This window comes from Hetaerina americana, unplaced genomic scaffold (assembly GCF_022747635.1).
Source record: "Hetaerina americana unplaced genomic scaffold, ioHetAmer1.1.p SCAF_220, whole genome shotgun sequence".
Taxonomy (NCBI): domain Eukaryota; kingdom Metazoa; phylum Arthropoda; class Insecta; order Odonata; family Calopterygidae; genus Hetaerina; species Hetaerina americana.
In genome coordinates this window covers 148,483-292,661 of record NW_027286787.1, presented here as the reverse complement: position 1 = coordinate 292,661, position 144,179 = coordinate 148,483, and the positions used below count along the sequence as shown (strand labels likewise).

The 144,179-nt window shown below is 39.3% G+C and overlaps 2 protein-coding genes across 2 annotated transcripts; both read right to left on the bottom strand.

The window, feature by feature from the left end:
- Positions 1-24,621: 24,621 nt before the first annotated feature.
- Positions 24,622-102,140, bottom strand: LOC139689360 (uncharacterized). Its single transcript, XM_071586441.1, has 10 exons — positions 101,999-102,140; positions 101,277-101,350; positions 99,635-99,776; positions 94,819-95,014; positions 78,909-79,142; positions 74,466-74,664; positions 68,658-68,879; positions 54,126-54,204; positions 41,216-44,104; positions 24,622-24,808 (listed from the first exon to the last, which is right to left on the bottom strand). Exons 2-10 carry the CDS (start codon positions 101,343-101,345, stop codon positions 24,729-24,731), a joined length of 4,110 nt encoding a protein of 1,369 aa, XP_071442542.1. The 5' UTR covers positions 101,346-101,350; positions 101,999-102,140; the 3' UTR covers positions 24,622-24,728.
- A 10,332-nt stretch (positions 102,141-112,472) lies between these two features.
- LOC139689361 (uncharacterized) lies at positions 112,473-142,265 on the bottom strand. Its single transcript, XM_071586442.1, has 6 exons — positions 142,059-142,265; positions 141,546-141,879; positions 135,297-135,417; positions 133,304-133,467; positions 130,468-130,643; positions 112,473-116,374 (listed from the first exon to the last, which is right to left on the bottom strand). Exons 1-6 carry the CDS (start codon positions 142,263-142,265, stop codon positions 114,848-114,850), a joined length of 2,529 nt encoding a protein of 842 aa, XP_071442543.1. The 3' UTR covers positions 112,473-114,847.
- Between the last annotated feature and the right edge of the window lie 1,914 nt (positions 142,266-144,179).

Here is a 144,179-nt window from a genome sequence, read left to right as displayed (position 1 = left end):
ATAATGTCACTCAATTCCCTTGCAAATACTTAACTTGAATGCCTAAAACCTACCCTCATTATTAAATTAGTACTGATGCATTGAACACACAACATACTTCATGAAAAAAGCATCTAATAGCTAGAGTAACTGCATTTCATTCAGTTATTTGTCTGCTTCTCATCACAGCTTAGAAAACCTTAATAATATATGATTAATTTGGAATATCAAGGGATCAAAACAATAAATATGGCTTCAAAACAGTTTCTTTTATCGATAATCTACTTGTTAAGGGAGGCTTTGGATGGACACACACTACCAAATAAATATCTTGTCCCTCCTGAGATCACACAACCCAACTTCCTACTCTATAAGACCCTCTTGATCTCTGTGCAATTCCTTCCTTGGTCCCCTCCTGCATCCCTAGCCAACTCCTGCCTTTCCTTGTTTGCCTAACATTCTCCCCTCTATCACAGCCTTCAACATCTCAATGATGATAAATATGCTTTGCATCCATTTTTCCTGTTTCCTTAGAATTTCTCCCTCTCCTTCCCCACTTCCACATTTGTTTTCCTTTCTGTCCACTTGACCTTCTCCATCCTTTTCCACACTCATATTTCAAAAACCTGCAATCTACACCCATCCTCCTGCTTCAGTGATCATGTTTCCGCGCCGTACATAGCTACGCTCCATACCAAAGTTTTCACGGGTGTTTTCTTAACATCCTTGCTCAAAGTCCCTGTCATCAACTCCCTCCTCCTTGCGAAAGCCTCTTTGCCTAGTGCAATTCTTCTCCATACGTCCCTACTACTTTGACCGTGTTGGTCCAAAACACTTCCGAGATACATAAACTGTTCGACCTGCTCTAGTTTTTGCCCTCCTATTTTAATGTTTAGCCTAGCCTTTTTCTTTCTAGAAAATCACATTACCTTTGTTTTCTTAATATTGATTCTCATCCCATACCTGTCGCACTAAATTTCCAATTCACTCAGCAATCCTTGGAACCATTTGGCTGACTGACAAACTAAAGATTTGTCATCAGCAAACTTAACTGATTTCATAAATTCCCCACCGACTTTCATTCCTACCTCCAGTTCTTCCCATGCTTCTTTAATCATTTCTTCGACACATATGTTGGGCAGCACTGGTGACAATGGAATGGGCAACCATGCCTAGCACATCTTCCTAACATTGTCCACCCAAACTCTCCGTCCCCCACTCGGACCTGAGCAGTCTGAGACATATATATGTTGCGGATTAACTCTTACCCCTCCAACCTATTCCCATTTTCTGCAATATGTTCATGAGTTTTTCCCAATTCAAATACCTTTTTGAAATCTACGAAACAGGGAACACATTTTGACTGATTTGCCTTCAAAATATACTGGTTTCAAATCAGCGCACCAAAATTTTTTATATCCATAGAACTCACAAAATTGTGATGCCATGATACTTATTGCTAAATTGACTGTTTATTGGTTCAATTTTTGTGTTCATATATGATTTTTTAAGCTAAGGAAGGTATAATCAGTCATTTTGAGACATGACTTTATGGATTGATCCATTGTAAAATGAGAAATGATAACTTCATCATTTCACGGTATTATATTGAAATAAGACCTGGGTTTTGACTATTACATCATCATGGAGGAAGGAAGAAAGAATTTGTTGATATGATATCTTTGATAAAAAAATAAAAAGAATGAATGCCTAACCATAGGTGTGGCTTAAGAAAACCATGGACCACCACCCACCCACTCGCCTAACCCACAAAAATAGCATAACTTCATATGGTTTATGGAGCAGATCTTTGAGATAGCATGACATATTTCAATTATCTTTTCCTCACCTTCGTGAGCCATTTCTGCTGGCTACATGGCGGAAGCCAGAAGTACCCTGCCTGACCTAGACATACCGGTAGTTGTTGGAAAAATATCACTGTATTAGAAAGTACGCAATCTATTAAGCAAATTTTTCAAGTTTGAAGACACTACGTTGTTTAGTATTTGTTTGGCAGCCATCAATGGTGAAAGTTTTCAGTGAATTTGTGAAAATGGAGAAAATTGGTCATCATTATGCGACACAATACTTTTATTTGAAAGGCCTCAGCACAACCAATATGATAGCCAAACTGGATTCTACCTGAATGAGTCTGCTCCTTTGTTTACAATAGTAAAATACTGGGTAGCAGAGTTTAAACGAGCTGTCAAGACGAGCATCGCATTGGTCAACCAAATGAGGTGATGACTCCAGAAACAATGAAGAAAATCCACAAAGTGATCCTGGATGATCGTCGACTGTAAGTGCGCAAGCTAGTAGATATAGTGGGCATTTCAAAATGTGTCGTACATCGCATCTTAACTGAAAATTTGGACAGGAGAAAGCTGTGTGCAAGATGGGTGCTCACACTCGAGCAAAACCAGTATCATGAAGATGTTTCAATTGAGCGTTTAGCAAAGTTTCACAGCAACAAAGCACAATTTTTGCACTGTTTCATAACCATGGATGAACCGTGGGTCCATTACTTCACACCTGAGACAAAAGAACATTCAAAATATTAGATTCAAAAGGGAGAACCAGCTCCAAAGAAGGCAAATACCCTTTCATCTGCAGTCGTTGGTTTTGTGGGATGCACTTGGGATAACTTCCATTGACTATTTTAAATGAGGTAAAACTATCAATGGTGAGTATTATGCATACTTATTGTAATGCTTGAGCAAAAAAATCAAGCAAAATCAGTCGCATTTGGCTAAGAAGAAAGTTTTGTTTCATCAAGACAATGCACCAGCTCACAAATCCATTATTGCAATGGCCAAAATTCATGAATTAAAGTTTGAATTGCTACCTCATGCACCCTATTCGCCAGATTTAGCCCCCTTGGATTATTTTCTGTTTGTAAACTTGAAAAAATGGCACGGGGGTCAAAGATTTTCCAACCATGAAGGAGTGATATCAACAGTTAACCACTCTTCTGAGTATGTCATATATATACGTCACACCATGCGTATGTAATTTTATACTCATTTTCCATGTTAATGCCATGATATTCCATCATGCAACTGCTGCCACTCGTAGATTTATCCAATGAGTTTGCTTTCTGCCAGGTAGATGGAACTTCAGACATTTTTTTGTGTACCCATGCATCTTTTAACAAAGCTCTATCTCTGCCTAGTGGGTTGTAATCTCATTGCCCCTTGTCGTATTTTTCATTTTCATGCAAAAGTATTTTTTATTTTCCCTATGTTGCATGTATTTTATTGAAGGCTTTGCTATTTGATAGCATTTTTTTAACACTCAGGATTTTTCAGTTTTTACTTTTGTATCTTTACTGACTCTAAATCTGTGGCATAAACAACTTCAGGCTTTGCTCCATGTATTATTTTCTTCCGTTTGTGTTTTAGTGAAGACAATGTCCATTAAATGAAGGACACAATGTATATTTCCATTGTTCTTTATTTTAGTATTAATAGCTGAAACGCTTAGGCGTCATCATTAGGTACCGGTGAATGAAATGGCAGGACAAAAGAGATGTGGTAATGGTGGGCACAATTCATGGAACTGAAATGTGCGAAACAGAAAAAGGGGGAAAAAGTGATGAAACCAATTATCGTAGAAGACTACAATAAGAATATGGGTGGGGTAGACAGAAGCGATAGGCTCATGAACATGTACAAAATTGCAAGTCATCGGCACTTGATGGACATGACAATGTTGAATGCTTATACCATTTTTAAAAAGAATAAGGGGAAACTGAATCAATAAGGGTTTCTAATCTTGCCAGCTGAAATATTGGTAGCTAAGTATGAAAAAGATGTCCAAGTAGTCCAAGGAAGTCCATCTAAATCCCTTAAGCCATCTCGCCTTACCGAAAAACATTTTACTGTTACCGTCCCCCCAACAACCAAAAAGTGCCCAGAAAAAAGATGTATCGCATGCTATAAAGTGGGGAAAAGGAAAGAAACAAAACACTGGTGTCCTGATTGTTGTATTGGTTTGTGTCCTGCTCCATGCTTCAGAGTATACCATACTGATGATGATTTCTAAAAATAGATATTCATTGAATTTAAAAATAAATGGTTTTTTTTAGAGTAAAACTAAGAGATATCCAGCAAATTTAAAATAATGGTCATGATATACCATAAAATTTTTTTAGAATTTCACTTTCCTTCAAATGTGCTTCAAACAATTTCATTCTGTCCAGCAGTTTTTATATGATGGTTATAAATGAGTGAAGTGTTTTTTGGGTAGAAATGAAGCATTGTAATCATTTAAAAATTTTTTACTGAAAAAGAGTAAAAAAAATTAACTGTAATGGGTGGTTGCCTATTTTCCCCCATAATTTTACAAAATTTCTAACATTGTAATTTACATGTTGCCCATTTGCCAAAACATTCTGTAGCCACTGATTTAACTATAAATCTTAAATAACATTCATTCTACGCTGATTTTTTCATTAATTTTACGAATTAGTAAGTTGTTATTGTTTTTAACTTTGTTTAATAATGAAGGACTATCATTAATACAAAAATTTAAACCAAAAATTTTCATCATTTCAAACGACTACTCAAAATATTTGTTCTTATACAGCAAAAAAAATACTGAAATGTTTGGGTTTAATCATCCTACAACAAAAATAGAAATTTGGACTCAGTGTGAAATTAAATACCCACGTTGTACACGAAAAAATTAAATACCCAGATGAGTGGTTAATGGCTATTTTGAGGAGCAAGACAGTTCTTATTATATAAAGGGTATTGAACTCATTGAACATCACTGGGAAAAGTGTATATAGAGCTGAAAGGAGATTATGTTGAAAAATAAATAAATTTTTTCCAAATTTTTGTGCTTTCTTTGTTGGGTCAGGTACTTTTGGGATTACCCTTGTACTTTCCCTTCTCTTCAGTAGCTCAAGTAGACCATTCTTGCAAACAGCAGTGGCAGGAGTCCCATTTGTTTTCGCTTAAAAAGGGCACCTCTCCATCCCATTACACCATCACTTTTTTGAGCACTTGACCAGATACCACGTGTATCTTGTGATTGTTCAAAGCAATGTCATCCTTTCTCCCATAGATAAAAAAACATTACCTTCCATTTTCGGTCATTCCTCATGAACTGTGGCCACAGTGAAATGTCTAACGACATGAATGAATTGATAAAAGAATACAATTTCAAATATAATCAACATGCTGCTCACACACAATATCATTATTTAAAACAACAAATATTATTGATAAACATTTAAAATTTCATGAATACCTGTAACAAGTTCAAAAAAGCAAATACATTTCTACATCAAACAAAAATTAAATACGGCCATGCAGATAGGTAACATCCTGAAAAATAATTCAGTGCTTTGGAAAACATGAATGGATGAGCTTTCAAGGGATAATTCATTGCATTTATGAGAAGGACTTTGGCCAGAAGATTTCCTCAGATTAATTTTAGTTCAGATAACATAAAAGGCAAAGGCAGTCATATGCTATGACTATAGAACAATAAATATAATTTTGCAAACAGCTACGGTATGGTAAGTGGTTACTCAGGGTACGATCAGTTTGGATTCAGGATAAGGTGCGTGATGCCATAGCAGTAATAAGTTCACAAATAGAAAAGAACAGAGTACTATCAAGATGTACTTATCTCTTTTGAGGATTTTGAGGTTTTTGACGTAGTAAACCGGTATAAATAATGAATTAGCTACAGAGAATAGAAGTAGATTACAGGGATGGGCAGTGCAGAAACACAGGGCCTACCTGTTCTTTTCAATATACAGGGTCTGTACAGTAAGTATCGGCACTGGTTCGCTGAAGCCTCAACGGAGTGGTGAATGGTGAACTGACTGGTTGGCTTGGTAGAGGGGTCCCCCACCACACAGGCGCATTTTAGTTCAGTTGCCTCCGGGCATGCATTGAGACAGGATGTGGATTTTTGTGACGTGTGATAAGAGGAGACTGGCCTTTCAGTCGGAACCGTCCACACCATTATAACAGAGGATCTTGCGATGAGGAAAGTGTGCGCGAAGCTGGTACCGAAAGTCTTGAGCAAGGAACAAAAACTGTCGCGGGTGGAAATTTAGCTGCTGAAGAAATTTGGCGCGGCAATGTTGCCCCACCACCCTCCCCCCTACAGCCCCGACCTGGCTCCACCTGACTTTTTCTTGTTTCCGCGAATAAAAAGGGAGCTCAAAGGATATCAGTTCGACTCCATCAAGGAGGTTCAAGTGGTGACAACAAAGGCTTTCAACAGTATTCTTGGTACCGACTTCCAGCAGGCTTTTGACAAGTGGCACACTCGAACTAAGTGTATCCATGCAGGAGGAATGTATTTTGAAGATTATTAAGTTATTGTAATGATAACAGCAATAAATTTTGATATTTGGAACCTTGTCCAAAACTTATTGTATAGACCCTGTATATGCAAAGGCAACGCATAGTAAGGAAGGTATGGGGAGAACAGGCAGTAGAGGAAGGAGTGAAAGTCAGTGAGGAATTCAGAGAATTCCTCAGTTAAAGGTGGGTTGTTCAATAACTCCTTAGAAAATACAACCAATGGAGAAGTTGGCTGACAAGGAGATGGCCATGGTGTTTTGGAATGCACAGGGAATCATCTAAATTGATTATTTGCAAAAAGGAAAAATGAAAAATTGGGTCTGAAAAAATCTCAGCAAGATGGGTGGCACATTTGCTTTCAGTGGAGAATAAACACAAACTTGTGGTTGATTGGGAGCCTGGTTTGGTGCTTTTATGTCATGAAGAGTTTTTGCGTAGATACTCCCATGTTGACAAAATATGGATACAATACTACACTCTAGAGAAGGGAACAGTAGCAAAAGCAGGCTAATGAAGGCCATCTGGCTTCAAAGACAGTAAAATAGGGCGACAAGATGATGGCCAAAATTTCTTGAGATGCATGTGGAATCGTCTAAAATGTAAACTTGAAAAAAGGACAAACGACAAATGCAGAGTATTATGCATCATTACTGTACCAGTTGAAGAAATTAAGGAAAAAGGCTTCCTCCGACAAGGGGAAAAATTCCTTTCCATTAAAAAAATGCACAGCTGCCCACCTGTGCAATTTCAAAGGTGAACATTGTGGAATTTAAGTTTGAATTATTACAACATCCACCATATTACCAGGTTTGGCCCAGCTACTTTTTTTTAATTTCCAAACTTGAATGAATGTCTTGGCGTATAATGATTCACGTTGAACCAGGAGGTCATCACCAACACAGACATAGCTGAAATCCTATTTTTTGGACAGCTTAAAACACTTGGAGAAATGCTCTGATAAGTGTATCGAGATGAAGGAGCTTATGTTGGAAAATAATAAAATATACCCAAAATGATGTTTTCTTATTTTTCTCTATGGAATTGTTAAATGATCCATATTTGCAGATGATCAAGCTTCACTAAGCCACTCTTCCCAGGGATTACAACCTAAAGGTAAATACATTAGACAATCACTTTTGATAGAATGGGATAAATATTAATGTAAACAAAACAAAGGCTATGAGGTCACTGAGGAAGAAGGATAAGTTAAATTTTCACTGGAAGGAAAAGACTTGAGAATGTGGAATCATTAATCTACATCGGAATAGTTTGGATCCAAAATGGTCCGAGTAGTCGGAGAACAATCGCAATAGGCAAAGGAACTTTCTCATGGAGGGAGTGGATGACAAGTGTTATTCAGGAAGGATTTCAATCAAAGATTAGGAAAATCTTTGTTACGGAGCATGGTTATTTTCAGTGAGGAAAATTAGTTCTTAGAGCAAGGTGATATGCAAAGATTGGAGGCTTTTGGGTGTGGAGAAATTCTAACCATGGCAGGGAGGGAGAGGAAAGAAACTGCTGGGAGAAATCTAAAGGAGGCAGGAAAAATGGATTCAGAGCATATGAGGGCAGTTCAATAAGTACCCGTGTTTGACGACAAAGGGCGTTCCTAAGGGAAGTTTATGTTATCATTGTGTGCTGCCATCTATCAAACGATGGTGAAACAAATTTCAGACTGATTTAAAGGTTAGTTTAGATTTGGCAGCCATTCGAGTAAGACGTGTTTTGTGATTTCCGCAAAGATGCAAAAAGAGCAGTATTGTTCGGTAATTTGCTTTTTGTTTTTGGACGGGGAGAAATGTGAGGAGATAAAATAAAAGTTGGATGCTGTTATGGGGACACTTTGCCATCTATGACCACAATTAGTTGTTGGTTCAACGAATTTAAACGTGGGCAAACATCTGTTTTTGTGAAGAGTGACCAGGACACCCGGCAGATTTGGTTACCAAGGAAATCATTCAAAAAGTCAACGCCATGGTTCTCGCTGATCGACGAACAAAAGTGCGCGAAGGAGCAGAGGCCATGGGTGTGTCGACCGGAACGGCAATTAATATTTTACATGATAAGTTGGAGATGAAAAAATTGTTGGCCCGATGGGTGCCGCAATTGCTCACGGTGGATAACAAGCTGATCCAGCGGTCAACTTTGAAGCAGTGTTCGCAGCAATTTAAGTGAGATCCGAAGGTGTTTTTGCGTCGAGTTATCAGTGTTGATGAAACCTGGATTCATTATTACACACCAAAAAGCAAGCAACAACCAAAACAATGGATTTCTCCCGGTGAATCTGCTCCACAGAAGGCAAAGATGATCCGATTGGCTGGAAAGGTCTTGGCGATGGTTTTTCGGGATGCAAATGGTGTCATCCTCATGGATTTTTAGAAAAAGGAAGAACCATCACTGGGAAATACTACAGTGAGTTATTGGCCTGCTTTGACAAAAAATTGAAGGAGACACAGCCGCATTTGGCAAAAAAGAAGGTGCTGTTTCACCGCGATAATGCACCAGCACATCCATCCGGAGTTGTCGCCGCCAAACTGCATTAACTAGGTTATGAATTGCTGCCGCACCCCCCCGTATTCACCCGATCTGGCTCCCTGTGACCTTTTTCTTATTCCCTAACATGAAGAAATGGCTCACGAGAAAAAAATGTAGCTCAAATGAGGAAGTTATCGCCGAGACAGAGGTGTATTTTTGGAGAGTATGGAATGAATAGTACATGCCTATTGAGCAGCCCTAAAACTTTAAATGCTACTTTTATGATCTTGAAATCATTTTAAATATTTATAGTCCTTTCTAAAATATGGACGGCACTATCTCTCCTAGATTCCTCCGGCATGAAGACAGCAATTTTATCTTACATAGTCGGGCATGAGAGATGGTGTCAAGCTTCAGACTAAAGTAACTTCATTGAATTTCCTCCTCACCTTCAGAAGAGAGTGCACGGGACCCCTAATTAAAACAATCACTCACCCCAGGCTACACTTGGAGGAAGCCTTTTGGTAGCTGTGTCACGAAGGCTTCAACAGGAGCACAAGAACTTGAGACCACTACATTTTTCTTGTCAATTTCTTCCTAATTCAGGATGTGTTCACACTTGTACCTCATCCCATCCCTATAGCAGGAGCCTGTGGGAAGGTACAATTATTCCTATTTTCTCAATTGAATAAATGTAGCCCCTAGATGATAAATCGGAGCCCTTTCAATTTAAATGGCAGTGTATTTTTTAGAATTAACTACCAAAAAACAGCAATGAGAGCAACGAGGGTAAAAGAAGTAACTGAGATTGCTAGGAAGTATGACATTACAGGGACGGACTGCTTCAATAGACTGAAGTTTATCATTAAAACTTCCAACTTTCACTACAGTAAAAGAGTTTAAAATCTAGGAAACTTGAGCTCTATGGCCTCATAACTAAACAAATTAAAGGAAATCTCCTATAGCCGTAATAAGTTGGCACCAGTCTTCCCACAACGAAAACAAATTTTCAAAATTTCAGAGTTTAATTGGACACCTCGGTAGCTTAAGTGGCTAAAGCACTCGACGGGATATTGAGGGATCTGGGTTCGAATCCCAGTCAAGGCGAATGATTTTTACACTCTGAAATTGTTGCATTGAAATGCACATTAACGGATGACTCCGTTAAAAGTTACTGTTGCGGCATCTCCCGCAGTTTCTTTGGAATTTGTCAAAGTGAAAACACCATAAGTGTTTAAAGTTGGCTTTAACCTCGTGGACAGTGGCGCCTTGCGCACGACTACGAATGCCTGTGACATTGTATGTACGGTATTTCGTCACAACATCTTGTTCCTTTAAAAGCCCCAAAATTTCAGAGTTTAATAGGACGCCTCGGTAGCTTAAGTGGCTAAAGCACTCGACCTGATATTGAAGGATCTGGGTTCGAATCCCAGTCAAGGCGAATGATTTTTACACTCTGAAATTGTTGCATTGGAAAACAAATTTCTTTTTGATGGTGTGTTAGGTAAGAAATTCCAGGACAGTGATCAACCACGACCTCTCGACCAGAATACCCTTCTGTAGAGAGGTTTATGGGAATGTTACTTCCAGGCCAGTGGCCAACTATAGACACACACACACACACTCAACCCAAATGGAATCCTACACAGGGTTAAAGGGACTTATATATTCAGATGTGCGGCATCTATACACATTAAAGATAACTATGAAGCTCTGGGCACGTGGTATCTGTACAAATTCATGAGAACTACGAAGATATGGGTGCACGTTAGACATAAGGTGCACTTTATCAACGGGAAAATACGGTATATTACTCAAACTTAATTCACTAAAACGGTTCCTCATTCTTCAGTCTGTATTCAGTTACACATTCAGCTCTTTTTAGTTTTCTTACATTCAAGGTTTTAAGAATGATGGTAATGCTAATTCACTATGGTGTAAATTGATTCATGAGCATATTTTATATTTTATATCTATACATATAAAGGAGAGTGTTTGTTTGTATGTATGTAATTTGTTTACTTTTTTGCTGTCATAGAAACAGCATTTTTCCAACTATGCCAGCAGGATACTTTTGCAAGAACACTACTGTATTCAGAATTGCCGAGATATTATACGTGGAATACATCAAGGAAAGTCTTTTGTACAAGAAAAATGGGCAACTTTGATCCTGAGAATAATATTTATTCATGTGACGCATTGGGCCGAGTCTACACAGTCCATCCTAACAACGCCGAATGTTATTTTTTAAGAATGCTTCTACATACCATTAGAGGACCTCGCTCATTTGCAGAATTAAGAACGGTAAACGGAGAAATATGTGAGACATTCAGAGAAGATTGCCAGAATTTAGGGTTGCTAGAAGGAGATCAACCCTGGGATGACTATTTGCGAGAGGCCAGTTTGATTTCTCTTCCAGGACAAATCCGAATTTTGTTTGCCAACTAAATAACCTCCTGTAATCCATCTAACCCAAAAACATTATGGGAAAAATATAAAGAATCAAGAGTGAGGATATACTGGCTAAAGTTCGAAGTGAAAATCCTACATTGGATATTACGTTCAACTCCGACATTTTTAATAAAACTTTGATTATTTTGGAGGAAAAGTGTATCACCATGGTTAACAAGACTTTGATGGAACTTGGTCTTTTCGCACCTGTACAAGATCAACAGGGTGTATTTAATCCAGATTATATACGTGAAACTCGCTACAATGTCTTAGACTTAGAAGCATACATCGCGGATAAAAAGCCACTTCTTAATGAAGATAAGAAATTCGCATACGAAACAATAATGGATCAAGTAGATAAACAAGAAGGAGGTATCATTTTTCTTGATGCTGCTGGTGGCACCGGAAAAACATTTTTAATTAATTTAGTTCTCGCTGAAATCAGGGTTCATGGAGAAATTGCTCTAGCCATTGCATCTTCAGGTATTGCAGCGACATTAATGGAAGGAGGAAGAACAGCCCACTCTGCCCTTAAGTTGCAACTTAATATATCCCGACAAGAAAATCCCACATATCATATAAATAAAACAAGCGGCCAGGCACAAGTTCTTATAGAATGTAAATTGATAGTATGGGATGAGTGTACGATGGCTCATAAAAAATCTCTTGAGGCCCTCAACGCAAGATCTTAGAGAAAACTGCAGTTTAATGCATATATATATATATATATATATATATATATATATATATATATATATATATATATATATATATATATATATATATATATAAATAATAAGGAAACTGCAGTTTAATGCATATATATATATATATATATATATATATATATATATATATATATATATATATATATATATATATATATATATATATGTTTTTGGATGAACGCAACAACCAAACAAATATTTTATTACTCCTAACAAAACACAAAATCCATCATCCTACTCTATATCAGGTCCCTCTTCATCTCTGAGTACTTTCTTCCTCCCTTCATCCCGTCCAATATCCCTATCCTGTTCCTTCCCTTTCCTCTTTTGCCCAACATTCTACCCTCTATCACAGTCTTCAACATCCCACTGCCGGTCAACACCCCCTTCATCCACTTTTCCTGCCTCCATACGATTGCTGCCAACAAACCCCTCTCTTCGCCTACCATAACAAGTACTTCCTCATTTGTTTTCTTCTCTGTCCATTTCACGTTCTCCATTCTTCACCACACCCACATTTCAAAAGCCTCCAGTCTGCGTCTATCCTCCTGCTTCAATGACCATGTTTCCGCACCGTACATAGCTACGCTCCATATCAAAGTTTTTACGAGTCTTTTCTTAATATCCTTACTCAACTTCCCCGTCATCAACTCCCTCCTCCTTGTGAAAGACTTTTTGCCTTGCGCAATTCTTCTTCTTACGTCCCGACTACTTTGACCGTGTTGGTCCAAAACACTCCCGAGATACGAAAATCGTTCTACCTGCTCTAGTTTTTGCCCTCCTATTTTAATGTTAAGCTTGGCCTTTTTCTTTCTAGAAAATCGCATAGCCTTTGTTTTATTAATATTGATTCTCATCCCATACCTGTCGCACTGAATTTCCAATTCACTCAGCAATGCTTGCAGCCCCTTGGCTGACTGACACACTAAAGCTTGGTCATCAGCAAACCTAGCCGATTTTACGAATTCCCCGCCCACTTTCATTCCTACCTCCAGTTCTTCCCATGCCTCTTTGATCATTTCCTCTGCATACAGGTTGAACAGCAACGGTGATAATGGGCAACCCTGCCTTACACCTCTTCCTAACACTGCCCATCCGGACTCCCCGTTTCCCGACCGCACTTGAGCAGTCTGAACATGTACAGGTTGCGGATTAGCCTCCTTTCCCTCCAATCTATTCCTATTTTCTGCAATATACTCATTAGTTTTTCCCAATTTACTGTATCAAATGCTTTTTCGATATCTACGAAACAGGCAAATACCTCCTGGTTGTGTTCTATATTCCTCTCGATATAATATAGTAATAATCTCATTACTGCAATGGCATCACGCGTACCTCTCCCCTTCCTAAACCCAAACTGATCATCCCGTAAGTAATCATTTGCCCTAATCTCTATCCTTTTGTTATATATGTGTGTGTGTATATATATATATATATATATATATATATATATATATATATATATATATATATATATATATATCTTCTAAATGGAATGCTCTTCGGCGACGCACAAATATATAAAAACACAGATGTAGATTTTTAGAATATAGAGACACAAAGAAAGGACACTCACAATTTGTTATTTGAACTGCTAAATAGTAAAATCCTAAAACCGTCAACCCAATACACTCCCCTCCCCAAACCAAACCGCCCAAAATGCCCTAATCTTATCACCACTTTCTTCCCCGGAACACACAAAATTAAACATCTAATCCGTGACCTCTTCCCAATTATCAATAACACTCAGTCCACATCACTTTTATTCCCACACTGTCCCTATGTTTCGTTTAAACGCCCGTTGAACCTGTGAGACATCTTTAAGTCCACAAATCCAACTTCAAGCACCCCCGTCTCTCCCCCGCCCCTATCCGCACCATGCAACCGCCCACGCTGCAAATGCTGTCATCTTTTAAGACCCTCCCCCTCACTTAGTACCAACTCCCAACCACTCGCCACCTGTACCTCAAAAAATATTATATATCGCCTCTCCTGAAACTTCTGCCCTGCCTTCTACGTGGGCGAATGCACGACCACACTTTCCCTCCGCATGAATAACCACCGATATTCCACCAAATCTCCCACCTTTCTTAATTATCCCATTCCTACTCACACCACTTCCCACAACCAATCTTTTGACGACTGCTTCTCTGTTTCGGTGATTGAAATCCTTCCCAAATCTGCGAGTATAATAGAGGTGAGAACCCACGAGATGGCGCATATCTGGGTGGCCCAATCATTCAAACCGCCCGGGCTGAACCAAGCCCACTGAATGCATCAATTGGCTGCCCCCACATATCCCCCCCACCCCCTTGTTCATTTCCTATTGGTCCCTTTACCTCTCCTTCCCCCACCTCTCCCCCGCACATCCTCTCCGCTCTTCCCCGAGAACACCATTCTGAAGACGACAGCCGTGCTGTCGAAACGTAAAATAACAAATTGTGAGTGTCCTTTCTTTGTGTCTCTATATTCTAAAAATCTACATCTGTATTTTTATATATTTGTGTGTCGCCGAAGAGCGTTCCATTTCGAAGAAATTTTATATACATATATATATATATATATATATATATATATATATATATATATATATATATATATATATATATATATATATATTCGTCGTTCGGTGTTCGAGTCCCGGTTGAGGAAATATTTTTACTCTTGTGATCCGTTCGATTCCGCCTTCCCCACCTCTATTGTGTTCGTCCTTTATATGTGTTCCTATCCCTTTTCCTTATATCTGTTTCTGTATATATGAGTATTTATTCGCCGTTTGGCGGGATTTCGTGTTTGAATGTGTATTTGGCCAATGTGGCTCATCTCTTTCTTCTGGCTATGCGTGCCACGAAACGCACTGTTCCTTTCCTGTATGATGTTGTATGAATTCTAACCCACTGTCCTTTCCTTTCCTTGTGTATTGTCTATTTCTCCTTTGGTGGGTGAAACTGCCCCCTGACGCCATCTCTTGGCTGAAAGAATCGGGGCGCTTGGCGACATATTAGACCCACGGATCTCAGGGTAAATTGACTATCCTCGATAGCTCAAGTGGTTAAGAGCATCCGCCCGGCAAGTGGAAAGATCCGGTGTTCGAGTCCCGGTTGAGGAAATATTTTTACTCTTGTGATCCGTTCGATTCCGCCTTCCCCACCTCTATTGTGTTCGTCCTTTATATGTGTTCCTATCCCTTTTCCTTATATCTGTTTCTGTATATATGAGTATTTATTCGCCGTTCGGCGGGATTTCGTGTTTGAATGTGTATGTATATATATATATATATATATATATATATATATATATATATATATATATATATATATATATATATATATATATATATATATATATATATATATATATATATATATATATATATATATATATGTGTGTGTGTATATATATATATATATATATATATATATATATATATTAATATATATATATATATATATATATATATATATATATATATATATATATATATATATATGTGTGTGTATATATATATATATATATATATATATATATATATATATATATATAAATATATATATATATATATATATATATATATAAAATAACCTCAACTGTTATCATTTACAAGGGTTAGTTCACATTTAATTCTGATGGGGCATCATTTTATTCAATTTTTCAAAGGTAATTCATGAAGCACCATGCACATCTTTTCTTTATGAGTACAGCCACTTTATTTTCTACCTTTTATATTCATGACTCTATAGGGATTAAATTAAGCAAATTTCATTAGAATTATTTGTGTGATTTAATTGCATTATAACTGTGATTTTATTCATATTCAACTTTCATAAACATATGATTTTTTCCCTTACCATTTTTGCTGGTTTTCATTCCCTTGACACCCACCTCATGGAGATGATGGACCATCATGAGGAATCTTGGCCAATATTTTTTATGACAGATGATTTTCCATTTAAATTGTGCACTGCATTTCATATTAAGCATGTTGTGTACGACACTAATTGATGCTTTCTCGCTAGCTTACAGGGTGTCTCTTTACCACATTTTTATGGTTTTTCTAATGAAATACGAGAAATGCTACCAAGCTGCTTGTGTGGCAGTGAGCCTATTTATTCACAGTATACCAAATTATTTGTATTTTTTACATATTTTTGTAATGCAGTTATCACAAATTATTTCAATTGTGATTACAGTAGACATTGTCATTTATTTATCATAAACGCATGAAAGGAAAGTATAATGAAAGATATACCTATAGTGAAACTTTTGAAATGAAAATTTCCTTCCCATAAAATGAAGCTATAGCTTCAATTGCACCAGACATTACATTACCATACCTGACAACTGCAATAGACGACCTTGCAAAGTCACGAATCTAATATAATTGCATCCCTTTCTTGGCAGCTAATACCTAGCATATATGGCAGAAACTTTAAAAGATTTAAGTGCCAACTACCAAAAAATGACATCTCTTCCAAAAAAACTTCTCATAAAATGTGTACTGAAAGGTGAGGTTCAATTTTTCATTTATGCTATTACTGAATTGAACTTGTTTCTGTAATTGTTTAATTCATATGTCTTTGCTAACGTGATGCTTACTTACTATGGCATCACCTAAGTCATTTCCCAACGTCCATGCTTTGTTTAGGCAATATAAAAGAATAAACGATAAAAAAATATGAACCCCACACAAAATATGGCATTCAATCTATACAGCAACAATGAGATGCAAAGTGCTATCTTTCAATCAGGGTAATGACTACGACTTAGTTGCAGCATAGAACCATGCCATCTACAAATGAGTTTCAAAGTAAATCAAAGTCTACGGTCTTCACCAGAGAGTAGGCGATTCTTGAGATGCCAGCTTGGTCATGGCCAACTGCTGAAAAGTGCCATATTACCACCTTTTCAAAGTTTACTGCTGACTGCTTGCAAATGCAATGCAACAGTCAAATGAAAGCATTAACAAACAACAACAAACTGCAGAGTACCTTTGGACGGACTCTGAAAATATGCACCAATGCAAAAATAACTACCTCATTTTGTGTCAAGGTACTTCAAACATTGTATTTTTTTCCAAAAACGTTCAGAAGAGATTACTCTAAAACTGAATTACACAGATGTTACTCTGGGGTCAAACAAAATTATGACGAGAATTTGAAGCTTTTGTGCATGGCCATAAAATCACCACTCCTATGAAGCAAATGGACTAGTATGACTACAGAGGAAAGCCAAATATCTCCATTACAAAAATACCCTTTAAGTCTATAATAAACTGATAAATATATCAATATAATAATTAAAATAATGCTGCAATATGGTACAGCAGATTTAAAATTTAGATCTAAATGGCACTAGTAAACTAATCATTATTAACTATAATGTGAAATCCTAAGGAATGAATTACAAAAGAAGAAACAGGGAAGTTCATACATGATTACTGCACTTCTGAACATGAATATTGCAGATATGTGAACATGATGTTCATGGTTGATTCTATTCTAGTAATAACATTCACCTGATAATAACTATGAGTTCATTGAGCAAAAGATATTGGAAATGTCCAATAGTTCATTATAATATGTAAAAAAGTATCATGCAGAGCTCATATGAAACGAGGCATTGTCAATCAAATCAATGAAGGCAATCCCCCATACTATTTTGTGTCGATATATAGATAAACAACTTCCATTAGTCTTAGGCAATAGCTGCCAAAAATTCAATAACCGACACTTACAACACAAACTGCAACTAAATCACTTTTTAAAAAAATTAATAAATTCCAGTTAAGCCCAAATGATGAGCACAATCTCACAAAATAGAATTAAAACACACTTGAGAGCATAAGCAGACAAAAAGATTCATTCATCTTGACATGGACATTAATTCTATTCAAAGTTTTCAACTAGAAAAATTGCAGATGACGGGGCAAAAAACTCATCCTTTTGATCTCCAAGGGAATGAAGACAAAGAACTGGAGGGATTGCACAGTGGCTGGCTCAGCTGGTCACTCAAAGTGGGTTTTCTTGAGCGTTCGGACGACAAAACTCCCACAACACCAGGTGAGAGGCGTGGTAGCATGGGGCCGGCCTCTCATCCTGGGGCAGCGGGTGACAGCCCCCCCCGTGTGCTCTGCAGATGCCCACTGCGATTGCCACGTCTGGGGACAGGCCGGAAGGGGCGTGGGCAGCAGCAGCGGCAGGGAACAACCTGGTTCTACTCGCAGTCCTCCCGATGCCGTGTGGCTGGATGAGCCCACTGAAGTATTCCAGGGTGGTGAGGGGGGTTTCGATTGGAAACAACGATGAGGAGGGGGACAAATACACGGTGTAATTGACAGAGCCAGCGGTGTCACGTGGCTTGGAGAGGGGGAGGGAGGGAGGGTTTAGGGATGAGGAGAAGTAGAGGGGAAATATCTGACTCTGATCACTGCCAACGACCACCCCACAAAAAAAATCAAACAGCATATTGGGAGGGTAGAGAAGAATGGATAGCATGAGGGATTATTTCCTTCCCAATCATTGGAATAGGCGTTGGCTACGATTTGGTCTGAGGTGATGGTCACGTAGTGAACGGAGGTCAATGTTACCTGAGTTGACTGTGTTTCTCATCTTGGAACCAGTGCAGTATGCCTCGATGACCCTCAGGATCTGTGTTCCCTCTTCGCACTGCTCATCTGTCGAGGACGGGTGATTGCCATGATGATTAAATTGACAATGAAATGACAGTAACAAGGTAAAATGAATAGGTTGCTCACATCACATCCCCAAAGTCACTGGAAAATAATGAAGGATTTATGAAGAGATGAGGTTGACAATTATCCAATGACACACAATTTCATTGCTATTCCTCATCCTATACACTGTACATACAAACCAAAAATTATTTAAAAAGATGCCAGACTCCTAGTCTCTATGAGAGCAGGTTTGTCAGGTGGTTTGCTTAATCCTGGAGGGCTAAGGTAGCATCTGAATTGTGTGGAAAGGACAATCATCTGTCCTATACGTAAACGTATGTCAGTCTTGTTAGGAGGCATCCTGACAAGACTGCCAAGTTTATCATTACATGTGATGGTATGGTGCGAGTTGCATGCCAATGTGACAGTAGAATTCCCCCCTCTCATTTTTTCATCCTGCATTACCTGTCTTGATATGGTGGGGGCCCGTCATATCAATGGCTATGGTTGATTTTTATTCCCTTTTTTTCAAAGAACAAACAACTAATTCATTGGGTTATTAATCCTTGTTTTGAATTGGGACTCCCTCCATGCATGCATTGAATGCTGCACATAATTTCATAGATTTTTACTAAATATTTTCCCCTTTCCCCTTCCTCTCGAAAATTCTCCCTCATCACCCACCCTTCCCTCCTGGTCCTTGCACCCCCTGCAACCAGACTTGCAGCACCTGAACGTCAAGAAATTCTTTCCAGTAGACCACTGGGTACTATTAATGTCTATGAATTGGTTAAGTACTCTTATGGAAATAATGGTTATATGACCATAAGAACTAGAGAACGCCATTCATACTTTGTGAAGAACAGTCCTAATTCACACTTCACTAACCACCACCCAGATTACAATTTCATTATCAATTTCAGTCCCATTATCCCACACAAAGAGAAGAACGGTCTAAGACTTGCGGCACCTGAACATCAGGAAATTCTTCAAGGTCAAACCTCACCACATGAACACTTAGTCAACAAACAACTGCACTCTTTCCACTCGCTCCTCCACGCAGACGCACAAAACCTACCTTTGTTCACCTGGCAACCTGTCAGCTGACCCCTCATCGCCAATCATCTCTCCCACACTCTCCCTCTCAGCCCACCTCCAGAGCCATATCACCACTCTGTGAAATTGCCATGTGATGCCACTCTCTACCAGTTACCAATTTAATTTGGAATAGCTAAATACCTTCTATCCTACTCACTACATATACTATTTACCACATTAATTAATTACATAACATGTGCCATCAATCCAATTCTTTTCTACTCGAATTCCAAAAACCTGCTTGACCATAACTTTTAAAGGAGTCATCCGCTCAATGTGCATACCAATGCAACAATATCAGAGAGTAAAAATCATTTGCCTTGACCTGGCATTTGACAACGATAAAACACCCCAAATGTTTGAAAGTTGGCTTTAACCTCGTGGACTGTGGCGCATTATGCATAATTACGAATACCTGTGACGTTGTACGTATGGTATTACATCACAACATCTTATTCCTTCAACCGCTTCAATGGGGAGGAAATCTTAGGCATGCTCCGGCGGCGATGCTGAAATGGGGCGAGCGTCTCCAGACACACCATATAAAATGATTTTTCCCTCCTCGGGGAATGTGTCTACAGATGCAGTTCCATTGGACCTATGGAGTATATGCTTCTGCCATTTAGCCTAATTTTTTTTAACTCGATGGTTTTAGCAGTAATGCATAGGAATTCTTTACTCTCATGAAAGTTTAATAGTGTTTTCAAAACAAACAGACCCCATGAGGTACTTTTTCTTTCACTTACCTTTGATCACTTCTCTAAGGGAAGTTTGTTAAGTTTGGTGTGTATCCTAGGTGGATGGCCATATTTTTTTGGAGTTCCTTCGCAGTTCTTAAGAGCAAATAGTTACGGATATACTTTGAACATTTGAGTTTCTTCTTCTGAATTCTTTTTGGAGTGGAAATTAGATTCTAGCAGTGCTATTCACATTTTTTAGCTACACCATTCTGAGTTTTGTTTCTTCCGTGTAGAAGATAGACGTGTGTTAACCATAACTCGGTATTCCTCCTTCTGATACCCTGGCCTTGAATTATCTACCCCTGGACGTGCCCTTCATTCTCTGCAGCTGTCAGCAAACTTTCCACTATTGTCTAGGTACTGACTTTTGGAAACTTCCTGTTAGTGAACGTGCGACTTTTTCATATAACTCTCCATCAGTGCAAAGCTTATAACTTTTATAAAACTATTAATTTTTTTGCTTCTTTCATAGAATTTTGTTGGGTATATAGTTTATAATTTTTAGCCCATTGTCTAAGATATCTATAAAATGGCTAAGAAAGCACCTGCACTACCTGATGATTTTATAAATAAAATCTTGAAGCCTAGTGAAGATGAGGAAAGTGTTTGTGAAAGCAGCTCACTATCAGAGGAGGAACCCCCTAACTTGTCTGTGGGAACGACTGCCGGTACCAGTGGGAGAGCAGCAGCAGGGTTTCCTCGCAGATTACAAGAATTGCAGGAGATTTCCATGGGCAAAACAGAGAGTGAAGTGGAGGATGGGGATTGGACCACATATTTGAACATTTTATTGATGACAATATGTATAAGCTACGTAGTATATGACGATATGTATAAGCTACATAGCACAGCAAAGCTCAGCAATATGCTCAGCAAAAAATAAGCAAAAAATCTTTGCAACAGAAACAGAAAAGGATAAAGACTGGGTTGACACCGGCGGGGAGCAAATGTAGTCGTTTTTTACGATGATGCTGTTTCAGGGTATTATAAATAAGCCCACAACTAGCAGTCATTTTACTTCGCAACCGGCTTGGCAACCCCCACTTTTAATGAAATGATGAGTGAGAAAAGGTTTTTTCTCCTCTTGAGGCATTTTGCAGATAGGGAATTGTTCAGTAACATGGACCAGTATCCCCAAAGTTATTCAAAATAAAGCCTTTCTTCAATCATTGTAATAGGAAATTTTCTGAGAGCTATATTCCTGAGGGGGATATTTCTATTGGTGAAATGTTATTACTTTGGAAAGGTCTTCTAGGATGGAATGTCTACATTCCCAAAAAAAAGTCGCATTTAGGCATTGAATCGTATTAACTTTATAAAGCAAAGAGCAGATATGTTCAGAATACGAGGTCAGTTCAAAAAGTATCACGACTTAAGTGTTTTTTCAAATATTATTTATTTATTCATGAATATGTATTTTGTCACCTTCAAAGTAATTCCCATTAGATATTATACACTTGTGCCTACATTTTTTCCAATCTTCAAAGCACTTCAAAAAATCATGTTTTGTCATCTTGTTCAGCTCCTCCTTCGATATGCAGTCTTTATCTCTTCTTTCATAGCATAGCGTCGTCATTTCATGGGCCTCTTCAGTTTCAGGAACACCAAAAAGTCACAGAGGGCCAGATCTGGGGAACACAGAGACTGCGGTATCATCAGTGTGTTGTTTTTGGCCGAAACTGTGTGCACAAGTAACGATGTGTGAGCAGGGGCATTGTCATGGTGCAAAAGCCAATTTTTGTTCTTCCACAAATCCGAGCATATTTGGGGGATTGCTTTGCACAAATTGTGCATAACTTGCAGGTAATATTTCTTATATACTGTTCTATCCTTGGGCAAGAACTCATGATGCACCACGCCCCTGCAATTGAAGAAAACTGTCAACAAAACGTTCACATTCGACCAAACTTGGCGTGCCTTTTTCCGTCCAGGCTCATGCTGCAGCTTCCATTGGGATGATTGAGGTTTAGTTTCCATGTCATGACCATACACCCATTATTCTTCACCAGTTATGACCCTCTGGAGCAAATTTGGGTTGCCGCGGACAGAGTCCAACACCTCATTAGCAATGTCAATGCAGCACCCAGTGTCATGCCCAAATCATTGGTAATGGCACGAGCCAATCGATATGTTTAGGTCCTCAGCAACTTCTCGAATGGTGATTCGAAGATTGGCCAATACTATTTCCTTCACTTAACCAATGTTATCGTCTGTTGTAGATGTGCTCGGGCAACCGGCATGCTCTTTGTCGTTCACATCTTCTCGGGCCTCTGGGAACATTTTGTACCACCGATAAACATTGCTTTGGTCCAAGGTAGCTTCTCCATATACCACAATTGACATTCCGAATGCGTCCGCACACTTAATTATGTTTGTTTTGTGTTTGTCACACAAAATTTGATACAGATTCTTCGATCCATTTTTTGGAACAGGCAAAAATGTAAGGCAAGCAAAAACACTTCCCAGCAAAACAACCGTCAACAATTAACTGAACATTTAAAATGGCGGAAATTTTCGGCATAAGTGAGAAACATAAGTACCAACATAACGCCACAAAAATATCGATAATCAAATACACGTAACCCATGGAAATTCAAAATTCACGATACTTTTTGAACAGACCTCATATGATGATGTACACAGGGAAGGATAATCACAAATTGTATGGGAGGAGTTGATGTGGTGACATTTTACAAAACCCTAATGGCTCGTGCTAACACTTTCAGAAAAATTGCTGAATAAAGGTTATCGCATCAGTCTTGACAACTACTATAGCAGTCCTGAGCTGTGCAAATCTCTGAATACGATGGAAACAGATGCATTGGGAACTGTAAGATCAAACTGGTAGGAATTGCCTAGAGTTATTACCACAAATAAATGTAAAATGGGAGAAGTAGCAGCTGCCTTTAGGAACAAATTGATAGCTTTGATGTTGAAAGACAAGAGGGATGTTTGTGTACTGAGCAGCGTTAATGATGAGTGTGTTGTATGAAGGAAGAAAATACCAAAGTTAAGGTCAATGTAATACTCTTGTTTAAACCAGAGAAGAGAAAATAAAGGAACTATTTTTAGTTTTCAGGCCTTAGGTGATGGCCAATTTTTAATTATCACTTTTATATGGAGTTGACGATTCTCTCGCTTACTTTTCTTCCCATTTCACATGGGCAGGGCCAATTCTATATTAAAACAATGGCTTAAGTTTGAAGGCAAACACAAGACAGATGGTTCATATGACAAATGAAGATAGATACCTGGTGTTCCAAGAATTTCATAAAATAAATTTTGACAAGGAGAATTATGCTTTTTACGATATTATTTGGAGTCAACAGAAAAATGGCAGGTGATAACAGAAAATATTTCTCTTAGTTGATAATTTGATCTGCCATGTTTATAGAAGTTACCCAGGCACCAAATTCCACCAGCCACTGAACTTTTGGATAATACATGCATTGTGCTGAACACCATTAGCATTTACTTCATTTTTACAAAATTACACAATATTGGTTTAGCCACAACTTTACAGATACAGTATTTGGGGAATGCAACTAGGCACTCAAATCTGAGATTGTACATAAAAAGAATGTCATACCATGTGCAACAAATGTAGAAAACGGAGCAGCATAACAAAAGGCCTTGAAACCAGAAGTAACAACTATGAAGTTGAGAATGAAACACCTCTCGCATCATTCGAATGGAAATACATTTAACTTCAATTATTATTGTGAATTGTCCTCATCCAAGTTGAGTCGTATTTTGATGCCAAATTGAGGCTTTATTGCAGTTTCAGTTTTGACATGTGTTTTTTGCAACATAGAAGATATATTTCATGAAACCATTATGTCCAGATAAAAATATGATACACCTAATTTAAAAGGACTTGCTTTATGTTTTTCTAAATACGATTGCTTAAGTGAAGAAAAATTTTGTTTTGTGAAGAAAATTAAGCCAAGCCAAACTAGCTAGTTAATTATCTCCGAATTGGAACTAAGAACCAAAATAACAGAATTGGAACCAAAACAAAGTGCAGTCAAGCTAGAAGACATGTATTTCCTATTCCTGGTATTCAAGTCTTTCAAGGGCCAAAGTCATTTCAAGGCAGCCAAAACAATGCAGCAAGCAAAAAGAAGACTCTTGAAACTCACCTCTCCTCTTCACTTGATTGGCCAATGTTGCGGTGGCATCTGGCCAGCCCAGAGCAAGGCAGGGGCGCATCGGAGGGGAGGGTCGGAGACAGGAGAGCCTCCAGCATCCCTTGCTAGCTGGACGGGGTGGTGGGGGCTCCAGGGGGGGGTGGACCCCCAGGCCTCCCATTCCCACTGACGCTGGCGTTGATGCCTGTACAAGAAAGACCAAACGGCATTCAATGAACATGGTCTAAGAGATATGAATTCCATATAGATGAATTTCATATGAATTAATGGAAAACTTACTTGGTGAAGACATGGAGTGCAAAAACTAGGCAAGCCAGAGAGCAAATTTTCATGTGAGATTAAAGAAAAGATTTCTGGGAATCTCAAACTTATGAAAACAAAAAAATTCAGGCTACGTAAAATTCCTAATTACAATTACTCTGTGGTATATTTTTTACAAATATGAACCTTAATTTACAAAAAAACACTAACACTGCATGATCAATGATTTTTAACCCTTTGCCCTCGGGTGCTTTTTTCTTGATTGCCTTTGTCTACTCGGGATTCAATTTTTTAAATAACCCAAATTTACTAAGCGTGGCACTAGAATGAAAAACTGGAGTTTCTTTTCATACAAACTTATTTATTTGGATTTTTTGACATAATTATTGATAAATTTATTGATAAACCATAATTTAGACCCTATAATTTTTCATGGTATGATATTTTTGAAAGCATTCACCAACATGAAGACCTGGTTTACATTCACATGTCTGACAGGTATATATCGTCTCTCTTCTTCCTCCTTTGATTTTTTGGTCAGAGCAAACCGCACAATCCGTATGTTTTTCGTTAGGGTGAGGTGTGATTATATGGAGTTTTCCATCTAAACATTGCTTTATGCTTGTGGATGGTAATCTAACCCTGGAAGTTTGTGTACCATGTCGAAATTCTCCAACGAGAACGTGTACTGGCTTCCTAACAAATTTCACATGCGAGATTGGTTTTTCATTTTTTCTTTGTTGGCATTCTTTATGCAATATAAATGAATTTACCACACTGACCTAGAGCCCCCAGAAAACAATTTACGCCACCATTTTAGAGTTTCCCTCATGAAACAGTACGTGCTTGTGTAATGATCCACTATATCAACTCCCCCCATAAACTTGGTATAGCTTGTCACAACCTTGGGTTTGAAAACTATTTCATTACCACCACCACAAACTCTCCTTTCCATGGACTCGGTCTCTGCAGTGTCCCACGTACTGAGCATTGTGACTATCCTCTTGTCTTTCCATGCAAGGAGCATTGCATTTTCATCCCTCTAAGCCACTGTCTCTCCTTTCTTTAGCTTTGGATGTTTGATCACAGGTGGATTATCTTTCCTATTGGGCATTATTGTCCCTGTCAAGTGTGTTTTTTCCTTTAGTAATTCCCTTGCAAGAGTGACACTAGTGTAATAGCTGTCAGTGAAGAAATGATAGCCTTGAGAACCAGATACCGAGTTCTTCAATCTTTCATGCAGTTCTAAAACTATTCTGCCAGTAAAAGGGAGATCAGGTCTCACCAATGTTTCAGTTGTTATTCCACCATAACAAGGGACAAATGAATGTACGTAACCACTTTTGGAATCTGAGAGGACATATAGACGAATACCCCATTTTGTTGGCTTTTTAGGATTATACGTGATGAAGTGTATCTTTCCCTTGAAACCAACAACAGCCTCATCAACAGAAATCTCCCTTCCAGGGCAGAATCTCTCCCTAAATTTCATTTCAAGGTTTGGCAAGAAGCAGTTTAACTTCTCGGTCCTTGTTCTCAAATCTTTACTTGACTTTTGATCATTTTTCAAGTGTAACATCCAAAATATTTGCAAGAACCTTTCTCTTTTGAAAACAGCAAAAAAATGGCATATGATACTCAAAATCTGTGGACCAATAACTCTGTAAGCTAGGGTGATTCAATACACCCATATTTAGTATTACGCCAAGAAAAGCCTTCATTTCCGCAATCGTCACATCTTTCCAATTATTCCAAGTGGATCGCCGCGATAGTTCTTTCTGGCTAATTTCATGCCTAGAATACTTGTTAGTTTCTTCTGTTATATTTTGTATCAAAGTGTCTGTAAAAAACAACTGAAAAAACTCTATTGGTGTGGCACATCCAGAAGGAACCTGATTCACTATTATTTGCTGAGACGATGAATTGGAATAATGTCTTATGTATTTTCAGAACTTCTCACAGTAATGGCAAAATCGAAAATTTTTCAGAGAAGACAAATCCATTCAGAATACCGATATTCCAGGATATTTTTAACTAAGAATATGAGATATACTATCAGAGTACTGAAACATTCTGAATATACAAAAGTAAATGTTTTCTTCACCGCCCGCAAGTGTAACCAAATTTTAATGCACAAAATACAAGGTTTTGCTGTTAGATGGTATTGGATACAATGGACCTCATACAGAATTGAAGTATGCCTAGAATAAATTAGATACTTCACATGAAATGAAGTCAGCCAAAGCTCAATTATTCCTTTGATTATGGCAGATCATGGATTCGTGCAATACAAACTGCCACCTGGTTTAACACTAGCCCAACAATTCCAAGTGCTTTAGCATACACCAGTTTACAGAGACCATATAACCAGTTTCAGTTACTATTAGCATGAAGGTGCTTCTGTATATACAACAGTATTATTATGTTTGATGCATAATAAATTTAATAGTACATGACATTTTTTGAATGAAATCAAAAGTGACTGGTGGAACAAAATGACATGTAATGCATGTTAATTAGCCAGATGTTGACGATCATTTTTCCCATTACATTCAGAGAAAATTTAATTTAATTTTGAATTCCCAAGTTTTAAGCTGATGTAAGAATTATTCTCAGCTCAATGCTTCTCTCATTCTGGGGTGTAATTAGAAGCAAAGTGATTTCTGATTCTAGTTCACTATATTACCCAACACCTACTATTCATCCTTATCCCTTCACTTCAGCCTAGAAATCATGGCCATACGGTGGCCGAGCTCAAAAACTCTTGCTGAGGGACCCCTCCACGTGGCATCACACCTCAACTATCAGATCATCAAAACCTTCAACTTACGGGAGGAGTGACAATGCAGAATACCACTCAGGTTGTGATAAAGTTACTCCTAGGTTAGCAGTAATTCTCCATTCATTTAAAAACAGCAAATTACATTAAGAGGAGAGCTATTGATAAAAAGACAGAAGGCCAGCCCAAAGGGAATCTTTTTTCCATTCTCCCCTGCTTGGAGCAAATGACAGGCCACGTAGAACCCAAAATCCTACAGCAGTGACCCATTTCCACTGAAACTGGTATGGAGAAAGAGCTGAAAGACACATTTCCCTCTGGTAGTGACAGGAGTAGTGAATGAGTTGCCATGCCACTGTGGCAGGGATACCAAAGGAAGTCAGAATCGAAAGTGTTCCGGAGGGTTTAGAAAAACAAATATTAGCCATTGTTGAGCTATGCCCTGGTTATGTCAGACCAGGGCATGAAGTAAAATTTGAAAAAAAAACAGGTTTTGGTAAAGAAAGAATTCAATTTCCTACATCAAATTAGAGAAGCTGTTGAAACAATTAAACGGCTGCAGAAATAAAGTGTGACAATGGTTTTCACCACCCATGGCCCAGGAAATTCTCAATGCTTGGGTGAGATTAAATACCTGGGTGTTTCTCACTGAGGTCAATGACCAAAAAGAAAAAGGCAATAGAAGGTGAACAACAGCATCAGTTGTTTGAGGCAATGGCCACAGAGTGAAAAGATAAGTCAACCAATAGCAGCTCAAATTACTTTTCTTCTGATAAAGCTCACAGTAAAATTAGAGAAATGTTGAGCCAAAAAATACTCCGGGAACAGCAAACCTCAGGGGCCACCACAGCATCCACAAATCACCACGACCATCAAAGACCTATGAATTTACTTTTTTAGATATTCCATTACTGTAGAGATGCAAAGAAAGCATTTGTATACTTTTTATATAAAATTCTATCATAAATTAATAAAAAAACTAACTTGAGAGGCTTTTATATTAAGGACTATAATTGCTGTCTCTTCCCTGTAGACATCCTTCAGAATGGTTCACATATTATTACTGATTGCCATTAACTGCCACTCAGTAGACATTATTCCTTTGCCAAAAGTAATTAGATATTTTACAAAATATAGCGGATACAGGAAGAAGATACACACGTGCACACACACACACACAAATATATTACATATGTATGTATGCATTAATAATGCTATAAATTTGGTGTGTTATTGACAGCATAGACAAGTTCACACACAGAAAGCGCTGTTAATTTCAGATTGAAAGAGTTGCCATAACAAAGAAACAACTTATTCCACTATTACTATAATAATGCACAAAATAGGCTCAAAAACAACTTGAAATGGATGCATGGACAAAATTAAACTATCTGATTTTACAATAGATAGTGATTATACTTATTGACCAATCAGTATTTCAATGTGTCCATAATAAACCGCACAACAGCTTTATAAGATGACCATATCAAAACCTATAGATCATGCCTTGTCATAGAAACACTGAAAATATTTGTACCCTAGAGTTCCTCCAGAATTTTCCAAAGGACACAAATTTTAATTACTTTTGGAGACCCAGGAATAGGCCCTTGCTAATAATAAATTGAGTAGCCATAATTAAAATAGAAAGAAAGACTCGTACTTTTCCACAGATTTTATTATACGGTACAACGCGTTTCACCGACTTGCGGCATCATCAGGTACCTGACGATGCCCATGTACCTGATGATGCCGCAAGTCGGTGAAACGCGTTGTACCGTATAATAAAATCTGTGGAAAAGTACGAGTCTTTCTTTCTATTTTAATAATGGATATCAATTACTTCCACGAAGTGAAGCCTGAAACAATAGAATATATAAATTGAGTAGCTTCAGGCGTGATGTGGTGGAAGTCGAACATAATGAATTCTATCAAGTGGAAAAGTGCTACGATCAGTTATCCCTTGCTAATAGTTTCCCATGGGCCACGGTAGTCCAGGGGGTAGAGCATTGGACTAATGGCCAGAGGGCCCCTAGTTCGATTCCCAGGCAAGTCTCTGGGCACCCGCAGCTCCACCCAAGCTATGTAATTCTTTGGTTACCAGAAGTTCCCAGGAAACCATGACCGGTACAAGGTAAGGAACTGGTCCCCCTACCCTGCTTATGTGTGGATTTCACACGCCATATAGGGCTAAGTACTGGGTGAACTCTATCATCACCAACCAAATCAACCTTTGGGTTGATTACTGTGTTTATGGTTTTTTTTATTAGTTTCCCATGGGCCTTAAGCAAAAAAAGTTGAAAAAACACATCCAAGCCATTAAATACATGACCTGTTACCCTAGTGTATGTAGGCACATGCATTACCCATCAGACTTACCAAGTCAGATGGAATATATTGCAATAAAGCATGCTTGGTTATATTTGATGAATGGAAGGGCAATGGGAGTAGTTTCTCAAGCATTTAGTGACTGAATATTTATAGCAGCGTACAATGCATTGTCAGAAAGTCAGACTTGAAGAGAGTTAATTTAGGAACTTCTGTGTAAAGTTAGATTACTCGAAGCATGCTTACATCAGCACATATTCACTTTACTTTTATGAATCAACATAGTCAGCAAGGCCATTTTTAAGAGGCTGTTCATGTGACATAATACATATGCATATGACAGCCACACAGTCTTTATGATTACTTCACTGGACGATTATGCCTGGCAAAAATGGGACACATAAAAATGGGGAGAATTAAAATTTTTCCTTACAAGAATACCTATGTAATCCCTCCCATGGACTACAAACTTGACATTGTAGAAATGCTTGCATATTCCCTAGACCCCTCGAGCTATGCTCGCAGGGGCAATGATAATTGCTTCTGACAGGTTCACCCAGGCTAGATAGGTAGACAGAGGTGCCAGATGAAAGGTAGTCCATACAGTGTCAGTTCCTCAGTGAGGCTGCTGCAAAAGGCATCTGACCCCAATGGGGTGACCACATCAGTGATGGCATGAATATGAAAAACACTATTGAGGGCAATGCTAAACCACCATAATTATGATTTCCCGATAAATATGGACAGAAAAAAAGAGATAATGAATCCTGAAACCTAATACATTGGCTAAGTGTCACCGCTGGTGGAGGAGTAGGTAAACACTTCTGCAGTTGTCACCACATGAAATTCTTGCATAATGGCTATGAAGATACAAAATGTAAGAAGATGCCTCACTAAAACAGGCCAAAGCACTTGGCCAGGCATTAAGAGATCCGGGTTCGGATCCCACTCAAGGGGAATAACGTTTACACTTTTGAATTTGTGGCACTGTGGAAGTACAGGAGCAGAATACTCAGACAAGGACCACGATGGAGGAGAACGGATACATGGAATGAAAGGATGATGATGAGGGCAGGGAAGCTGGGAGACAACACGAGGGATGTGAAGAAAGGGGATAAGTGTCAGGTGAGCAGGAGAGAGGGTGGGGATCACTAGAGTGAGAGTAAAGTGAGGGGAGGAGAGTGAATGCAGAGAGACCCGAATACTGTATGTAAAACTGGGGGGAAGTGTAACGAATACAGAGCAGGCAAGTGATAGAATTTTGTTGGTAGAAATAAATGTGGAGCTGACCAATCTAGAGGTGATTCCGTTGCATATACTGAAAAGTAGTTACTGAGAGGAGTAAGTACACAGTATGTATGATCAAATGGAGGAAATAATTGGAAACATGCTAAGAAAGAAACACTTCATAGGCAAATGGGGAAATGGTAGGGAGGAGGGAGAGTATGATTTAGGGATGAGAAATGACAGGAGAGAGAAGGCTGTTCGCTACCTTTGAATAGATGTTTGATAATGACTAAAACCTGGTTTGAATATCACCTTGCGCATACGTACACATGGAAGATGTCACGCAGAAACCGATTAGATCACATCATGTCTGTGTATACACAGCATCATCAACTCACACATCCTTGGAGGTAGATGCTGATTAATCTGAAGTTTTTATAAAAATAAAATTTTATAAAATTATGAATGGTAGGGGAGTGACAAAGAAAAATTTGAAGCCAAAACAAGTAAAAAAAAAAGGTGGTGCCAATAAACCAGAATAAATAGCTAAATGATTGTAGGGGGATTAACATTGTGCGGAGGAGCCTAATGATGGGATAGAAAAAGCTGCAAGGGAAACAAAACGAATGGCAGAGGAATAAGAAGCTATTGGCCATGGGAGGCTTGCTTCAGCGGGTGAATTAAAGAGGCACAACAGAAGCACTTGAATGAAGAAAATATTGTACGTACCGGCAGAGAGGAAAACAATAAATGGGGAGAAACTAACAGGGAAGCCAAAGAAATACAGTAGAACCTCACTTAATGAGTACATTGCGACGTGAATAATTTGCAGTATGAGCAAATACATTTTGCCTAAAAATGACTTTCTTAGCAAAGTGACATTTTGCATAACAAGTGGCAAAGAGATGGGGATTCCCAGAATTTTTGGATGCCTCCTGCTTCAGTTTGTGTTTAGCACTTGTTCCACAAGCATCTTAGTGTCGCTAGCTACCACAAATTGATTGATCATATAAAAACTATCAGTCGGCATCAGCGATTTGCATTATCCTCAAGAACAGGGGCAAGATTAAGGAAAATGATGATTCAAAGGGAGAGGCAAGAATATCTATGTAATGGTTACATACTCTCAACAATGTTGAAAAGTTGCTTATGATATGGATAGACAAAATGCATTTGTAATGCAACACAGAGCCAGAGCATTGTGAGGCATGGTGAAGCAGCGAGCTTTGACTCAAAGGCAGCAGAGAACTTCATCGGTGACTTTTAGAAGCTTGGAGATTATGAGAGTTACCTGCTGCAACTGGTTATTAATCGTGACGAGATGGGCGTCTCCTGGAAGAAGAGGCTGAGGCAAAACTATACATGTACACTTGACAGCAAAGGAGAATGCATTGCCCAGCCACAAGCTAATGAAATACCACTTCACGTCGCTATTTTGCACCAATGCAAGTGGCAATTTGAAAGTGAAACCACTGCTTGTTTAGACATTCCGGGAGGCTTCCAGAAGATTTTAGTCTAGAAAATTAGGCTAACCGTGATGTGCAGGTCATGGGAAACTATTTCATCATACCATGTGTACAAAGCACCACCCTGACAAGGCAGGGGATATGATAGCTACAAATTCATTAATGATAATGCTGAGTCACATGTTAACAAAATGTTGAAGCGTGAGCAAAAACGTCTCCGGACGGCTTTCTAATAAAAACGAATTGGGAATGTATCATAAAAATCTAATTATTTGTAGGTAATTTTATTTCTTGCTCTGTTTTCCAAAAATCAAATTCACATTCCAGGTTGGTTGATTCCATGGTGAAAGAAGAGATGAAGACAATTCCCAATCCAAAAAGAGTATAATTTTCTTTGTACCAATTGAGAATATAATTTACTTTTTCCAGCATGGAACCCATTATTGTAGTTCACATTAGTTTACATTGGGAAAATTGCTACTCTTCTTTTTGCATTCCGGAATGCTTCATGCTTGTTCTGCAAGGTTCGCCTGCAATATATACATATATGCACATAAACAGCAAACACAAAGTTAATGGGAAAGGCTGAAGGGTAGGGATTCGAAGCAGAAAACGCTTCCTAGACCAGGACACAAACTGTAAGCCTTCAACTTGCTGGTCGATACACCACTAAGCTATCAATGAAGGAATAATCAAAGATTAAATGCACGGTGTTCTATGAAACCAAGTGCCTAAATTTATGACCAAGAGATGGCGATCGGGGAAACCAGAGACATGGAAGAACACACAAGAGTAGATAGATAGATAGATGAGGTCTTTATTTGGGCGAAATTGAGACCAAACGGTCCCTTCTTCCATTTAACCCATTGTCGTATACATATTATATTAAAGAGCAAATTATAGATAAGGGCAAGCATTCGCACAATGTCTTAAGGAGAGTGCATTTGAAGGCACGCAGAGCTAGAAGAGGGAAATGAGCCATTTTGGGTAAATACGCATAATCCAACACAAAAATCCCCTGAGTGGTGAAAACATTCACGTGGGTACAGAAAGAGAGGAAAAGGATGCAAACCACTTATAAAAGAAGAAAACAAGGTTATTGAGGAAGGTTTGTATTCAAAGCAAGAAAAAGATTCCTTGTCAGAGACTGATTTCAGTATAAAAAACTTTGGTGCATGATTCAATTCTAGACATGCTAATGGACATAACATCCTTGGTAATTGTATTTCAATCCTAAATGCTTTTACAGAAGGTCAAAAAAATAACTATGCCTTCATCAAATATAAAAGTTTACCATACATTACAATAATAACATGTAATTACAATTTATTTGTAGAAATACAAGCATTTCTAAAATGATAATTAGAAAGGAAGTCTCATGCTTCATAAAATTTATTAGGAATTTGTCACTTTAATCAGTAGAAGAGTACAGGTGACAGCAAAAGTTAGACTATAATGAGAGAATAAATGCAATCACAGGCTGACACCTTGAAATAAGTGAACAACAGATTAAAGAAAATGACAAAGAGGGGATATCATAATATGAGCATGATCCGTTCTGTGACCTTTCTCAGAGAACGAAACACTCATTTAGTGAATCATTTTTTTTTCCATACAAACAAAATTTAAATGTAATCGCATTCCATGCCAAAAAAAAATTTTGTGCAAGGTTTATTCAAAGAAAATTATATAGACATAATTTAGGATAGTGGTTCAGGTTCATCTTTTCTCCGAATGCCAATTTGATTCATAGAAGAAACCTGTAGAGCAACATTTGTTTTTTCCAATTCTTCAATATTTTTTGAAAATGCGACACAAGAATTATCTTTACTAAAATTTTTGGCACGCATAGCACTAGGCCTTATTTGGGTGGTGCTTCTCAACATATGGTGCAACAGAGAATTATAGTCGTCATCTCTTCCACTATCGTGGAATGAACCAGCCTGGCATATGAATTAAGGTGGTAGAAAAAAACGAATTTAAATAATAAGTTTATTATTTATGAAATATACCCTACTCTTTTTTACCAGAAAACTGCTGAGATATATTTCGAGGTTATTCTTGGGCAAAATATTTGTGCTTGTTGAGTAAATTACTCGCTATTCGAGATGCTTGTTAAGCAAGGTTCTACTGTACATGGGAAGGCCCAGAAGTACCCGCCTGACCTAGAGATGGTGGTAATTGTTGGAAAAATATCACTGCATTAGAAAGTACGCAATCTATTAAGCATATGTTTCAAGTTTGAAGACAGTTGTTTAGTATTTGTTGGGCAGCTATCAAAGGTGAACATTTTCAATGAATTTGTGAAAATGGAGAAAACTGGGTCATCGTTATGTGACACAAGACTTTTATTTGAAAGGCCTAAGCCCAACCAATATAATGGCCCAACTGGATTCTAATCTGGGTGAGTCTTCTGCTTCGTTTACAACAGCAAAATACTGGGTAGCAGAGTTTAAACAAGGCCATACGAGATGTCAAGACAAGCATCGCATTGGTCGATCAAATGAGGTGATGACTCCAGAAACAATGAAGAAAATCCACAAAGTGATACTGGATGAGCGTTGACTGAAAGTGTCCACGCTAGAAGACATACTAGGCATTTCAAAAATTGCGGTACATGGTATGTTAACTGAAAATTTGGACATGAGAAAGCTGCGTACAAGATGGGTGCCGCATTTGTTCACACTCGAGAAAAACCAGTGTTGAGGATGTTTCAATTCAGTTTTTAGCAAATTTTCACAGAAACATTGCAGACTTTTGCACCGTTTCATAACCATGGATGAAACGTGGGTCCATTACTTCACACCCGAGACAAAAGAACAATCAAAACAATGGATTCATAGGGGAGACCGGCTCCAAAGAAGGCAAAGACCCTTCCATCTGTAGGCATTGGGTTTTGGGACGCACGTGGGATAATTTTCATTGATTATCTTGAAAAAGAAAAACTATCAACAGCCAGTACTAAGCAAATTTACTGCAACGATCAATGAGCAAAGAAATCAAGCAAAAATGGCCAGAATTGGCTAAGAAGAAAATGTTGATTCATCAAGAAAATGCATCAGCTCACAAATCCGTTATTGCAATGGCCAAAATTCATGAATTAAAGTTTGAATTGCTACCTCATGTGCCCTATTCACCAGATTTAGCCCCCTTGGATTATTTTCTGTTCGCAAACTCGAAAAAGTGGCTCGGTGGTCAAATATTTTCCAACTGTGAAGATGTGATGTCGGCAGTTTATGGCTATTTTAAGGAGCAACGCCATTCTTATTATTAAAAGGGTATTGAACTAATTGGACATCACTGGGAAAAGTGTATAGAGCTGAAAGGAGATTAGGTTGAAAAACAAATACATTTTTTTCCGAAATATTTTTGTTCTCTTTTGTTGCTGGGTCAGGTACTTCTGGGATTACACTCGTAGTTATAAAAATCCTTGTGGAAATGAAAAAGCATGCAACTTAAATAATTTCTAAACTTCAAGATTTTATTTCATGCAGCGAAATAATATTTTTCTCTAAGGTACTTCATTCAATTATTTCATCCTGTGAATATGTAAAATATAACCTGTGCACACCTGAGCATGAGTGGATATAATTTCGAATATTGTGATCATTATTATAGTATCAATTTATTTCTCCACTAAACCAGTGCAGCCAAATTATAAAGTAGCTATATCCAAAGCCAAATAGGCTAGTCAAATGCTTCAAAAAATAAAAATATGAAATTATAGCAGTTAATTTATTTTTGTAAATATTTGAGCCTCAAAGGAAATAGTAGTGAATGAAGAGTTTTTTTCTTTGTTATTTACTAAATAGTAACCTCTAACAATACTAAATGCCAGGTTATTCAAACTTTTTTCCAAAGCCCAAGTGCAAGAAATGGAAGAGGGACTATGTTCAAAGTTCAGATTATATTTGGAGAAGTAAGGTATTCTAAAATCTGTTGAAAATATCTATGGTTTAAATCATGGCCTGTTCTAAGAATTTATGATGATGATTAGAGATTTAAAAGCATTTCAGATTCATGAAGGGAAATGCAGAATGATAGACATAGTAAATTTGAAAAATGGACAGATGTTGACTACTGTATTCTAATGGTGCAATTTTTTACAGATCAAGAGCTAGCTGATATGTAGCAAACGGACAAAGGTAAGAGTGCGGAAGAAGAAGCTCAACTTGTTTGAGAAAGATACCAATCAATGACTCTCTTTGTTACGTGGCCAGGCTCCTTGAGGGTTAAGGACAGCCCAGTTTCATTAATGAACAACAAATCATAGATATTTACATGACACCAAGTTAACTCATGAAAACATAAAACGTATGAAGTGAACATGAATACCAGATTTCTCTTAAGAAGCATTAAAGGGCAATGGTGGGGAAAACTAACAGCCTCAACTTCAGTACCCATGACATAAACCCTAATGAGAGAGTGGCAATCATAGCAATCATAATGAATCAGTCGTTCAAGAGCTGAAACAGATTAATTGTAAATGTTACATATTCAATAATCTGTTTCCATTAACGATTATATGTACAATGGTTAATTTTGCCTATAATAAAATTAAAAACGTTCTTGTATCCAGGGTGTCAATTGCCAAATAAATTTTCTTTCATTTCATGAGTAAATTTTGTGCTACTCAAGATAGAAATTGTTTCTTAATATAGAATCAAATAATTCACTATTATTTTTTAAGGGGATGTATAATGAAAGGGATAAATGCAGGGATGGGGTCGTCATCTCATGAAATCCATGTAAACAGAATTGAAAGAAGCGAAGAAGACAGGAGAGGACCAAACCAGTTGGGAAGGGGACTTGGAATGTCAGAGAATATTTAAGGCAAGAGATGGAGAGACAAAATATACATTTTCTAGGTCTGGGTGAAGTAAGCTGGATGGATATTAGGGATTACTGGAGTGATTGCTGAAGATTGACACATGAACAAAAAGGTAGGAAAAAGCACCTCAGGAAAGAGGAGTGATTGAATACCATTGGTAGAAGTAAGAATTAGGTAGGGTATACAAATATTTTGGAAGATATTATTGTGGGTGTTCCAGGGAAGGATACATTCCATAGTAAGAAACATTGGAACAAAGAATGAGTACGGGGAGAAAGCAATTGAGTTCCATTGGAAGCTGGGCTTGATCATAATAAGTAGTTGGCTCATTGACTGCAACAGACGGAGGTATGCATGGAAAATGGCCAGGGATTCAGAGATATATCAGTTATATTGTGGCATGAGAGCTCAGACATGTAGCGATGATGTCTGTGTCCATCCAAAACCTAACTTATATGGTAAATACCAAAACAAGAAAATAATACATTATGGTGAGGCAGAGATTTAGGAACAGCATAATTAATTCACAGTTTCCTGAGAGCAAATGCAGACCATAATAGAGAACTAATGAAGTGTGAAGTCAAATTCAAGAGAATAAAACAGGGAATATGAATAAAGGAAAGGAGTTAACGTAGAAATATTAAACCTGAGCATTCATTGCACCATTGCGCACAGAAAAAAAACAAAGGCAGCCTTTTGGTATTCCTTGTCATAGGTTCCACAAAACCTATTCGACATGACTTCTTGCTTAGTTCAATAGTTTCAGCCTCAACTTTGTGGAAGTTCATTTTAATAAATGAAAAAGAAACACTTTGTTCCAATCCACCACTTTATTACAGGTACGACTAGTTTCGACGCTACGGCGTCATCCTCAGGTACAAAGTTTAAAGTCACAATCATTGTATATAAACCCTCTTCTGGAAAGGGTGGGGGAGTTGTGGGAAGAGGGGGCGGGGAGGGGAGTACGGGGGTAGGTACGAAAGAATGTGGGAGAGGGTAGGAAACACCAGGAAAAGCGTTAGTGAGTGGGGGGGATTGGAAGGTGGGTTAAGAGAGGGGAAAAATTTTCATTGGTCGGTATAATTTGAGTCAATGGCTAATGGGGATAAAGGTACGGGTTAGGAGTCAATAGGAGTTAGGGGGAAGGGGTTAGAGGTTCTGTTTTTCTGTTATTGCTAGGGAGGCTTCCAGGAGAGGAGGGTTTCAAACTCCCAACATTTAACTTCCATTTAGGATGGGCAAGCACTTACTCTGGTACTGAAGTGGTGAGGTTTGTGGGTGGATGATGGGTAAGTTTTGCCGGGGTTAACGCACAGAAAGATATTCCATAAGAAGACAGGAAATATACAAGCAAGGGTATTAGACGATGATCCAATCAAATTGGGGGATCAGAGTGCTGCAGTGGCTAATGCACTGACTTCCCAACCAGAGAGCCCAAGTTTGAATCCTGGCAACAGCAAATATTTTTCAGTAGCATCTTAATCCCTACTTGAGGGGCTTTGAGGAGGGCACTTTGACTGGGTACACCTTCCATTGGATGAGACGTTAAGATGCCAACAACCCCTTGGCGCCTTTCCTCCAGATTAGGCAGGTTTCGCTCCACCCTTTGTCCTTTCTCGTCCATCCCCAATGGTGCAAATGACCTCAGCTGTCAGTCGCCTCCCCTTAAAACTACTACTCCAATTCATACTTTCTTCCTCCTCCTATTAGCCAATATTAGAATGATTCATGAGAGAAATTTGATTGGCTCATTGTGCGACTTCTAAAATGGTGTCCCTCTACCACCATTATCACCATACACTTCTAAGTAAACAAGCATCTCTTTCCTTTAGGCAGGAGAAAGATATACTACCTTGATCAAAAAGTTCCCGGAATAACCACCGTGTGGCGCTCCCATCGTTCCGATTTGAGTTCTGTTTTTTTTGTTAAATTGGTACATCTGTTGTTGATATTCCCTTTAAATCTTAGTGTCATAACTTGACATTTGCAAAAGTTACAGTCGGTTTTCGGTATGTCCATCAGTGCTTCCTGCGATTTTTCCATTACTTCCTCTCGGCTGCTAAAACGCGTTCCCCGTAATGGTTTTTTAACTCGATTGAACAGAAAGAAGTTACAGGGAGCCAAATCAGGTGAATTCGGTGGCTGTTGGATGGTATTTGTTGCATTTTTCGTCAAAAAATTACGAATAATGATAGCACTGTGCGACGGTGCGTTATCATGGTGCAAAATCCACGAGTTTTCTGCCCACATTTCTGGTCTCTTTCGGCGAATTGCTTCACGCAAACGTCTCATAACGCCCAAATAATACTCTTTGTTTACTGTCTGGCCTTCTGGCAAAAATTCATGATGCACTACACCGTTGTAATCCATGAAAACCGTCAGCATTGCCTTCTTTTTTGACTGAAAACGACGTGGTTTTTTTGGTCTCGGCTCATTTGGTGAACGCCATTCACTTGCCTGATGTCTGGATTGCGTGTCGTACTCATAAACCCACGTCTCGTCTCCAGTAATGATCCTTTTGATGAATGTGGGATCGGATTCAGCCTCGCAAATCATGTCTTTTGCGACGTCAACACGGTCTCTTTTTTGCATGAAATTGAGGTCTTTTGGCACCAACTTTGCTGCTACACGACGGAAACCCAAATCATTAACCACAATGTCTTGGGCGGATCCATAGGCAATGTTCAAGTCCTCCGCTATTTCTCTGATGGTTAATTTGCGGTTATTGACCAACATTTCTTTTACTTTATCAATTTTTTCACCGACTTTCGATGTCGATGGTCTGCCACTGCGTTCATCATCTTCGATTGACTCACGACCACTTCTGAACCGCTCGTGCCACTGGTAAACGACCGTTTTTTTTAGAGAATCGTTGCCGAAACACTTTTCCAACATTTCCAACGTCCGTGCGCCACTAAATCCGTTTTTTACGCAAAATTTAATACAAGTTCGTTGTTGGAAATTTAAATCCATTTCTGCAATTGTAAAAAATCGCCAACACACACAGAGATAGATGTACTCTTGGCTACGTAACTTTTGCAAATGTCAAGTTATGACACTAAGATTTAAAGGGAATATCAACAACAGATGTACCAATTTAACAAAAAAAAACAGAACTCAAATCGGAACGATGGGAGCGCCACACGGTGGTTATTCCGGGAACTTTTTGATCAAGGTAGTAGTCCATTTCACAAGCAGGGCAAGAACAAGAGCGAATGCAAAAATCTCAGAAACAAACCTGCAGGTCACCATCACCTATCCATTGGAAACTGATAATTGTGGGATACATTTGAGATTGGGAAGAACCTTGCAAAGTTAAGCTAGGATGAATAATTTTTAATATAATTTTGGAAAATAAATTCAGCATATAAATTATAGAATTTGGCCATTCAATTAGGTTTCATTTGTATTTGTTTGGTACATAGAAGCATGGTTATTTACATTTAAAATATAAACGAGTACAGAAGTAGAGTAAAACTAAAGACATTACCTGAATACCAAAATTTGCAAATATACTGGCTGAAACTGCATTTGTATTATTACCAAGGACATGGTACCTTCTTTAATATTAGCTAAAATACTCATGTACCACTGATGCATTAGGTAACTGATGCAGGGGTTAATACATCGAAGCAAACGCCAAGCAGACACGGACATCAATGGTGTTAACAAGACTGAATCAGGCACACAACCACCCCTTGCCTGCCAGTTGCCGACCAGCAGCCCCCTGGTCTCCAAGGAACCCCATTGCATCTGCTGACACCTTCAGCGCCTGCGCTGACAACTTCAGAGCCTCTGCTGACACACCCAAGGCTTGGGCCGTCAGCCTCACCTTCTCCCACCACGGGGCTGCCTCTTCGTCCCCCCCCACCCCATCCTCGGTGGGAAGAGGAGACACCAGCGGGGAGAGAGGTGAGGTGGAAGCAGAAATGGTCCTCGCCTCACAATCATGACACCCGTCATCACCCCTTTGTGACGGCGGCGTCTGCTGGTGCTCCTTCTTCCTGCGATCCCCTTGCATGCCTGCACAACAAACGTCTGCAAGCCCCGAGTCAGAAGACCGGCGACTTGGAAAATCTATCCAATGGCACGTGCAGTGGACCTCCCTCACACCTTCCATGGCAGACACTTTACAGCTTGGGTTATGCATCCCGACCCCACATGAGCCACTGCACTCCATCTCCTGTCTTTCGCCATCCACAAGCCTCCCAGTGCCACAGATGATGCCACCCTTTCTCCTGAGGGAATCAGGCCTCTGGCCCATTAAGTACCCTCCACACTCCTGAGAGGACAGGTCCTCTTCAAAATGCAACAACCCGTTGTCAACCTCTCTTGGACTTGGTTGGGTCTGAGAGGGTGGGAATCCCAGGCATTCTGGTTCGAGAAATGCACTAACGCACTCATCTCTCAACTCTTTTTGTTGCCTCTCCCTTCTTCTTGAGTGACCATCTTCCCCTCCTGCATTGTTCTCCGAGCTATTTCCACCTTTCTTACCTCGTTTAGTCTTCTTCTTGCCCTTGGTAGTGGACTTTTTTGTGGCACCTTTGGGTTCAAACCCAGTGCCTGGTCCATCATCCCCAGACAAGATTTTTGAATCGCCTTCCGTCAAACCTCTGCTCAACTGTGGGGGTCTCATCCTCTCCCCAACTGGTTCCGCATTCTCTACAACTTTAATCCCCAAGCCTCTATTATCACTCTCCCCTTCATCTATTGTCCCAAAGTGCACTTTTTCACCTCTAGTTTCTCTAGATAGACATGGAAGTAGTGAGGTAGGTATACTGTGCCTTTTTACATCCTCAGCAAACCTTCTCCTCCTTCCCGTTCCAAATCTTTTGCTGACTGAATGGCCGGCATCACGCAGAGCACTTACCCCGGCTTCCCTCAGATCAAGCAGGGGGGATGACAATCCTGCCATGCTACATGCTGGGATCACATTTAATTTGCCTACATCTCCTTGATAATCTTGATACGTCCAGCCATCAGAATTGGTACTGGACAAATTATGACAAGGTGCATCACCGCTGTTCTCATCTTTCACTTCTATTTCTTGACTGCCATAAACTTCACCCTGAACTATATTTTCATCACCCTCGATTGGTTCTTCATACTCCTGTTCCTCATACTCCTCTTCCTCCAAATCATCGAGAAAGCTTGCAAAGTATGAAGGATTGGTCTGGGTGCCAATGGTTCTCCAACCATCAGCATCTTCCTCAATCCACACTTCAACAAAACTTTCTTCTTCATCTGTCTCGGAATCTTCGCCCGATTCCAAATATTCTTCTTCCACATCATTTCCTTCAAAGTACCTGACAAATTCATCTCCACTGTATACAGATGCATTGGGGTCTTCACTGGCCCTGTCTACGGCATCCTGTCGAGGAAGGAACACTTTTTTCATGACTGCCTCGTCATCGGCATTCCCCTTCATCTCTCTCATTTCCTCGTCATCTTCGGCTGGTTGTATTTCTGATGGCCTCACCCTCAGGGCCACCATCTCCAAACCCCCGACTGATCCATATTCTTTGTAAAGGAGACCCTTGAGCATCTTTGAGGTGATGATGTGTCTTTGGAGGAGGTCAGCAAAGTGAGCTGCCAGCTGAGAGTATGGCCTTGGGGGCCGGTAGGGGGGGTCTAATGCCGTGGCACTTTCCTTAGGATGACTTGTGGCAGCAATCCCTGATTCACCAAGTGGCAGAGCATAGCTTGCATTTCCTAACGCTTCTGGAGGTGCACTTCTAGGGGTCATTTCTTCCGCACATGTTTCTAAGTTTTCGATCGGTATGAAAAGTGATGAATTGGATGAGGTGTCAGGGAAGTCCAGCAGGGATGGGAGCTCACTGGAGGACAGGGTGGAAACAGAACGAGAGAGTGCTGCTGATGAACGGATAAGACTCTCGCCAATCACGTTTAGGCCACCACGTTGACAGCTGTCTTTGAACTTGGCCAGATCATTTCCAGAAGAGAGTGTGGGAGATGATGCCACGGCTGAACCAGCCTTAGCATTTGCATTTGGCAATTTGCTGCCTTGGGGATGGCTCGTGTCATTTTTGGTAAACTCTAGCTCGGAGAGAGAGGCCGTGGACACATGAGAACTGCTCCCTGCATCTGAGAACTGACTCACGACTCTGCAGCCATGGAGATGGGGGTCGCTGTGATGGCTCGGCTTCACATGGAAACTCAGGGGAGATTTCAGTAGTGAAAGGTTGATGGATAGGGTGGGCTTTGGTGGGAGAGGGGGGCGGGGGGGCCTGGTGCCATCTGGGCACTTGGTTTGTTTAGGGGGAGGGAAGGGGCGTGGCGGAACAGGAGGTTTCATAGAACTCACATGCTTGGCAGCTTGAGTGGAATTTGACACTCCAACAGAAGAGGACGAGACCTTCTGAGATTTGGTGCTGCCAGTTGGTGACGTGGTTGTCGGTGGCAACGGTGGTGGTGAACCCAAAACTGGAGCTGTGGATGGACTAGAAACCCCAGACCCGGAAGTCATACTAATTTTGCAGAAGATATTGATGTGGTGATTGAGCAAAGAAACCCACTTGGCCTGGTCTTCCTTGCTTTGACACTGAGCTACTATATGCTCAATCATCGGGCCTGTTTTGGGAACCAAAAGAACTGCCATTAGGTAGGGAGAATAGAAAGGATTACTTCTGCACTCCGGAAGAATAGTTCACTCATAAAAATAAATTTTAAAAACATTGCATAAAATTTTGATTAATTCACATTCATTGCTGGCATTATAATGTATAAGAACGTTTTTTTAAGTGTACTATGTGTTGAACACTTTCCAGATTCTCACTCTAGAAATATCAACTAAAATGACCTAGTTCTTTGCATGTACGATTTTGTTGATTGCATGTAAGAAATTTTAATCTCATTTAAATTTTCTATTAAAATCTGTGATAAATCTAGTTCAATTTCAGATTTCTGTGTGAACTCTAAATTATTACATCATTTTCCTGAGTTCTGAGGTAAGGTGATGCAAAACTTGCTTTATCATGAAAAATAACTGCAAATGTACAAAGCTAGCCATTGAAGAGTACCAGATGAAGAAGTTTGCTGTATAATTGCAAATATTATTATTATTTTTATTATTAAAAATACACATGTGCTGATAGACATTGTCAGGTGGCACACAAGTCCCAAATAATTGCAAAAGAAAATACATAAAACTAGACTTCAAAACAAAAATCTCTTTAACAAAACAAGTGAATCTCAATATAATCTTACATTGCTTAAAAAATTATTTGCCTTCAAAAAACTGCACAACAACATTAGTAACGATGGAGATTTCCCAAAAATCATTGCTATTTGACATATTACAATGACAGACAAAACTTTTAAAGAATAATTTATATGGAATAACATGAGAAAAGTGTAAGTTTAATTAACAATCAAACCCATTAGAAGTTTCCCTTTGATAACAAGCCCTCCACTATTTCTCTTCTCATTCATTATTGCAGACTGTGGTGAATAAAGCAGTGAAAATATGATAAAAGGTTACATTTTTATCATACAGCATAGTTTGAGTTGCAGTGAAGGAAACAACGTCAATGGTGGGGAAATAATGTCCAAGTCTATCAAAACATGGCTTCACGCATTTGTGGACAAACAATTTGAATCACTTATCCAAGTTTTATTAAGGAAGAGGTGTAAGACAGGATTGCCCATTATTGCCTGTGCTATTCAACATATATGCAGAGGATATGATTAAAGAAGCATGGGAAGAAATGGAGATAGGAATGAAAGTGGGCAGGGATTTTGTAAAATAAGTTACGTTTGCTGATAACCAAGCTTTAATTTGTCAGTCAGCCAAGGAGTTGCAAGCATTACTGAGTGAATTGGAAATTCAGTGCAACAGATATGGGATGAAATTCAATGTTAATAAAACAAAGGTTATGCGATTTTCTAGAAAGAAAAAGGCTAAGCTAAGCATGCCCAACTGGGGGACGGAGAGTTTGGGTGGACAATGTTAGGAAGATGTGTTAGGCATGGTTGCCCATTCCATTGTCACCAGTGCTGCCCAACATATGTGTCGAAGAAATGATTAAAGAAGCATGGGAAGAACTGGAGGTAGGAATGAAAGTCGGTGGGGAATTTATGAAATCAGTTAAGTTTGCTGATGACAAATCTTTAGTTTGTCAGTCAGCCAAAGGGTTCCAAGGATTGCTGAGTGAATTGGAAATTCAGTGCGACAGGTATGGGATGAGAATCAATATTAAGAAAACAAAGGTAATGTGATTTTCTAGAAAGAAAAAGGCTAGGCTAAACATTAAAATAGGAGGGCAAAAACTAGAGCAGGTCGAACAGTTTATGTATCTCGGAAGTGTTTTGGACCAACACGGTCAAAGTAGTAGGGACGTATGGAGAAGAATTGCACTAGGCAAAGAGGCTTTCACAAGGAGGATGGAGTTGATGACAGGGACGTTGAGTAAGGATATTGAGATAAAAACTTTGACATGGAGTCTAGCTATGTACAGCATGGAAACATGGCCATTGAAGCAGGAGGATAAACGTAGATTGGAGGCTTTTGAAATGTTGGCGTAGAGAAAAATGGAGAAGGTGAAATGGACCGAAAGGAAAACAAATGAGTAAGTACTTGGTATGGTGCGCGAAGAGAGGGGATTGTTGGGAGAAATCATAATGAGATAGGAAAAATGGATGTACAAAGCATATTGATCAGCAGTAGGATGTTGAAGAATGCGATGGAGCAGATAATGTTGGGCAAAGAGGAAAGGGCAAGATAGGATATAGGAAGGGACATAGGGAGGAAGAAAGTATACCAAGATGAAAAGAGGTTAGGATTATAGGATGTATTTTCTCAGGAGAGACAAGATATTTATTCATTAGTTGTGTCCATTCAAAAGCTTCCTTAACCGGTAGATTACCTTCAATAATAATCCAAATCTTACGATGATTAATATAAATTCACTGCTGATTATTTCATACTTACCAAAATACTAAACTTAACTCCTTTACATCCATGCTGCTTCTCGGATTTATCATTGCGAAGGTGAGTTGATGGACAACTGTTTCGCCCCCAGTCCTGCAGACGTCTTCAGGTTGAAGTGATCTGCATTGTAATTTGGCCGCTATATACTACCTTGATCAAAAAGTTCCCGGAATAACCACCGTGTGGCGCTCCCATCGTTCCGATTTGAGTTCTGTTTTTTTTGTTAAATTGGTACATCTGTTGTTGATATTCCCTTTAAATCTTAGTGTCATAACTTGACATTTGCAAAAGTTACGGTCGGTTTTCGGTATGTCCATCAGTGCTTCCTGCGATTTTTCCATTACTTCCTCTCGGCTGCTAAAACGCGTTCCCCGTAATGGTTTTTTAACTCGATTGAACAGAAAGAAGTCACAGGGAGCCAAATCAGGTGAATTCGGTGGCTGTTGGATGGTATTTGTTGCATTTTTCGTCAAAAAATTACGAATAATGATAGCACTGTGCGACGGTGCGTTATCATGGTGCAAAATCCACGAGTTTTTTGCCCACATTTCTGGTCTCTTTCGGCGAATTGCTTCACGCAAACGTCTCATAACGCCCAAATAATACTCTTTGTTTACTGTCTGGCCTTCTGGCAAAAATTCATGATGCACTACACCATTGTAATCCATGAAAACCGTCAGCATTGCCTTCTTTTTTGACTGAAAACGACGTGGTTTTTTTGGTCTCGGCTCATTTGGTGAACGCCATTCACTTGCCTGATGTCTGGATTGCGTGTCGTACTCATAAACCCACGTCTCGTCTCCAGTAATGATCCTTTTGATGAATGTGGGATCGGATTCAGCCTCGCAAATCATGTCTTTTGCGACGTCAACACGGTCTCTTTTTTGCATGAAATTGAGGTCTTTTGGCACCAACTTTGCTGCTACACGACGGAAACCCAAATCATTAACCACAATGTCTTGGGCGGATCCATAGGCAATGTTCAAGTCCTCCGCTATTTCTCTGATGGTTAATTTGCGGTTATTGACCAACATTTCTTTTACTTTATCAATTTTTTCACCGACTTTCGATGTCGATGGTCTGCCACTGCGTTCATCATCTTCGATTGACTCACGACCACTTCTGAACCGCTCGTGCCACTGGTAAACGACCGTTTTTTTTAGAGAATCGTTGCCGAAACACTTTTCCAACATTTCCAACGTCCGTGCGCCACTAAATCCGTTTTTTACGCAAAATTTAATACAAGTTCGTTGTTGCAAATTTAAATCCATTTCTGAAATTGTAAAAAATCGCCAACACACACAGAGATAGATGTACTCTTGGCTACGTAACTTTTGCAAATGTCAAGTTATGACACTAAGATTTAAAGGGAATATCAACAACAGATGTACCAATTTAACAAAAAAAACAGAACTCAAATCGGAACGATGGGAGCGCCACACGGTGGTTATTCCGGGAAATTTTTGATCAAGGTAGTATAGGAGATGCTGACAGGCCAGGAGCTCTCTGATTGGCTCTTTCTTGGCAGCGTATGTTAATTACAACACAGATCACTTCGACCTGAAGACTTCGGCAGGACTGGGGCAAAAAAGTTGTTTATCAACTCACCTACTGGAGGCAAAATGGATTCATCAAATAGACGTCATGGAAGCCTAAGGATCAATTCCTTTATATTATTTTTAAGAAAATTAAAAGGCTATCCATGATAAAATTTTAAAATTAATTCCCCAAAATTTTGGGTGAAGAAATTAAATACTATAAAAAACTTAAGTTTATCAGCTGGTGTAAAGTCAAGACATTGCCAGCATAGGTATTTTTACAAGCATTAACTAACAAGCATAACAATTAAATTTCAGTAAAACTCCTCTAGTTTATGTGAATAGAAATTATGTTTTTCCACGACTGGGCCGTATTTTTCAAGCTCCATCTCAAAATCCCTTTGTTTTCAATGCAACTAAAAACCTGGATATTCATTATTTCTTATTCCCATGCATATTTTTAATATTTTTGCTTTGCACTTCATTATACAAGTATGAGTATCATCATCTTGTATGCTAGATCATTCAAAAATATTATTGCATTTCTAAACATTTAACATGTGCTTCCAAGTAATTTACAATGTTTTCCAAGTATGTTTCCTATAAATATTTTGAAGAATCAGAAGGGAAAACTTCAAATGAAAGCACAAATAGCAACCACAATAGTTTGTACAAATCTTTGCCAGCAATGTGAACTATTTGCATGAAAATTTTGAAAAAAGTGAAATGGCGCGTACAGCACCATCAGGGGCAGAAATATTAACTCAGACTAGTAATTGCTAATTTCTGCTCAATGGAAAACACAATTAATGTCATTGGTAACCTATTGTTTGAGGTAGGTTTTGGATGGACACAAAATGGTGATCCCAGCTCTACCCAAAAAGGCACCAACCTCACCTCCCTCACCATTACATTGAACTGCCACCCAATTCCTTCCTTCCCCCCCTCCCATCATTCAGCCCAACACGCCCTTCCTTCTCCTCTCCCTACATTGGCATTGTTCTTCTATAAGGTCTCCATATGGCTGGTTGATTTTCCCTTCATTGGGATCAGAACCAACACTCATCTAACAATATCTTCCAGCCAAATTCCTCCCTCACAAATTCTAGGAATTAGTCCATACAAACTCTTCCCATAGACAGAACTGATTTCAATTGCTTAATGCCCTTTCAATCAAGTACACCTGGACACAAAGCATTCCCATCTACACCACACTCACTTTCCATGTCTAAATTTTCTGCCCCAATAGCCCTAACACATAATTCCTCAATAAATTCTATCCATTTCTCTTGAATCTTTCTTTAGTACAATATATAATTTCCCTGCCATTTCTCTAACAATTTTCACCATTTTCTCTTCTTACTTCCAGAGTTCTTTCATTTTTCTGTACAGCCTTTCTTTGTAAACTCTTTACATGCTCAAACTGCATCTTCCACCATGCTTCTTCTTCCCTTTCAGTTTATTGCCTCAGTTTATTATTATCATCCTTTCTTGTACTTTCTCCTTCCAAATTCTCAGTTTGCATTCTTCAATTTCCCTCCCTTGTATATCGTCCTAATCATTTGGTCTGCAATCCATAGTCCACTTGTCATTTTCTCCTTTACTGATTATCCCTTTCGTTTCATTTGTGTGTTTGGACATCCTCTTTTTCAAATATTCCCACGTTTCATCTATTGTGTCCATCTCTCTCACTTTACTCTCTTGATTTTTTGTTGCCTGGTATTCCTTCCTTTTGCTGCACTTAAAAATTTCTACATTCCATTTCCTTAAATGTCTTTCCCGTTTCTTCCTCTTGTATCTGACATTACACTTCATCGGTGCTAAATTAAGATATAAATCCACATCTCCTCCTGGTAAGCTGTGCAAACTAAATACACTGTTCTTTTGTACTTGTGCTTATCCATAATACTGTACAACTCATAATTACATGTATACCTACATCTATTGTAGAGTTTAGGCCAAGTGTTCATGAAGATTAAACCCTGTCTACTGCAGAACTCTACTGCTCTCACCTCACAGTCATTCTTTGTTCCAGAACTCGAGTCCCTTACCTCCCCACCTCATCCACAGTTTTTCTTGTCTTGTATACATGAAGTGAAACCTCATATTTGAATTATCAGAATTTATGTTTCCCTGCAAACAATAACATTTCTGTCACATCCCATAACATTGTCCTATTTTTCCTTTCTATGTGGAACCTCATATATACACGATTTCCTATTCACACTATTTGCATTACTGTGTACTAGATTTAAAAAAATCACATTTCTAAAACAATGACGTAAATTAGGCTTTATGAAACACTTTCTTGACTTTGTTTTGCACAGGTGCACGTTAAAAAAAGATTAGAGAGAGAGAGCAGTAATGGGAACAGTTTTAGCGAAGAATTTGAATATGGGGGTAATACAGAAGGCCATAGTGACACAAATGTGAACTAGTTGAACTCGTAACGTCTGCCAGGAAAAGATTTGTGCGGTGAAATGGGTATTTTGTCCAACTAGGAGTTAGTTAAATTATTAATGCACTGTAACAGCACTTGAGGGAGACTATTCATATCACACATTATTTGAATTGATAAGGAATTACAATGACTTAAACCTGAAAATGTTGAGGTGTGGAAAACACAAGAACTGGTGACAGACAACTGGGATCATTTGCACAGCCTCAATGCAACGGACATAACATAGATGTGCTCCTGAATAGTAACAAATATTGTAATTTGTTTTATCGAATCAAAATTAGACTGAAGTAAAAATAATTTTATTCTCTTCAAAAAATTTTACCTTGAAACAAGGAACAAAGTTGGAAAACTGTTTGCACTGGTCCAACGGCAAGGTAGCTCAGATTCTCATGTGTTAAGTTTTCCTCGATTACTCGGGAACTCCAATATCATTCCATTTGAGAGTGACAGACACAAGGTGTACAAAAGAACATTTTCAAATGAGGGTAAAATATGAATTTTGAAACAATTTGATTCTCATGATGGAATCTGTATTGATCGGGTGGAACATCTAAGATTGCAGGCCTCTACATTGAATACATTAGTAAAAAACAAGACCTGATTCTGTACAGGCAACCCATGTGAACATTTGTCCAAAAAAAGATAATATGCCTAAAATTCCAAGAATGAAGAATTACTGAATGAGTGGTTTTCAAGTGTTTAGATCGTCAAATATCCCCGCGAATGGCATCATCAAAGAGAAAAAGTATTGCGAATTACCACAAGATTGAGAATTTAATATTCACAGCATCCTAAGGTTGGCTGGATAGCTTTAGAAATTGGTGAAACTGGCCTACAGGGCTGTGTGTGATAAAAGTAGAAGTGTCAATGTCGAGACTGTTGCTTGGTGGAGGATGTCAGCATTGAATAAACACTTTGAAGGCTATGACCCATAGGATGATCTCAATGCAGACCACACAGGGCTATTCTTTAATGAGCTGCCAGCAAAAACACTGCTTCAAAGGGGAACAACATCATGGATGGGTGCTGAGCAAACAGTCTCTTTAATCACAAATGCAGATGGAAGTGAGAAGTTTCAGCCACCAGTGGTTGGCAAATCAGAGAGTCCTAGGTGCATGCTAGGTCACATGTGTAAAATAATGCCCACTACAGCAAATTCTAAAGCATGAATTCGGCCATTTTTGTTGCCTCGACACCATTGTCTAACCTTTCCTTCACTCATTACCTTAGGCTGTTCATAATCCAGGCACAACTACTCGTGGATGAGCTGCTGATAATCACTCATTTAGCACACAAACATTGAATCACAGCACGCACTTTGCAACTGGCGGGAACAACAACTTTTGCAGGCATTGATATCTGCATTCACGGACAGCCAAGCAACTACTGAATCAAAGCAATAACTTCAGTGGCTATGGAAACAATCAATAGATCGTGCTGAGAGCATACAACTTTGTTCGGACCCAGCAATATTTTAATATAAAAAAGGCCCTTACCTTTCAAATATGCCTCATAATTCTAATCTGAACGTTTAATTTGTCTTTCAGTTTTACTACTGTCGATGAATATGAATTTTTCTTCATTAAATCTGCTACAAAATAGTCTTGACTTGACTGTTATAACTAAAAAATTATCAAGACCTACCAACGAAGCCTAACTGATCACTTGCTTGGCTCCGATTGAGGATCCAGAGAACTACATTAGCTGCATGCAAAATCAAACTTATTGCTTTTTAGTCTTCATGAATGACTTCCATTCCCTTTTTTTGGGATAGGATGTAACAATGATCTCATGAAATCATCTATCCAAATTTTTCCCTAATGCGAGGTCTGTTCAATATGTATTACAAATTTTGAATTTCCACGGGTTAGGTACCTTTGATTTTCAATTTCTTGTTGGTACTTATGTCTCTCACTTATGCCAAAAAGTTCTGCCATTTTGAAAGTTCAGTTAATTGTAGACAGCTGTTTTGCTGGGAAGTGTTTTTGCTTGCCTTACATTTTTGCCTGTTCCAAAAAATGGATCGAAGAATCTGTATCAAATTTTGTGTGACAAACACAAAACAAACATAATTAAGTGTGCGGACGCATTCGGAATGTCAATTGTGGTATATGGAGAAGCTACCTTGGACCAAAGCAATGTTTATCGGTGGTACAAAATGTTCCCAGAGGCCCGAGAAGATGTGAACGACAAAGAGCATGCCGGTTGCCCGAGCACATCTACAACAGACGATAACATTGATTAAGTGAAGGAAATAGTATTGGCCAATCTTCGAATCACCATTCGAGAAGTTGCTGAGGACCTAAACATATCGATTGGCTCGTGCCATTACCAATGATTTGGGCATGACACTGGGTGCTGCATTGACATTGCTAATGAGGTGTTGGACTCTGTCCGCGGCAACCCAAATTTGCTCCAGAGGGTCATAACTGGTGAAGAATAATGGGTGTATGGTCATGACATGGAAACTAAACCTCAATCATCCCAATGGAAGCTGCAGCATGAGCCTGGACGGAAAAAGGCACGCCAAGTTTGGTCGAATGTGAACGTTTTGTTGACAGTTTTCTTCAATTGCAGGGGCGTGGTGCATCATGAGTTCTTGCCCAAGGATAGAACAGTATATAAGAAATATTACCTGCAAGTTATGCACAATTTGTGCAAAGCAATCCCCCAAATATGCTCGGATTTGTGGAAGAACAAAAATTGGCTTTTGCACCATGACAATGCCCCTGCTCACACATCGTTACTTGTGCACACAGTTTCGGCCAAAAACAACACACTGATGATACCGCAGTCTCTGTGTTCCCCAGATCTGGCCCTCTGTGACTTTTTGGTGTTCCTGAAACTGAAGAGGCCCATGAAATGACGACGCTATGCTATGAAAGAAGAGATAAAGACTGCATATCGAAGGAGGAGCTGAACAAGATGACAAAACATGATTTTTTGAAGTGCTTTGAAGATTGGAAAAAATGTAGGCACAAGTGTATAATATCTAATGGGAATTACTTTGAAGGTGACAAAATACATATTCATGAATAAATAAATAATTTTTGAAAAAACACCAAAGTTGCGATACTTTTTGAACAGACCTCGTACATGCTCTGAATTAGGCCATAAAAACTTTTACCTCCTTGATTTCCTAAAACCTTGAATATGTTATTTATGCATTAATAATAAGGGCTTCTGGAATGCTATCATTTAAATGGCGAATACAAAAGTGTAATAGTAAAATGGCTCCTTTTTTCCTTGGGGCACTCAATAAACAATTCACATCATCAAAAGTGAGTATTTAAGTAGTAACTGTAAGTATCAAAAAACATTAAATGTTTAATTATTGGTATTACCAATTTATCTAAATTTAATGTCTCTTTCTCTGATAAGAGACGTTGTGCTTCAAATTTATTAGTGTTAGAACACATTAACATTCATTAACCCTAGCTTGTTTAATCAAATAAGCTTTTACACCCTTCCTAATATTACAATCTATTAATACAGTTCATATATATCTCTAAGTATCCAAGAAAGTTTGCATATATGCAAACCTGACTTCGATGCACAGATCTTTTCCCGAAAGATTTTATTTGCTGCAAAGTTCACGGATGTGTGCTCTCGTGGAATGTCGTCCGTTCCCTTATCCTAACTATGATAAGGAAAACAACTTACCAGCGATTTCAAAAGCATTCTTGCAAATATCAGTGTCCTCTAGTTTTGTAACACTTATTCCTGAGAGAGGTAATTTCCCCTGTGGAATAAAAAAGAATTGTTTTCAGCTGAATAGATATTTAAACTCTTTTCTATTTTAATCAATTTAAGCTATGATAACCATTACACCATTTGATTTACCATTACAGGAAACTTAATTATTAGGATCATTCATAATTTGGAATGGATAAAAATTAATCATTGAACCACACAAACATTAAGCCCTAAAAAAGTGAATTTCCTTCTCAAATTCACATGAGTTATAATTTAAAAAATATGGAACTATCACAAGTAATGAAAAACATAAGAAGAAATATAGTACGCAATCCAAAATGTAGCTCATTAATAAGTTACATGCCAGTGCCATTAAGCTGTAGAAAATATGGACCATGCTCCATTGGCAATTTGGCAAATTTCTTCGGTAAATTAAGACTCAATGTGGCAAATATTATTAGCAACATACTACCAGCTAAAGGTAGGATTTTGTTGATCCCTGCCACTACGCAAAACTAAAACTCCAGTAAAACACTTTCTCATTAATTAACAATTCAGTTTGTACATGATCTTAAAGAAGAACATCCAATCCATGGGTGTCCTTAAATATACAAATATAAGCAGGCATAAAAGACTTTGATGAGATTAATTAATTTCCAAACTCTCTCAGATGGTAACAATTATTAAGTTGCCTTCAGTTGACTGTCTGTACACCAATGGTAGACATAGCTGCAATAAATTAATGTTTGTCACAGAAGCTAATATTAAAAAATCTTCCTCAACAGGGATGGGTCAAAAACGACCATCAAATAGCAGTAAAAAGTTAAGGATTAATCTGTGAAAAAAGCTAGGAAGCATTGTTATTGACCACTAATTGACCAACGCTGCATCAATTAGTGCCCATTGACAGCACCTCTATTTTATCATATTCCCAATTGGCTAAATAACAAGGTCTGATTCAGAATCATAAGAGCGTGAAGATTTGCAAAATGGATTTTTGAAGTCAGTATTAATTTTTTTACTCATTTCATTAGATGCTTGGAATTCCCAGGAGATATGAATCAGATAATTACATTGCAACTCAAATATATTTGTGCACCTTTCCTTGAAAATAAATATTTTTAGGCTATTAACCACAATATTTGATTTTTTTTCCTTTGATTTTGTTTCACTGTTAGTTTGATTTTCATTAATTTTTCTCTTTGATGATCAATATCAACAACCACAAATTCTGACACCAAACTACTTGTGTATGAAATAAAATATATTATAATCTCTACTTCTCCATGCTATCTCAGCATCAACAATACATAATATGTTTTATATTTATTTGTACTAAGCTAAAGATCTCCCTGATAACATTAAAATTAAAAAAAAACAGAATATAAAAAATGCAATGCAATGGGAAACAAACTTCAGAACCAAATTACTGTCTTCGTCAGCTCATGCATGGAATTAGCATAAATTACAACGTGAGTACTATCTTCATACAGAATTGATTCAGTTCCCTTTATTTCATATGAGGGTAGTTTGAAAGGTTCTTGGAGTCACCACCAGATGTCAGCACTAGCCCAACCAGTTTCTCACATACTAATAGGTACTACTTTATGAGTAAGCATATAACGCATCAGTGTTTTGAGAAGAAAAAGGCATGAAAGCAAAGAAAATTAATGCCGACTCTCAGAACACTCTGGGGGACTCTGCTCCTTCATATTTAACTTTTGCCAATGAACAAATGAGTTTAAGTTTGGTCGGGATAGCTTGGTTCATGATTCGCACGGTGGTGGGCCAAAATGTACCACTACCCCAGATATTATTACTAAAGTGCATGAAATCGTTATGCAGGATTGCCGAATGAAAGTGCAGGAAATCACTAAAGCCTTGGGGATGTCATCTGAATGGGCATATCACATTTTAACAGAGGAATTGGATATGAGGAAATTATCTGCCAGATGGGTGCCACAACTCTTGATGCAGGATCACAAACGCATGAGAATGTAAACTTCCAAACAATGGTTGACCCATTTTCTGAGCTACCAACAAGATTTTCTGCACCAGTTTGTGACCACAGAGGAAACTTGGGTCAACGACACTACCCGAGAGACAAAAAAGCAGTCAAAGCAGTGGAAACATGTTGATTAGTAGACCACCAAAGAAAGCAAAGGTAATACAGTTGGCCAGAAAGGTGATGGCTTCAGTTTTCGGGGATGCAAAAGGGATTGTGCTGACAGATTATCTTCCAAGAGGTCAAATAATTACTGGACATACTATGGACCAACTACAGCAAAAGATACATGAAAAAAAGGTCGGTTTGTAAGGAAGAAAGCATCTTTCATCAAGACAAAAACTGCCCTCACATATGCATTGCTGCCATAGGAAAAATTCGTGAACCAAGACACAAATTTTTGCCATAGCACCTAATTAGCCTTGTTTGGCTCAATTAGTTTTCCATCTCTTCCGCAAACTACGAATTTTTCTTGGTGGATGGAGATTCTCTTCAAACAAAGAACTAACAGCCAAAGTAGATTGGTATTTTAGGGGACTGAAGGAATCTTATTTAAGTGATGAGATCAAGACATTGGAACATCACTGACAGTGCATTAGTGTACAGAGAGACTTAATTGAAAAATAAAAAAGTTTCACAGAGGTAAGTCTATTTCTACACCATTCCAAGAACTTTTCAATTCATCCTCATGATTTGCTGATTCCCTCCCATGGACATTCGTTGACCTTCATGTGGTGGAAGGGCTTGTGCGTTCCGATGACCCCTAGAGCTGAGCTGGCAGGAATAATGATAATTGCTCCTGGTAGAGCCACCCATGCCAGATGGGTCAAAGGTTCGGAGCAAGGTGAAAGGTAGTCTGTGCAGCGTCTGCTCCTCAGTGAGGCGGCTGCAATGGCGTCCGACCCCAGTGGGGCGGCCAGTAAGTGATGGTGTCACGATAAAAACACTATTGAGGAAGGCAACCGGAAACCACCTCAATTATCATTCTCAAAATTTACATGATGGACAATACAGAGATTTTGAGTCCTGGCAACCACGGGGCTCGGCCCAATCAGCCGTGCATCATGCCTGGCAACAGGAGAGGCAAGTCTTCCATGGTCTTCATCCCTCGAACCCTTGCCAATGAAAACCAACCGCAGCAGGACGGAAGATCCAGGATAAGAAGACTAAATTAGTTAGCATAGGAACGTGGAATGTCAGGACAATGTAGAGGACAGCAAAATTAGAGAATATTAAACGAGAGATAGAAAGAGGAAATAAAGATATTTTAGGTTTATGCGAGATGAGATGAAAGGATAGCAGGGATTACTGGAGTGAAAGTTATAGAATAATATAGTGGCGGGGACGAGAGGGAACAAGGGGTTGTCATCATATTGAATAAAGAGGTAGGAAGAAGCGTAGTCAACATAGAGCAGGTAACGGATAGATTATTACTAGTAGAGATAAAAGCAGAACCTACGAACTTGGTCATTGTTCAGTTACACATGCCACCAAGCAACCATTTGGAGGATGAGGTTTATAGGATATATGATCAGTTAAGAGGACATAATCGCATAAGTTCCTCCGAGGAAACATTTGATAGTGATGGGGGATTGGGATGCGACGGTGAGCGAAGGAAGAGATGGTGATGAGGTCGGGGACTACGGCTTAGGCATGAGGAATGACCACGTCGAGAAAGCAATTGAGTTCTGCAGGAGACAGGGGTTACACATCACCAACACTTGGTTTAGACACCACAAAAGGCGCAGGTATACATGGAAAATGCCAGGTGACTCAGAAAGGTATCAGTTAGATTATATTCTGGTTAGACACAGGTTTAGGAAGTGTGATAAATTTTCACATATTCCCAGGAGCAGGTGCGGACTTAGACCACAATTTAGTTGTTATGAAGTGAGGTGTTGGTTTCAAAAAGATAAGGCAGGGGCAGAGGGTTAGGAAATGAAATGCAGAAGCATTATATGGATTGACAAGGAAGGAGTACCAGCAGGCTGTAGAGAAAATTATGGATGATGGTAAAGCGCTGAGTTCTATCGAAGAAAAATGGGGATGCATCAAGAAAGGGATATCGAAAGCTGCAAAAGAAACTATAGGAACCGTAAATGTGAAAAAGGACAAGGAAACCATGGATCATGGATGAGATGATTACAAAGATGGATGAGAGGAGAAAATTGAAGAATGCAAACACAGAGTTAGGCAAAATGAATTTAAAAGAGTTAAATACTAAATTGAGATGGGCAACAAAGAAAGCAAAATAATCAAGGTGGAAGATGCAGTTTCAGAATATGGAATGTCTGCAGAGGAAGGCCGAAATTGGCGCGCTATACAACAAAGTTAAATAACTATCGGTAAGTAAGAACAGAAGATCTATGTTAACAGTTAGAGATAAGTTGGGCAAGATAATAATGGGCACAAAAAAGATCCAAGAGAGATGGAGGGAATAAACAGAAGCACTGTATGGTAGAAAACTTAGGCCAACAAGGTTAGACATAGAAAAGGAGCACGACGTAGAGGAAGATAGCTTAGATGTAAGCATATTCGATGATGAGATAGAAAGGGTATTAAGGGAGATGGAATCAAATAAGGCTGTGTGCGTAGAAAATGTTCCTTTGGAACTACTGATATGTTCACGAAAATGTGGGAGGTAGACTCTACATGGACTGATTTGTAGTATCTATGAGGAAGGAATCTGGCCAAAAAACTTTGTGACATTAGTGTTAGTTCCTGTTCCGAAAAAAGTAAAGGCTACATCATATGAGGATTACAGAACAATAAGTTTGATTTCCCACATAGCTTAATTTGTTCTCAAAATAATCAACAAAAGGATAGAGAGTAGGGTAAATGATTACTTAGGGAAAGATCATTTTGGGTTTAGGAAAGGGAGAGGTACGTGTGATGCCATTGCAGTAATGAGATTATTAGTTGAGAGGAATATAGAATACAACCAGGAGGTATTTGACTGTTTGGTAGATTTTGAAAAGGTGTTTGGCAGAGTGAATAGGGAAAAACTAATGAGTACAGATTACCGCGCCTTAATCCACGGTACCTCAGGAGATTTTAACATACAGGGTTCAGCGCTTGAATCCAGACAAATGAAACTTTAGTTCAAAAGCAAAATTATTAAAAAAATACAAATGAAAATGAAAAACCTTTTACATACAAGTAGTGGAAACTGTCAAGGATAATATTACTTGATGTAACCCCCTTTAGCTGCAATGACCACCTCCAATCTTGTCCTGAATCAATCGCACGCACTCTTTAGGACAGCTGCTATGCTGCAGTGTGAATGCTGCTATGATAGCGGTGTGTAGAGATGCAACATAAAGGTGGCTCGTCTTATTGGCAACTCTTTCGACTACGCTCCTAACAGAATAGTCGGGGAGGTTCAAGTCTGGGCTATTTGAGGGCCAGAACTCCTTTGACGAGAACATGTCAATAATGTTGTTTGAGAGCCAGTTTTGGACTAAATGACTCACTCGTATTAGCTGGTGAATCTGTCCTGTTGAAAGACATATTGTCTCCCTGAGGCCACAGTTAAGATCCAAGGTTTCATGACCTTCTTCAAAATTTGCATATAGAGTTCTTTTGTGATAGTTTGTTCCTTTTCAAGGAAATCTGGTGGCATGATACCACTGTCACTGGACACAACACCTAGGACGTGAACACTAGCCTGAAATTTTGTTTAAGCAACAATCGGGACGCCCTTGGGATTGTGGGTTAGCCAGTGATCATTTCTCTGGTTGATCTTCGTGTCAACAGTAAAATTTTTTCATCAGAAAAGAATTTGATTCGCCCCACAGCATCATTTTTTGGAGAACACAATAGCAGGTAGCAGCGAGCAATCCACTTTGTTTAGGCAGCTTCAGACAGCATTTGTCACACCTTTATTGCGTACGACTTGTATGTTTATTGTATACGACTCGTATCGTAGGTCCTCCTCTGCCTTCCGATGCATCGTTCCCTTGTTTACATTAATTCTGACACCAATATCCTCAGCGATCGCCCCAGGTCCTCTGAAATCAGCGCCTTCTGGATGACAGCCGCAGTTTGTGACACGCGTTTCCTTGAATGAGGTTTCCTTGCCAGGTCAGCAAAACCTTCCCTTAGACTTCTCCAAAGCATTACACTTAGCCACAATAACGTAAACAGTTGATCTGGGGCAACCAAAGAATCGAACTATTTCATTGGACGAACGCCCAGCACGAACACTCCCATTAATAGAGGCTCTTCGATTGTAGTCTGTACTTGTACATAGAATCTTGGCCATTGTTAGGTCATGACTGTTTACTAGATACCTATGGCTTTCAAGAACGATAATCACGACCTCCAGTGGAACTACAATACAGTGGGAAATTCAAATAGAAATTGTCCGGAGATAACCGCTGCATCCTGTACATTGCAGAAAATAGGAATAGACTGGAGGGACAGGAGGCTAATCCACAACCTGCAGACATCTCACACTGCTCAGGTGCAAGTGGGGAACAGGGAGTCCGGATGGGCAGAGTTAGGAAGAGGTGTAAGCCCGGGTTGCCCATTATCACCGTTGCTGTTCAACGCATACATATGTGGCAGAAATGGTTAAAGAGACATGGGGAGAACTGGAGGCAGGAATGAAAGTGGGCGGGGAATTCGTAAAATCAGTTAGGTTTGCTGATGACCAAGCTTTAGTTTGTCAGTCAGCCAAGGGTTTGCAAGCCTTGCGGAGTGAATTCAAAATTCAGTACGACAGGTATGGGATGAGAATCAACATTAATAAAACAAAGGTTATGCGATTTTCCACAAAGAAAAAGGATAAGCTAAACATTACAATAGGAGGGTAACAATAGATCAGGTAGAACAGTTTACGTGTCCTAAATGTGTTTTAGACCAACACAGTCAAGGCAATAGGGACACAAGGAGAAAATATCGCTAGGCAGAGGCTTTCACAAGGAGGAAGGAGTTGATGACAGGGACGTTGAGAAAGGATATTTAGAAAAGACTCGTAAAAACTTTGATAAGGAGCGTAGCTATGTACAGCGCGGAAACGTGGCCATTGAAGTGGGATAATAGGATGTGTAGATTGGAGGCTCTTGAAATGTGGGTGTGGAGAAGAATGGAGAAGGTGAAATGGACAGAGAAGAAAACAAATGAGGAAGTACTTGGGATGGTGGGCGAAGAGAGCGGCTCGTTGGGAGAAATCCTATGGAGGCAGGAAAAATAGATGAAGGGCATATTGATTGGCAGTGGGATGTTGAAGACTGTAATTGAGGGGAGAATGTTAGGCAAACGAGGAATGGTCAGGAACAGGAGAGGGACGTTGGGCGGGAGAGGGAGGAAGAAAGTACACAGAGATGAAGAAGGATTTGATGTAGAGTAGGATGATGGATTGTGTTTTGAAAGGTGTCACAAAATATTTCATTTGTAGTTGCGCCCATCCAAAACCAACCTTAACCGGTAGATTACCTTACAATAAATAAAATATGGCTGAATGCAGGCCAGCAATATAGATCTAAAATAGGAGGGCCCCAAAATTGACCCCTCTGGCCTCTATATATACAATATTGACCTCTGGGTATGCAGATACTTTTGTACATACCATCCCATTTGCTAATAAAATTTATTTAATTTTAAATTTGAAAATAAAACTTGCATATTGTGACATCGTCTACACAATTTTCTAGGCATGATTCTATCCAGAGATAGGGCAGTTCTCTTATTCCATGCCTCCCTCCCTTAAATTTGCTAAGGAGTAATTGATGATCATGAGAGTCAAAAGCTTTACCAAGACCTATGAATAAGCTAATGGTTTCCTTTTTTGCAGCACATGTCAGGATGGAAGTAATAGCCTCAAGAGAGAGAGGCTGAAATGGTTTAACTATTTACTATGAATCCATGCCATTAAAGAAACTGCACATTTTTTCCTTATGGGAATTTGGAAAACAGATTGTATTGCTAATGGCTTATAGTTTTTAGAATCATGCTGGCTTTCCTTACTTTGAAAGAAGGGATGCTTTTAAAGCACTCAAGGAGGGGCTGGGTGGATACCACAGCAAAGGATTGGTTGATCAGAGGAAGCAGAGGGACGCAACCAAAGAGCCTGAGCTGCCATCTCACGCAGGGCTACGGTCAGTACATTGCTCACAGCACTATTATACGTAGGCAGTTCCTCCTCTGAAGAGGGGTATAAGAAGAAAGATTTGTAGTCGTTTCTATAATCATTGTTGTCGAGGTGGGTCAAGAAATTTTAAAAATTGGGAATAGTTGCTATATCCTTGAAACAATAAAGACGTGTAAGTAATATCAGAGAATACAATACCATGATGGTCAAGTGATGATAAGAGAGATTGAGGGGAGAATTATGCTTAAGAGCTGTTAATGATTCTCCAAGATTATTTGGAAATGTTTTCTAATTTGATTAGATGATTCTATTGTTGCTGTAAGTATGTTTTGGGTTTGCCAACATCTTATGGTACCCTTTTTTACTAGCTTAGTACTCTTCAATCAAGTTCTGATCATGGTTGATCATAATTTTTGCAGCCATTTCTCTCAGAAAAGCTGTTATCCAGAATTTGGGTTTGTGACCCAATTGTTCTTGATTTTTTGTTCGCCCCCACATCCTACGTTCTCAAGGAAGACTACATTAACTTGATCCAGAAATGTGTTGTAAAATTCCTAGAAGCATTCCACATTGCTATACTGTTTGCATGAAAAGTATCCGGAAAAGCATACAAAAAATAGATTTATTTCAGATAATGCCACAATGCCTCAAAATTCTTCCAAGTATATCCCTTGAGCATAGATGTACTTTTGGCAGACCAGCTTTTCCGCGACTCAAAGGCTCCCTGATAGGCGATAGGGTCTAAAGGTTATGCATTCAGGCTTCTTAGATGGCACTCAAAGAGTCCCATGGTGGTGTCCTTTGAGGGAGGATTTCACTTTTGGGAATAGGAATAATAGTCTAGTGATGGCAAGTCAGGACTGTAAAGGGGTTGAGGAATCACCACGATGCTGTTGCGGGTCTTTGCAAGCAGACACTCGACTGCCCTTGGCTGTCCGTCAAAACCTTTGGGATGGGTTTAGCACAAATTTTGTGCATTGCCATATTTTCAGTGATAATTAATAATGCACTGTCATCTTATCAATGCCAATGGGACAGTCTGAATTCAGCACTTGACGCACACGTTCCATGTTTTCATCAGTTCTTGAGGTCTACAACTGCCCAGCACGGGTCTCGTACTCCACTCTCTCCGAAGCATATTAGAAGAGCTTGCGCCACTATTAAAACTGCAGTCTGTGATGACCTTTCATCCTTGAACACTTGGAGAATCATTCCCAACGTCTTCATACCTGATTTCTCCAGTCCAGTATAAAATTTGATGGCGTACCACTGTTCAACCGTTCATTGCATTTTGCACTTGCGCTGAGTCACTCAACAGGGGCCCATTAAAAACATGATCTAGCCTGCACAAACACTCGCTGGCGATCGGCGCTTGGTGCGAGTTGAAGGTCAGACCCCCCACCAGCGAGCTTGCACACTGCGACACAGCGACCCATGCCAGGAAAAAATTGTTTCACTTACTTTTAATACAAACCTTGTATATCAACTATAAACATTTTCTCAATTTTCTAGTATCAAGACTTACTGCAAATTATAAATAATTTTAAATAGAGGCTCTGTTCAAGTTTGTACGGTGAATTACAAAATAGTTTCAGTTGGAAAGTGGCAAGCAAGACAGTGGTCAGATAGATGGGGAATTCATTTTTTTGTAGTAGCTGGGGGCTTGTTCAAATTAGCGATGATATGGTCACTTGACGATTTGAATTTGCTTTGATAGGAGTTGGCTCATATTTGGTAATGTGGGCATGGACACTGTTTGACATTGTTGTAAAATCAGCTTTTACAATTGATGCAATTTAGACATCAAGGTGAAGTCAACAGTTATAATGAAGGAAGTTATACAACACGAAGTGAACATTCTGTTGAGAAGGCAATTAGTCAGCTAAAGGAAATATCCAATTTTTCGCGAGGGGACTGATAAACTGATATTATGATGATTGGATACATGGTATTTCACACAGCATTTGAGGACTCTTTCATCAGTTAGGTCAACATAAACCATAAACACAGTAATCAACCCAAAGGTCGGTTTGGTAGTTGACGGTAGAAGGTACTAAGCCCTATACAGCGTGTGAAATTTACACATTAGGGTAGGGGGGCCATTGCCTTTCCCTGGGTCGGTTATGGCTTCCCAGGAAGATCTGGTATCTTAAATATCACATAACTTATGTGGATATGAGAGTAGCCAAAAGCTTGCCTGGGAATCGAACCTGGGCCCTCTGGTCAGTAGTCAAATGCTCTAACCCTGGACCACCGCTTAGGTCAACATATATGAATTAAAATCTTATTTGAAACCAAAGTTCGCTTTGCGAGGATCATGGCACTGCCATTTCTGGACAACAAATGGTAAAAGATTTTAATATATATGCAATATATACTACCTTGATCAAAAAGTTCCCGGAATAACCACCGTGTGGCGCTCCCATCGTTCCGATTTGAGTTCTGTTTTTTTTTGTTAAATTGGTACATCTGTTGTTGATATTCCCTTTAAATCTTAGTGTCATAACTTGACATTTGCAAAAGTTACATAGCCAAGAGTACATCTATCTCTGTGTGTGTTGGCGATTTTTTACAATTGCAGAAATGGATTTAAATTTGCAACAACGAACTTGTATTAAATTTTGCGTAAAAAACGGATTTAGTGGCGCACGGACGTTGGAAATGTTGGAAAAGTGTTTCGGCAACGATTCTCTAAAAAAACGGTCGTTTACCAGTGGCACGAGCGGTTCAGAAGTGGTCGTGAGTCAATCGAAGATGATGAACGCAGTGGCAGACCATCGACATCGAAAGTCGGTGAAAAAATTGATAAAGTAAAAGAAATGTTGGTCAATAACCGCAAATTAACCATCAGAGAAATAGCGGAGGACTTGAACATTGCCTATGGATCCGCCCAAGACATTGTGGTTAATGATTTGGGTTTCCGTCGTGTAGCATGCCAAAAGACCTCAATTTCATGCAAAAAAGAGACCGTGTTGACGTCGCAAAAGACATGATTTGCGAGGCTGAATCCGATCCCACATTCATCAAAAGGATCATTACTGGAGACGAGACGTGGGTTTATGAGTACGACACGCAATCCAGACATCAGGCAAGTGAATGGCGTTCACCAAATGAGCCGAGACCAAAAAAACCACGTCGTTTTCAGTCAAAAAAGAAGGCAATGCTGACGGTTTTCATGGATTACAACGGTGTAGTGCATCATGAATTTTTGCCAGAAGGCCAGACAGTAAACAAAGAGTATTATTTGGGCGTTATGAGACGTTTGCGTGAAGCAATTCGCCGAAAGAGACCAGAAATGTGGGCAGAAAACTCGTGGATTTTGCACCATGATAACGCACCGTCGCACAGTGCTATCATTATTCGTAATTTTTTGACGAAAAATGCAACAAATACCATCCAACAGCCACCGAATTCACCTGATTTGGCTCCCTGTGACTTCTTTCTGTTCAATCGAGTTAAAAAACCATTACGGGGAACGTGTTTTAGCAGCCGAGAGGAAGTAATGGAAAAATCGCAGGAAGCACTGATGGACATACCGAAAACCGAATATAAAAAATGTTTCGAGGATTGGATCAAGCGCTGGCATAAGTGTGTTGCAGTCGATGGGGATTACTTTGAAGGGGACAATATAGATTTAGATGAATAAACTTGTATTTTTAATTTTCTGAATAAATTCCGGGAAATTTTTGATCAAGGTAGTATGTAATATATATGTAATAATATATGTAACATACATGTAACAAGATATATAATAATCAGGAATATTGACAGCATTTGTTTCATTTTTTTGCAGCCTGTGTTCACAAATACACACAATGCTTGGATTATTTTCATTAATGAGCACTTCTATTACCTTATTCTTAATAGATTAAAGTTCATAGGTATTCATTTTAATTAATTTTATGGGCAAAGTTTTGCAAGCATTGATGTTTGGTAGAATTTTCCATGCTTGACCAGGTATTACACTTCCATCAACTCAACTTAGAATTGCATGGGAGTTATGGCTTTTAGAAATTACTGTCTGGGAAAACTGATCTGGAGAGCTCTTCAGGACATGGAATCCTGTCTTTTCCCAGACAAATCTCGCACTTGTGGCAAACCAAACAAACTCCATGAACACCTTTCTCACATTCCAAGCAAACTGCTAGAGACCCGAGTCTCATTTTGCTTTGCTTTCCACCTCAGACAACACAACCTCTTTCTGGTCCAAAAATCGCTGCCATCTAGCTTTCGAACCCTCTGCTGGCTGAAATATCTAATCTCTGTATTCCTAAGCCACTCTAAGACTGCTATGCCTCAATGATACTGGATGTGAACTGAAGCCTTGCATCAATTTCATGGGATTATTCTCTTTCTGCAAGATAGTTATGCAAAGAGCAACCTTCTTCCAAAATGTGATACTATGCCTTTCATCCAGATAGCAATACACCATCATGCCAGAGGTGTCGACACTAATACTTCACAACAAATTGTTTCCACACCATTGATTCTCCATTGCATTCATGGCCTTCAAGTGCTCTTGGAGAATCTTTGGTCGTACATGTAGAAATTTCAAATGAGCAGCAAGAAATATCACACAAATGATTTTATAATTTTGTCATTGAAATTTTTCTCTTGGCTGTCATCAGTTAAGGAGGCCAGTGTAAGGACGCAAAGACCAATGAAAAGTATCTTTTACAGCACAGCTGGAAGATGGTTTTAATGTTTATTGGAAATCATTTCCAAAGGAAGATTGACCCAAAGTTAGAGTCACAGCACTTAAATGGAAATAAACACTGCTGTGGCCACCGTGAGAGAAGAGCCATGAATAACATTAAGAACACCATCAGAAATATTGAAAATTCAATTGTTTGTCATTCAAGAGTTGGCAGCAGGATAATAACCACATAGGGTATAGAACCTCTTGTGGACGGGTTTCCACCGTGAAATTATGACTCGAATGGAAATCAACCAGAAGGGTGTTCTCAAGTCTTCCTTCAAGCCCACACCAAGCAGTTTTCTTCTCTTCCCCTCTGCCAAGGAACACCTGCTTGGGAAGCATTTATCATCGTCAGAGGCGGGCATAGTCGCACAGAACATGTTTCAAGGCTCAAGGGCTGCCACCAACACCAGCTGACCAGAGTTGAATCAAAAAAGCTTGTACCACACACATATAGTACAGATTGCGCTAACCATATATATGTACCAAGTTAAATAAATAATGAGAGTAAAAAAAGTTTCTGATCATTTTTTATTGAACAGCCATCATAAACAGGCATGATTAGTTTTTAAGGCTAGTTTTTTGGAATTTGCCCTCTTAATACCAAATTATGGGCCAGGTAATCACTATAGCCTTAATCCACGAGCCATACATAATGTAATATGTAATTTATCTCTCACACTAATAGATAAAATTCTTTCTGAAAATGATATTTTTTGTATTGTTTTCAGTGGCAGTTTCTCTGATTTCAAATGAATTACCCACAGTTACCCAAGATCTCTTAGACTTAACAAGATACTCATATTGTTGTGAGCAAGTTGGCAATGCTGGGAGGCTGGCAACCATAGTGCATTAAATGTTGGCATTTCACCCAATCAACAGTGTCCACTCTTTTGAGTGTAGCTCAGTTTTTGTGCACAAGTGCTTTTTCCTAATTGTGACTATAGAAATGAATCATGCTTCCACAGATGAATAAGATGCACTTGAAATCCTTCTGAAAACAGGGAGAAGAGACTCTCAAAATGATGAACCCTCTTCAAGGAGACCACCTAGTGAAAAGAATATTGCTCCACAAGAGGATGGTGAAGTTTGGAGAGGGGAGGATGTCCATGGAGGACAATGAGCCTTTGGGCCTCATCACCTTCCCCTGCTTGAAATGACATTTCTGAGGAGAAGATAGAACCAGCCATCAAACTCAAACTATCAGCTCACAGTCAGAGAAGTTTCTAAGGTCACCAGGACCTGTGTGAAAGAGGTCACAGAAACAGACCCCATTTCTGGCAAGAGCAATCGTGGGTGCTTCATTAGGACATTCTCTCTCCCACAAAGACATCAGTGTCGAGCAGCAATTAGCCAAAATGGCCACCACCGCAATCACCATCCCTACTCAATGCATTTTACATTTCAATAAATCAAAGGAAAATAGAAATGGCGCCATATCCAGGCTCTGGGGGCCAATTAAGCACCAACGTCAGCGGTGCTACAAGAGGTAACAGAGAAACACAAGTGCTGAAGGTCGTAAAAGGTGAATGGAGATGTGTATTACGGGGGACTGCTTTGAAGGGAGCAATGTGAAATTACATTGCTTTTTCAATAAATGATTTTTACAGATGTGGCCCACAAAATTAATTGCTACACTTCGTACAATGATCAATTTCCACACAGTCGATTCACCTTCCTTTAGTTCCAATTCATTTTTACCTCGTATATGAAGGCACTCATGCGCTGGCTCGCACTGAGAATGAGAAGGGTTGAGGGGAAGAGCAGCAGGTGACGGTCGCGGTGATCGGGGCCCACGGCAACAGAGCCCATGTGAAGGATTTCACCCAGCGTGTGCAAGTCCTCTCCCTCCCAGCCGCGGATCCCGCCTCTCAGAACCTCCAGCTCCAGTTCCTTCTGACGGCGGAGGGCACAGCAACCCGACTGCACATCCAAAAATGCATTAATTTATTAATCAAAATGGCCAAATGGCTAATCTTCCAAGGGCATTTCTCTGCATCTTTAACATAGAAGTAACATCTGATTTTCATTTAAAGTGACAAAAACATCCCTGGAGCACCATTTCATTTTTATTTCACTGAGACCACAATTTTAAGACAAAAATTGACTCTTATAAGCTTATTTTTGTGGGGCCACAAACTCTGAACCAGGGTTGATCTACTACGGTCACTTGCATTCATTATCTGCTGTAGCATGACACAAAGGTACAAATATTAATAGCATATCTCATTACTGCTAATTACAATCAATTAAATAATTTATAATCTTTTATTTCTTTGGTATCATTTAATATATATGTAATAGGTCTGTAATTACATACTCATTATCTATGCCAGTCATACTTTAGAACTAAAACTTAATAACTTTGCATTAAATACAACAAACTATATGCATATTACAGTGTAATCAACCCAAAGGTCGGTTTGGTGGGTGATGGTAGAATTCACCCAGTACTAAGCCCTATACGGCGCATGAAATTCACACAACAGGGAAGGTGGGCCAGTGCCTTTCACTGTGCTGGTTATGGTTTCCCAGGAAGTGGTACCTTAAAAATCACATAGCTTATGTGGAGCTACAGGTGCCCAGAGAGGCTTAGCCAGGAATCAAACCAGGGCCCTCCAGACAGTAGTCCAACACTCTACCCCTGGACTACCGTGGCCCAGTAACAAATTACATAATATCCATTTTCTATTAATGGCCACACAGTAAAAAACTGAGTCAAAGCAATTTATTTTATACTCACCTGCTCTTTTCAATATAAACATGAAGGTAATGGAAAAGAAGAATGAGAAGGGACAGTAGCAGTAGTTAGAGCACATGGGGAATCCAAAAATTTGACTTGATTTTCAGATGAGTAAGTTGTTGGCCAGTCTGACAAGGTGTGACAACAACTGCTGAGCACATTCAAAAATCAGTATGAAGGGTATTAGACAATAATCAATGTAAGACAAACAAAGATTGCAACATTTTTGGGAAGGAAGAAGGCTAACTATATTATTATTATTATTGATATTCTACTGGCTAAGATAGGTTTCTGATGGACTATTCAACAGTAAACTTTCATTCCCTTTTTTTCTCCCAATATTTTTGTCAGTGCAAATGCAGACATAGTAGTTGGAGCAGAGAGTTGGCTCACGGGAGATAGAGCAAGCAATGAAGTTTTACTGAGCGGTTTCACAATTTACAGAAGGGACAGGCCTAATGAACTGGGTGGGAGAGTATTCATTGCTGCAAATTCACATCTCAGAAGTCAAAAATATGAATGCGACGTAAATGACATAGAAAGCGTTTGGTGCAACATTAAGAACTACGACGACAGAAGCCTATTCCTGTGCTCATGTTACAGACCCCCAGATTCAAATACAGATATTCTACTCAACTCGACAACCAAATATCCACTCCCAGCAACAAACATAGCAACAGTAAAATTATAATCGCTGGTGATATTAATCTACCATCAAATGATTGGGGCTCGCACTGCATAAGACTGCATCAGCAACTGCATATACAGCTGTTCTTGTGGAAATAAAAACTAAGTTTGTGAAAGTACACAAAGAAAAGCATAAAATACACTATTCAACAAGGTAAATTGTAACAGACTTTGAAAATATTTATTAAACAAATTACCAGAATTCAAGACAAAAACCCAAACAATCAATACAGAGAGCACTTGGAAATATTTCTTAAATATTACACATGAAGAAATGAAGATGCATATTCTATCTACAATCAGATTTTAAAAAGAGTTTAAAAAGGAGTGACGTACTTTATATGAAGATATCCAAACAGGAAGAAGAAGTACATCGTGGTAAAACAAAAAGTAACCTATAAGAAGCCTTACACTCCTTCAAACTAAAATGCTATGTGAATATCTTGTGGAATATCCAATGTTATTCTGGTTCTATATTAGAGATATACAGGGTAAATAAACTCTACAATCTTTGAGAATGGAAAAGGGCAAACTTAGAGCACATCATTGACAGTAACGTTATGAGATGTCTTGATAGTAGGTAGATACTAAGCCACATCCAGGATGGATTTCGGAAGAGCAGATCTTGTCACACCAGAACAAAATTGGCCCTTTATATTAACTATATACTTAGATCAGGAGAAAACAAACCACAAGTTGATGCAGTATTTCTGGATTTAAAAAAAAATAAATTTCTATACCAACTTAAACACAATGTTATCAATGAGAAAATAATAAATTGGATTAAAGACTTCTTGACACGTCAAAAACAAATAGTAGTCATCAATGGGTTGTGCTCAACTGAGTTAGATGTATACTCGGGCATCCCACATAAATTTGCCGTAATTAGGCCACATTTGGAATATGCTGCAAGTATTTGGCATCCTTGGGAGAAAATGCAGCTAAAAGAATTAGACAAAGTTCAGATAAAATCCGCCAGATTTGTGAAACATTTCTATGATGAGAAGAAGAGTGGGATAGGCCTTTTAGGGTAATTAGGCTGGGAGCCACTTGAGATGCAAAGAGAATAAGCGAGGCTTAGACTTTTAGAAAGTTTCAGAACAAATGAGTTCTACAATGACACCTAAGGAGTTATTATGGCCCCACACTATTTAGATAGATCAGATCACAAAGATACAATTAAGGAGATACAAATACCAATAACTATTCATAGAAGTAGTTTTTACGGGAGGTGACCGACAGCTGAGGTCATTTGTGCCATTAGGGATGGATGGGAAGAAAGGGTCGAGAGAAATGCGGCACCAGCATTAGCCCACTCTTGCCAAAAGGCACCATGGGGCCAGCAGTTTAACATCCATAAATCTCTTCCTCTCAAATTTTCCTAAACTTTAAGTAGTTCCATTGGAATGCTATCTACCCCCAAGGTCTTACTTCATTTTTAAATTTCCTTAATGCCCCTCTCGCCATCAAGTTTAAATTAAGAACTAAGGTATTCTCATTACATCATATTCTCTTTCTACAGGGTCTGTGCCAAAAATAAGCAGACCTTTTCTTGTCATCTTTTTTGGCTCAAAAGGTGCTTTCCACCACAACAATGGTGCACAACAACATAGCACCATCCCACACTGCCTTCCTCATGACCCCAAGTGCCTGGCCAAGCACAAGGTGGCAACACTGCCCTACAGTCCTAATGTGGCATCACTGTACTTCATTGGGTTCCTTGGAATGAAAAGGAGAATGAAAGGCAACCATTTTGGAACACTGGATAACATCAAAGAGGCCGTGACGAGGTGCCTGAACAACGTTCCTCTTGATGCCTTCCAGGAAGTGGACCAAGACTGGCAGAGGTGTCAGCATCAGTGTGTGGATGCATGAGGGTGCTATTTCAAGAATTTTAACAACCTGCACTTTAATCCGCAGTAAATATTTTCCCGGATTTATTCTACTTATTTTTGGGACAGACCCTGTACGTCTAAAATTGCTGTCCAAATGTATTTACCATGCAAGGTCTGTAGAAAAAACGATGAGACTGGTCTTTCTATGCACCAACTGCTAGATGGGTTACCATCAATGCAAGTCGCCTTCTAGAGTCATTTGGGAGAAGTAAAATATCACCTTGCTCGTGGCCCTATCTCCACTTTTCTCCGCACAAGTGACTCTTGTCTGGGCTCTCACAAGCTTGCTGCACAAATTCTTTCAACATTGTGAAAGATTTAGGGCAGGCAAACCATAGGGTAAATGTCAGGGAGCATGCCAATGAAATTGACACTACTATTGCATGGTGTTTCATCATTTTCAAAGAAATTCTGGGAGAGAGAGACAACGGATGTGGAGAAACAAGTCTAGGTGATTTCATCACGACAACCCACTGCCGCACACATCATTGATTGTTATTGAGTTTTTGGCCAAAAACAGCACACCAGTGGTCCCCAGCCACCTTGGTCTCTGAATCTTGCTTCAGAGGACTTTTTCCTATTTTCTAAGGACTCTACCTTGAAACTATTGGAGACATCCAACTAATTTGTACCACAGAGTTAAAGGGTATCCTGAAAGAAGCATTCCAGGCAGCATTCAAAAGCTGGAATAAACATTGGGAGAATTGTATTGGCAGCCAAGGTCTGTATTTTTAATGTGATTCGCATTATTCAAGGGTAACTAATAAAACCAAGTATTCATTATAACAGTCTCACCTTTTTTTTGAACAGATGTTGTATAGTTCTTCCATCTATTTTTTCCATCTCACTTGAATATTTCTTACTTCAATTAATAGTTTTCCTGACTTTTATTGTCAATTGTTTACATGGATTTCCACATATTTAATTACTGAAAGTGCTTTCACCTTCTCTGTAAACTTTCCATGTCCTCACGTTGCATCTGCTAGCATGCTTATTCTGATCCTCTACTTCCCCAACTCAGTTCTCATTCACCTCTTTCCACTTCAGTCCAACTAACTCTGTGCTTACATTCTTCCATTTCATTTTTGTGAGGTGAAAATCCTAGAGCCAACATTGATTTCTTCTGGAACTCTATGCTGATATTTAAGTAAATAGGTGACCAACAATGTTAGAGAGAATCTGACACCAGAGAAGACAACAGGAACAAAGTACCACCCATACTCTAGAGTCTGCTCAAGGGGGAGAAGTTGGGGGGATAGTGGGGGACCAAAGGAGACCGCCCACAGAAACCGGTGCCAAAAAATTACATAAGATCTTGATGGTGCGAGAGAGAGAACTCGATACTACTAGAGATGAAATGTTGGTCACAGGCATGCAACCATTCTGTGTACACTCAAGATCTCTACAGCAGATTGATATTCATTAGCACCTCCAAAGATGCAAGCAAGTCTAAATAGGGAGGTTTTTCAAAGCATTTCACTCTTCTTCCCAAACATTTCTGCAGTCTACCATATCGTATGCTAACGATGAAATGTAGAATATCCAAATGAACGTCTCTATATTACAATAATTAAACCTTTTCAAAGTAGGATTTAAAAATAATTAACTTTTCTATGGGGCAGTTTATTTGCTTGGAAGACGAGGGAAGAACAGGAGGCAGGAGTGCAAGTCAGCGAGGAATCCATAGAATCAATTAAAGGTGGATTGTTCAACAACTCCTTAGAAAATACAACAAATGGCACTTGAAGTATTGGAAAAGATATTCCTTTAAGTAAGTCTCACTTCCCACTGCACCAATGTTTCAGTTTCTGCTATATCCATCAGAAAGTTTCATTTCCAGAGTCAATTGAAGCAACACACTATTATTTATTTTGAAAAATGGAAAACATGCAGTTTGGTGCAGTGATTAAACACTTCTATGTAAAAGGCTTAACGCCAAAAGAGGTGAAAGCAGCATAAGATGAAGTTCATGGCACATCTGCTCCAGTGTTTGGGACTGTTTACACTTGGGTAATGAGTTTAAACGTGATTGAGCTAAAAGGAGATTATGCCTAAAAATAAAATATTCCCTAAATAATTAATTTTCCTAGGGACTCATTGAACAACCCACATAAATTCCAATGAATCGGGAAAAGCATTGATGAGAGCCAAAAATAAAAATGTGTCGTTAGGGACAACACTCACAGCCACTTCCCCATAAATGGACACAGAGCGTTGTGTGTCCCCACTGTCAGGATGGCCTTCACCCAGGTGCCTTTCCAGTTCCTGCAGCATCCCTGCATACTTATCCAACCTTCGGAAGGGTCGGCTCAGCCCAGTAGTTAGCACCAGGAGACCAGGTGGAGTAGCGCCACGGCTTTCCATGTACACACCAAGCTCATCCCTAAAAGTGTAAGTGAGCATTAAAATGTGAATTACCTGTATTATATCTGTATGTTGAGGGATTTGAATATACTCTTGCTTTGAATACTCCATTACTCAGTGCCCTTGCAGTCACTGGTAATTTGTTAAATAGCTTCTTGTTCAAGGATTGGCAGACTAGCTGTGCTTTGGACAATTTAAGGTATTCCACATTGAGTTTCAATTCATTTCTTCTGCTATAAGAATGTATATGTCCTTGCTGAAACTCTAGCAGTCCTTGTTGTAAATGTATCTATGTTGTCATTTATGCCTAACGAATTTATATCAAAATATTTGTTTCCACTAGTCACAAAACATGGTTTACAATAATCACCATAGGCTAACAGTAACTTATTGGCAAAGACCATTCCAAGAATTATAGTTCAAAAAGTGCAAATCAAGTAATCAATGACAATAATTGATAGAAAATTAGCCAGGCATGATCATGTCAACCTCACATCTAACAAGGTATACAAAGCAAAGCATCCACCAAGGTATTTCAGGCATCTAATTCCCTTTCCATTAAGGAGACGGCTGATACCAACGCTCTTGCTTTCCTACATTGATCACTGTTCTATAGTGTACTCTGATGCATCAAATGATCCAAACATGAAACTTCAGTAATGCATAAAATAAATAAAAACAAAACACAGTTGACGCTCAATTTTTCATCCAAATGGATAAATGACCATGCAAGGATAATCAAAATATGGGGAAGAGATGGTTGTAATATAAACAAATGCACACAGAAACTCTCCTTTTTCATTCTGTCTGATAAATTTAAGTTTTTTTAGAGAAAGAAGGTCCTTTTTTCTGTTTTACAGCCTTTATTATGATAGGGGGGCATTAGAGCTTTGCCAGAAGACAGAACTGTATTGAATACAAGTGAACATAGCAGAACATATTTCCCTCTGAAAGATAAACCAATCACTTAGCCAGAAGAAACAAAAATGTCTGGCGGGGATGAATTTTAAAAAAGGGTCGCTGATACAGATTCATATTCGTCATACGATGTACCAATTGACAAGATGCTGAGTGGGTGGTAATGACTCACTTTCTGCATGGTCTCCAACTATTTACATTTGCTGCTTGGATTAATGGAGAACATGGAATTTCCCACGGCTAACAAATGAATGGGAGGGAAACAATAATGTGGAAGTACGGATAGTTCAAAAATGTTTAAATCAAAACATTAAATACCATTATTTATAACTTTTGATTGTGTGAAATGAAAAACTTTTAAGAAAGCCCAGATTATTCAAACTTCCATCGAAAAAAAAGTCTATCAAAATTTCAAATGATTTAATTATCTTTGCATTGAATTTTATTAAAATTTTGAGGCACTGGCAAGAATGGATGGCCCACAAAATGGATTATCTGCACACAGATAATCGAAATTTTACTGTACTTAAAATTTTATACCGACAATAATTATTTCACATCAATTAAGAGAAATACTTAACACGAAGGACAGTCTCTGTGTGCCCCATCTAATACAAACAAAGGAAAAGGCATTTTTCACTCCTTCACATGCAACCTTCATAGCACTATTCAGGCAAGCATTAACTCTCCAAAAAATGTTTGCTTATTCAAATTCAAACATCAAAAATATATAGCTGTGAACTGCATTCATGAATTTCAAGGGATATTGATGAACTCAACCTAATTCTAGCATGGCATATTATGCCAACCTGTTTTTCTCGTGTCACTATTGTTCAATTTCATAAAAAAACCATAAAGACAGTAATCAACCCGAAGGTCAGTTTGGTCCATGACCTGCACTAGGGATTCGCTTTTGAATGCAAAGAATTGCACAATGAGTGATCTGCTCCTTCAAAATCTGTTTGGTTAATACTTTTCAATCAACCATAAACGCATGCCGTGTCTGTTTGTTCCTTTTCCAAGATGAGTTAGGAGCCCATTGGTCTAATCAATTGATTTATATATACATGTTAACATAATTCAAAGAGTTGAGTTTTGAAATATTCACCAAATTATTTGCAAACAAGTTTAATTTACAAAATAAATTTTAACAGAATCCAGGAATTGAAATGGAATATAAACAATAGCTATAAAAATTATTTTATAAGTTTATGGTCAAAACAAAATTAAAAGAAACATTTGGAATTTAATAAAAAATAACAATAACATTTATTCCTTATGATACAATGCACGACCCTGCCAAATTGAAAAAATAATTTCTGCTGCTCGAATTTAAGCTGATGAGTAAAGTTATATTGTAAACTGGAATAATGAACATTAACTTATATTCAAGCAAAATATAGTTCATATATTTGATACAATGATTTTACACATAAAGCTGTTTTGGTCTCTAGAGGGAGCATAAAATTGTTTTAATAACAGTAAACAGCAAAAGCTCATGGTATTTCAGGAGCACTGAGAGCTCATTCTGAATGTATCATTCTCAGTTTTTTAATGGCAGAATATGTTCCATTAACTTGCAATGGAATCTAGCATGCACATCGTTCTACTGTTATTCAATATTTGTTATTGTTAGTTTCTCCACAGGAGAAGCCTAGACACAATAAGGTAACGGTTGATTGGGCTAGAAAAATCCATGATGGACGTGATTGACCTTGAGAACACCATCTGCTAATCTTAGAAACAAACAGACAAAAGAGAATAGCCTCACGAGTGTGTCACATGCACTTACTGTCTTGAATAGATACCTAAAATGTATGTGAATGTACCGATTGTATGAAGAGGTCTATTGCAATAACAATGCCAATACACAAAGAAAAAGTTTTCTTAATTGATTGTTACTATAGGAGACATTGTTATGCGCTGTACATTTTAAAGTGCATAATTTGATGGCTTTTAAAGCAGCCTTAATTCTGTGCAAACCATTTTCTTTTCTAAAACTTGAAGAGGAGAGCATATTTGAGTGTCTCGATGCATAGCGGCGGCGGCATAACATTTACACTGCCAAAACTTACAGTATTTGACCACACACAAGACAGTTCTTCTTCCAAAATAATGAACTGGGGAAAAATAAACAATAGAGTGGAGAAAGTGATCATGACAAATAATCATTGCCTAATGCATGAAAACCACGGGACGTTTATCATTACAGAAAATAATCAAAATTTTACATATCACATATTAACAGTCTCCCGCTGTTGTGTAACATCAAGATTCCAATGTATATACATATTTACACAGGTTAACTCGTACATATGTACACCATAAACAATGCTTTTGACAGAGTAAACATGATAACTTTACATTTTGAAGCCATTTTGCCACAGCTAAGAATGAAGCTCACACAAATTCAGTATTACTAAGTACCATTTTTATAGGTCATGCTCATTATTTCATGGACACAATTGAAAAATGAACGTGTGATCTTATTAGAATGACTGCAATAGAAACAAAACATTCAGTACTCAAACAGTAGAGTAGGCTCAATTCCAAACGATTTATTCACTAAAAATATGGCTTCTGCAAGGCCCATGTAGCACTCAGACTCATTATTTGTTTCGCCGATGGAAAAAGTGGGAAAAATTGCAGTTGGTGCTGCAGTCACTAATGATAAAAAGGCATTTGAACAACAGTTTTGTCTGATAATGAGTAACGAGTAGATAGCACCTACTTTTAGGCAAATGTCATTTATTCCCAATCCACAATATAACAAGAAGTGATCACAGAGGGGATCAGGATGGTATGGTGGCTAACGTGCAGGCTTCCCACTGAGAGGGGCCGGGTTCGAATCCTGGACACAACAAATATTTTTCAGCGGTATCCAGATCCCTATTTGAGGTGCTTAGTGGAGAGCACTTTGGGTGAGTACGATGTCCGTTGGATGGGACGTTACACAGCGGACCCCTTGGCACCTCTCCTTAAGAGTAGGCCAATTCTGATGCCAGGTTTCTCTCCACCCTTCATCCTTCCTCATCCATCCCAAATGGTGCAAATGACCTCTGCTAGCAGTCGCCACCCATAAAAACTAAGAAGTGATCACCTATTATGTTCCAGTCAATATTGACAAACAAAGAAGCATCATCTTTTTATCCTTCGTTCTAACTCTTCTGAATAGGATATCAGTCATAGGGCCACAGAGAAAGTGATCTATCATTGCCATTGTCTATCAGAATACCTTTGACACGATACGACCCATTTATAAATCTTATTTCTACTATTGCAAGACAAGTTTCTAGTATAAGACAGCTCATGAAAAAACAACGAGTGAAAAAGATTTGCACTAGCCTGTATTTCTCAAGCAGGCACACTGCTCTTGGGTGACCCGCGCAGTAATTGGCATGGACAGTCTTAAGCAGCTGGGCGGAAGAAAGGAAGAGTCGTCCCACTCGACTCGGGGCACCTGGCTCCTGACTCTCTTCCACGCTCAGCTCGGCTTCAAGGCCACAGAGAAGCTGCTCATGAGCATCCAGCACCACGGGGAGGTTACCAACCAGATGAGCATACTCCTCAGCAGTCAGCCTGATAAGAATGAAATAAGATGCAACACAATAAGATACAATAGAATACAATTAGATGGAATAATATTTGCTGGCCCCAATGGCAGAAGGTTAATGTCCCTGCCTAGGTTCCGAATTCAATCCCCACCTGGGTGGGCTTTCCTCCACCCAGGACTTGGATGTTTGTGATGGTGCCGCATGGTTGGCGGCTGCGACATCATTGGTGGGAGCGCAGCACAGAATGAGCGAGTAGTATTCGGTTAATGAGTCTTTTATTTAACCCTTAACAAGCAATTGGGCTCAGGCACCGGGGAGTAGGGACGAGCAATGAGGGCAAGGCTGGGCATCTCTGGTGTCTCAACCGATGGGCTCAGAGGCAGAGTATCGGATGAGGAATGGTAAAAGGAATGGGACCCTGCTCCTTGCCCCTATGTGGAGCGCCTCGCTTTTTATAGCATCGCGCCTTCGGGGTGAGGGACTTCAAAGTAGCTACACAGTAGCTACATTGTAGCAACAAGGGAATTGGGTAGCAGACATTGTATTGCCTTAGTTTCCGAGAAACCCGCACTACATCACCATACATTGTCTGGTATGCTGGGGGGCACTCCTTGGGAGAGTCAACCAATAGTGGGGGTTTCCGAGAAACCCACAATACAATGGTATTTGTTGTTTTTTTTAAATGGCTGATGCTACAGCTGAAGTGCTGTTTTTAGATTAGAACTAATTAAATTAAATTTAAAAAAATTAAAATTTTTAAATGACTTAAAAAATTATTTAATTCAATTTTGAGAAAGAGGGTAATGAATCAGTGACATTTTTTCAAGTGCGAGCCGTCCCGTCCTCTTTACAATGTTTATTTAGTGCTATGCTTCTCTTATTTTATTCTTGTGCTCCCAATAGCTGTCTAAATTAATGCACAATTGCCAGGATAGTGATACACGGTACATTTATATCAATCGACACTCAGCTATGTAGAGTTCGCAATAACCATTGTTCAAATGCTTCATAAATACAGAATGCAAAATAATTAAATGGAAAAGTTGCGCAGAAGTGCTATTCCGGCCAAGGGGGGAGGGAGGGGAGTGCTAATTCACCTTGAATACTCATCGGGCACTTGGGACGGATTGATGGCTGAATTAAATACAATTCGGAGGGAAAGCTGGGCATTTCACAGAAAACAGTTTTTAACGAACAGAGAGCACCATATAATATTGGAAATGCTGGATTTGAAGGCACTGGAAAATGAGGATTGCACGCAGGACAATCCAGCATATTAATGGAACGATAAAGAATATCCACGGGGTTATATTGTGGACACAAGAGGGTATAAACACCAAATGAAAGGGGCAGGCGAGACTCAGATGAGTGCAGAATAAGCTCTCTGCCCGACAGGCCACTCGTACAACCCGTGAACACAACACGAACCTATCAAGACACACTTAAATTTAGAGCCCCGGGGGCAGCGGTGTGACATACCCCAACTGAAGGTAGCCGGTTCGATTCCCAACTAGGTGGGTTTTTCTCCACCTAGGGCTTGGGTGTCTTTAACTGTTTTGTTCAGCATACATGTTAATGGGTTAGGTGGAAGAAGGGACTATAGTCTCATTCTTGCCCCAATAAAGTCATCAAATAAATAAATAACATCAAAAGTACCTTTCGATTAGTGGAAGACCTAAACTCATTTACTGGGTCAATGGTCATGAACAATTGCTGCCTCGGAGAGATTGAAGTCCTTCCGTATTCCCAACATTTTTATGAGGCAATACCTTCCCAATCCATCCATCCACAACCAACAACCTTGCACTGACTTCAGAGGTCTTTTTAAGTTAAACCCTTACAATTTCTTTAATTTCCAATAGATTTCCATCTCATATCATCCAGTTTAAAAGGAATTGGTTACATGAGCTTTTTGAAAACAATTAATTTTTTATAGTAATAGTTCCTACATATTTTAGAATATCATAACCTGTTTTTGAATAAAAATTTCTTATTTCTCACAGTTTACCAATATTGGAATTGAATTGCACTGCAAATTCCAAGAAACTGCGGGAGATGCTGTAACAGTAACTTTTAACGGAGTCATCCACAAACATGCAATCCACTGTAGGAAACTGCAGGAGATGCCACAACAGTAACTCTTAACGGAGTCTTCCGCTAATATTCCGGTCGAGGCAAATGATTTTTTGAAATTGAAAACAAATTGTTGCATTGGAATTGTATTGCATTGTATTGTATTCAGCCTTCCCTTTCACTTTTTTCCTGCCGAGTAGGGAGAATTGGTTTCCTTGTCACAGACATTTGTGTTACCCCTAAGGATTCTGCAATAGGAGTTATATTCAAAACTGAAAAGACTTATGCATCAAATCATTTGATCAACCACAAAATTCATTCCCAAACATTTATATGCAAGTCTTTAGCTTCCCTCAAAGCCCTTGTAAACGCATCACAGATTTTAATTCTTTCCTCTCCCATTTCCTCAGAAGGCTTATGCCTTTGACTTATGGCCATTTTTCATTGGCTGCCTCCAGCTATGCAATACTGCTGAGCTACGATGGTAATCCCTAGAGTACCCAACCCAACAAAGAAAACACAAAAATTTAAGAAAAAAATTATTTATTTTTCAACATAATCTCCTTTCAGCTCTACAAACTTTTCCCAGCGGTGTTCAATAAGTTCGATACCCTTTTTATCATTAGAACTGTCTTGCTCCTCAAAATAGCCATTAACTGCTCATATCACTCCTTCATGGTTGGAAAATCTTAGACCCCCCCCAAGTCATTTTTTCAAGTTTGCGAACAGAAAATAATCCGAGCGGGCTAAATCTGGCAAATAGGGTGCATGAGGTAGCCATTCAAACTTTATTTCATGAATTTTGACCATTTCAATAACGCATTGGTGAGCTGGTGCATTGTCTTGATGAAACAACACTTTCTTCTGAGCCAAATGCACCTGCTTTTGCTTCATTTCTTCACTCATTGATCGCTGTAATAAGTTTGCATGATTCTTGCCGTTGATAGTTTCTTGTTTTTCAAAGCAGTCAATGAAATTTATGCCACGCGCATCTCAAAAAACCGATGCCATGACCTTGCCTGCAGATGAAAGTATTCGCCTTCTTTGGAGACGGTTCTCCCTTTTGAATCCATTGTTTTGATTGTTCTTTTGTCTCGGGTGTGAAATAATGGACCCACGTTTCATCCATGGTTATCGAACGTCACAAAAATTCTGCTTTGTTGCTGTGAAACTTTACTAAACACTCAATTGAAACATCTTCACAACAATGTGACATCTGCAAAGGCTCGGTAAATTTCCTTATATCCGTTTTTAAGCTTTGTTTTTAAAGTTTACATTGTTTCCGCATCTGGAAGCAATTTAAACCATGTGTTTACTTCCATTTTAAAGTAGGAATGGTTGAAAAAAATTTCCAAGTCTTTCTCGCACAAGGGAAACTTTTGAAGGGGTTTAATCTCATATGATCTATCGTGGGCACAACTTCACAACACTGAGTACTTAGGCAGTAAGGTTCAGCATTAATAAAACGGGTACGAAACACGAGAGGAATCAGCTCATCTGATAATTAGATTCCATGTTTTTACATCAAATATTTACCTGGATAATTGTTTTCCACGCAATTTGGTTCCAACGATATTATTAAGGCTGTATTTGGTAGGTTACTTTTCATTCAACGCATGATATCATTCTTTTTATAGTACTATTATACGATTTTTAGTATTATTTTATGATGGGAAATGCTTTTAAAGTATATTACAAAAATAAATGGCCAGTATATAGTTAATGTTTTCATGGAATGGTAATAGATAGTCCCAAAAGAGGACCTTTTCTCTCATACATTGTATATTTATTTATTTATTTATTCATATTAGTCCGAAAACAGCACATTTTGACCTTTACATCGAACTATTAATAACGATAACAATGGTCACATTTACAAACACCCAAGCCCTAGATGAAGGGAAACTCACCCAGGCGGGAATCGAACCCGCGACCCTTGGAATGGCAGACGAGGACGTTACCCCGCCGCCACCGGGATCGGCAATACAATACAATATATACAATTGAATTTTCTATTTGTTGGCTAGACATCTATATAATAAATTCCTAGTTCACTGATTTAAGTCACGGCTTTGCTGCCATTGTGAATTTACTTGAAGCACAGCTTTTTTCACACAATGGGTAATACTCACAATAATTCTTTGAATAAAAGAAAACTTCAGAAATATTTCGCCTTCACGAGTAAATTAAGTAGTAAACATACTTCTTTACAAAATTCCTCTTAATCATATATCTTCAAATGAAAAGATGGCCTTGCTATCGAATAAACTTTAGCTGAACCAATGCAAACACAAGTATGCAAAAATTGAAGCAAAGCCAATTTCACCGAAACAGTCCCTTGAACTGCCTTTCTTATTAATACAATTTAGGGAATCTCTACGACTAATATGATTCATAACGATAGAATAGGAGTCAAAGAAATATTATTTCACCATCAACTGACTAGACCAGTATTACGAGAGCGGTTCAATAAGTACCCATGTTTGACAACAAAGGGCATTCCTGAGGGAAGTTTATGTTACCATCGTGAGCTGCCATCTATCAAATGACAGTGAAACAAATTTCAGACTGATTTTAAGGTTAGTTTGGATTTGGCAGCCATTCGAGTAAGACGTGTTCCGTGATTTCTGCAAAGATGGAAAAAGAGCAGTATCGTTCAGTAATTCGCTTTTTGTTTTTGGATGGGAAGAAATGCAAGGAGATAAAAGCAAAGTTGGATGCTGTTTATGGGGACACTTTGCCATCTATGACCACAGTTAGATATTGGTTCAACGAATTTAAACGTGGGCAAACATCTGTATCTGGCTCTCTGCGACTTTTTCTTATTCCCCAACATGAAGAAATGGCTCGCAGGAAAAAAATTTAGCTCAAACGAGGAAGCTATCTCCGAGACAGGCATATTTTGGAGAGTTTGACAAATCCTATTTTCGGACGGGTTAAAAAAATGGCTGGAACATTGGGAGAAGTGCATCTTTCTAAGAGGGGCTTATGTTGAAAAATAAGAAATGTTTCTGAAAAAATGGTTTCTTCATTTCTAACACGGGTACTTATTGAACCGCCTCCGTATAAATCAAATTCGAGAGGAGCTTACTTTGCAGTTGAGTGTTTGGTATCTCCATTAAAGATGGCAAAGGTGTATGTGCAGACCTCTGGGCCAAACTCACTACAAACCATTTGCCAATTCGGGCTTGTGTGATAAATGTACTACCGTTCAAAAGCAAAATAACATTTATATACGGGGGCGATTTGAAAAGTAAGGTCCCCTATTTTTTTTCATGAAAAATCAAATTTATTCTCAACTTTGTGTACATTGTACGAAAGGCTGAGCATTTGCCTATTTTTCCACATAGTTGCCTTGAAGATTAATCACTTTTTGCATCCTTGTAAGCAGCTTTTTAACCACTTGCTTGACATGCCTGTGTCAGACACGGGCAACTGCTTCCTCCCAAAATTGACGTGCCCGTGTGTGGCACGGGCATTTTTTCCCTCCGGTTCTGATTCACCCATTTTTTTATGATTGCTTTCTTCAAGGAGTTCTTAGTTTACTCTCCAGATGACTCTAGCATACTGCACACTAACAACAGTAGTTGGAAACTTTTGGAACTTTGTTCTTTCATTATATTTTATTTTGGTTAGGACGGCAACGTTTTGATGTTGGTGGTGAACTTTCTTCGTTTTCGAAAATCAAGATATTAGGCCAGATTTTTACTGTAATATATTTGAATATAGAAATCTCTTTTTTTCTTAGCACAAAATAAGGTATGATATTTGACAGTTAATAAAATTTTATGAATTATTTTTCTTATATCTCATCCTAAAAAGATTTTTGTTTATTGAAATGCTATTATTATTTTTATGCAGAGTTTCCTCTTATTGTGTCTGATTTGGAATTGAGTAATTCTGAAAGCATTTCCATGCACAATTCGGAACTTTCAGCTACCAACATATTTTCCGATTATGATGAAGACATATCTGCCCAATTGCTTGATGCAAGAGTGTGGTGTCCGACCGATTCCCATCAAGGTCCCAAACCACCACCTCCAAAATTTCCTCTTACTGCTTCTCCTGCTGTTCATTTAGACATTGATGAAACTGCTGGAATTCTTCAACACTTCGAGGCATTTATTGATGATTACCTTATTGAATTGATAACTGTGGAAACCAACTTATATGCTGACCAGTACATAGAATCCTCTGTTTTGAAAAAATTTTCAAGGTGTAAAGACTGGCAGCCTGTCAATACTAATGAAATTAGAGTGTTTTTTGCTTTGATCATTCTTCAGGAAATTATAAGCAAACCAGTTGAAGAATGGTACAGGTCAAAGAGGCAGACCATTCTTACTCCATTCTTTTCAAATATTATGACATACCGTGGATTTGTACTCATCAAACGCTATCTGCATTTTGCAGACAATAGTATCTTTGCTAGAGATACACATCCTTGTGTCAAGCTAAATAAAATTTGGCTTGTACTTGAATATCTGAACAGAAAGTTCTCAAATTAGCTGACACCTGAGAGGGATATTTCTATTGATGAAAGCCACATGCTGTACAAGGGTAGACTATCATGGATTCAGTATATTCCCCTGAAAAGAGCTAGATTTGGGGTAAAGACGTTTATGCTTTGTGAATCTAAGTCTGGATATATATGGTCATTTATTATTTATACAGGAAAAGGATCAGTATTGAATGAGGAATATACTAATCTTCCTACAACATCCCAGATTGTGCTTGAACTAATGAAACCTCTACTAGGTAAAGGTTATTGCCTCCTACAGACAATTATTACACCTCCCCAGAACTGGCTGATTAATTGGTTGCCAAAGGAACTGATACTTATGGGACATTGAGAGTTACAAGGAAGGAAGTGCCGGATGATATCAAAGAAAAAGAAGTTGAAATTGGGAGAATTCACTGCCTTCCAGAGAGGTAAAGTAATGGTGATGAAATGGCAAGACAAAAAGGCTGTTACTGTATTCTCTACAGTACATAATGAAAAATTTGTTGAATTTAAAAACAGGGATATCATGCAAATGAAGCCAAAAGTCGTGGTTGAGTATAATAATACAATGGGTGGAGTAGATAGGGCAGATCAGCACCTAACAAATTACCCCATTATAAGGAAAAGGGGGAAAAAGTATAATAAAAAAATTTTTTTTCACTTGTTGGACCAGGCCACGTGGAATGCTATCATCTTGTATAGGAAGAATGGTGGAATAAAGAGTAACCTAGACTTAAGAATGACATTAGTGGAAGATATAATATAGAGGTACTACACACATGATACGTCATGTAAGGGTGGAAGGCCTTCAGTAGAACCAAATCCTAGACACCTAACTGAGAGGCACTTCCCTGAATATATTCCACCCACAGAGAAGAAGGAAAAGCCTTGTAGGCAGTGTGCAGTTTGTTGTGCCAAAAGGGATGGTGTTGGCAAAAAGATTAGAAGAGAAACAAGGTTTTATTGCCAAGCAAGTGACGTCGGACATTGTGCAGTACCTTGTTTCAAAATATATCACACAGTGAAAAACTTTTAGAAATTATTGTGAAAATACTCAAGTCAATATTTTCAATTTTTATAAAAAGTATGTGATAAAAACTTTTTGTAACACTTTGCCTTTTCTTTACATTAACATTAGAATAGATTGAAAAAATAAAAAATTACATTTTTTGTGCAGAAAAAAATTAAAATCCTGTCAGGCAAGTGGTTAATACCAGCGGCGTACCTTTCTCCCGCCGTGCTGCGAAGCCAACTAACTACTGCCTCTCCGATATAAATTCATTGCCATTTAGTGGAAGTGTACTGTGAGAAGTGTATCGACATAAAAAACATGCGGTGGTGCAGGGAGTTTTTTGACGGCCGGGAAAACGTCCACGATGAGCAGCGGTCAGGGTGGCCGAGTATGCTGGAATCAACAGTGGCTCCAATTGACAAGATGATGTGCAATAACCGGAGAATCACCCTTCATGAGACAAAGGAAGACCTTAATGAAGAGAGTGGCTACTTCTCCGTGCAGAATATTGTGTCAGAGGTCCTCAGTTGCAAGTGCCTCACCAAAGGAGTGTATTTTCATCATGACAAAGCACTTCCACATGTCACATCAAACGACCACCCTACTCAATGAATTCGGCTGGGATATCACCCTCCTTACAGCCGGGACGTTGTCCCCAGCGACAACCACTTGTTTCCTGCTCTCAAAAAACACCTTGGAGGACAGAAGTTCAAGTCAGACTTGGAGGTGCAAGAAGCAGTCGTCAGTTGGCTTTGCGATGCAGTGGGAGAAAGGTGCAATGCCGGCATTAAAAAGCTGCTTACAAAGATGCAAAAAGTGATTGATCGCCAAGGCGACTATGTAGAAAAATAGCTAAATGCTCAGCCTTTCGTACAATGTACACAAAGTTGAGAATAAAATTAATTTTTCATGAAAAAAATTGGAGACCTTACTTTTCAAATTGCCTTCGTAAATCCTGTTTTAAACCAGGTATGCAGAACAAATACATATATTCAGCCTTGCTTATACATATTTAAAATTATGCCGCAAGCACATAAATATTTTGTTTTGATGTTTTTCATATGGTTATTAGTAATTTTATTTTGAAGAGCAACCACTTAAAGATTGAATCATGTGTGTATTCTATTTATTTAACATATATTAAATTTTATTTTAACAAAATTTAATACTTACACCTTTAATGTAGAAACACAATGGCACAAAATGCCTCATCAAAGAAGAAATGTAGATAGTATAACGTGGATTATCTTAAGTACCGATTTATAGAGTCCCTTATAAACAAGCAGTGTGCTTACTATGCGAAAGGGTGTTTTCAAAAGAGGTGGTGAAACCTTCCACACTAATTGATTATTTCAGGAAGGCACATCCTGACAAGACAGAAATACTTCAACATTTTCACCAACCCATCACCAAGGCCCTTCTGCCATACGTCTCCACAATCTCCGGAAAAATCTCCCAAATATTAAGGAGATTTGACATCAAGACAATCCACAAACCACGAAATAAGTTAAGAGCACAGCTGGTCAAAGCTAAGGACCCCATCGGGCTGAAGACCCCAGGAGTGTACCAGATCCCCTGTGAGTGCGGTGAAGTCTACGCAGGTGAGACGAGCCGCACAATCGAAAAAAGGCTGAAAGAACATCAGAGGCATCTCAGACTGGGGCAACTGGAGAAATCAGCAGTGGCGGGCCATTACTTTACCAAGGACCATAAGATAAGGTGGAAGGGGACCAAAATTATATGCTGATCCAACGGACACTGGGACGGACTCACTAAGGAGGCCATCGAGACCCGCCTCCAAAAACATAATTTTAACAGTGACTCGGGCTTTTACCTGAGCAACACGTGGAAACCGATCCTTAGAGTAATGGGTGAAACCAGGAACGACAGGCGGCCAATGGGAAGGCACCCTGATACGAAAAAGAACTCATCTTACCAGCAGTAAGTGAAGTCCTGAGTTTGACACCATATGCTAAAACAAACATTATTTCCCTAAGCAACACTTCAGTTCAATGACGAATAGATGAAATGGCAGAAAATGTAGAAGATATATTGTACAGCATCTTGAGAACAACAGAATTAGCATTTCAGTTTGACGAGTCAACTTTGCCAGGCAATGAATTGCCTGTGTTCCGGCTGACGGAAGCTTTCTTAAAGATGAAATTCTACCTGAAGAGTTGCTTGCAAGGCAATTAAAACCTGACACTAAAGAGGAGTCAATATTTAGTATCATAGAGCAGTTCTTTAGGGATAAAAAAAATAAATAGGGAAAAAAATAAAAATAATTTCTAACGCAATTGCTCGATTGACTCTTTCAAGAGTTGTGTGATGAGAATGACAAAGATTTCAACCATTTGCCACTACACATGGAAGTTCGTTGGCTATCAAAAGGTAATTGTAGAAGGCACTTCTATAATCTTTTTGACACTGTCGTGCTGTTTTTTAAGGGGAAAGATGCTTTTCTCAGCGATAACCTTGAAGAGATTAGGAGTGATGTAAATTTTAGTTGGAACTATTTGAGAAGTTCAATAAATTCAATTTACAATTGCAGGGAAATTATACTAACCTTACAAAGGCAAAATCTGTGGTGACTGTGTCTATTTCCAAGATGTTTTATTTCAGCACAACACAGGTCGCCGCGAGCTTAATCACTTCATTCCCTGCTTAAGCTAGAATAACAAGCTGGTATGGGTGATGATGATTTGAGTCTTTCAAGACCATTTAGCCACCATGCTTAAAAATATGATGCAGCGATTGATGGAAATTCAACATTGTGGGATAAATCTGTTAGAAGATATTGAGGAATGTAAGGACAATGATGAGGACAGGGAAAATGGAGAATATTAAGCGAGAGATGGAAAGGGGAAATATAGATATTTTAGGTCTATGCGAGGTGAGATGAAAGGATTGCAGGGATTACTGGAGTGACAATTATAGAATTATATAGTGGCGGGGACGAGAGAAACAAGGGGTTGTCATCATATTGAATAAAGAGGTAGGAAGAAGCGTAGTCAACATAGAGCAGGTAACGGATAGATTATTACTAGTAGAGATAAAAGCAGAACCTACGAACTTGGTCATTGTTCAGTTACACATGCCACCAAGCAACCATTTGGAGGATGAGGTTTATAGGATATATGATCAGTTAAGAGGACATAATCGCATAAGTTCCTCCGAGGAAACATTTGATAGTGATGGGGGATTGGGATGCGACGGTGAGCGAAGGAAGAGATGGTGATGAGGTCGGGGACTACGGCTTAGGCATGAGGAATGACCACGTCGAGAAAGCAATTGAGTTCTGCAGGAGACAGGGGTTACACATCACCAACACTTGGTTTAGACACCACAAAAGGCGCAGGTATACATGGAAAATGCCAGGTGACTCAGAAAGGTATCAGTTAGATTATATTCTGGTTAGACACAGGTTTAGGAAGTGTGATAAATTTTCACATATTCCCAGGAGCAGGTGCGGACTTAGACCACAATTTAGTTGTTATGAAGTGAGGTGTTGGTTTCAAAAAGATAAGGCAGGGGCAGAGGGTTAGGAAATGAAATGCAGAAGCATTATATGGATTGACAAGGAAGGAGTACCAGCAGGCTGTAGAGAAAATTATGGATGATGGTAAAGCGCTGAGTTCTATCGAAGAAAAATGGGGATGCATCAAGAAAGGGATATCGAAAGCTGCAAAAGAAACTATAGGAACCGTAAATGTGAAAAAGGACAAGTAAACCATGGATCATGGATGAGATGATTACAAAGATGGATGAGAGCAGAAAATTGAAGAATGTAAACACAGAGTTAGGCAAAATGAATTTAAAAGAGTTAAATACTAAATTGAGATGGGCAACAAAGAAAGCAAAATAATCAAGGTGGAAGATGCAGTTTCAGAATATGGAATGTCTGCAGAGGAAGGCCGAAATTGGTGCGCTATACAACAAAGTTAAATAACTATCGGGAAGTAAGAACAGAAGATCTGTGTTAACAGTTAGAGATAAGTTGGGCAAGATAATAGTGGGCACAAGAAAGATCCAAGAGAGATGGAAGGAATAAATAGAAGAACTGTACGGTAGAAAACTTAGGCCAACAAAGATAGACATAGAAAAGGCAAATGTGGGAGGAAGAGGCTATACATGGGCTGATTCGTAGTATGTATGAGGAAGGAATCTGGCCGAAAGACTTGAGATCAGTTTTAGTTCCCATTCTGAAAAAGGTAAAGGCTACATCATGTGAGGACTTTAGGACAATATGTTTGATATCCCACACAGCTAAAGTTGTTCTTAGGATCGTAAACAAAAGGATAGAGAGTAGGGCAAATGATTACTTAGGGGATGATCAGTTTGGGTTTAGGAAGGGGAGAGGTACGCGTGATGCCATTGCAGTAATGAGATTATTAATCAAGAGGAATTTAAAACACAACCAGGAGGTATTTGCCTGATTCGTAGATTTCGAAAAAGCGTTTGATAGAGTGAATTGGGAAAAACTAATGAGTATATTGCAGAAATTAGGAATAGGTTGGAGGGAAAGAATGCTAATCCGTAACCTGTACATGTCTCAGACTGCTCAGGTGCGGGTGGGGAGCTTTAGTTTGTCAGTCAGCCAAGGGGTTGCAAGCATTGCTGAGTGAATTGGAAATTCAGTGCGAAAGGTATCGGATGAGAATCAATATTAATAAAACAAAGGTTACGCGATTTTCTAGAAAAAAAAAAGGCTAAGCTATCCATTAAAATGAGGGAGGGAGGGAACTAGAGCAGGTAGAACAGTTTACGCATCTCGGAAGTGTTTTGGACCAACGCAGTCAAAGTGGTAGGGACGTAAGGAGAAGAATTGTGCTGGGCAAAGAGGCTTTCACAAGGAGGAGGGAGTTGATGAGAGGGACTTTGAGTAAGGATGTTAAGAAAAGACTCGTAAATACTTTGATATGGAGCGTAGCTATGTACCGCGCGGAAACGTGGTCATCGAAGTTAGAGGATAGACGTAGACTGGAGGCTTTTGAAATGTGGGTGTGGAGAAGGATGGAGAAGGTGAAATGGACAGAGAAGAAAACAAACGAGGAAGTACTTGGTATGGTGGGTGAAAAGAGGGGTTTGCTGGGAGAAATCCTATGGAGCCAGGAAAAGAGAATGAAGGGGGTATTGACCGGCAGCGGGATGTTGAAGACTGTAATTGAGGGGAGATTGTTAGGCAAACGAGGAAAGGGAAGGAACAGGATAGGGATTTTGGGCCGGATGAAGGGAGGAAGGAAGTACTCAGAGCTGAAGAGGGACCTGATGTAGAGTAGGATGTTGTGTTTTGCTAGGGGTCACAAATTATTTAATTAGTTATTATGTCTATATAAAAGCCTACCTTAGCCGGTATATTACCTAATAATAATAATAATAGATATTGAGGAAGTTGGAGTATTAGCGTAAGAATTAATTGCACTACAAAATGACATCGAATTGAAACCAGAGTTTAAGATAAATTATTAAGAGTTTTGGTTACAGAAGGAGGTTTCCGACAGTTTTCCTGCATCATGGAAGTTGGTTAAACTCCTTCCATTTCCAATTTCATATTCGGTGTAACTTGGTTTTAGTGCAGTCATTCAGCTTATTTTCAAGGAGAGAAACATACTTCAGGTTTGTAAATGCCGTGATTTAAGATTCCTGCAAAGTGACATTAAACCGGACCTAGGAAAATGGCCTCAGGTCATTAATCTCATTCAAATTTTATTTGATGGAAATATGTCATTGAATTAGGCAATAGAATCTCCTTAAATGACTTCTAGACCATGAGAAACTATAATCAGAAGTCACTTAAATGTTGAACTAATTTTAACAAAACATGATTGGTTATTCTATTTTTATAAATTGAAAATGTTCATGCTATATAATTGCTTAATTTAAGTAAAAAAATGACATTTCATGTATTTATGATTTATTATTTCATGTATTTCAAAAATACTTGAAAAATTGATGGAAGAAAGACAATTAAAATTCTTCATAAACAATAAAATTCTTTCTCAGTTGCAGCATGGTTTCACAAAAAATAAAATTGTAGAACTGCATGCAGTAATTATGCAACTAAAATTACCCAAGCTCTAAGTGATAAAAAGCATTATTTTTATTTTACACAATTACGTTGCAATTAGGCAAATTTCCTGGTGGCAACGGTCAGGTTAGGTCAAAGATAACTACTAACAACGAAAATTACATATGATTAGTATGTTACAAGGGGAAATATGGATCTATCAAAAGCCTCCAATTCTGTAAAATCTAGCATTCTTTTAACTAAACTAGGACATTATGGTATCAGGGGAGTAGCTCATCTCTGCCTTACATCTTTTTTGGAAAATAGGAAACAGTATGTAGAAATTGTCGGAAAAATGGTGCTACCTACAAATCAACAATGAAAACTACTAAATATGGTGTTCCACAAGGTTCTGTATTAGGTCCTTTACTTTTCCTGGTGTATATGAATGACATTGAAAAAGTCATAGTCTCTCCAGAGAATAATAAAATGGTGCTCTATGCAGATGACATAAGTCTAATAGCAGGTCATACTAAATCAGCTCAATTAGAAATAGATATGTATGCTATGGCGAATTCAGTCGCTCAATGTCTGAATGTCAATAATTTACAACTAAAAGCAAGAAAAACAGTTACTTGGTATTTCGTAATAGAGACCTTCAGTTAAATATTTCCATAGAAATAGGAAACCAATTGATATCCGAGTTAGAACATACCACCTTATTGGGCTTAGAAATAGACAATAAGTTAAGCTGGAGGTTTCAAATGGAAAAATGTAGTAAAAAATTATATTCAGCCCTATTCCTTTGAAAAAATCTTGCCAACTATTGTAATGCAGAAATATTAATCCCAGTATACCATGGTATATTTGAGTCCATAGCTTGATATGGCATCGTCTGCTGGGGGAGCTCAGCACATGGAAACATCAATAGAATACTCACACTTCAAAAACGGGCATTAAGGGTTATATTTAAACTAAATGCAAGAAAATCCTGCAGGGAGTACTTCAAATGTCACAAAATCATGACCATTCCCTGCATCTAAATGTATAATGTGATTTTGTATGCCTGCACCAAAACCCCTTCACTGGTCAGAAATAGGGGTGCTCACAAGTACGACACCAGGGGTAAGGATAATCTTCATAATGGCTATTGCAGAGTAGCAGCACTACAAAAAACGCCAGAAGTTTCAGGAAGACTGGTGTTTAATCGACTTCCTGAAGAGTTAAAACATATACTCCCCAAGAAAATAAAATTCAAAAAATGTTGAAAAATTTCTTTATAAATAATGTTGTTTATAGCGTCCTAGAGTAAATAGAAAGAGCCAACGTAGGGAATTCTGTTTTTAAAATCTTTAATACTCATATAATTCATGTACATTATTATTTCTATGAATTTATATGCATGTTAATGCACCCATAAATGTAACTGAATCTTAACGAAGCCCATATAATTATGTATTGTTCTATGGCAAATAAATCTATCTATCCATCTACATGTGAACTTCAAAAAAAGCTTTATTAAAAATATTTATTTGGATAATTTACTTCTGTGTAAAAAGTATACTCTCGCCTAAGTTCCTTTTACATTGTGTAATAATTCTTTTGCATACATGTGGCATGAAAACTATGCATCTATTGGATTGTAAATAAACTTGATTAGTCATCATTTTTAACTTAACTATTTGAATGTTCCTTATTTCGTCATTATGTTTTATGATTTAGATTATCATTTTAAAGCTATTGATCAGGGGGCATAGAGCATACGTTCAAGGATCCAATGCTCGAAAAAGTTTGCGAAACACTGATTTAAAGCCTCCGCAATCTCAGAGTGTAAGAGGATGCCTTGATAGCTTAACTGGTTAAAGCACTCGGTCAAACATCAAGGGATCCGGGTTCGAATCTCGTCAAGGCGAATGATTTTCACACTCTGAAATTGTTGCTACAATAAGTCATTCTTCAATTTAAATGCCGTCTGCCTGCCATCACTCTGCTCAATATACCAAACCTTTCTTCCATTTACCTCAGCAAACATTCTCGCCTCTATCAACATTCCTGCAAGTTCAAAAGCCTATTCTGACCCTCACTAACACCAAGAGGACACTACTTACAGCTGGCTTTTCTGCAGCGGGTTGAGGTATGAGTTGAGGAGGGTGTTCAGTTCAGTCACATGCACTCTCTCTGACTCCACCATGTCAGCAAGGACGACATGGCGATAAGCCCTCTGAGCTGCCACCCCTTGCATTGGCGATCCTGGAGAAATGGGTGAAGCTCCTCCTTTGGCACCCGGCAAGTGAGGAACATCACCTATTTTCAAGAAATGAAATATCATTTAAAGTAATCTCACCGATTCTAGATTCAGTCGACCCACAGATTTTCAGCTTTTGGTTTCGAGTCTATCCTATAACTAATTCCATTACATCTACATGAACAATGGACAGCAATGAGATAGGGTTCTTAGCTATGGGTAGCTAAGTTGTTCTTAGCTTAGGGCGGGGCCTTCCAGCTTTGATTATCATTTATGACAAAGACATTACCTGAACTGACAACTGCAACAACTTATCTTCTCTGGAGCATGAATCAAAACATTCATTTATTACATAAATAAATGTTTTTCCATAGTCATAGTACATCACATGTCAGGGATGACTTACCGTTGTTAACTGCAGTGTTGGAAAAGAGGGCAACAAAATGGTGAAAGATAAAAAGAAAGAAAGTTAAGACAGATGGTACCAAAATGAATACGTATACTAGCCACAATATTGACACTTCTATGAAAAGGGAGGAATCTGTGTATGAGTGCATGGAATTGTATTCACATAAAACAAAGAGAAACTATGTGATACAGATAAAAGACCAGAGAGTTTGAATATAGAAAGGACATACCTGGATTATGATAGCTTACAACCAGGAAAACTCAACTGAGAGACAGAAAAAGCATTTAAAGAATTGAAATCTAAAAAGGCTGTATCATCCCTCAAAAGGCACTCAAGAGTTTACGAAAACAGGGAAGAAAGCCTCGTTAGATCAGTATTGATGTCATCCCGTAAGAGGGAAAAGCAGGAATAATAATCTTAATCTTCCCTTAAATGAAGAACACAATGTACATTTCCACTGTTCTTTATTTACGTACAACTGATTTCAACACTTATGCATCAGGTACAAATTAATCAAGTCGCAGACCATTTATATACAATTCATGAGGGAGAGGAAGGGTGGGTGAGAGAGGAAGGGAAAGAGGGGGAAAAAGTGGGGTTTGTGACCGGCGTTGATGGGGAGGGGGGAGAGGGGTGTTAAGCGTCAGGTTAGGTGACTGGTGGGTTCACAGTGGGGGGGGGGGTCTTTCTGTGAAGGAAAGGGGTACTTCCAAGATTTGGGAGATGTATTAAAACAATAAATCATAGACCAAATGACCCGTTTTTAAATTCTTCCTGATTTCCAGCTTTTCCCACTTGTCCATCCTCATTCCTTTCTCCATCTGGTGGAGTGATTTCAACACGGAACTCATACACCAGATGTAAAAAGGAATGTTCAAAGAAAATTTTCAAGGTAAGGTTTTCAAGAATATGACACCAGCATATCCAGGGTTCTTAGCAAACATGGATGAGTTTTGGGCAGTTATTCTATAGACGTCACAACCTCTTGTGCCATACCTATGTACATCAGCATTGGTTTTCAGAGTGAACATGGCTTGGTTTTTCTGCACCAAGATTATAGCATGGAATATATACAAACAGGATCGAGTAAGAATGTTTAATCTTTTGAAGTAAGGTCTACAACTGCTTGCCCTTGGAAATTTTCCCAGGATTCTTACTGCCAACTTCTGTAACCTAAAGAGGTGCATGGAATGGCACGATTGCCCACACACAGCAATGCCATATTTCAGTTTACTGTGAATAAATACATAATAGACTGAGAGAGCAGTATCCTGTGGCAACAATAGAGCATAGTTGATCAACATGAGCTTCCCAGGATAGGGACTCATGAATATGTAACCCTAGAAACTTTGTTACAGTAGAGTCCTTAATACACGGCCCATTTATCCTCAAAAGAAGGGGAGGCTGTCATTTTCCTTTGGTGGGAATGTAATTGAATAAATGCCGTTTTCTCATTGTTAATACAAACAAAGTAGTCTTCACACCATTTACTTGTAGGGTCAATATTTCTCTTGACTATGAAAGAGTTTAAATCTTTGGAGGAGGTTAGGTGAGTTGTATCAACTGCATGCATATGCATTGACCCATTGACAAAATAATTAGGGAGGTTGCAGGTATGTAAAAGGATAAGTAGGAGACCCAGTATAGATCCTTGAGGAACACCTCTCTCGATCACCAAGGGTTTAGAGTTAGTGAATGATTTTGATTTGGCTGAGTAAAATTTAACCAATTGTGATCTTCCTGTTAAAAAAGATTTTACCCTTTGGTTGGCTATCCCAGAGATGTAATTTCTCTCAGTTATACTGCATGAGCAACTGAGTCAAAAGCCTTTTTTAAGTCATACAAAACACCAATTACATTTTTCTTTTTGTGAAGTTCAAGTAGGATATCATGAATGAATTTATTTATAGCAGTTTCAGTTTACTTTTATTCATGAAACCAAATTGAGAATCAGAGAGGATATTGAATTTACTTAAGAAGCACAGCAATAAATTATTTCTTACTTGTTCAAGTAACTTGCAGAAAACATACAGGATAGAAATAGGTCTAGTTATTCATATTTCATTTTGGCCGCTTTTTGTCAATTGGTCAATATGCCTGAGGATAGAGATTCATCGACTTTATGTGCAACGACATGGATTACTGAAGGATTTACCATTCCTTTGAATATAGGGGATGGTAGATCATCATATCCAGCTGAGTATTTCTTATTTAATTTTTAATAACACCGCTAATTTCTTTGTCATCAGCAGGATGAAGGATCTCAGGTTTTCCCGGCATATGGTATTCAAGAAGTTCTCTCGGGTTTCCCACTGGGTCAGGTTGCAGTACACCGACGTTTCGATGGCAGAGTCAGCCATCGAAACGTCGGTGTACTGCAACCTGACCCAGTGGGAAACCCGAGAGAACTTCTTGGGGGATGAAGGAAGATTGTAGGAGCAAGGTGGGGCATACCCAGTAATAGTGTATTAGAACTTAGTTGGTGACTTGCGCTATTAAGCAGTATTGAATTGATTTAATTGAGAAAATTTTCATCGAGTAGGCTGACAATATTTTATTGGTTGGAAACAAGAACATTATTATGAGAAAAAGCATTTATACTTGACATCTGAAATTATGACAACTGAGTAGTCTTTTAAATGAGATTCCAGGCAGATTTACTATGATTGTTAGAGGATTTTAAGATGTGTATGTAGTAGTTTCTTTTGGTCTTTGTCACCAAATTATTGTGTTCCTTCTTAATGGACCAATGGTATGCCCTCATTGGCAGAGAATCATTTGATTTCAGATTATGGAAAACCTATTTTAGAATAGCAGAAAAAGCCTTAATTTCTTCAGGTACCCATTTGTATTTTATTTTATAGAGAACTGGAGCGTTTAATGACATTAAAGGTAAACATTCATTGAAACAATGAAAGAATGTGTCATGGAAGTTGTTGAATTTAGGATCAAATTAGTAGCAATAAAGAAGGGAATGGACAAGAAGTTTGATTTTAACTCATCAAAGGTTCATCAGCAAAAGGATGCAAGAGAGAGAAAACGATTACCTAGGAGAAGATCAGTTTACATTTAGGAAGAGGATATGGACAACATTAGGGCATGCCATTAAAATAATGAGGTCACCAGTAGAGTAAAATGTAGAATCAATCAGGATGTATTTGTTAGCTTTGTGTATTTTAAGAAGTGTTTCAGCAGAGTTAAGTGGGCACATAAATGAACATTTTGCAGAACATTTGAGTGCATTCGAAAAAAAGATTACTAGTCATCCAAGACATGACTTTAATATGAATGTTATAGGATTACAATATGGATGTTTTTCCACTTCAACAAGATCAACGCTACTCCGTTTCCGTAAAATATAAAGTGTACATAAAGCCACCATTAGTTATTCTGCAATCTAATAGAACATGTATGCTATTAGGGAGTATTTAAAGAAAAAGTGATATATGCCTATCATAATGTGTCCACTTTATGTTTCCATGAACAAGACATTATTTTTAAGTGGGACAAAAGGACTTCCTTTCGCCGGCTTCTCCAGAATTTCACCTAGCAGTCGTTCAAGTTCGGTAAGAGAAACTTTAAGTGACACCTAAAATGCCAGAGGGATGAGGTCACGGTGGGCACATAATAGTCACAGGTCAAGCAAGAATGCAATCTAGACAATACAAGAATAAGACAGTGAAAGCAGGCTGATGTGTAAGGTTCCTCTTCAGGAGAGATGTTCCTCATTATACCATTAACAAATTCCATAAAATATGCATCATCTCTCTAGCAAAATAATCTCCCCAAGTATTAAAAATGTTAAAATAATTTATTGTATTGTTTTTAAACAATATTTATGAATTTCTTCATTGGAATAAAAAGTTTCTGAAGGAAATATATCCTTGAATAGACAATTCAACCCTTTAAGAAGATATGGGCAAAATACGTTATGAACTGCCCATCCTGTATTCTCCATAGGGGACCTAGAATTATTTAAATATTATTATGATGGTCTGCTTTTCATACAACAAGTTTTTTCATTAAATACACAAAGTTCAAAGTCTGCAGAAAATCCAAGGGTGAGCCTTCATTTACATCCTATGAATATTTTTAGAAACCAGGTGCATTTCATATTGCCTCCACAACAGTTGACAATATTTGCTCGATATTTCAATAATATTTTTTACTGTCAAAATATCACTTTCCTTTACCCAGCTATACTTCAATATTAATAAAATTACTTTTGCAAACCAAAAATAATGTGAACAAATAATGCCATCGCTGGTACCTTGAGGCAGAGGAACTTGTTGCTTATATTCCTGAACATAATTTGCCGGGAACCAGCCAGTTTTCCCTTCAAGTGTTCCCTCCCACCAGCCCCCCTCTTCCATCTGCGTGATGGTGATGACATCTCCTTTCCGAAAACACAGCTGGAAGGATAATTGAGAGACACATGAGAAGAAGCACCACGTCACATTAGGTCAACTTCAACATGTCCCATCAAACGCATCCCCTTATTTCAAATAACTTCCCGAGGATACTCCACTGAGAATTTAGGTAGTTTTTTGGGCCCCGTCATTTCTAACACAATCTGAGTGTCTTCAATGCATATTAGAACATTTAATGTTAACTTTACTAGGGATATAAATACTTTGGCTCTCGCATATTCTTATTTATGTGTTTGAACATAGCATATAGTTGATTATAAAAGTAACCCTTTTTCAGAGTTTAATCGCAAATTTATGAAGGCAGCAAATTACCTAATTATTCATTTAAGGATAGCAGAACTATTAAAATTATTGCCATACAAATTAATAATTTTTGAAAACATTCAAATAACATGCTTCAGGATTTTAAATAATCAACAACTTGAATAGTTAATAAATGAGGCACACAATTTTTTTAAACCTATATTGGCACATAATGGTGATTACTTCAATACATTTTATGATTGAAATTTTATATATGTGGAATCCTTCAACACAGCTTTTCTCCATATTTGAGCAAGTTTCCATCAAAGCTATTATTTGCCAAAAGAACGCCTGCTAAGGGTACAAAGCCCACTTAAGGGGTGTTTGGCTTCACCAAGGGTAGGTGATTTTCCAGGGTACCAAAATATTAGGTGGATAGAAGAATTCAAAATTAGAGGTGTTTGGAATACTTTAAAACTGATGTCAGGACATTGGTGAGTAGCGCATTGGCAATCTCTGGTTTATAGACAAAGCAGCCTCATAACAGTGCTTTCCCCATTACTACGATGGTACCTCGCTAATTAGGGAAAGAAGAAATGCCAAAATAAGGTGGATCCACCTCCTTAAGAAATTTCTTCTCTTCAGGCATTTCTGCCTGTTTTCTTACAATGGTTCCCTTTATCCGACTATCTCCCAAGTTGTCAATCTTATGCTTCTCTTTCCTCTACGTTTTACCTTTTGCTATTATTGCATATGAATGTGTCTTCCACTCTTGATTTCGATTATTTAATTCTCAAGAGTAACTCACACATTTATTCTATTTGAATTAGGCATGGTTGTCTTACACCCGGTATAATCCACACATGATAAAAGTCAAACTTAATTCCACATTCCAAAATTTCCTACTTACTCAAAAGTGAAGGCATCATAATTAACCACATTAAACAAGAATGGCACTGTAATAGCAAAGACAAATGATTGAAGTAATCAGCACAGTTTAAAACCATAAATGCAATCACGTATATGACTAATAATGACACACCGTTTCAATGAAACTTTCACGTGTCTAACAATTAGTTAAAAATAACTTGCTCAAAGGTAAGCACAGGCTCTTTAAATAATTTTAGAGTTCCTACATTGACAGGTCATATACATACGCCATAATTGATTTCAAATTTTATTTATATTTAGTCATGAACTTGATGGACCAATTATCAGCGGTTAATATAAAGCACTAACCTCATCATTATTTTTTCCTTTGAAAGAAAATATTGCCTGGACAAGGTACGGCCCGCCTTCCATTGCCATTTTACCTACAAAAAGTTATCATTAATATACACAAAGTACAAACATGTGATAGTGAATAATGGCTAGGAATTATCGTGTTGCCATTTACTCAATCGTTACTATACAGCTGTAAAAATTCCACTAACAAATATTACAACACCAATGGGCGTAGGAACAGGAATGTTATCTTATGGGTAAGAATTATTATACAAGAGCATATATTGGTCAACTGGAACCATAAACATCTTAAACAATGAAAAACATGACTAATTTTTCAATGTCTAAGGTTACACATAAGTCAACACCATTGAAATTCCGAAAAATAAGGAGTGCAAATCTTGAGGGACGTTTAAATATGCATACATAGAATTGCTAAAGAGACAATGATGTCATTGAGATGTCAACTTCCTCAGTGAAAAGCATGAATCATTATTTAAATTCAAACTGTGAATAGCAACAGAAAAGTGTTATGACAACAAGAAACGGTTAAGATGTTAGATTGCGATATTATGAGACATTAATTTCGAATGGAAAACATGCTTGACCGACAAATTCCACAATGAATATTATTCGCACAGTCTATTAATACATCTCCAGCAAGTTACAAAATAAAAACTATCCTAACTTCAAAATGAAACGATTACCAGCGTTAAAACCACTTATTTAACACTTACTCTTCAATCCATGAACTTCAGGAATTTGAGTAATCCATAACGCATTCGATATTCATTACAAGACCGTGACCCTACTAACACAGAAGGACAAAAACTTTTGCGCTTAATTTAGTCGACCCCATTTTGGACTTCAGATAGTGTGGGCGATATCTGCGATGCCAATCGCTCAAAGTCGATCTATGCAGTCGGTCGCATCACTCGAGAGTTTGAATATGGCAGAATTTGTGCTGAGACGTAACCGTTGAACTTTACTTAATAGTTTCGGAGAAAATTAAGATATCTTTTGAAACAATATATTATTTTATATTTGTAATTTTTAGGAGTACGATTTTGAAGTGAATGAGAGCATTTTGAGCTTGAAAGTAACCATCCTAATAATTGGTGGAGAGGGTTTATTACGGGGCTTACTTATCAACCTCACTTGATGTTATTCCTTAATTAAAGGGTATTTTACTTCCTACAAATGCGACATATCCGGTAGAGTCTTGGTTTACCAAAAGATTGTACTTCGTTTGTATTACAACCCAATATTGCGATAATAAGGTAATCTACCGGTTAAGGTAGGTTTCTGGATGGACCCATCTACAAAATAAATATTTTGTAATTCCTAATAAAACAAAATCTAGCAACCTACTCTACATCAGGTCCCTTTTCATCTCTGAGTACTTTCTTCCTCCCTTCATTCCGTCCTACATCCCATTCCTGTTCCTTCCCTTTCCTCGTTTGCCCAACATTATCTCCTCTATTACAGTCTTCAACATCCCACTGCCGGTCAATACGCCCTTCATCCACTTTTCCTGCCTCCGTACGATGTCTCCCAACAAATCACTCTCTTCGCCCACCATACCAAGTACTTCCTCATTTGTTTTCTTCTCTGTCCATTTCACCTTCTCCATTCTTCTCCACACCCACATTTCAAAAGCCTCCAATCTACGTCTATCCTCCTGCTTCAATGACCACGCTTCCGCGCCATACATACCTACACTCCAAATCAAGGTTTTTACTAATCTTTTCTTAATATCCTTACTCAACGTTCCTGACATCAACTCCCTCCTCTTTGTAAAAGCCTCTTTGTCTGGTGCAATGCTACGCCTTATGCCCCCATTACTTTGACCGTGTTGGTTCAAAACATTTCCGAGATACATAACACGTTTGTCCTCCTGCTTCCGGGGCCACGTTTCCCTGCCGTACATAACTACACTCCTTATCAAAGTGTTTTTACGAGTCTTTTCTTAATATCCTTACTCAACGTTCCTGCCATCAACTCTCTCCTCCAAGTGGAAGCCTCTTTGCCTAGTGCAATTCTTCTCCTTATGTCCCCACTACTTTGACCGTGTTATTCCAAAAACACTTCCGTGATACGTAAACTGTTCTATCTGCTCTAGTTTATGCCCTCCTGTTTCTATGTTTAGCTTAGCCTTTATCTTTCTGGAAAATCGCATAACCTTTGTTTCATTACTATTGATTTTCATCCCATATCTGTCGCACTGAATTTCCAATTCACCCAGCAATGCTTGAAAAAGCCTCTTTGTCTGGTGCAATGCTACGCCTTATGCCCCCATTACTTTGACCGTGTTGGTTCAAAACATTTCCGAGATACATAACACGTTTGTCCTCCTGCTTCCGGGGCCACGTTTCCCTGCCGTACATAACTACACTCCTTATCAAAAGGTTTTTACGAGTCTTTTCTTAATATCCTTACTCAACGTCCCTGCCATCAACTCTCTCCTCCAAGTGGAAGCCTCTTTGCCTAGTGCAATTCTTCTCCTTATGTCCCCACTACTTTGACCGTGTTATTCCAAAAACACTTCCGTGATACGTAAACTGTTCTATCTGCTCTAGTTTATGCCCTCCTGTTTCTATGTTTAGCTTAGCCTTTATCTTTCTGGAAAATCGCATAACCTTTGTTTCATTACTATTGATTTTCATCCCATATCTGTCGCACTGAATTTCCAATTCACCCAGCAATGCTTGAAATCCCTTGGCTGACTGACAAACTAAAGCTTGGTCATCAGAGAACCTAACTCATTTTAGAAATTCCCCGCCAACTTTTATTCCTACCCCCAGTTATTCCCATGCCTCCTGAATCATTTCCTCCACATACAGGTTGAACAGCAACGGTGATAATGGGCATCCCTGCCTTACACCACTTTCTAACACTGCCCAACCTGACTCCTCGTTCCCCACTCGCACCTGAGCAGTCTGAGACATGTACAGGTGGCGGATTAGACTCCTTTCCCTCCAATCTAATCCTATTTTCTTCAATATCCTCATTAGTTTTTTCCAATTTACTCTATAAAACGCTTTTTCGAAATCTACGAAACAGGCAAATACTTCCTGGTTGTATTCTCTATTCCTCTCGATTAATAATCTCATTACTGCAATGGCATCACGCGTACCTCCCCCCTTCCTAAACCCAAACTGATTATCCCCTAAGGAATCATTTACCCTACTCTCTATCCTTTTGTTTATGATCCTAAGAACAACTTTAGCTGCTTGGGATATCAAACTTATCATCCTGTAGTCCTCACATGATGTAGCCTTTACCTTTTTCAGAATAGGAACTAACAGTGATCTCATGAAGCCTTCCGGCCAGATTCCTTCCTCATACATACTATGAATCAGCCCATATATAGCCTCTTCCTCCCACATTTTCCTTAAGCTTTTAGTAGTTTCACAGGAATGTTATCCAATCCGAAGGCCTAATTTAGTTTCATCTCCCTAAATGCCCTTTATATCTCATCGTCGAGTATGGCTGGACATAAGCTATCTTCCTGAGCATCATGTTCCTCTTCTATTCTAACATTGTTGGTCTAAGTTCTTTATTATACATTTCTTCTATGCATTCCTTCCATCTCACTGGGATCTTTCCTGTGTCAACTATTATCTTACCCTCCTTATCTCTAACTGTTAGGATAGATCTTCCTTTTCTACTTCCCGATAAAGATTTATCCTTGCTGTAGAGCTCACCAATATCACCCTTCCTCTGCAAACCTTCAATATTCTCACACTGCGTCTTCCACCATGCTTCTTTTGCTTTATTTGTTACCCGCCTCAATTTATTGTTAAACTCTTTGCACTTAATTTTGCCTAACTCTGTGTTTACATTCTTCCTTTTTTTCATCTCATCCGTCTTTGTAATCATCTCATCCGTGATCCATGGTTTCCTAGTCCATTTTATGTTACCGGTTCCAATAATGTCTTTTCCCGCTTTCAATGATTCTTTCTTGATACATTATTCTTCGATAGTACTCAGCTCTTTACCATCCTCCATGATTTCCTCTATAGCCTGTTGGTACTCCTTCCTTGTCAATCCATATAATGCTTCTGCATTTCATTTCCTAACCCTCTGCCCCTGCCTTATCTTTTTGAAACCAACACCTCACTTCATAACAACTAAATTGTGGTCTGAGTCCGCACCTGCTCCTGGGAATATGTGAAAATTTATCACACTTCCTAGACCTGTGTCTAACCAGAATATAATCTAACTGATACCTTTCTGAGTCACCTGGCATTTTTCATGTATACCTGCGTCTTTTGTGGTGTCTAAACCAAGTGTTGGTGATGTCTAACCCCTGTCTCGTGCAGAACTCATTTGCTTTCTCGACGTGGTCATTCCTCATGCCTAAGCCGTAGTCCCCGACCTCATCACCATCTCTTCCTTCGCTCACCGTCGCATTCCAATCCCCCATCACTATCAAATGTTTCCTCGGAGGAACTTATGCGATTATGTCCTCTTAACTGATCGTATATCCTATCAACCTCATCCTCCTAATGGTTGCTTGGTGGCATGTGTAACTGAACAATGACCAAGTTCGTTGGTTCTGCTTTTATCTCTACTGGTAATATTCATTCCGTTGCCTGTTCTAAGTTGACTATGCTTCTTCCTACCTCTTTATTTAATATAATAGCAACCCCTTGCAGGCTCTCATCCCCCGACGCTGCATATTTTTCTTTAATTATCACTCCAGTAATCCCCGCTATCCTTCCATCCCACCTTCCATAGACCTAAAATATCTATACTGCCTCTTTCCATCTCTCACTTGATATTCTCTAATTTTCCTGTCCTCAACATTATCCTAACATTCCAAGTTCCTATTCTAACTATATTGGTCTTCTTCTTCTGCATCTTCTGTCCTGTTGCTGTCGGTCTTCCCTTACTAGGGTTTTGTGGGATGATGACCGTGGAAGCCTTGCCTCCCCCCCTGGCGGGCACAACACATGTGGCCGAGCCCCGTAGTTGCCAGGACTCAAAATCTCTGTAGTGACCATCATATCAATCTTGGGAATGATAATCGAGGTGGTTTCCCGCTGTCTTCCTCAATAGTGTTTTTAATGTAACACCATCACTCAATGGCTGTCCCACTGGGGTCACATGCCTTTGCAGCCGCCTCAGTGAGGAACAGACGCTGCATGGACTACCTTTTGTCTGGATCCTTACCTTCGACCCATGGGTGACCTTACCAAGAGCAATTATCATTAATCCCGCCAGCACAGCTCTAGTGGTCATTGGAACGCACAAGCCCTTTCACCACGTCAAGGTTGTAGTCCATGGGAGGGATAACCCGATAATACCTCATTAATTCCACACAAAAGGAAGCAATGCCGCGATAGAATCGATGATAAATATTTTCAACTCGGGTCCATGTAAAGTGTGTTTGTCCAATTCCTCCAGTCCACGGAAAAGGTCTATGGATATGGGTTTCAAGCGGGTTGAACATCATCCAGAGGGTACAAGAATATCCAATATATACCCTCCATGGCTGTGCACTCTTATAGGTTTTACACAATATTTATCTGGTCAATATCCTTTTAGAGGTTAAGGATCAGGGTCTCTCTTCAGGCTTTATAGCAGCCCGTCAATTACAGTTTTTGCAGTTGGCAGCAATACAAAATTTCCTTGCTGATAATTATGGAGATAAGTCTTGGATAAAATGTATGGCAATATGAAAAAGGATGTTTTGCTTTTTTTAACTTATTCATTAAGTTTTGTTATGCACCAATTTCGTTCAGCGAACCATAATCACCAGCTCCTCTGGCAGTTGCTGTCCATATAATTGATGCCTAGTTGCAATAGATAAAATTAATAATCCTCATGTTAGTATTTGTCTCCAAAATTTGCTGTATTAAGGACAAAATTATTATCCTCCTGTGCCTATTTCAGACAATTCAGTTGTAATAATATAGCCGGTAGTAAAATGTTTTGAGGCTTTTTCAAGTCCTTTTTGGAAGCATTCAATTATGATTTACAAATAAAATGACCAGACTATAATAATATTCATTGCTGCGCCATTCAGCATCATCTTACTCATCTGAAGTTGAGGCATAGCAACACCTCTATTAATAAGGATTGATAAGCATTTTGGCTATGGATTAGGACCATGCAGACTTGCTGTTTAAAAAAACGGATTTTAACTCGATGCCTGCTGAAAATGTGAATATGCACTGAAATTATTGGATATCCACTAAATTCTTTTGTGGGAGTTGGCCTATGGGACGTAAAATTCTGCTAAACAACAGCCATTATCTCAGATTATTGTTATGTAATAAGAATAGGTATACTTTTATCAAATTAGTATTTCCATAAATGTAGGAGCAAAACGGTAGGCACTGCAATCCATACTTATCAGTTCAACAAATCTCATTACACATGATATTTCAATTAACTATTTTTAACTCCATAAATTTTCTACAAATATTGAATTCATTTAGTTGTAATCTTTTCTTCCCTTGGTCTCACACAAAAGTGAGTCTCCCCTTAAGTACATTCTCCAATATTCTATCATCACTCTCTGGATATAGTTTTTCCTTCTTTCTTTGAATATCCAAAAAAAAGACTGATGAAATTTTATGAGCCAATGCAATTTTACTAGACAGTAGAAATTGCAGCTTAAATAATATAAACTAAGAGAGAACGGCTGCTGAAAGTGGGCCTATTTTGATATCTTGTAGGTTTTAATTAGCTTCGGTTTCATTGAAGTGCTTCAGGAGAAAATTCTTGAATGGCAACTAATAATTTTGCATTTTATGTATTGTTACTACAGAGAGTCAAGTAAAGAAAAGATGTTGTGTGGACAAGTAATGCATGTTAATGTTCCTCACCATAGTCGGCTCTTCTGGGAGGGCACTCGCGCATTCCTCTGACTGCTCCCCTTGACCCAGGGGAGACCCTGGGTCAAAGGAACACATCGTATTGTCTAGCTGGGAAATATGCATCCCACTTCATGTCCATGGACGTCAGACACTGGCTTATTTCATAATATTCCCATTCTCTTAGCAATGGAGTGTTAATTTTCCATTTTGTTCTAAGGCGTTTCCAAAAGGGATTTAATTTTCCCATTACTTCCTCATTACAAGTTCCCCAGGGTTAGAGACTTTACTGTTTGGACGCTGTCTATGTCACCAACTCCAAAAAATATCTCAAGCTCATTAAATTTATAGGGTGACCATTTTTTTCCTTAAAGGGCAGTTCTTCTAGCATTTTAGTGATGTAAGGTCTATAAAAGTAAGCTCTTCTTTATACAAATGATTTATTCTTAGGAGTTTATCTCATTTTTTTGTTTTCTAAATCATGCATGAATCCTTCTGCTGTAACATTCTCAAAATGGGCAGGAATGTTATGGCTATTTGTGAATTATTTGCCACATTATTGTATTATTATTGATGTATTTAACATAATTTTCTCAGGAATCAATGCAAGCTCCAACAGTTTAAATATGTGCGAATAGTTACTTCAGGGAAAAAATAATAAGTTTCTCTAAACACTAAAATTATTTCTAAATTTTTTCTTAAATTTAATTTTCAAAAGTGGGATACACTTCTTATATAGTTGCAAGTGGTACATGAATGTATGTGGTACATTCATGGCAAAATCAAACTTTTTTATTGTCCAGAAAGAAAATAAGAGCAAGCAAAGATAGGTATGTACTTTGAACAATTATCCTATTTTCTTGATACAGTAACAATAAAATTATTCACTACATTTTTCTGCAATATATGGTTTTGAACATCATGCCTGATGAAATAAAGCAAGTGCTTTTTTTATGTGTTTAACGAATTTTCAAACATCACCCACATCTGAATTAGGTAGGTATATAATGAAGGGAATAGATGATAGTAGTGACGTGTGACGTACAAGGTCTCTCTGAATAGTAGTATGACTTATTTTTTCCCAGACAGATGAGTGTTGGCTTCTCTGGCTAGGCTCGCGGGAGGGGAGTCTCCGGAAAGGCTGGAGGCCGGTGGCAGTTGACTCCCAGTTTTTGCAGATCATTCGTTTGCAAAACCTCTATAATGTTACCTGGTTACACTTTGTAATGAACCAGTTATCAGAACAGCACTACACCATCATTTTTTACAGAAAACTGGGAAAAACCAGGAAAGAGTCTCATGGCATGCTCAAGGCAGCTTATGGTGATAATGCCATGGGTAGATGGAGTTTTTGAGGGGCACAAGTTGTTTCAGGAGAGTAGAGAAGATGTTGAAGACACCAAATGTTCAGGACGATCTTAGACCTGAAAAAGTGATAAAAATCTTGCAAGAATGAAGGCTTTGTTGGACATGGATTGCAGATTATGTATTTGCATGGTTTCTGATGAACTTGGCATCCCTAAAAGTGATGTGCATTGACTTGCAAGCAAAAACACTAGCATGAGAAAGGTGTGTGCGAAGTTGGTGCTGTGAGTGCTCTCTGAGTAACGGACTACCTGGCCCGGCACAATGTGGCGACCCAGCTTCAGCCGTCACACAGCTCTCATGCTGCCCCACCTGACTTCTTCCTCTTCACATGCCTCAACTCCGTGCTGAAAGGACTTCACCACAGCTTGATGAAAGCATTATAACAAGCCATGAAGAGGGAGCTTAGCAGCATTCTGGGCGCCAACGCCTTTCAGAAGGTGCCCGAGGTGAGGAAAACCCATATGGCACCCTCTTGTGTGTGTGAACATGCAAGAGGGTGCTACTGCGAAGACTTTTAAGGGAATTATCAATTCTGACAATAATTTTTCTTTAATTGACTCAGTCTTACCACTTTTGGGACAAATCTTGTACATAGATTTATTTATTTATTCTCTTCTATTCGGGGTGAGTTTGAGACTTAGGTCCCTTCTCCAACTTAACTCTAAAACATTAGACTTTGAAGACTATTACTAACACCCAAATCATAGGTGGAGAAAAACCAACCTAGGCGCAAATTAAACCCGTAACCTCTGGATTGGTAGGCAAGGACATTACCCCACCGCCACCAGGGTTGGAAAAAAAAACCACCTACAGGATTTAAACGCAAGACTTCAGGATAGTAAGCCAGTAAGCAGGTTAGTCATCGCATCAACATGATCACCCATGAGACATATACTCATACAAATATGGGTTACTACTTGCGTTGAGCAACGATAAGGTATTACATGTATGGGCAACAGGTGAGATTTTTTCCAGTCTCATCATTTTATGTCAATGTATAGATCATTAAAAACAGGAATGAGGCTTAATGAGAGTGCTCTTATGAAATGAAATATATTTTTACTGAAATATTGAAAAGGGTGCCATGAATTGAAGTAACAATTGCAATCAATATTTCTGACAAACTGATGAAAGATATGAAAAATGAGAATCATACATGCAAAACTTATTTGTAGGGAATATGAATAACATGAGAGTAGACAGCCTTCACCTTGTCATCATCCTAGAAATTCGTGGATACAAAACTGGTGCCAATGCAGCATCTCATGTAGGTTGTGGGTTTAAATTGATAAATGCATCTGGCAGCAATAAATTTACAAAACATAATTATATCCATACACATGTGTGTATATTTATTTTCTGTGCAAAGTTTTACATTGAACACTTAGTGTCTACAAAAGTTAAGAAAACATTTCCTTAAGAACAAGTGATCTTATTTATTTTCCTACCATTGAACAAAAGCAAAATATACCTTCAGAAGTATAATTAAACTGTGAGAATACAATATCTTGAAATTTTTTGCTGGAATTTAAAATAGCAGATACATTTCTGTGCAAAAATACATGAATATTTTCCCATATCATTCAGTCAAATAATCAGTGGACAATACAGGAATGCATTCAGATATCTTCAGAGGAGTGCATTACTTTATTCCCAAGATAAACAAGGCACTGCCTGAAGATCAGCGAGGGGAAGGCTTAGTGCTTTTAAATCACTAAGAATAATTTTACGTGCTTATTACTGGTATAGCTGTGCTTCAGCATTGTATGCATGCACTTATTAGAAAAATCATGGATTTCATTTTGTCCATTCATGTTAAAAACACACATTTCAGATTTGCAACGTTGTGCCATCATACCTGTGAGCTCACAATCTGAATCAAAGGAGAAATAATGATTTCACACATTCTTAATTACTATTTGATTATATGTACATGCAGAGACAATGCATTCTAAAAATCTTTTTATCTTTTGTAAATAGGCACCTACATAAAAAATTATACTGAAAGAACAAATGAAACCTTTGTGCAATAACTGACAGCCATAATTATAGTTTACAAAGGGCACAGTTAAATCAATAATATTTATTAAAACATTTAGTATTATTTTTTATTTCATATTTTGACAATGTCCATATATATAGATTTATGACAAAGAAAATATTTACAAATTAGAATTTTCTTTTCAATGGCACATTGAAGATCATAGCTACTTCTTTTCTAATTGACTAGATGGAAGAAAATCGGTGAGATGAATTAAATATTCCATAATTTTTCAATTCCAAGTATGATTTGGATGGAACACATGGTAAAGATAGAGGATTAAAAATCTCTTACACCCTCAAATAAAAATTGCATCGTATGGACTCGAAAACTTATGAGTAAATTAATCTGATAAATTTAATTGCATGGAAGTGTGTCATGTTTTGTCAATGCGTACTTAGGTAAGTACCTCTTGAACAAGTATTCATGATGATGAATATACAATGTATTTAAATGTCAGGATAAATTACTTATGTAAACAATCATAATCTTTATAATGAAAAAAAACCGGTCTCTTTTTCTATTATATATTACCCTTCTCCTGGTTTCCTTTATGCATAGTAATTCCCAACAATATCAAACTATAATGGATCTAAAAGTGCTATCAAATTATTTGTCTATCTAGTGACACTGAGATAAATAAAGTAAAATATTAATCACATTTCATGAATAGATTAATAGGGGGAATTTGAAAATATTCTAAGATTAAAATTCAAACATAAATTGAACTTGTATGCCCAATTAGGGGAGCTTCTAATGTATACATCATATTACACTATCTAGAAGCACACTTTCAACGATGAAATTATCAAGCTACTGTGTAATCTCATTTCCAGCTTGGCATTAAATGCTTATAAACTACCATTAAAAGTTTTTCAGCCTCATCAAAGAAATTTATATTTCACATGGAAAAAAAAGCTGAATATGTTTAATTATTAATGAGAGAACTTAAAAAAAATTAAACAAAACAAGCACTCTAGGTTTGATCAATTAAAGGTAGAAAAAAAAATTACACTGAAATCATATAATATAAATACGACTTAAGAAGACTTCAAAAGAAAATGGTAGAAATGAATAGTTCACAAAAATTTTCAATTCTAACATTTTTCAGTACGATTGGCCATAAATGTTATGGTCTATTTTGGAGGAGCAGAGGACATGTGTTATGTATTATTTCAGCAGTTGATTGAAAGAAATTGTTCTTTTAATACATGAGTCTGGCCCAGAAAGGTTTTCTGAAATTGTTCTTCCATGACAATAAATAACTTTACCAGCCCATCAAAATAAATATCCTTCTTATACCTGCTCGGCTGGGATACCTGAACCCATTCATGATACACAAATGCTTCATCACATCCCTGCAATATTACAATCATCAGATTGTTTTACTTTTGCATTAGTGACAGGAAAACCTTTCTGAAAAATATAATCAATTTATACCAACTTTTGTTATATAGTGAAAATGGCTGAGAAAATATCCAAGTGCACTGGTGACTAGTGACCTTTACTTTCCTGTTAGAACTCGGCCCGAATTTCTGTTTTATAAATGTTACCCATGAATGGTTGACTTTAATGGTTACTATATATGAACAATAAATATTCAAAATTGACATACTCTAAATCTATGGTAGGGAAACGCTCACTGCAGTTTTATTGTATAAAAAGTTAAAACGTTTTGTAAAACCTGGAGATCCTCTGTTGAAGTAACTCCTATTTCAATAATTTCAATGGATAAGTCCAATTATAAGTCCTCTAGATTCAATAATTGTGTTCTTAAACCTTCCAGCACAAAGAAAAAGAGAAAGGTTGCCTTTGCCCCAGGCATATATGCAATTAAATTGTAAGTCCAAGAGATGGGATGAGCCCCTGTACTTACCCATGCCAACAACTTTTATGACTTTTATGTCCCTCATCTTAAGGGACAGAATATGCGTTTTTTAGCCCTCATTGATTAGCTGATGCCATAATTAACATTAAAATTGTTTATCAAACATGATTCAATAGAAAAATGTATTCTTGACCATCAACAGGGTTGAGCTAGATATGCTGAATTTGTCAATTTTGCAACTGAAGAAGAATTATTGCTTACCTACCAAAAACTATTGAAAACCTACACAATATGAATTCCAAATATGCTGTGAAACTATTTTCGCATTTAACAACAGCATGTCCTTGTCTTCACCCACCAAGGTTTGAACATATATTTATTATAGTTTAAGTCTGAAGGACAAAAGTGCAATATATTCTTTCATATTTTAACAAATTTTATATTCTCATAACTGGAAATAAAGAGGGAGTAAATTATGTGGTAACACAAGAACTGCTCCATTTTAAAGTCAATAGGCAAAGAGTATATTAATAAAACCAAGTTAAAAAATTATCAAGTAGACAAAAATTAATGAAAACCATTTTACTTAATAATGATGTAGATATGGATGATTTTACTCTTCACAACTTGCCAATTTAAGTACTATCAGTTCATTGACGCAAAGAAGTTTATAATATTTTCCATATTTTTACATGTTGATAAAGAAGAAGGCTGAGTTTTTTTACTCTTAAGAGCAAAATTAGCCACCATAAACAGTACATAGATAACGTCTATTAAAATCATTGTTAGAAACTTATGATTAAAACATTAATGATTAAACATTAGAAATGACTTAAATTGAGTAATACGGATGATCTCTGAGAATAAATGACATGACACCCGATTCAACATTTTGTAGAAGCATTCAAATGATTGTGAAATTTGAAAATAGGCAACATTTGAATAATGCTACAAAAAAAACCAATTATGGAAATGTATGGAAAAATATGAATAAATATATTGCATGAAATTGTTGGTGGGCCAAGAAAATTACTAAATTTACTGATGAGAATAAATAAAATTTCAGAGGAACCCTCTAAATTTGATGAAGATATTCTTGTCTATTCAAACTTTTCTTTTAAAGAAAATATTCCAAGCCCTTGAAAATGTAACTAGCATATGACAGGTACTGAACTTTCTGAAAACCTGGAAACTCCCAATAATCTCGCATTCCTTAAATTTATCATTATATATTCAAGACTTCTGAGTAATTAACAACCATTCATCATCCTTCTCCATTTAACAAGGTAAAAGAGTAATGTTATAATGAAAGTATTTGCACTTGGGTCTCGATTGCCTTTTGTTAAAAGAAAATGGGGGAGCATGGTGTGGGAATAATTGATTCTTCATGGATGAATTAATCACGGTTTTCGAGTTTAGTACATTTTTTTTACATATAAGAGGTGCAAAAAGTTCCCAAAAATCCTCTCTCCCTTGACAAAGTGTGGCCGTGCACACTGAAAAATCAAACAGCAAAGCTTGCTCAACCCAATACTCGACTTAGGAAGTAAGTGTAGAATGAGCGACCTTGGGGTCTTGTCAACTTTCGGCTCCTATTTGGTCTTGGTGGTGGTGAAGAAAGGTCACTGTCTACTTCCTCTCGCTCTTCCAGAAACCTCTCAGAAACTGGATCCAAGGTACCCACTTCAGTCCACTCCCCATCCAATTCCACGTGCCCGGCGGCCGTGGCCTCTTTTGTACTGACACTATTGGTTGACCTTTGGTCAATGGTGGTTCCATCAGGCAGTGGGACCAGCGTCAAAGTGGACTCTTCTTTATTCTGAAGTTCAGTGGCCTGGATCACACTCTCCTGACTTCCCTGATACGATGTATCCTTGTCAGACCCTATCTTGATCCACTGGAAACCTCCCTCGTCATCACCACCTCCTTTCAAAACGTCATTCTGCGACTTGCCTTGAATGCCATCCTTGACCTCCATGCCCACCCTTGAGCCCAGATTATCCACCGCCACCAGCGTTATCTTTAAATCTGTGGGTGACGATGCGTCCTCGACTCCGGGGGATGTGTAGCCCTTCAGTTTGTCCACTCTAGTGTGCGGGGCGGAGGAATCGGCGGTAGAGGATGCCGGGGGTTCCGCCGAGGGAGTGGCAGGAGGCTGGTGGGTGGTAGCTTCGACGTTCGTGGTGGGCAAGAGGGACATGTGCTGCCTCTCCGGGACCGGGGGCGAGGTGCGGGGGGGCAGGGAGAGACGGCCGAGAGGGGGCGGCGACGCGGTCGTCGGAGAGGGGGGGCTGGAGGCGGGCGGCCGATCCGCCTCCATCACCCGCGACGCCTGTAGGGACTGCGTGGTGCTGGAGGGTGGCCACGTGGATCCACCGCCCTCCTCGTCGGCGAGGGGAAGGAGGCTCGGCGGCGGCGACTCTGGGGAGGAGGACTCGGTGAGCGGGGCCGTGGAGAGCGGGACTGACGAGGGCCTCTCCGGCGGCTGGGTCGCCGTCGGTTCTATGTAGAGCACGTCGATGCTGATGGCCCGAGGGCCGGGCTTGGACGGAGCGTCCGCGGATTCCATCTGGAGCGAGGGGACGTCCTGAGAGACGCTAGTAATGGAGATGAGTTCCTCACCCGAGGGCTGTGAATCCGGGGAGGTCCTCGAGAACTCCCGGATGCCCTCCGTGGTGTCATTCTCATCCGAGGAGGCCGGGGATATGACGACCGTCAGGGAGACGGTCAGGTTATGAGTCGGGGTGGGCCGGTAGGATGGGAACGGCAGGTCCGGGGACTGGGAGGTGGTGGCGTTCGCGACGACGAGGGCTGACGGGGGGCGAGACGGAGGCGTTAGGGTGGGTACGGGCGAGGGGAGGGGTGGCTCACGGGACGGGGAGGAGGAGGGCTGCGTGGTGGTCATCGACGTCCCAGTCAGGTCCCTCCGGTGGCGTGTGGGGGGCGCGTAGGTCAGGGGACGACCGCGCCTCTGCCTCATCCCGTGGTCGTCCAGGTGGAGCCTGAGGTTCTCGGTGCAGGAGAGCCTCCAACCGAGCTCCTCGCCGGTCTGCAAGTGAGAAATGAAAATGCGGAAGATAGAGAGAGGACGTCGAATCCACTCGAACCACTTGCCAATGGCGGGCAAGGGGAGGACGCGAGCCGGAAGTGGACGCACTGCCAGCCTTTGCGGGGCGGCAAGTGGTGCGGTGGCACCTGGACCCGCGCTAACAGGGCCCCGCCGAGGCCCCGCGGATGTCGGCTTCGCGACGTGGCGGGAGATGGGTACGACGCCGGTATTAAAAAGCTGCTCACAAGGATGCAAAAAGTGATTAATCGTCAAGGCGACTATGCAGAAAAATAGCTAAATGCTCAGCCTTTCCTCCGATGTACGCAAAGTTGAGAATAAATTTGATTTTTCATGAATAAAAAATAGGAGACCTTACTTCTCGAATCGCCCTCGTATGATACGAATTACGATCACGTGAGAGATTTCGTGACTTCGCGATTGTCTCACAGAAAGAGCTATGGAATCTACGAATAACTTATAAGCGATAGAAAGCTTGTAGCACCCTTTGCTGGGGCGCGGTGTAAGCAAACACCTCCCCCCCTTTTGTACCGTTTGAGGCGGAAACCGTCCAATACATACCCTCACCTTCCCTTAACCCACCTTTAATAAGTGCTGCAACTAAACCACCCCCCCCTCCCCTTCTTCCCCTACCTTACTCCCCTCTTGGCGCCTGACTATATAAGTGGAAAAATTTCGTTATATTGTACCTGATGATGATGTGCAGCATCGAAACCATGGTCGTAGAACATTAAAAGTGTGTGGAAGTTTAAAGTTTCTCTTATTTTTACCCACATCATGAAGGAATTCCACAAAGTTAAGCCTTAAACTGTTAACTTTATAATAACATAATTAATGTGCACTATTTTAACACTTGCCCTTAGGCGCACATGGAAGCTTGTAAAGTTCCATCATCTAGAATAGCACTTTTTTGTTGTATATACTTCCCTTGCCTAAAGACCCCAAAATACAAGATAAAATAATTGTACATGCGAAGTGATGACCATAGCCTATGGGAATGAACTCATGAAAGGTAATTTAAAAATTTCCTAATGCAACTCTTGATCAAAGGTAATAGTTAGGAAAATATTCTGAATAAACATACTTGTATCTCAAAACATATATCTAAACTCTAAAAATAGCATTTGTATGCTATTTTTAACAAGCTTGAAATTAGACAGCTAATGGTAAAACATCATTGAATACTTGGAAACATTAAAAAATTATATTGATTTAAATAAATAAAAATAACATTATTCAATAATTTTTCCCAAAAAGTTGCATTTAATATTGATTTGGTGTTAGTGTATTAAATTAGGAAATGTAGGTTCATGTTTTTTTCCTCCAGTATCAACATTTAACTTAGGTTTCCTCATTCACTGAAAACTCATATCCTTTGTTTTGTTTGCATTTGTTCGCAACACATACCCATCACACTGACTTTCAAATACCCTCAGCAAAGCTTGCAACGACCATAAACATACCAAAGCTTAATCATCCACACACTTAACTGATTTTATGGATTCCCTACCAAATTTCATTCCTATTTCCAGTTCTTCCCTTGCATCTTTGACCATTTCCTATATGTCGAAAATAATGAATAATAATGGACACCCACATCTTACTTCACTTCCTTGGATTGTCCATCTGGAGTCTTCATCCATCACTCACATTCTGAGCAATTTGAGATATCTACAGGTTACAGATAACTTTCCTATCACTCCAATCTACTTCTTTTTTCTATAATACAGTCATTAATTTTATCCAATTTACTCTATCAAACTTCTTTTAAAAATCTTTGAAACAGATCCTGAAACATCCTGATGGTATTCTATGTTCATCTCTAGTAGTGATGTAAGTTCTGTTTTGGTCATAATATCCCTTTTTTGGCATGATCATGTCTTTCTTACGTTGCCCTGTCTCCCTGACCTCCCCCATAAAGTATATCACTGCCTATTGGTATTCTTTTACCTTAATCCTTAATAATATTTCTACATTCATTTTTTGACCCATCATCTCCGTTTTATTCACTCAAATCTGATGCTAAACTTCAATGACACTAAATTAAGATCTCAATCCATATTGGCCCCCTGGAAATTATACAAGTTAATCATGCAATAGCTAAATCTATACCTTACCCTAATATGGGTTCACTAAAATCTCTCCAGGTCCCCACGCATTTTTCACTTATACCTACATCTATTGTGAGGCTTGAACCAAGGTTAGTTCTGATCAACCCTTGTCCCCTGCAGAACTCTGTTGCTTTCTCCCCTTCGTCATTTCTACACCCCTGCCCCACTACCATCTCTCCTTTTGCTCACCACCACATTGTTTCCTTCCCTGGAACACCCACAATCATTGCTTCTAAATAATTGCATTCCCTGTCTAATTCTTTCTCCCTATGATTGCTTGCCAGGAGGAAGACCTAAAAGGGGACCAAGTTCTTTAGTTCTGGCTTAACCTCTCTACTAATTATCTATCAGTCGCTTGCTCTACGTGGGTGGTCCCAGAGGTACCCGACCTGACTTAAAGATGGCGGTAGTAAAACTCTCCATTCTCAGGATGTCACCACGTAGGTTGTTTTTCTGACAACAGTTTTGCCCGTGTTTCAACGAGCGCCTTCAGGTGGAAGACGCTCGTTCGACCTGAAGATGTTTGTTGAAACACGGGCAAAACTGTCGTCAGAAAAACAACCTACGTGGTGACATCCCAAGAATGGAGTCTTTCATCTGAACGCCACGAAAATCTACAATCCCATATCGATGGCGGTAATAGTTTGAAAAAAATATCACTGTATTAAAAAGTACGCAATCTATAAAGCATATGTTTCAAGTTTGTGGATGCCACATTGTTTAGTATTGGCAGCCATCAATGGTGAACGTTTTCAGTGAATTTGTGAAAATGGAGAAAATTGGTCATCATTACCTGATATAATACTTTTATTTGAAAGGCTCCAGCCCAACCAATATAAAAGCCGAACTGAATTCTACTCTGGGTGAGCCTGCTCCCTCATTTACAACAGTACAATAGTGCGTGGCAGAGTTTCAACGAGGCTGTACGAGCTGTCAAGATGAGCATCAAATTGGTCGACCAAATGAGGTGACGACTCCAAAAACGGTGAAGAAAATTCACAAAAAGATGCTGGATGATCGTCGACTGAAAGTACCCGAGCTAGCAGGCATAGTAGGCATTTCAAAAAGTGCAGTACATCGCATGTGAACTGAAAATTGGGACACAAGAAAGCGGTGTGCAAGATGGGTGCTCACACTTGAGCAAAACCAGTATCGTGAAGATGTTTCAATTGAGTGTTTAGCAAAGTTTCACAGCAACAAAGCAACATGCAGTTTTGGCACCGTTTCATAACCACGGATGAAACATGGGTCCATTACATCACACCCAAGACAAAAGGGCAAAAGAAGTATGTTCCAATGAAACATTTGAAACAGAACACCGATCCAGAGTACTACAACAAAAACATAAAAAAACTCAAGAGAGCCGTAAGAAATGCACACAGATTATAGAATGAAAGTAAAGAAATGTTACAATATTACAGTACCTTGGTGCAGAATCTAAATAGGGGAAAGAAGAAGGCAAAGGAAAAATTTCTTATCAATGCAATTACGAAAGACAATGCAATAAAACTCTATAGAAACATGAGAACGAGGAAAGACAACAGGGAGCATGTGAATATATTAAAAACAAAGGAAAATTGTATTACAACAGACACTGTAGAAATAGCAAATATGTTCAACTCCAGCTGTACAGATGTTTTTAGGGGAATAGAAAATGAAAAGGAAAACATGGCTTGCCTAAATAGCTCAGAAATGACAGAGAATTTCATCAGGGTACAAGAGCACCGAATAACTCACTGCCCTCGACAAACGGTATTATTATGGAGGATTCTTATTTTGTGAAAAAAATAAGGAGGATGAGGAAAAATAAGTCAGTGGGACCGGATAATATCTCAATTGACATTCTAAAACTGGGTGACACAGCAATAGCTTTGCATCTGATTCATCTATTCAAATTAACTTTAAATAATGATGCCTTGCCCATTGATTGGAAAAAAGCAAAAATTACACAATTTATCAAGAAAGGGGATAACACAATTGCCAACAATTACAGACCGGTAAGCATAACCTAAGTTATTTGCAAAATAATGGAAATAAGATTTGCTGACTACATTCAGGAATGGTGGACCAGAGATAGATGGCTATTCAAACACCAGCTTGGATTTAGAATGGGCTACTTGTGTGAAACGCAGCTTTTGGAATTTAGCCAATATATCGACGATGCAATAGATGAAGGAAACGATGTGGATGCAGTAGTCATTGATTTTTCGGCAGCTCTCAACCGAGTGCCTCATGATAAATTATTGTTAAAGGTGGTTTTGTTACCATTGCTTTTAAGGATAAAAAAATGGATAAAAAATTTTCTTAGAGGCAGAATTCAAAAAGTAAAATTTGGGGATGCATTTTCAAATTTCTTTATTTTTTGAATTCATTCTTCTTTCGGGAATTTCCATCTCGTAGGTGAGTTGATGGACAACTGTTTCGCCCCCACTCCTGGAGGCGTCTTCAGGTTGACTTCGGTCGGTTTGGTAGGTGATGGTACAGCTCACCCAATACTAAGCCCGACGGCGTGTGAAATTCACACACCAGGGTAGGGGGAACAGTTCCTTTTCCTGTGCCGGTTATGGTTTCCCAGGAAGATCTGGTACTCGAAAAATCACATAGTTTGGGTGGAGCCGCAGGTGCCCAGAGTGAGTGCCTCACCAGGGAAACGAACCTGGGCCCCTCGGGTCGGTCATCCAACATTCTACATATATATATATATATATATATATATATATATATATATATATACATATACACATATACATATATATATATATATATATATATATATATATATATATATATATATATATATATATATACATATATGCTTTCGTAGACGTAACACGGAAGTGCGGAATAGTACAATACACAGTAACACACAATATAGAAACACAAAAAAAGAAGAACACTCACACTTTATTTCTTGATATTTCGACGGAAACAATCCGTCTTCCTCTGAAGATATAGAAGTAATGACTGCTGGAGTTGTTGAGGTGAGGGGTGCGAGAGAAAGGGAAGGGGGCCAGGAGAAGGGGAGAACGGGAGGCGAAGGAGGGGTGAGGGTGGGCTTCCACAAAGTAACAATTTTAGGCCACTCCCATCAGTGAACGACATTGAGGCCCGGGTGCTGATAGGCCATACAGATGTAAATGAATGCCATTTCAAGTGTTTTTAATTGTATAGGGTTATCGGATGTGGGAAGGGAGGCCAGGACGGAAACATTGTAGCACAGGTTGAAAGGGGTATTATGATGGGAAGCATGTTTAGGGATGGGGAGACCCGCGGACGGGGAGGAGGGATTGCACGAGGCGCGGTGGTTATTAATCCTAATGTTAAGTGGTGTGGAACATTGGCCTATGTAAAATGACGGGCAGAGTTTACAGGTAAGAAGATAAACTACATTCTTGGAAGTGCAAGAGGAATAGGGGAAGGGCGGGAGAGAGTTAAATGGTGGGATGGAGTGGGGTGGAGTGGTGAAAATAGGGCAGGTTTTGCATCTTGCTCGATGACATGGAGTGGGTATGGCTCTGGGGGTGTGAGGGGATTTTGAGAGCGGCCTGGTGGATTTGAGGATATCTGCTAGGTTGGCGGGACGTTTGAAGGTGACAGAGGGGCATTTGGGAAGAAGGTTGGAGGAAGTGTTGTGATTTTTGAGGATGGGGAATAGGTCTTTGAGGATGAATTTGAGAGACTGAATGCCTGGGAAGTAGGTAGTACAGATTGAGAGAGGCTGGGAGTCTGTGGTTGACGCAGGCTTGGGGGTGTAGGAATGTTTAAGTATTTTTTTATGGAGGAGGGAATCAGGGTATCCTCGTTGGAGGAGGGAGTGGTGAAGGTTGTTAAGGTATTTCTTAAGGGATTCGGGATGGTTGCAAATGCGGTGACCGCGGATAGAGAGGGAGTAAGGGAGGGAGCGCTTGGTATGGGAGGGTTGACAACTGCTGTAATGAAGGTATTGCTGCTTATCAGTGGGTTTGGTGTGAACAGAGGTAAGGAATTTGTTATTGCTGAGGGTAATATTAACATCGAGGAAGGTAATCTGAGAGGATGAAATGGTCGAGGTGAAAGACAGAGATGAGGAATCGTTGAGTTGGGAGATGAAGGAATTGAGGGAAACTATGCTGTGTGGCCATAGTAGAAAGATGTCGTCAATGTATCGGAGCCACAGGAGGGGTTGCAGAGGATAGTTTGAAAGGAAATTCTCTTCTAGGACACCAAGGTGGAGGTTTGCATATGAAGGGCTGAATCTGCTACCCATGGCACAGCCCTTTATCTGGAGGTAATGGTTATTGTTAAAAGAAAAGGAGTTGGGGGTGAGAATGAAATCGGAAAGGTCAATGAGAAAATCGGTACTGGGGATTTGAGGGGTAGGGCGTTTGGAGAGGAAGTAACGTAGGGAAGAAAGGCCTTCTTGGTGAGGAATGGAAATGTATAGGGAGGTGACATCGATAGTAGCCATAGTAATATGGGTATCAGGAGGGAGGGAAGTTGAGTGAAGCAATCTGAGGAAGTGGTAGGTGTCTTTTATAAACGAGGGTAGGGAGTGAACTAAAGGTTGGAGATAGTAGTCCACGAAGGCGGAAATTCTTTCGGTAGGAGAGCTACGAGAGGAGACTATAGGGCGGCCTGGTTTGTTGGGTTTGTGGATCTTAGGGAGGATGTAGAAGTGAGGGGTGTGAGGTTGGGAAGGGGAAAGGAGGGAGATGTCACTGGGGGAAAGATTCTCCTTAGGGCCGTTGTCTCAGAGGAAAGCGATAATTTCTTTTTGGAATGCGGGGTTAGGGTCAGCGGGAATATTTTGATAGGATGAAGTGTCGGAGAGTAGTCTGTTGCATTCTTGAAGGTAGTCTGCAGTGTTTAGGATTACAACTGTCGAACCCTTATCGGCAGAAGTGATGACTAGGTTGGGGTTGTGTGTGAGTTTTTTTAACTCAGTTAATTCGGCCGGGGAGAGATTAGTGTTGGGGTTTAGAGATTTAAGGAAAGAAGGACTAGATGTTTTGGACAGGAGAAGATTGATGAAGATTTCGACCGGCATATATATATATATATATATATATACACACATATATATATATATATATATATACACATATATATATATATATACACATATATATATATATATATATATATATATATATATACATACATATATATATATATATATATACATATATATATATATATATATATATATATATATATATATATATATATATATAAATATATATATATATATATATATATATATATATACATATATATATATATATATATAATGGGCTGACACAACATAACACAAATAGAAAAGAATAGACACATATAAAAGAACACTTACACGGTAAATTGTTCGAGCTTTCGGCCCTCTCAGGGGCCTTCTTCAAGAGAGACTGAAAATATGCTATGGATCAGGAGAGGGGAAAGAGTTATGGGCGTGGAGGGGAGGTGTGGAGGGGAGGTGTGGAGGGAATGCTGGGAGGAAAATTAAATATGGCGGTTAAGGGTGGGAATTTTAAAGGAACGGAAGGATAGAATGTAGGCGGATTCACGAGTTCTCACCTCTATGTTGGTAGCTGAATCAGGTAGGGATTCTAGGATGCTGAGGGAAAAACACTGGTCGAATGAAAGGTTGTGGGAATTGGCGTGTAAAGGGTCCTACGTCCCCTCATAGCCCCCCCACCTCGTTCCCACGCTAATTGCCTCTCAAAAAATATTATTTATCTTTTATCATGCAAACACTGCACTTCCTTCTACATAGGTGAATGCATTACCCCCTTATCCATCCGAATGAATAATCACCGGTACTCCTGTAATTCTGCCTCACTCTCATCTCTTCCTATCCCTTCACACGCCAATTCCCACAACCTTTCATTCGACCAGTGTTTTTCCCTCAGCATCCTAGAATCCCTACCTGATTCAGCTACCAACATAGAGGTGAGAACTCGTGAATCCGCCTACATTCTATCCTTCCGTTCCTTTAAAATTCCCACCCTTAACCACCATATTTAATTTTCCTCCCAGCATTCCCTCCACACCTCCCCTCCACACCTCCCCTCCACGCCCATAACTATTTCCCCTCTCCTGATCCATAGCATATTTTCAGTCTCTCTTGAAGAAGGCCCCTGAGAGGGCCGAAAGCTCGAACAATTTACCGTGTAAGTGTTCTTTTATATGTGTCTATTCTTTTCTATTTGTGTTATGTTGTGTCAGCCCATTATTGTGCCGCTCGTATGAGTTTTTCCGGACAATCGTTATATATATATATATATATATATATATATATATATACATATATATATATATATATATATATATATATATATATATATAAATATATATATATATATATATATATATATATATATATATATATATATATATATAAATATATATATATATATATATATATATATATATATATATATATATATAAATATATATATATATATATATATATATATATATAAATATATATATATATATATATATACATATATGCTTTCGTAGACGTAACACGGAAGTGCCGAATAGTACAATACACAGTAACATACAATATAGAAACACAAAAAAAGAAGAACACTCACACGTTATTTCTTGATATTTCGACGGAAACAATCCGTCTTCATCTGAAGATATAGAAGTAATGAATATATATATTATTAATATTATTATTAGGTAATCTACAGGTTAAGGTAGGTTTTTGGATGGACATAAATACTAATTAAATAATATGTGGCCCCTTGCAAAACAAAACATCCTACTTTACATCAGGTCCCTCTTCAGTTCTGAGTACTTTCTTCCTCCCTTCATCCCGTCCAACACCCCTATCCTGTTCCTTCCCTTTCCTTGTTTGCCTAACATTCTCCCCTCAATTACAGTCTTCAACATCCTGCTGCCAGTCAATATCCCCTTCAGCCACTTTTCCTGCCTCCATAGGATTGCTCCCAACAAACCCCTCTCTTCGCCCACCATAACAAGTACTTCCTCATTTGTTTTCTTCTCTGTCCATTTCACCTTCTCCACACCCATATTTCAAAAGCCTCCAGTCTACGTCTATCCTCCTGCTTCAATGACCACGTTTCCGTGCCGTACATAGCTACGCTCCATATCAAAGTTTTTACGAGTCTTTTCTTAACATCCTTACTCAACGTCCCCGTCATTAACTCCCTCCTCCTTGTGAAAGCCTCTTTGCCTAGCGCAATTCTTCTCCTTACATCCTTACTACTTTGACCATGTTGGTGCAAAACACTACCGAGATACGTAAAATGTTCTACCTGCTCTAGTTTTTCCCCTCCTATTTTAATGTTAAGCTTAGCCTTTTTCTTTCTAGAAAATCGCATAACCTTTGTTTTATTAATATTGATTCTCATTCCATACCTGTCGCACTGAATTTCCAATTCACCCAGCAATGCTTGCAGCCCCTTAGCTGACTGACAAACTAAAGCTTGGTCATCAGCTAACCTAACTGATTTTACGAATTCCCCGCCCACTTTCATTCCTACCTCGAGTTCTTCCCATGCCTCTCTAATCATTTCCTCTGCATACAGGTTGAACAGCAACGGTGATAATGGGCAACCCTACCTTACACCTCTTCCTAACACTGCCCATCCGGACTCCCCGTTTCCCACTCGCACCTGAGCAGTCTGAGACATGTACAGGTTGCGGATTAGCCTCCTTTCCCTCCAATCTATTCCTATTTTCTGCAATATACTCATTAGTTTTTCCCAATTTACTCTATCAAATGCTTTTTCGAAATCTACGAAACAGGCAAACACCTCCTGGTTGTATTCTATATTCCTCTCAACTAATATGAGGCGGTTACGAGTTTTTCCGTACAATAGTTATATTAAGCTACCTAGCTACTGTTCCTATCTCTTCTGTGTTCGTCGTGGGATCCAGCACCAGGTTTTGCGCCGCGGATTCTGCTCTATTTTGAATGTGCTATCCTTTCCCTCACCACTGTCTTCCTTCGTTTCCTATTTCTTTTCCACAACCTTCTCAATTGCCTAAACATGGACCACTGTTATCCCATTCCGTTTTGGATCCGAAATTTTCGCCGTCACACCTATAAGCTCGCCAAATACACAAGCCACACCGAGTTTCTCACCACTTTTTTCCTAACTAAAAATGCATTCGATTTCCAAAATTGTTTTTACCTACAGACAAAAGGCACAGCGATGGGAACGAGGATGGCACCATCATACGCCAATCTCTTCATGGGCCATCTCGAAGAGACTTTCCTGTCACAGAAACCCTTTCAACCTCTTTTCTGGGTCCGCTACATAGACTATTTTTATTCTCTGGACACATGGCTCTGATTCTATCAACAACTTCTTATCCGCCTTAAATTCATCTTTCACGGTTAAATTCACCTCTTCCATTTCAGACTCCACCATCACCTTTCTTGACACAGACATCTCACTTCAAAACAACAAATTCACTACTTCAGTACACATCAAAGCCACTAACCATCAGCAATACCTACACCACACAAGCTGTCATCCTCAACGCTAGATTCCTAACTCTCTCTCTATCCGCGGAAACCGAATTTGCAACACCACAGCCACTCTCAACAAATACCTTGCCAATCTACACCTTGCACTCCTCAAACGCGGTTACCCAGAAAAGTTACTACGAAATAAAATCCACCGTTCCACCCGACCACACACACTACACAATAACAAGCCCACATTCTGACGCAGGACTCAACCTTTGCACCACCTATTTCCCCAGATCACACAGACTGAAAACCCTCCTTAAAGAACTGTTTCCAATTTTACATGACAATGACGCGACCTCATCCTTACTACCCCAATGCCCATCTATCGCATACAGACGACCCGCCAATCTCAAAAACTTTCTCAGATCCATCAACCCATTGGAACCCCCCCCCCCGCGCGACAAATTTCCTAATATTTCCCTACTTGCAACCGCCCCCGATGTAAAACCTGTCCTCTTATTATGCCTACTCCCCTCTCCCTACATCCCCTCATTGCCCCCTCACCTCGTTCCCACGCTAATTGCCTCTCAAAAAATATTATTTATCTTTTATCATGCAAATATTGCACTTCCTTTTACATAGGCAAATGCATTACCCCCTTATCCATCCGAATGAATAATCACCGGTACTCCTGCAATTCTGCCTCACTCTCTTCTCTTCCTATCCCTTCACACACCAATTCCCACAACCTTTCATTCGATCAGTGTTTTGCCCTCAGCATCCTAGAATCCCTACCTGATTCAGCCACCGACATAGAGGTGAGAACTCGTGAATCCGCCTACATATTAGCTTTCCGTTCTTTCAAAATTCCCACCCTTAACCGCCATATTTAATTTCCCTCCCAGCATTCCCTCCACACCTCCCCTCCCCGCCCATAACTCTTTCCCCTCTCCACATCAACAGCATATTTTCAGTCTGGGAAAAATGGGAAAGTATCAAGAAAGGGTTGTCTATAGCCGCAAAAGACACTATTGGAACCATTAACGCTAAAAGGACTAGGAAACCATGAATCACGGATGAGATGATTACTAAGATGGATGAGCGGAGAAAATGGAAGCATGTAAATACAGAGTCAGGCAAAATGAAGTACAAAGAATTAAAAAATAAATTAAGGGCACAACAAATAAAGCAAAAGAAGCATGGTGGAAGACGCAGTCCGAGGATATGGAAAGTCTGCAGAGGAAGGGTGAAATTGGTGCGCTGTACAGCAAAGTTAAATCTTTATCGGGAAGTAATAAAGGGAGATCTATGCCAACAGTTAGAGATAAGGCGGGTAAGATAATAATTTACATAAGAAAGATCCAAGAGAGATGGAAGGAATATATACAAGATCTGTACAGTAAAGAACTTAGACCAACAAAGTTGGACATTGAAAAAGAAAATGACGTAGAGGAAGATAGCTTAGTTCCAGGCATAATAGACAATGAGATAGAAAGGGCAGGGAGATGAGACTAAATAAGGCTGTGGGGGTGGATAACATCCCTGCGGAACTATTGGAATGTTTAGGAAAATGGTGGAGGAAGAGGCTATATGGGCTGATTCGTGATATTTTTGAGGAAGGAATCTGGCCAGAAGACTTTGTGAGATCAGTGTTAGCTCCTCTTGCAAAAAAGGTTAAGGCTACATCATGTTAGGACTACAGGACAATAAGTTCGATATCCCAAGCAGCTAAAGTTGTTCTCAGGATCAGAAACAAAAGGATAGAAAATAAGGCAAATGATTACTTAGGGGATGATCAGTTGGAGTTTAGGAAAAGGAGAGGTGCGTATGATGCCATTGTAATAATGAGTTTATTAGTTGGGAGGAATATAGAATACAACCAGGAGGTATTTGCCTGTTTCGTAGATTTCGAAAAAGCATTTGATAGAGTGAATTGGGAAAAACTAATGAGTATATTGTGGAAAATAGGAATAGATTGGAGGGAAAGGAGGCTAATCCGCAACCTGTACATGTCTCAGACTGCTCATGTGCGGGTAGGAAAAGGGGATTGTGGATGGGCAGCGTTAGGAAGAGGTGTAAGGCAGGGGTTGCCCGTTATCAGCGTTGCTGTTCCACCTGTATGCAGAGGAAATGGTTCAAGAGGCATGGGAAGAACTGGAGGTACTAATGAAAGTGGGCTGGGAATTCGTAAAATCAGTTAGGTTTGCTGATGACCAAGCCTTAGTTTGTCAGTCAGCCAAGGGGCTGCAAGCATTACTGATTGGGTTGGATATTCAGTGCGATAGGTATGGGATGAGAATCAATTTTAATAAAACAAAGGTTATGCGATTTTCTAGAAAGAAAAAGGCTAAGCTAATCATTAAAATAGGAGGGCAAGAACTAGAGCAGGTAGAACAGTTTATGTATCTCGGAAATGTTTTGAACCAACACGGTCAAAGTAATAGGGGCATAAGGCGTAACATTGCACCAGACAAAGAGGCTTTTACAAAGAGGAGGGAGTTGATGTCAGGAACGTTGAGTAAGGATATTAAGAAAAGACTTGTAAAAACCTTGATTTGGAGTGTAGGTATGTATGGCACGGAAGCGTGGTCATAGAAGCAGGAGGATAGACGTAGATTGGAGGCTTTTGAAATGTGGGCGTGGAGAAGAATGGAGAAGGTGAAATGGACAGAGAAGAAAACAAATGAGGAAGTACTTGGTATGGTGGACGAAGAGAGGGGTTTGTTGGGAGTAATCCTATGGAGGCAGGAAAAGTGGATGAAGGGGGTATTGGCCGGCAGTGGGATGTTGAAGACTGTACAGGGGGAGAATGTTAGGCAAACAAGGAAAGGAAGGAACAGGATAGGGGTGTTGGATGGGATGAAGGGAGGAAGAAAGTACTCAGGGATGAAGATGGTTCTGATGTAGAGTAGGGTACTGAATTTTTTATTGTGTTAGGAATCACAAAATATTTATTTTGTAGCTATATAGTATATATATATATATATATATATATATATATATATATATATATATATATATATATATATATATATATATATATGTGTGTGTATATTTATATATATTTATATGTATATATATATATATATATTGCATAAAGAAAATGTCTTTCTGACAAGCCATTACAATACTTTTTTGTAGTTGCAATTTAATTTTTTTTCCTTATATTATTATAAAAAGTCACTATGATTAAAGTTGGGTCTGCCGTTGCTGATTTGTGTATGGTTTAACTAAACTGTTCATTGATTTTAAGTTGATACGAAATTTACCAGGTCAGCTAGTTTAAATATTAAACAGAACTAGTTTCAGTTCTACGTTTCATAAGTACTCGTAAATTGAAAGTGTGTGTAGTTTCCTTCTGTTAAGATCGCTATTTAAGGATTTAATATTCAGAACTTGTTCAAAACTGCATGGCTTTTTCATCGGCGCGCAATCTTTGGTTACTTGATTTCATTCAGTTGAAAAATGCTCCTTGACCATTCGTGCAATCAATATGAGTGTAGAAGCTAAGTTGTTAATGGTAGAGTTCATACCGTAGTTCCTTTTTTGCAGGCCAGTTGTCTCTGCCCTTTGGATACACAGTCTGCGGTCAAGTCGAGAGCCCCTTGATCCGGTAAGTACAAGATTGTCAGCCAGGACATCGGGGGCGCGGAGGATGGTGGGAGCGATGGAAGGCACCCACCCTCTCCCCTTCCAACCCACAGTGGAACTTAAAGGCAAACAAAATACAATTAGTTCACCTCATGAAGTGCACAAAATATTTCTTGACAAAGAAAGTTACTCAAGAAAGAGAATTCCGCAGCATTGTTAACATGGCTCAACCCAGCAAAAGATATGCAATTCTAACTTTTTCATTCTGTTGAAATTCACATTATTTACAATGTTTTTAATGGGATTTAGATAATACTTACCTTTCTATTTATTCAAAGTTGGAATCAACTTAAATTTTTAATGCACCTTCAAAATAATGGCTCGGTTGAACTTTATTGACATTGATAAAATCGGTTGGTTTCAGAATTTATTCTCTGTGGAATCTCAAGTAGGAAACAAGGCACAACCAACCACCTCTCTCCAATCATTTAACTAACCTTAACAAATTGGACATTGCGCTATGTCTGCAAAGTTATTTTATTATATCTTATTAGTTTTGTGTTATAGGGTGATGGTAACACCATTGGCGACGTCATTGAAAATGAATATTTTAATCCACTTTTAGATGTACTGCTATTAATAAATGCTTAGGAAAGCACTAATTTTTTTTAGTTGACACAATCTGATAGTTGAATTAATTTAACCCAACAAATAAACAAGGAAACCTAAAAATTGCAGTCAAAGAAAAAAGTAAAAAGTCTAAAATAATTATAGAGAAAAGGGCAAAGTGAGGGATAATTACTATTACTATAGGGACATTGGCCATGAATGACAGTAGGACTAGAAAGGGTATATGAACTTGAGAAACTAATTACAAGTATTTTATGCCATTATATACTACGAAACATTACTATGCTTAGTAATGCCAGATAATTTATTATTTCTTTTCATTAACAAGAAATCATACCAAATAGACAAAGAAACCTAATTCTTCATTAAGATTTATATTTTACTACATATTTTTGGGTTTCCACTGCTTGTATGGCAAGATTTTTGCCAGCATTCTAGTCAGGTCTAGATCATGAGTCATATAACATTGTTTTTGGGTTCCATATATACAGGGCCTGGCACCTATTAGTGGTTGGACTTATTGGTTCTCTAATCCAACTTGTTGCGATTAGCTGTTGGTTGATCAGTCCCGCAGAGGATTAATTTTAATGAAAGCAAGATATTTTAGGCTCTATTTTCTTCCTGTCAGTTTTTTTCTCCCCAAGAATGTCTCCCAAAATGATGAATATGGAGAAGTATTCTTGTCCACATCTCCTCTACAGTATGCCCTTCTCATGTAACTTCTAGCCCAACTGGAAACAACTACACACGCAATAACTTCTTTGGTGGAGATGCATGTGCCAAAATAATTCCCCATGCCTGAACCAGGAATCCATTCTCAAAGCTATGAATTTATTTACAAGATACCTAAGAAATAATGGAAGTAACTGCCACTTTTTGAGTCACAACCTGTGATTTAAAAATAAGTTTTTGGGTGTACATTATGCAGGAGATGGTTTTCTATAGTAGACCCATAAGAGATAGTTTTCCAAACTGTTAATTGCCTCTTTCATAGGATTTGCATCCTCAAAGACATGATTCAGGAAGCCATCCATTTAACATTTTGGGACATTCAAGGGTCATTCCCAAATGAACTATTTCATTTTTGTAAACTTTGTAAACATTTCACCTGAGTATTGCAATAAAATTTATTTACTATTAAGGCTTGAGCAGAATATTTTTTACATATTAGTTTGGAATACACATACTAAAATATTCCTGCTGAATTCTCCCATTAGCATCCCAGAACTTCAGTGAAGGAAAGGAAATTGCTTTCTCTTTGCATTTTCCAGTGATCAGCATGTAGTATTGGAATTTCGGAAAAATGGGAGATAATACTTCACCACACCACAGAAAACTTTGTCCAACACCAGCCATTGAATGGGATCACTAGTATAGTATATACTGGTATAGTATACACAGTATATCCTTTTTCATACACATTTCCCATGAACCCCAAATATGCATTTAGAAATAAAAGCAAACTTAGACTTTACTTAACAGGAGGAAATTGGAAAATATTTGAGAGGGAGAAAATTTATATTAATCATGCAGTGCCGAAAATATGAAAAGTAAGCAGAAGAAAAGCAAAAAGGTAAATATTATAATCTAATCTTGGTGTGAGGTTGCTGTAAATATAACTGGGTCATGAGTCACAGAAATTGAGTCACTTTACTTTCTAAAGGCGATGCGATTTAGGCCGCCATTACATAGGCGGCTTGCTGGTATTGCTGCTCTCTGATTAGTCGGATTTCCACGTGCTGTGGATTTGGTAACCATCTCCTCCCCTGTTGAAATTTGCAGGATATTTAGCAATGTCAATGGCCTCATGGATAAGACTGGGATAGTAACGCGTTTCTTTCGAGACCGCTTGGCGTCGACTACGGCTCCGGCCGAAAGCAACAATAGGCAAATTTTATTGCTGAGAATGTTGGTAAAAAATTAATCAATAGCCTTTGAAGCTTACTGATCCCCATATGATGAGGAAACAAACCTCTTCCGATGCGACAGAAAAGAAAATATAAAGGAGCTCGGGCTGTTGGATATTTATTTAGAGAATAGGCAAACAAACCCTTTGGGAAGATGATGTTGCATACATGCGTTCATAGGTTCACGCCTTTCGCCCCGAGCCACAGACACGCCAGCAGGTAGGGAATGGCGCCCACTCACCTGGCAGTTGGCAGAGGAAGGTGGCGGTGGACTCGGGGCCGCAGCCCTTGGCCCTCCACCGGAAATCGGCCGAGGGGTCGAGCGCCACGCAGAGGGGCGGCGAGGAGTGCGAGGGGGGGCTCTCGAGCCAATAGCCGCCCTCCATCCCCATCGGATGTGAATTGCTGAATAGGAGAAAGAAAAGCGGGTTGGAATTAGGGTGGGGGGAGGGACGTCGGGGGAGAGGGGGGCAATCACGCGATGCTCCGGCCGAGCATGCATAACCGTCGAGGGCGAGTACGTTCTTTTATGGCTCTCCACTGCGGAATAGCACGGTTCCGCATTTGTGCGCACGTTTTAAAGCCCACAATCCCTTCAATCCTCTTGATGGCCACACCAAAGCAATTTGCCCTCGCCAAATATCCCGCTTCACCAAGCAACACACTTTCACGAGATTTATAGTCTTGGTTTTGCAGTGTGTCATTCCGCGAGTGGGTGTGCCCTGTAAAAAATGCTAATGCAGCGGTGGAATAAAGTGAATACAGAGAAGTTTACTAACACTTTGACACCGGAAATATTAAATGATATTCATAGAATTTTCAGGCCGAACCTAAAGAAAAAGTTAATTATTTTGAACAACTACATGAAGTTGCCCTTCCCTTTCCCCATCCACTCCAACCTTATTTTGTTTTCCTTGTATACTGAGTACAGTTGATGCATTTCAATTAATACGCCCTAATATATCATAGTTTAAATCATATGCTTTCAATGTATTTTTAAAGAAGCGTTCAGAATTAAAATTGAAGATCAAACAGTCGTTTGCCAAATTCAATGTTAGGGGCCATCCAAAGTCTACTATTAATGAAGAGGTGACCAATGATGATGAACCAATTATAATTTCTCGACGGGTTGCTGCTTTTTTAAATTCGCATCGTTCCCGTCACATCCGTCAAATCAGTGAAGTTAAGGACACATTGAAGAAGTAATTAAATACAAATGTAAAATGGGTCCTCCGCATTGAAGGTGGCGTATTTAGGAGATGCGCAAGTCAAATTTAAATCGAGTGTGGCCACTATTCTAACGAATTATACGCTCGCGAAAAAGGGCATTACGATACAATACTCGAATTAACTCATTAATACCGATGAAATAATTAATGAGCACCAAGATTTGCATTGTTATTGGTGACATTGACCTTTGCTATTATATTTTAACAAAACATTGGTTCATCACTATGTTGTTGGATATAAATCAATAAGTTCTTCTGTTTGTTACGTTTTGGATTCTATTTGTTTGAACAAATAGGCTACTTCTTATGTCCGCTTTAATGCAGTACATTTTAGGTGAACATCAATGCCATTTTATCGAAAAGTGAATAAATGAGTATTATATGAAATCCTTACCATCTGTAAGTGAGTCGACGAAGATAAAATCTTTAACTTCCTTCGACTCCCTTGCACTCTGGTAACTGAAAACTGACTGTTCATTATTACAATATTTGATTATCACGACATCTCCCAAAAGAATTCACATTAAGGTACGGTAGATGACGGCACATTTTATAGCTCCCTACTAAATGGCCTAGTTCCGTATTTCTCCACCTGGGAGAAAAATTCTCCAGGCCAATTTTGTAAGGAAAAGTAGATTTTCTGCATAGAATACGAGGATGATACCGATCATGGCTTCAGTTGCGGAGGAAATGAGCCGTAAGGACATATAGTTGAGGTCCCTGCAAAGAGGTTTTGACCCTGGAGATATCTATCGCTCGTTTATATAAAGTAGGTTACGAGACGATGAATATGAAACGTGGGTAATGCAGTTTCAGGTTATGCGCGGACGTGATACCATTTTCGACACTCCTCTTTTAAACCAAGATATAGCGATTATGTTTACGTGTCTTGCACACAAAAAATGAAGTTTAAAAGAGTCTGCATGCCCTCGCCCTTTCAACTTTATATTTTTTTTTCCGGCATACCCTAGCGATCGACTCTAAATAGGCTTTGGCGGCACTTACATCCACATGAAGTCCCCTCCGGGCCGCGCCCTCCTCAGGCCGATCCACACACTCCCGCTCCCTCCGGCTCCCTCTCTCAGCAAATACGAGCGCGTGGCGTCGAAGTCCCGGCTGCCCTCGACTGCAAAAGAGGGAAAGGGGAATGATTCATGGGACCAATACACGGCCGATCGGCAAGTACACTTCGGAGAACGACATTAAACCACTCACTGACAATGAGGGAACATAGGACGATAACTAGATTCCTTATTCATCTTTTAGTGCATCACAATAATAATAACAAATATATTCAATGCTATTACAGGAGAAATATAGCGATAAACGCTAATGTTAACAAAATCAAATACATGCTTCAGAATTAGTTCAAGCCTTTTGAAAAGCGTGAAGATTTTTGACTGTCGATGATGATTTAAACTTTTGGAGACAGAGTACACACTTATTTATTGGATGCATTTGCGACGCAAAGGAAAGAGATGTTGATAATTTGAGCACGAAATGTTCACGACATGTTGATATATGCCTCACTCGTCGACATTTCTCATGATTCAGAATCGTCACTTTTCCATTGGTTCTTCAGTGTTAGATTGAAGAGCTGAGCTTTCGAGGTATACCTGTATTCACTCAATTTGGCTACACAACGATCACAAAAGTGGAATGTCGTAAGCTGGAACGAAATGGAAACCGGGCCGTGCTAGCATTCCAGTCGCAAACGCAGACTCATACCCGAGCGATTTTTCCACTCCACAAGCGATTCTGCTTCCTGCGACCAAACAATACATCGGTTTTCCGCCCAAGGACATTACTGGCGCTCATTTTAGGCTTTGATACAAAATATGTAATAGACAATATGAAATAGAAAATATGTAATACAAAATGTGCAATACAAAATAAGTGGCTATACAGGAATATTTTGGGAAATACATTGGCCTTAGAAAGGCATTTGGATTGGAAAAAAAAGTTAAATGATAAATTTCATATGTATATCCCATATTCCTCTCCACGGACTACAATCTTGACGTGGTGGAAGGGCTTGTGCGTTCCGATGACCCCTAGAGCTGTGCTGGCGGGAGTAATAATAATTGCTCCTGGTAGAGCCACCCATGCCAGATAGGTCAAAGGTTCGGAGCAAGGTGAAAGGTAGCCCACGCAGGTAGTCCTCTTCCTCAGTGAGGCGGCTGCAATGGCGTCTGATCCCAGTGGGGCGGCCACTAAGTGATGGTGTCACGTTAAAAACACTATTGAGAAAGGCGACGGGAAACCACCTCAATTATCATTCTCAAAATTTACATGATGGACTATACAGAGATTTTGAGTCCTGGCAACCACGGGGCTCGGCCCAATCGGCCGTGTGTCGTGCCCGGCAGCGGGGGAGGCAAGGCTTCCGCAGTCGCCATCCCACGAAACCCTTTGTAAGTGAAAACCATCAGCAGCAGGGCAGAAGACGCAGGAAAAGAAGACCAAATTAGTTTGAATATGAACGTGGAATGTTAGGACAATTATGAGGACAGGGAAATTGGAGAATGCTAAGCGAGAGATGGAAAGGGGAAATATAGATATTTTAGGTCTATGCGAGGTGAGATGGAAGGATAGCGGGGATTACTGGAGTGATAATTATAGAATAATATACAGCGGCGGGGACGAGAGCCAACGAGGGGTTGCCATAGTTTTAATGAAGAGGTAGGAAGAAGCGTAGTCAACATAGAGCAGGAAACGGATAGAATACTACTAGTAGAGATTAAAGCAGAACCGACGAACTTGGTAATTATTCAGGTAAATATGCCACCGAGCAAATATAAGTAAGAAGAGGTGGATAGGATATACGATCAATTAAGAGGACATAATCGCGTGTGTTCCTTTAGGGGCACATTTAATAGTGATGGGGGATTGGAATGCGATGGTAAGCGAAGGAAGAGAGGGTGGTGTGGGAGGGACTACGGTTTAGGTACGAGGAATGACCGCGGGGAGAAAGCAGTTGAGTTCTGCAGGAGAGAGGGGTTAGTCGTCACCAACACTTGGTTTGGACACCAAAAAAGACGCAGGTATACATGGAAAATGCCAAGTGACTCAGAGAGGCATCAGCTAGATTATATTCTGGTTAGACACAGGTTTAGGAACAGTGCGATAAATTCGCATGGCTTCCCAGGAGCGGATGCAGACTATGACCACTATTTAGTTGTTATGAAATATAGCAACCGTGATGAAGGATCTCAGGTTTTCCCGGCGTATGGTATTCAAGATGTCGAAACGTCGGTGTACTGCAACCTGACCCGGGGGGAAACCCGAGAGAAATCTTGTATAGCGTCCGTTTCAAAAAGATAAGGCAGGGGCGGCGAGTCAGAAAATGGAATGTAGAAGCATTAAATGGTTTGAAAAGGAAGGAATACAAACAGGCGGTAGATCACGGAGGATGGTAAAGAGCTAAGAACTATCGAAGAAAAATGGGAAAGTATCAAGAAAGGGTTGTCTATAGCCGCAAAAGACACTATTGGAACCGTTAACGCTAAAAGGACTAGGAAACCACGAATCACGGATGAGATGATTACAAAGATGGATGAGCGGAGAAAATGGAAGCATGTAAATACAGAGTCAGGCAAAATGAAGTACAAAGAATTAAAAAATAAATTAAGGGCACAACAAATAAAGCAAAAGAAGCATGGTGGAAGACGCAGTCCGAGGATATGGAAAGTCTGCAGAGGAAGGGTGAAATTGGTGCGCTGTACAGCAAAGTTAAATCTTTATCGGGAAGTAATAAAGGGAGATCTATGCCAACAGTTAGAGATAAGGCGGGTAAGATAATAATTTACATAAGAAAGATCCAAGAGAGATGGAAGGAATATATACAAGATCTGTACAGTAAAGAACTTAGACCAACAAAGTTGGACATTGAAAAAGAAAATGACGTAGAGGAAGATAGCTTAGTTCCAGGCATAATAGACAATGAGATAGAAAGGGCAGGGAGATGAGACTAAATAAGGCTGTGGGGGTGGATAACATCCCTGCGGAACTATTGGAATGTTTAGGAAAATGGTGGAGGAAGAGGCTATATGGGCTGATTCGTGATATTTTTGAGGAAGGAATCTGGCCAGAAGACTTTGTGAGATCAGTGTTAGCTCCTCTTGCGAAAAAGGTTAAGGCTACATCATGTTAGGACTACAGGACAATAAGTTCGATATCCCAAGCAGCTAAAGTTGTTCTCAGGATCAGAAACAAAAGGATAGAAAATAAGGCAAATGATTACTTAGGGGATGATCAGTTGGAGTTTAGGAAAAGGAGAGGTGCGTATGATGCCATTGTAATAATGAGTTTATTAGTTGGGAGGAATATAGAATACAACCAGGAGGTATTTGCCTGTTTCGTAGATTTCGAAAAAGCATTTGATAGAGTGAATTGGGAAAAACTAATGAGTATATTGCGGAAAATAGGAATAGATTGGAGGGAAAGGAGGCTAATCCGCAACCTGTACATGTCTCAGACTGCTCATGTGCGGGTAGGAAAAGGGGATTGTGGATGGGCAGCGTTAGGAAGAGGTGTAAGGCAGGGGTTGCCCGTTATCAGCGTTGCTGTTCCACCTGTATGCAGAGGAAATGGTTCAAGAGGCATGGGAAGAACTGGAGGTACTAATGAAAGTGGGCTGGGAATTCGTAAAATCAGTTAGGTTTGCTGATGACCAAGCCTTAGTTTGTCAGTCAGCCAAGGGGCTGCAAGCATTACTGAGTGGGTTGAATATTCAGTGCGATAGGTATGGGATGAGAATCAATATTAATAAAACAAAGGTTATGCGATTTTCTAGAAAGAAAAAGGCTAAGCTAATCATTAAAATAGGAGGGCAAGAACTAGAGCAGGTAGAACAGTTTATGTATCTCGGAAATGTTTTGAACCAACACGGTCAAAGTAATAGGGGCATAAGGCGTAACATTGCACCAGACAAAGAGGCTTTTACAAAGAGGAGGGAGTTGATGTCAGGAACGTTGAGTAAGGATATTAAGAAATGACTCGTAAAAACTTTGATATGGAGCGTAGCTATGTACGGCGCAGAAACATGGTCATTGACGTAGGAGGATATACGTAGACTGCAGGCTTTTGAAATGTTGTTTAGGAGAAGAATGGAGAAGGTGAAATGAACAGAGAAGAAAACAAATGAGGAAGTACTTGGTATGGTGGGCGAAGAGAGGGGTTTGTTGGGAGAAATCCTATGGAGGCCGGAAAAGTAGATGAAGTGGGTATTAACCGGGAGCGGTTTGTTGAAGACAAGTGGAAAGATCCGGTGTTCGAGTCCCGGTCAAGGAAATATTTTTACTCTTGTGATCCGTTCGATTCCGCCTTCCCCACCTTTATTGTGTTCGTCATTTATATGTGTTCCAATCCCTTTTCCTTATATCTGTTTCTATATGTATACATATATATATATATATATATATATATATATATATATATATATATATATATATATATAAACACAGATGTAGATTTTTAGAATATAGAGACACCAAGAAAGGACACTCACAGTTTGTTATTTGACGTTTCGACAGCTTGGCTGTCGTCTTCAGATTCTGAAGACGACAGCTAAGCTGTCGAAACGTCAAATAACAAACTGTGAGTGTCCTTTCTTTGTTTCTCTATATTCTAAAAATCTACATCTGTGTTTTTATATATTTGTGCGTCGCCGAAGAGCGTTCCATTTCGAAGATATATATATATATATATATATATATATATATATATATATATATATATATATATATCTATATATATATATATATATATATATATATATATGCTTGATTCCCGGGCAAGGCACTCTGGGTACCTATAGCTCCACCCAAGCTATGTGATTTTTCGGGTACCAGGTCTTCCTGGGAAACCATAACCAGCAAAAGGAAAGTAACTGGCTCCCCTACCTGGATGTGTGAATTTCACACACCGTCGGGCTTAGTACTGGGTGAACTCTACCATCATCCACCAAACCGACCCTCGGGTTGATTACTTTGTTTATGGTTTATATTAAATATGTTATCAAGGGGCTCCGTATCTTTCATATCACACGCTTCATTTTTTTCACATCGATTTTCATGATATGCTGCGGTAGATGCGATTTCATCGACGCGTCAGAACCCACCGCGTTAGTCCATTTCCCGAGTGAATTCTCTCATTGTTTGTGCGTGCGCACACACACTCCAGAACGCGTGGAACCGCAAAAGATTCCATTGCGGCATGGTTTGTTCTCCGACGGTATACTCCGGTTCTCCGAATTGGAGCGGGGTGGTGTCCCTTCAGCGGACGCCGCTCGGAAAAGAATCTCGGTCGGACGCGTGGTTCCCCTCGCCCCGAAGATCAGAAGACAATCGCATCGCGCCTTGAGTTAGAGACGATTCCTTCCTATTGATCTGCCCCGAATACCCGCTTCGCCCCCTCACACGTCCCTCCCTCCCTCATATATACACACCTACCTACAATTTCCCCAGCGGCCGATATGGAACTGAGGTACGTAACCCCCGACCCCTGGGAGCGGGTGGGGGGAAGGAGGAAAAAAACAAGCGCGCACCGCGAGTTCTTTTGTTTCTCCGCCTGCCCCTCTCTCCGAGTCTTTCCCTCGACGTGGTATCCCTCCCGCATTCCCCGCCACTTCTCTCCTCTCATCCCTGGGGCACCCTTCGCGTTCTCACATTGGCCGGAAAAAATGGCGCATCGGCCGGGAAGATAAATATATTCAATTTTCTCGTTGAATAGCTGCGCGCGATATCGTAGTGAGTGGCTGTGTGCCGAGGGGCGCCGGCGAGTTGTAGCGTAGAATAAATATTAGGAAGGAGATAAATTTGTGGCGCGCTTTTGGGAAGAAAATGTTATTCACGACAAAAGGGTAGTTTAAAGAAAAAGAAGCAAGTATTTCGAAACACCTGTGCGGTTCCATCTCGAAATGGAGTCGCGCAGCACAGGAGGGCGGGAGAAGGAGGAATGAGAAGAGGGAAGGAGGATTGGGCGAGGGAATATTAATGACAAAGGAAAGTCGAAGGGCGTAATGGAAGATAGAAGTGTCAGTGACCAATATACTATATGAGAAGGAAGGGAATTGGTATTTCTGGTGGCCTCTCTCTCTTCTTTGCGACGTCCTTTCCTGTTCTGTGGCGTCCCTGTCGTCTTCTTAGACATATAGTTGTCGTCTTCTGTTTTCTCATTTCGGCTCTGTGGATCGGCGGCATCGGAATCTTCTGGGCTTCTTCATTGGCGGAAGGACCGATGGGAGAAGAACACCAGCAATGGGGCGCTTGCGGCGATCCCAAGGTCGGATTTGCACCGCTGAGATTCTTCGAATAGCTACAGCAAAGCCAGACTCTGCTGCTTTTCCGAAGAAATCCTGCGCTGTCCTCAGTGAAGCTCGAGGTCGAGTGTCATCCAAGATCCCGTCAAGGTGCACGTGTGACACGAGGTCGCAGAAGGCTCGTCTCAGCATGCACCGCAGCGCAGTATTCTGCACACCTTCTATGCTTCGTTGACCCTCTCCTCGCCGGTGCCCTCCTTCAAGTGGGACTCCCAATGATCGCCCAGAACTTCCTGGAGGACGTTGTTCACTTCCCTGTCCAGGTCTCTGAGCCGGCGCCCGAGGACTATCGTCCTATTCCGCTGCCAGCGCCGATGGATGTTATTACGGCGAGTCTTCGAACCAGAGGAGGAAGTGGCACACGCAGATGCTCCATCTATTAACTAGAGCCTCTATGCTCAGCATCGCAGACTCCATGGCAGCGGTTAATGTGCGAGCGGACACACCATGCCGTCAGCCATCTCGCTCGTCGTCGGCTCAATTGCCTCCAGCTCTCCGGTGATGGATCTCCGGAAGGAAATTCGGTCCACCCCTCTCAAGCCCCTCTTTGCCCTTGGAGGAATACTCGGCGCCCTTGTCCCCGCGATGAGGACCGTTGGATGGTGGTCCGACGAAGGCTTCTCAACACTCCTACGGATACTGAGCGACGTCATCGGGCGACGCACGAGCGGCGCATTAACTCGCGTCCGTCGCGGAGTTAGTTCGCTCGCAAGTCGTGTCATTTCAATACCGCCTCGCACCGTCTGGAAATGTGCTGTTACAGACCATCCGGGACTACGACCTCGGAGAGAAACACACATACCTGTACATAGCGCCTAAAGACATTACTCGCCTATGAGTCTCTCCTTTGTCTTTTAATTTTCTTCAAAGCCGCTTCTCGGCCCGACGGGTCCCTTCTCCGTCCTCCATGTTGTTCTTGTATCGCTTCACGCTCTTGGCACCATCCTTCCCTTCCCCTCGCCCAAGTTTCACCGTGGGAAATGGGCGCTCTTTGCCTTCCTTAACACATCTCGGGGATCGGGATGGTGCGGTGGCTAACGTACTGGCTTCCCACCCAGAGGGTCCGATTTCCAATCCTGAAGGTAACAAATATTTTTCAGTGGTGTCTCGATCTGTACTTGAGGTGCTTTGTGGAGAGCACGTTGAGTGAGTACGCCGTCCGTCGGATGGGACGTTAAACGGCGGACCTCTTGGCGCCTTTCGACAAGAGTAGGCTAATGCCGACGCCTGGTTTCTCTCCTTCTTCCTTTCCCACCCATCCCACATGCTGCAAATGACCTCGGCTGTCGGTCGCCTCCCCTGAATACCACTGCGACTACTTTTTGTACCGCTCTATGCTCAGAGTGCTCCGGAAGTTACTGGACACTGTTACTGACAATCTTAATTGTCCTTGTTTATTAAAAGCCGTCCCCTGTCAGCTTTCCTTTTTTTAGGTTAAGATTTCATATTTTATTCCAGCTTGGATGCTTAGCATTCAGGTCCGCCGAAATTATCGCGGCGGCGCCCCTGCCGCCTCCTAGTAGCCGTGGGTCATGCCGCGGCCTCGCTGGCGAACGGTATGGTGAGGATGTCCTTGCTCATACTACCCTCGTGCGGATGTTTACGGAAACTGCTTCCTTGTGTGACAACACTTGAAGTTCTGCACTCCGATGGTCAAGGATTGCCGCACCTCCGGTCGGCTGACGAAGAATATCCCGGGCGCCCCTGTAAATGGCCCACCCAGGCATCTTTCCATGCGTCAGTCGGCCGGAGATGGGTTTCGTTGGCAGGGCGACGTGTTTGTCCCGGAGAAATGCCCGATGGCGATTCATCTCGTCGTCCGTGTTCCGCTGGGCCAGCGCGATTGAGCATTTCGCCATGGCGGTTCGCGGATGTCCCCGCACTCCCCAATTCCTCCCGGACGGAGCCGCGACGGATTGAAAAAAGCCATCAGCAGCTCGGGAAAGAAAGACCGTTGCGTGAAAACAGGACGAAAATAGCATGTGAACATAGGAAAAAAAGTTGTATCTACGGTTGAAAATGCATCAAAGAGCCCTAAAAGATAAAAACACAATAATTTCACCACATTTTTCAAACGTTGCGCAACGGTATATTTTGTTAACTTCAGCTGATTAACCTGGACATTTCTCTATTTTTAGTGGATAATCTTACATTCTCTGGTATGTAAGAAGAAATGAAAATAAATTTATCCCCATTTTCATTACGAAACTCCAAGCAGGAGGAAAATAATGGTGATTTTGATAAAAAATAAAAATAAGTTTTACCTGATGGCAATGAAGGAAGACGATTGATAAAATAGCCTGCAAAAGTATTCATGTGGATTGTTAATGCAATTAGCCCTGGGACCGCTTAAAAACTACCTCCATATGACGACGGACTGTTTCGACGTATCTATATTCAAGATTCTCCGTAGGTTATAATTTTTCTAACGTTTGCCCTTACATATATATGGGGCACAAGTGACCTGGGTCGACGTTTACTTCACAAAACATGTATAGGCTCAACCCCATATGCATTTAGTTTTCTTATCAAGGTAAAATATTTTGCCTTTTTCACCTTCATTATTC

Bases quoted from the DNA above. Each gene is read 5' to 3' on its own strand.
- LOC139689360 (XM_071586441.1), bottom strand. From the start codon at position 101,345: ATGGCAATGGAAGGCGGGCCGTACCTTGTCCAGGCAATATTTTCTTTC. The intron at 95,015-99,634 runs GTACCAGCGATG...TCTTGAAAATAG, and splicing joins ACAAGTTCCTCTGCCTCAAG to GTGATGTTCCTCACTTGCCG. The intron at 24,809-41,215 runs GCAAGGGGTGGT...TTTCTTGTACAG, and splicing joins TGCTGGTCGGCAACTGGCAG to GCATCAACGCCAGCGTCAGT.
- LOC139689361 (XM_071586442.1), bottom strand. From the start codon at position 142,265: ATGACGTCGCTCAGTATCCGTAGGAGTGTTGAGAAGCCTTCGTCGGAC. The intron at 135,418-141,545 runs GTGTTCTTCTCC...CCTCTTTTGCAG, and splicing joins CCGCAAGCGCCCCATTGCTG to TCGAGGGCAGCCGGGACTTC. The intron at 130,644-133,303 runs GTGAGTGGGCGC...TTTGCCTTTAAG, and splicing joins CTTCCTCTGCCAACTGCCAG to TTCCACTGTGGGTTGGAAGG.